This window comes from Adiantum capillus-veneris, chromosome 1 (genome assembly GCF_014529385.1).
Source record: "Adiantum capillus-veneris isolate H3 chromosome 1, ASM1452938v2, whole genome shotgun sequence".
NCBI lineage: Eukaryota > Viridiplantae > Streptophyta > Polypodiopsida > Polypodiales > Pteridaceae > Adiantum > Adiantum capillus-veneris.
Window position 1 is genome coordinate 119,030,941 of NC_140931.1, and position 144,179 is coordinate 119,175,119.

The 144,179-nt window shown below is 44.4% G+C and overlaps 2 protein-coding genes and 1 pseudogene across 5 annotated transcripts in view; all 3 read left to right on the forward strand.

Annotated features, from left to right (window-relative positions):
- The window catches only part of LOC147465427 (uncharacterized), a 31,929-nt gene extending 28,519 nt beyond the window's left edge, over window positions 1-3,410 (forward strand). Inside the window, exons 2-4 of the mRNA XM_086490416.1 lie at window positions 2,760-2,922; window positions 3,020-3,121; window positions 3,223-3,410. Of these exons, the coding sequence (XP_086346542.1) occupies window positions 2,760-2,922; window positions 3,020-3,121; window positions 3,223-3,267 (310 nt within the window). The 3' untranslated portion in view covers window positions 3,268-3,410. The remainder of the gene's footprint in view (window positions 1-2,759; window positions 2,923-3,019; window positions 3,122-3,222) is intronic.
- A 23,521-nt stretch (window positions 3,411-26,931) lies between these two features.
- On the forward strand, window positions 26,932-27,759 carry LOC147465428 (uncharacterized; annotated as a pseudogene).
- A 15,743-nt stretch (window positions 27,760-43,502) lies between these two features.
- On the forward strand, window positions 43,503-117,692 carry LOC147465429 (uncharacterized). 4 transcript variants are annotated; one of them, XM_086520040.1, is made up of 17 exons: window positions 43,503-43,682; window positions 43,759-43,876; window positions 44,013-44,115; window positions 44,199-44,313; window positions 45,802-45,905; window positions 45,999-46,085; window positions 52,460-52,540; window positions 53,595-53,704; window positions 53,777-53,838; window positions 53,931-53,990; window positions 54,062-54,154; window positions 80,726-80,814; window positions 80,988-81,083; window positions 81,238-81,350; window positions 115,512-115,590; window positions 115,684-115,743; window positions 116,914-117,690. In XM_086520040.1, exons 1-17 carry the CDS (start codon window positions 43,541-43,543, stop codon window positions 117,019-117,021), a joined length of 1,620 nt encoding a protein of 539 aa, XP_086376166.1. In that variant the 5' UTR covers window positions 43,503-43,540; the 3' UTR covers window positions 117,022-117,690. The 4 variants fall into 4 exon arrangements, with proteins under 4 accessions (XP_086376166.1, XP_086376157.1, XP_086376175.1 ...); XM_086520031.1 differs by having other exon boundaries at window positions 43,550-43,876; window positions 116,914-117,691; XM_086520049.1 differs by lacking the exon at window positions 52,460-52,540 and having other exon boundaries at window positions 43,550-43,876; window positions 116,914-117,692.
- The last annotated feature ends 26,487 nt before the right edge of the window (window positions 117,693-144,179 follow it).

The window sequence follows — 144,179 nt, forward strand, 5'->3', positions numbered from 1 at the left end:
AAAATGTGTCAGGTACGTTCATAGTGGACTTTAATATCATTGCATAAAATGTGGACTTTAATATCATTGCTCCACATACTTTACAGTTTATTTTACCGGTTGCCATTGAGGGATGTTTGTCTCTCGACATCCGTAACACAATCTACAAACTTGCAAAGCTGGTGCAATGGATCTCACAAAAGGAGATCGACGTAGACTCCATACCATTCGCCAAACTAAATGCTGCGGAGCTTGTGTGCATGTTTGAGAAACATTTTCCTACTACAATGCTAACCATTCAGGTGCATCTTCTTGTTCACATAGTTGATGAGGTGGAAATAGCTGGCACAGTTCATTCCAGATGGATGTTCTTCTTAGAGCGTTTCATGAAAACGCTTAAGGGATATGTGCGTCAAAAGGCACGTCCGGAGGGTAGCATGGCAGAAGGTTGGTTGGTATCAGAGTCCCTAGTGTACATTGGAGAGTGGCTAGACGGATTTGATAAATCCCGGGACACGCTATGGCGAACCATAGATGATGAGCACATATCTGGGATTGTCATGTGCAATCTCGGTGTTGAGAAGAAGATGACGGAAAATCTAGAGGCTAAAATCAACCGATTTTGCATGCTTCACAATCCAGTGATGCAAAAGTGGATTTCACAATATGAGGATGCAAAGCAAGAGCGACAAAGGGCACGAATCGAGTGGAGATGGGGAAGACGACCACCGATGCACTATCCAGCGGTTCTGGAGAGCCTACCAACCTTCATGAGCTTAAGATGGTTGCACAACCAATTGAAAAGCGCACAACAATGTGGTGACGAAGTGACTGAAGAAGAGTGGGAGTACTCTCGGGGTTGCGCGACCAAGGTAAGTTTGCAATGTACGACTAGCAAGTGACTTTATTTATAAACGTTTGAACGGCCATTCATAATCTTTGTTCGTTGTAGTATAAGTCATACACAGTAGCATGGTGTAAAGGTCGACATTTTAGGGTGGAACGAATCGACAAAAAGCGTTTTACTCAAGATTGTGGAATCATGGCAAAATTTGAACAGTCTAGTCGACGACGTTCCTCTGATGCAGATCCTGTGGTGGCGGAACTCACTTACTTCGGCACGCTGCAAGAGATTTTGAGGATCGATTACAGAGGATTTTTTGTCGACTTGTTCGACGTGCAATGGTTCAAGATAATCATGGAGGGTCGCAACGCTACTGTGCGTAGAGGAGAGTCTGGTTTTCTTGAGGTGGATTCTACTAAGAAATGGACTGACCTAAGAGACACTTTCGTACTACCCGAGCATTGTGAACAAGTAAGTATGTAAATAGTTAACATCCCCCTTTTACAAGTTATGTGCTTGAAAGCTCTCATGTAAGTTATGTGGCTCTGGCAGGTAGTATTTCATCCTACAAAGTCTACATCAAACTGGTGGTACGTCATAGAGGTAGCCCCTCGTAGTGCAAGGACGTATGAAGGCTACCATGTGCCAATCACAACGACATCAATGGAGGAGATCAGAGAAGATGCTCAATCAGAAGCCGCTGCGGTGGTGCCAGACGAGCATCAAGATGCTACTACTCTATATGGGGTGCATGCAGAGGAGCTACAAAATGAAACAGAGGATATGTGTTTAAACGGAGAGCTCTATATAGATATAGGAAGTTATGCTGAGTTATGCGAGGATGAGAGAGAGATCTCTTAAAGCCACAAATATTGTATTTGAACAATTTTGCTCCGTGTTGTAAAAGCTCTGGCTCTCTAAGTACCTTCCATGGTGTATAACGCTCTTTTCTACTCGCGCTCACATCTTTTGATTGAAAATTTTGAGTTTTCGACTTGTCTCTTCTATCACTCGATTCATTGCGTCATTGTATTTATATGCGTCATTACGTCATTGTATTTAATGGTCTTTGCGTCATTGTCTACTCTATTCATTCAATATTAAGTTTAAATATTCGTGTGTTTAATGCAGGTATGGATGATGAGGAGTTTCTTTCTTCTTTGTCACCGCAGCAGAGACAGTGGTACGTGGAGCGTCATCGCTCTGGTGCATCATCGCGCGTTCCTACACCATCCGCATCTCCCTCTCTTTCGGAGCATTCGGCGCGCTCCGAAGCTTCGGCGTCGACGAGACGAGCTTCACACTCGTCTAGACACCGGCGCTCTAGTGGTGGCGGTGGCGGTTGTTGTGGGGATTCCGCCACCGATGCCTCCACACCGCCTCGTGTTCGACGAGGCTCTTTACCCTCCCCTTCTTTGCCCGCCCCCACACCAGCCACAGCATCGCCGTCTACGCCAGGTTTTGCACGGCTGACTGTTCTTAGAAGCTACACACCTCTACCTACTCCGCCAGGAGCCACCCCACTCGACACTCCTCGCTTCGGGGCCCAGACGGTGGAGACACCTGACGTCCGTACCCCCATCGACACGCCGCTAGAGACCCCTGCCGGGACACCCAGGTTCACGCGTCACCGGCCAGAGGGCTTGCCTTACTCCGTCGACATCAGCGGCGGCATCATCATGGATGATGACGGCAAGAAGGTGATCTCGCGCATGCGTGGTCTTTGCTCTCAGCTGTTTAGACACTATATACTAAACAAATGGAGTGAAGTACCAAGTGATTTAAAAAACAGAGTCATCAGCATACTTCATGATGAGTTTCCCGTTCCAACACGGGATCAGCGCTTCAATGAAGACCTGATGAAGATTCGAATGCGCGAATACTGCAAACACAAGCGTTCCGAAGTGCAAAAAGCAATCAAGAATGGGTGGAATAGGCCAGATTGGCTGGCCAAAGAAGATTGGAAGAATGCGAAGAAAGCAGCGCGCGAGAATCCCGACAAGTGGAAGCAACAAAAGGATGCAGCCAGAGCGCGAGTAGAGGCAGGGAGCTCGCACCACTTGGGGAGCGGTGGATGGGCATCATTTGAGGCCGATTTTGTAAGTCTTTTCACATTGCTCTTTATGCATGTTCGATAGTTTAGGGTTTATGAGTTTTTTAGTTCTAACATAATGAAATCTTTGTATGTTTTGACAGTGGTCGATGACAGGACGTGATCCCACACCGTACGAGCGCGAGTATGCAGGCAGGAAGGGCTTAAACGCCCTGATGGACATTCTCAGTTCTCGCGGCGGCATGGTTAGTATTAGGGTTTACTCTTTTTTATTTTTTGTATTGTTTTATAAATGTCGTTATATGTTTATATTTACTGAAAACTGTCTTATTGTCTTTTTTTGCAGAATCCGACAGATACGCCGCTTGGACGTGATGAGACGTCTGAATAGGCGACGTCAGTTTAGCCGTAGCTAGATAGCATTAGTTTAGGGTTTCTCATAGCTTATGTATCATGAGACGGATTTTATACGTCTTTTTGAACCATGTATATTATTACATTTGTCACCGCAGTTCCTTTTGCCAATCAATTCTTTATGTCTATGATGTTGTACAATTGTCATTATTACATTTGCCAATCAATTCATTTTGCCTATGATGTGTACAATTGTCAATTTTGCAAACAATGCGTCTTGTGGGTGACTATTTTGGGTCTATTATCTACCTTTGCACTTTTTTTAAAAAGTGGATCAAGTACAATATGGTTGATGGGTGGCAGGGCATTCAATGCCCTGCCACCAAAAAAATATTCTCTCGGGCGTCGCTATAAGCGTCGCTATTTATGGCTCTGTAGCGTCGCTATGAGCGTCGCTATAGTCTTCTGTGAGAGCGTCGCTATAGGCGTCGCTATATAGCGACGCTGATAGCGACGTATATAGCGACGCCTATAGCGACGCTCTCGTAGCGACGCTCGTAGCGACGTTTTTAGCGACGCCGGGGGTTATAAAAACCCAATGTATTTCCGTCGCTAACAGCGTCACAAGAGCACACAACCTCTTGTAGTGGTATGTACGCATTTACTGGCTCACCTTCCCTTTGCACCAAACCCTGTACTTCTTGCCACACTTTGTCAGGATCTTCTGTCTCACAATCTCCACTTCCAATCCATGACGTAGATTATCCCAACTTAATCTAACAAGTGGATCGGCCACCCGCAACTCCTCTTCAAATGCTTTGGACCAAACTCGTGCATCACTCTTCAAACAAATCTGGAGAAGACGTAACATCTGTGCCGGATCATGAATCTGCCTGCTAATGCAGGCAACCTCCATCTTTTTCAAAAAGTCTTCCACATCTTCATCACTTCTTCTATGAAACTCCGGATAAGAGAAAGCCATGGCTACCCAAGTTTCGATGCTTTGAGAACCCCTTCGAACACACGTGCAAGAACCCAAAACTTTTGACTGACTCAATCCCCAGAAACTTCAATGGAGCTCATCTTTAGATAAGGACAAACACATGCACATCAAATGAGTTTTCATAGTTAATCATTGGAATTACAACAGGCAAAGGGGATTCCAGTATCTCTCTTAATCTTCTTGGCCCGAACATAAAGACTATGTGCTGCTGGAAAAAAATCTTCTTGGACACATGAACATTTATCTCGGTTATTTGTGTTAAATGAAAAGGAGTGAATTGAGGTCCGTCGTGATTATCCATTAAAGGTCCCATGGCATCCAAAGAAAGCACACTTGACTAATTACCCTCTGATTTTGCCAACATCCAAAGAAAGCACACTTGACTAATTACCCTCTGATTTTGCCAGAATTTCAGCATCATAACAACATAAATGGCTCAAAAGACCAAAAAACCAGTCATCACAACTTGGAAAAATTTTGGCAGAGTTTTTCAAAAGTAGAGCAGTAGGAACCCAAAATATAGACTATATATGTATGTATAACCTGCCAACAATAGAACCCAAGCATCAAGTAGAAATCACTAGTACATAGCCTATGGCGAGGTCACAAAAAGGGTGCTCCAGCCACATGTATCACCGAAAGGATCTCACATTTGAGAATCCCCCAGCTCAATAAAACCTCACGCTATCGACCCTCTCACGAAAGCTTATGCAAATCTCGTATAGTCAAGTCTCAGAAATGACTATCTTCCAGACAAAGTCTCCAAAATGGTTGGGACTGCCAAATAATATCAAGTATGGCTCCACAAAGGCATACAATGGTAGTATCCACAAGTAACGTACAATACCGGACAATGTGCTCAAGCAAGCACCAAATGATGTATACCCATGGCGACTGCAAGTGACTCCACTGCCAGTATATCACTCTACTCCAGCTACCTGTACATGTGTGAATCACCTGTACCTGTACCTACAACTTGTACCCATGTAATTAGCAAACTGTAATCCCGAAGCTGAAGGGACTCGAAGAAGATCCTCCGCGGGGGCGCCAAAAGAATGTGAGCGGGATGGAAACATACACAACGCCTCTACAATCACCCGACACACACTCTTGGGATGATACACACACACAGACACACTATGGGACACCACTCGGCTTACATAACCCACCTGGCCGAGACAGGGAACACCCCGATGGAGTGAGAGGAGAGAGACTATTCATTTGCCCACTCAACAAAGAGAGAGAGAGAGAGAGAGACACACACACCCAAATAACTCAGGTCAAAAGAGAAGAATTTCTGATGTTTAGGTACAATTGATCTTGGGCCAACACCAATGGGGCAAATAGCTTACACAATAGGGATGAAATATGCCAGATACAATCACAAATTTGAACAAAGGCTTCACTCACACAGGAAAAACTTACACAGGAAAAACTTACACAGTCAAAACAGCAGGAAAAAGTGAGTAATTTGGCAAAATGGACAGCGCCATTACGTCCGGAGCGGCCAAAAACCCCAGTCTACAATATCAAAGTGCTCAAATCCGACCTCGGATGAGCAGTTTATGGCCAAAACAGGCTCCAAAAACAGCAAAAATTGAGTTACGGCTGTTCCTCCTCTTCTCTCCACGTTTTGCTGGTCCTTTTCTCATGTTTTTTAGTGTCCACGCTTCACTTTATCCCTTGGGAATCTTTGGCCTTTTGATTGACCTCAAACGGACCCCGAACAGGCCAAAAACTGGCCACGTAATGCATTTTTGCCACCCTTCTACATCCATCCGCACACCTGGCACTCAACTTTTTCCAACAATGCATCCCGCAACCACGTGAAGTGGCCCCCAAATATAGTCCTCATGATGACCTTTTTGCATAATCATCACAAGAAGACACCCACGTTGCGTCCTTGCTTACCCACGTGCAAGTATTGACCCCATTCGACCTCCTGACGCCACTAGATGCCATCTGACGGACCTGCTTACCTCATGTCGTCGGTCCGCAAATAGATTCCTCGAGAACTTTTACGCACCACCAACTCCTCATTGTTATAGAAAAAGCACACTGGTACTGGTGATAATGAAAATCAATGTACTATGTACACGTTGTCCTACCTGTACACATGTGGACCCCACACAACCACCTGTGGCTCTGGAATATGGGCAATCCTTTATTTGATGCACCATGCATGTGTATGTACATATGTGCAATCACTTCTTCCAAAAAACTCCTAACATCACACACACCATTTGTCATAAAATCTATGTTCTAACTAACCCAAATGATTTTCTCATATTTAAATGATCATTTAATGTGGGAGAATAAACAGGAACAAGGATTAGAATATAGACATGTGCTTACAGATCTATCTCAACACGGGGCCAATAGTAAAGGGGTCCAAATGAGAGATGGTTTGTCAAAGAGCAAGGCTAACCACTGGAGCTTAAAAGACCTTAGCGTTAGCTTCATTCAAGACCTCCAAAAGTTAGTGTTAAAAAGTCCTTTGACCTTAGGTAAGCTAGGGTTGAGCTTGAGGTGGGAGATTGGCCCAAGCTTGAGGTGCTTGTCTTGCTTACTGACTAAGGTGCTTGAGGTGCTTGTCATGCTTGTCGACTAGGGAGCTTGAGATGCTTGCGCGAACACTACCCAAGCTTGAGGTGCTTTGGCATGCTTGCTGACGAAGGTGCTTGAGGGTAAGGTGTTCAAAAAGTCAAATCCAATCCCTACTCAAGAGGGGGTGAGTCCTAAAGCTAGAGGGATGAGAGAGAACACACACACACAAGGAAAGCCCAAGCCTCAAGAGGTAGCAAGTACACATGTCAAGCCCCTACCCATGTCGCCCTCATGGTGTGCCTAAAGTCTATTGGTTGGCCTCCCAAGGGGTCTAATGATAAATTAATTAATTTGATTTTTTTTTTTTTTTTTGTCAAGCCCTCTCTCTCAAAGGGGAATGGTGGACGCTTGTCCCAAGACTACCCTTGCTGCTTGTTATGCATCATGCATGTGATTGGCCAGGCTTGCAGGGGTCCAATAAGCTTCAAGCATGAGCTACAAGGGGGGGGGTCGACCAAAGCAAGAAGGGGGGTTTCTTGGAGGGTATACTCTCCCACACACACTCTCATTGTGTGAAGTATAAAGTGCAAGAGCTCCATCTCCTTCTCCAAGCTAGTAGAGAATTTGAGAGCCTACATCAACACTCTTGGCTATGGAATGCAAATCCAACCAAGAGCCATGCTTCAATGCTGAATCTTGCCATCTTCTCCATCTTCATTAATATGCTATTATGTATGCTATCATGAAGAGTGAAGATAAGTGAAGAACTACTTCTTTCTCCTATGGAATGTTTCTTCTTCCTCTTCCCTACCCTCATTCCCCGCTAGCTCTCTCCACCTTCGAAGGTGTTTGAGGCCTTGGGACTAAGGCTTGGGATAGTTAATGCTTTTTGCAAAGTTTATTCTATGCTCGTGATGCATGAAGTTTTCCATCTTCATTGCATCACCTAGGTCACAAGGAACACAAAGATTGTATTGTACCAAGTCTCTTTTGATGGTAGAATCTATAATACAAATGTCTATTGGAGGGGGGACCGGCTCCACGTAAATCCGATCCTCATTTGTTGTCATGTTCTCTAAACTCTCTCTCTTGCAAAAGTATTGTTCATGCCAAGTTAACTAAGTACTATGTTTATGTTGCTACCATCAATTAAGTTCACCCTCTATGCTCTCAAAGTAACCTCACAAAAGTGATTTCTCTAATTTCCCTAATTCCGCTACTCTCAAAGTTCATAGGCCATTTCCATTACATTGGTATCAAAGCATTTGGTTTCTCTTTTCTTGCTTAAGAAGAGAGGTCCTTAAGTAGCCTAATAATGGTTGATTTTGTTAATTGTATTAGGGTAAGTGGGACTTGGATCTATTTGTCGATTTTGTTGAGACCACTATGTGGGACATGGTGCACACCTCGAGAGCTTTGGTCTTAATGATGGGTCTTTTTAGAATTTCATACGGCTTTACCATTATTGAGCCGTAAGAAGTCCGAAAGGAGCTAGCCCTCAGCAATTCTACAATATTAGACCCACTTCACTACTCTCTATAATTAACCAAATTCTAGCCGTGGGTGTAGATACTTAAGTGTTGATTTTCAAAGGCTAAGAGGAGTAGCAACTAAGGTTTTGAATTGCCAAAGAATACACTAAGTAAATACGTAAGTTTAATTAACGTGGCTAACAATAACCAAAGGAGTAGAATGAACATTGATAACTTTGATTTTGCACATGAAGGTGCTAATGATAATGCCCCCATGTTTGTCAATTATCTTGTTACTAGGTTGCAGGAAGCTATGGGCAACCCTGCTTTGCAAGCCTAAGTTACTCAACAACTTCGCGCTTATGGGATCTCCCTTCCTCTCCAAGAGGAGAGAGAGCTTAGGAGGCATCTTGAAGAGATTCCCAAAAGAAGACTCTCTCCCATACGAGAGGAGGAATCCAAGGAGCAAGAAAGTAATGAATCTTTAAGTTCCTCTGAAGATGTGGCTCCATGAAGACGACGGTCTAGATGATTGCCAACTCCTCCAAGAGGAAATGATCAACCTACAATCCTTCTCCTCATCACTTCAAAAGGGAAGAGAGGAAACAAAGGAAGAAAAGGGCAAGAAAGAGGTCACCCTCTTCTCCATCTTCTTCACATTCCTCCTCTTCCGACGAAAGCTATGGCTATTCTCCTAGAGAATACAAGAGGGGAGGATATCACAAATCATAACTTGCATGGCGAAGGTCACAAAAGCTCAAGAAATTCAAAGAGGGAGGAAAGAGTATCTCTTTTCTCACCTATGATGGCACCTTTGGTGCCATGGACAAAGTATTGGTCTTCATCTAGCAATTTGATGCGGCCTTTTGAGACAAGGGCTTCACGGAGTCCTCCAAGCTACACCATGTACCTATGCACTTCTAGAAATCGGCTCGTCAATGGTGAGATAGCCTTCATGGCAACGGCGAAGCCCCAAAGACATGGAAAACTCTACGAGTTTCCATCATGAAGCAATTCCTTGCAAGCGATGCAAAGGACAAAGTGCTTACCTAATGGTGCAATTTGAAGCTTCTCTCCCATGAGTCTATCCACAAATATGTAGACAAGTTTTGGGATTTACATCTCGAAGCTATTGTCTTTCAAAAGATAGACTTTGTCGAGAAAAAGCAACAATTTTGTGTGGGATTACCTGAAGAGATGGCCGAGTACGTCAACTCTCAATGGCATGGTTCTATCACCGAAGTAATCCACCACACCATGGTTGCTTCGCGCATCAATTTCCAACAAGGGGCTAGACAAAATGTCAAGTCCATGTACAACAAAGACAAGAGGGATGCAAAGGGGAAAACCAACGCCCAACATTCTTCCAAGGAAATTCCAACAACAAAAACAAAAAAACAATCGGTCCAAGGAGAATGGAGTTCTCAAAGGTAAAAACAAACTATCTCCTGAAGAGCTTGAAGCTTTTTGTAAGGACCATAAATGTTTTAAGTATGGGGAGCAAGGACATGGCTATCGTTCTTACTTCAAGAGAAAATCCCGCAATGAGACTCCTAGAGCTTCCACCATTGAAGCTCCAAAAGAGGATGCTCATTGCAAAGGATCACCTCTCTCCTATGCTTGGGGAAAGGTAAGGGAGCATGATGCCTTCATCTTTTTTGACCCTGGATCTACTCACAACTTCATATCAATGGAGCTGGCCACCAAGGTGGGCATTCAATCTTTTGAGATGGAAGATACTGTAACGGCCGACACCGATTTCAAGGGACAGCAAGTCTCTGTTACTCCCTTGATGGAGAAGTTGAGGCTTCATGTCCAAAGCCGTATCAACAAAGAAGACTTTTTCATCTCTCCTCTCCAACATGAGGATGCTATCCTAAGAGCACCATCGTTCAACCTCATGGCTGCCAACATGAAGTTCCCTGAAAGGAGAATCTACTTCACCTACAGGGGAAAGAGCATGTATATAGATGCTAATGAGTATGGTCGTACTATACCACTTGTAAATCCTCCTGCTTTTGATAAATCAATGAAGAGCTCCGTTTCTGCGTACGTGGTTAAATTTGTCAAAGAGTCCCTAAAAGGTCCTAATGTTTCATCAAATATAAACGGTGGGAATCAAGAAGAGTTAGACTTGTCTAATTTTCTAAAAGGATTCCAAGATGTGTTCATCGATGATATCCCTATGGACTTACCTCCCAAAACAAGGGGATGATGACCATCGAATTGAGCTCCTACCAGGTAGCTCACCGCCTAACAAGCCTCCTTATCGAGTTTCCCAAGCTCAACAAGAGGAGATCATGAGGCAAGTACAAAAATTGGTAGACAAAGGGATGGTGACGCCTAGCTTCTCTCCCTTTTGTTCTCCAATCCTTTTAGTGCAAAAGAAAGACGGTACATACCGTATGTTTGTGGACTATCGAGCACTAAACCATATCACTAGCAAAAATAGATTTCCCTTGCCTCGGGTAGAAGATCTGTTTGATAAGCTACAAGGCTCTACCTACTTCAGTAGGATTGACCTTAAAAGTGGCTATCATCAAATAAGGATAGTGGATGAAGATATCCTAAAGATCGCGTTGTCGAGAAATTTGCAGTCTTGCTAGGAAAGCACCGGGCTTATCGCTGTGAGAGTTTGTGAGAGAACTCAACAAAAACTATATGAAGGAGTTTGATGCATGGTTTTTAGGACCTCTTCTGAAGATGCAATAAAGGCACAGTCAGCTGTTGGGGAGATGAGGATACTCTAGTCCAAGGGATCTCGAAAGAGAAGAAAAATCTACTTCACAAGCACCAAAGAGTAAAAAGTGTCATGGACAGAAGATACGTGGGAACGAGCTCTTATGCATGCCTACAACCTATATCTTACAGAATAGACCATTCTAGGTGTGAATTTCTAGTGAAATTTACACGAGGATGTTCGTGTGGACTCACAGCACAGCATACTCCGTTTTCACTTTTTTACCGACAGTAAATATTTTTCACCTACATGGTAAATACAAATCACTTTTTACCTACAGTAACTTTTTTTACCCATGGTAAATATTTTTTACTGCACCATAAGTATTTGGTAGGTAACAATTCACTGTTACTAGAAGCAGTGATTGGGCATCAACAATGCAGTTACAGGAGGAGAAAAGGGGAAAATCTTATGGTAAAGGTGAGTCAACAGGGATAAAGACTTTTGAGTTGAAAAGAGACATGCTGATTTTTTCAAAGAACACATGTCAAAAGAAGCCATGGTTGAGGATTTTTTGAGAATTTGATATTCAGGAGGACCCAGCTGCCACCTTCCCCCCGCAGGTTCCCCCCTGACATGTGCACAACCTCCAGTTTCAACAGCCACCTTACCTGCTCTTAAATGCTGGTCAAGGCCTTATCCCCATGTGTCACAATCAGAAAAATCAGCATTTACCCTCCCCTCTCACATCACTCTAGAGAATATCTTGATGGTGACATATCAGGTGACCTCAATCTGTTGACCACCCTAAGCAAAAAGTAACCCCAATCAGCGGATTTAAGCATGTTTATCCCTAATCCTAAACCCTCTCAGAAACCTATATAAGGAGGCCTTCTCTCACTCAAAACCAACACTTCACCCACTTCACCAAGCAACGAAGCTATGACGACATTGCTCACAACGAGGAGCTATGGATGGAGCTCTACTCTCTCTCCCTCTCTCTCTCTCTCCCTCTAGTATGCTACATTACTAGCCCTAAAACCTAATAAGGAGTTTTCTCTCATGCTCCATGGCCACCATCCTCGCTATCATTCTCTAAGGTATTGATGTGTTGCTAGTAGGATCATACCTACTTGCTGGGTTGATTGTTTTTGACAAGGTATTATGCCATCCTTGGCTTGCTTCTCTATATCCTTGTTATGTATGATCAGATGCCGTTGTATTGTTAAGCTGATGTCTTGTGTATATATATGCTACATAAGGTCCCTAAGCTTCGTTTCTATGTGTTTTGCCATATGTTTTGATGCCATCATAATGCCAGAAGTCTCACTTGCCTATGTGCACTATGTGTGAGGTCCCTAAACCTCTTAATTTAGGGTGGTGCCCCCTTTGTTTTGTTCTTTGCTTGTTTGCATGAGGCGTGGTTTGTGGAGTGTGCACGAGTACAAAGGCCACCCGATTGCACTGCTCTTTTTCCCGCTATCATTTTGGTGCCCCCACTGAGGAGGGCTACACAGACCTTCAGTCCACAAGCAATGAAGATGTGCAATCTACAACATGGACGAATGGCGTGAGGAGTTTGCAAATCGGAGAACAGAAGAGGAGGAGGCTTTAGAGGCCTTAAAAGCTTTCATCGAGGTCTTGTTACCAGGTTGTAGTGTCATTGAAATTCAAGAAGTAAGTTCTTCTACATGCCTTGTTTGTGATCGTCGCCAACAAAGGAGAGTAAGAAGAAGAGCTTGATATACCTCTCCTCTCAACCTATGAGTGCTCCAGAAACCTCCAACGCACACGAGCTTGAAATATTCTACATCAACATATACGAAGGTACTGTGACACACATTAAGGGAAGAGAAAGCATCACCAGACCTCTCTTTCCTGAGGAGCCGACTAAGAGGAGGAAGATCACCTCTACACCTAAGTGGCCCAAGGCTGCAGCGCGTGCTCAAGCGTAAGGTAACATTTGGCTTAATCTCATTAATAAGGGATTACATGACCACTACAGGCAAGAAAAAGTCTAGTGAGCAACCAACTTCAACCTCCAACTTGCAACCACGACTCTCACCCCTAAATCCTCCTGAAGCAAAGAGGCGAAGGCTTGCCTACAAGATTGCCGCCCGTCTGCGAGTGCTCCAAGTGCACTTTGTGAATCCAGACACCACCAATCCCAAGCCAACCTCCTGTCCGCGTGAAGATCACTTTGGATATTGTCCAAAGTGTTTTGGAGACCGGGTGAAAAGCCTCCCTGCCCTACCTTTGCTGCTAATTTTCAAGAAGTTATCTCAATCTAAGGAAACTATCTTAGTTGATGATGTGCTGCACATTAATGGTGTCACTTTCATTCGTCATACTGATTATGGTAATAGCATCCAATTGTTGCTTGCTAAAAGGCTCAGCATTGTACAAAGTGTTGCCATCACGCCTTACGTCTTCACAGATGCATCAGGAAGAGTCGAAGTGATCTGAGGTGCTGACCTTCTGTGGCTGATCAGGCTCATTGGTCCCAAGGTGGTGCAACTAAGCTAGGCTCTTGTGTGTAAGTATGGATGCCAATAATGAGAATGATGATCCCCGCATGTTTCCTTTCCATTTTGTGCGTCATATCCGTGTGAATATTTGTATTGATAGAAAAATCTTTTATCAGCAAAGAATAGCCCTGTTGTTTGGAGCCAAGAGACTTGGGGAAATCTTGCGCTCTCCTCATCCTATCATTCTACCCTTACTAGACTATTACCATTCCTTTGATGTGTCGATCTTCATCCTATTTTGAGCTAAGTTGTGCTAAAGCTCCAAATTGTAATTACCATACTCTATTTTAAAATAAATTGAAGCTGTTTGTGTAATTGTTTACTCTCTCACTTATGGCCTTCCCTAATTTTTATGGTAAGCCTGGGGAGGTTGCTCCAGACTTTTTGGATAATTTGGAAATGGCCTTTCTGGTATCGGGAAGGGATGACGAAGCTACTAAGTTAAGGGCCTTTCCTTTGGTCTTGAGGGAAGGTGCAAAATTATGGTATCAAACTTTGGCACCTGAAGAAAGAAGAGACTGGGAGTCCTTAAAGATGGCCTTCATCGAAGAATTTTGCCGCCATGAGCCTCCAGAGGAGATATGGAGACAGCTCTTAGAGCTACGCCAAACATCACCCAATGACTATAGAAGCTATGAAGGAAAGTTTTCCAACCTGTCGGAGAAATGGTGTGCATCACTAGGTGAAGGAGAAAGGGCGCCAGAATGCCTAAAGAAGGACTGTTTCCTAGCAGGGCTTTACCCCATCCTTCGAGAAAAGGTAAAAGGTAAATTCCCAGATACCTTTGATAAAGCTATGACTTATGCAAGGGAGAAGGATAGGAAGTTAAAATTCCAAGCTCAACTACAAGGGGGAATGGAGCCTCCACCGCTAGCTCAACCTACGGCAAGGGTAGTAGCAGGGACAGGAGCAACAGACCAAGAGTCCTCTCAACAAGAATTACTTCAACAAATCACCAATCAACTAGAGAGCCTGTCCATCAATCTGGTTCAAGGTGTAAGGGCTCCCCAGCCAGGAAATGAACGAAATAGACAAGAAGGACAAAGGCAAGCACGTGAGTACATTTGCTACAACTACGGAGAGGTAGGTCACGGCATGTATTATTGCCCCCATCCACGACGCTATCAAGGAAATGGTAATCAAAGACGGCCTCCTCGCCAGCAAGTCACTCCTCCTCGAGCTAGGCCACTAAATGGACAAAATGCACACGTGGCTCCAACAATCCAAATATTGAGACCCCCTCCTCCACCACCACAAGCACCAGTAGACATCCCTCCACTACCATCGGGAGGGGAGGACAGGGCTGTCTCTGTCATAAGTCTTGACAATGGTAAGGATAAAGGGAAAGAAAAAATGGAGGAAGCTGTTGCCATGCCAATAAAGAGAGTTAGGAGACAAAGAACTGATGAAATGGAAGCTTCAGAGCCGGATAAAGGGAATGAGGGTTCCTCCCAAGTGATAGGAGACAAGAAAAGAAAGAGTAGGTCAAGGAGGCACATAGGAGTAGAAGACTTTCCACTTGGGGTAGGATCCATACCTTACGACCTAGTAGCAGATGTGAGTAAGCAAGGACCAAATATTTCATGGCAGCAACTCCTCCACCTTTCCCCAAAGATGCGTAGAACCTGGTCTAAGATGGTCAGCACCAGGAGGGCTAAGGCAAAGTCAGTTGGGTCTATTAGTGCAAGAGGCATGAAGGATATCGTGCCAGTCATTGATGCAGAGATTAAGAGTCAGCGAGTCTCCAATGTGTACATAGATGGTGGAGCCGAGATTTGTGTTATGACAGAGAAATTAATGCATCGGTTGGGTTTGGAAGTAAACGAGCAAACTTCCTTACAAGCTAAGATGGCAAATAATGTAAGGGTGGCTTGTGTGGAAAAGGTTAATGGAGTGAAGGTTTCAGCTTTTGGCGTTGCAATCTCAATTGATGCTTATGTGATCCCAACTAAGGGGGAGGGCTATCCACTAATCCTTGGAAGACCTTGGCTTATGGCTATGAAAGCTAGGCAAGATTGGGAGACAGGTTCCCTTGAGTTGCGACCAAATCATAAGGTAGGTGGCAAGCAACAAAAAATTGTGTATGACATGAAGCAGGGTAGACAACAAGACCTAGAGATGGAGACTTCTATGGATGAATGGAGCACAAGCAGCTGCTCTTCATCTGAGGATGAGTCATCTGAGGAGGATGCTAGCTCTTTGGAAGTCATGGGTATAATACTGCGAAACCCAGAAGGAGAAGGTGGTCAAGACTCTCTAAACAAGGAAGAAGCCACAGGCTTAGAGGAGATGCTAGCTAAGGACCTACTAGAAGAAGAGAGAGAACCCTATTTGCAGGTACTAAAGAAGCATGCTGGCCTCTTTATAACTGATTATGAGCACATTAAAGGAGTGACGATAACCCAACACCATATCCAATTAAAGGAAGGTGCCAAACCAGTGGTGCAAAGGCTAAGGAGATTAGGGCTAGTGCAACAAGATGCACTCTTAAAAGAAGTAAAAAGATTACTCAAGGCAGGATTTATCTACCCAGTGGAAGATTCTGAGTGGGTGTCTCCAGTTGTGGTAGCACCAAAGAAAAATAAAAAGTGGAGGGTATGTGTGGATTACAAGCCTCTAAACGCAGCCACAAAAAGGGACCATTTTCCTTTGCCTTTTCAAGATGAAATACTAAATGAAGTGGCTGGTCATGAAAGGTACACAGTGTGTGATGGGTACTCAGGCTACTTCCAAATCAGAATTGCAGATGAAGACCAAAGAAAGACTACCTTCATAACACCTTGGGGGTGTTTTGCTTATAGAGTTATGCCTTTTGGTTTAACTAATGTCCCAGCTACTTTCCAGAGGTTTATGAACTTGGTGTTTCAACCTTACTTTTGTAAGTCCATACGAGTCTTCATTGATTATTTTTGCATTTACAGCTCTAGGGAAGTACATCTGTCCAAGGTTGATGAAGGCTTCACCCGTCTGGCCCAATTGGGTGGGCAATTGAATAAAGACAAGTGCCACATAGGTGAGAGCAAGGTCACTCTACTAGGCCATGTGGTGTCTCAAGATGGTATTGAGGCTGACCCTGAAAAGGTAAAGACATTGTTAGCTTTACCTACTCCTTCAAACGTGAAGCAACTAGTCTCCTTCATTCAAAAGGTTCGCTACATGGGACGATTCATACATCTCCTTTCTCAGGCAATCTATCCTTTGCAGCAGCTCACTAAACACACTACATTGACATGGAGTGAGGAGGGTGAAAGGTGCTTTCAAGAAGTTAAAACCATTTTGAGCTCATTTCCTGTCGTCCTACAACCCACATGGGGTGAATTATTCTATGTAAATCCTAGTGTAGGTCCAGAAGCTCTAGGAGCTGTCTTGATGCAAAAAGACCCAAAGACATCTCTCATGAGACTAGTCTACTTCTCTAGTAGAGTGATGACAACTGCTGAAAAGGGTTTCAGCGCAACTGAGCAATTGGTGCTAGCTCTTAAGTTTGCAATGGAGAAGTTTTGGGCTTACTTACTTCCGAGACAATTTGTGGTGATCACAACTGAGGAGGTTTTTCTATATGCCCTACAACACATGGAATTGTCTCAAAGAATAGCAAAGTGGGTGGTGCAGCTTCAAGAGTTTGACTACACACTACAAGTAGAGGATTCCACCCGTGCTTGTTTGGCAGATGTCCTCACACAAAGGTGTTATGAGAAGGCCAAGAAAGAGGCACCTAGTAAGGTACCGCCTATCCCGGAGCCTGAAGTTCTACTGGGAGCACACAGTCTGTATTTGATGGGGCTTACAAGAGGACCAAAGACAAGGCATCAGCAGGCATAGTAATATTAGGTCCAGAGAAGGAGAAGATCTTTGCAAAAGGGTTTCATCTAAAAGAGGTTCATTCTAACAATGAGGCAGAGTACCATGCCCTTGTTTTAGGGTTGCAATGTTGTCTTTCTCAGGGCATCACAAAGCTAAATGTTTTTGGTGACTCCATGTTGATTGTTAAGCAAATGGTTGGTGTATGGGCCTGTAAAAATGACAAATTGTCTGTTAAGATGAGGGAAGCAAAGGCCTTGTTGAAGGGTTTTAAACAAGTTCGAGTGCACTTTGTACCTAGAGATCAAAATCGAGAAGCAGATGCCTTAGCAGGTGAAGAACTACAAACTCTCATAGTAGGTGCTATCCTTGTGAAAAGTCCTTTATACCAGGGAAAGGAGGAGCTGCATGATTTACTTTACTTTCTTGAGCATTGTGAAGCACCCTCTGGTATGAGTAAAAGTGAACGTAGGTGGTTGGCAAAAAAGGCTACCAGCTATAGCTTAGTGAATGAGGACTTGTATTGTAGAGGGAAAGATGATGTCTTAAGGAGAGTTCCTGCATCCCAAGAGATAAAGGATATTTTGTTTAGTTATCATGAAGGTGTGTGTGGTGGCCACTTTGCACAAGAGATTACTAGCAGAAAGATTTTACAAGCACGGTTCATGTGGCCAAGCCTCCATCGAGATGTACAACATTGGTGCCGCACATGTGAGGTTTGCCAAAAAGCTGGACCAAGGCGTCTTACCCATGAAAATCAGCATCCAATCAAAACCTATGGGCCATTTGAAAAATTGGGGATAGATGCAATAGGGTCACTACCTTGCACTCAATCAGGGAAGGAATACATCATTATGGGGGTGGAGTACATGACCAGATGGGCAGAAGCTCGTCCCACAAAGCGCATCACAGCCAAGGACGTGAGTGATTTCATTTTTGAATGCCTTTGTTGCCGTTTTGGCACACCTTTGGAGATTCTCTCGGATAGGCGACCGGGATTTCGAGCTGATTTAGTCGGGCAATTGATGAGCAAGTTAAAAATCAAGCACAGGCACTCTACACCATACTACCCTCAGTGCAATGGTCTTGTGGAAAAGGTAAATGGTCTTATATGTAAAATCATCACTAAGCAAGTGCATTTACATCCTAAGGCATGGGACAAACACCTAGATGCAGCACTTTGGGCCTATAGAACATCCTTTAAAACATCCTTGGGGTATACACCTTTTCACTTGGTTTACGGGCAAGAGGCACTATTGCCTATAGAAGTGGAGCTAGTGAGCCTCCGAGTTCTAAAAGCACATCAAGAGGATAGTCAAGAGAAGCAGGTGGAAGGAAGAATCATCGATTTGGAGAGGTTAGGGCTAGATCGAGAGTCAGCAGTGAAGTACTATTTTATGCAGTCCAGGCAGAGAAGAAACGAAAGAAGTTCAATCGCAACCTTGTCAAGAAAGGTATCAATGTCGGTTCTTTAGTGCTCAGATACGACAATCGCTTTGATCGCAGGAAGGATGGTAAGTTCTTGCTTAAGTGGGAAGGCCCTTTTGTAGTGATACAGAGGTTCTCAAATGGTAGTTACCAACTAGGTGACCTAGATGGTAAGGTACATCAGACCCCGGTAAGTGGTTGGCGATTGAAGGCCTACCAATGTCGTCTTTCACAGCCATATGCTGGTGAAATCAATGCTAAGGATGGTTCAGAGGAGAGCTCATCATATTCGAGCTCCAACTAAGGTAACAATCATGTACATAGTCGTTTCAAAAAAAAAACAAAAAAACAAAAAAGAGAAGACAAAAAAAAAGGAAAAAAAGAGAAGAAAAAAAAAAAAAAAGAGAATGCTACCAGTGAAAGCGGATATTGACAATGGATGGGGTATGGCTTTCAAGGGTCTAGGAGACCAGTTGTTAGTCATGGATGGATACAATTATTCATCCGAAAGGACTAAACAGGGTGCATTAGCCAAGAAAGCAGTAACATGGCAAATTCAATTGGTACCAGGTGGATAAGTATTCAAGAGAACCCTATTGTAGCACAACCTACAGCTAGAGGCATCAAATACCTCTAGCTTAAGGGGGAGGGCTATATGATGCATGGTTTTTAGGACCCCTTCTGAAGATGCAATAAAGGCACAGTCAGTTGTTGGGGAGATGAGGATACTCTAGTCCAAGGGATCTCGAAAGAGAAGAAAAATCTACTTCACAAGCACCAAAGAGTAAAAAGTGCCATGGACAGAAGATACGTGGGAACGAGCTCTTATGCATGCCTACAACCTATATCTTACAGAATAGCCCATTCTAGGTGTGAATTTCTAGTGAAATTTACACGAGGATGTTCGTGTGGACTCACAGCACAGCATACTCCGTTTTTACTTTTTACCGACAGTAAATATTTTTTACCGACAGTAAATATTTTTCACCTACATGGTAAATACAAATCACTTTTTACCTACAGTAACTTTTTTTACCCATGGTAAATATTTTTTACTGCACCATAAGTATTTGGTAGGTAACAATTCACTGTTACTAGAAGCAGTGATTGGGCATCAACAATGCAGTTACAGGAGGAGAAAAGGGGAAAAACTTATGGTAAAGGTGAGTCAACAGGGATAAAGACTTTTGAGTTGAAAAGAGACATGCTGATTTTTTCAAAGAACACATGTCAAAAGAAGCCATGGTTGAGGATTTTTTGAGAATTTGATATTCAGGAGGACCCAGCTGCCACCTTCCCCCCGCAGGTCCCCCCCTGACATGTGCACAACCTCTAGTTTCAACAGCCACCTTACCTGCTCTTAAATGCTGGTCAAGGCCTTATCCCCATGTGTCACAATCAGAAAAATCAGCATTTACCCTCCCCTCTCACATCACTCTAGAGAATATCTTGATGGTGACATATCAGGTGACCTCAATCTGTTGACCACCCTAAGCAAAAAGTAACCCCAATCAGCGGATTTAAGCATGTTTATCCCTAATCCTAAACCCTCTCAGAAACCTATATAAGGAGGCCTTCTCTCACTCAAAACCAACACTTCACCCACTTCACCAAGCAACGAAGCTATGACGACATTGCTCACAACGAGGAGCTATGGATGGAGCTCTACTCTCTCTCCCTCTCTCTCTCTCTCTCCCTCTAGTATGCTACATTACTAGCCCTAAAACCTAAATAAGGAGTCTTCTCTCATGCTGCATGGCCACCATCCTCGCCATCATTCTCTAAGGTATTGATGTGTTGCTAGTAGGATCATACCTACTTGCTGGGTTGATTGTTTTTGACAAGGGATTATGCCATCCTTGGCTTGCTTCTCTATATCCTTGTTATGTATGATCAGATGCCGTTGTATTGTTAAGCTGATGTCTTGTGTATATATATGCTATATAAGGTTCCTAAGCTTCGTTTCTATGTGTTTTGCCATATGTTTTGATGCCATCATAATGCCAGAAGTCTCACTTGCCTATGTGCACTATGTGTGAGGTCCCTAAACCTCTTAATTTAGGGTGGTGCCCCCTTTGTTTTGTTCTTTGCTTGTTTGCATGAGGCGTGGCTTGTGGAGTGTGCACAAGTACAGAGGCCACGCGATTGCACTGCTCTTTTTTCCGCTATCAGAGTTAAACCATAGATGCCATGAAGACTAGGGTTTGGAAAGAAGTGCAATCAAAGAAGACTCACTCTTTCTCTCTTGCACTCACACACACAAAGAAAGAACACAAAAGAGAATGTCAAAACAATACGAAAATGAAAACATCAAGGCTATGGTCATATCGTATTATGGGTAATATGAAAAGGTTAATAGATGAATTAATGGCATTCAATCTTGACTGACCAAATAGGCTACGAATTGTTCTTTGGAATTGTAGTTTTGTGCTTACCATAATATATATATTTTGTCTAGTGATTGGGATTAATTGTGTGTACAAATCCTCTTGGTTCATAGCAAGATAACTACGCTTACGTCAAAAGAAAAGTTATAGTCTATGAGAGGTAGTATGATGGGATCCGGTGATAGAAGTATTTCATTAAGCCTTTCTGGGCCAAAGAGAAACACTATACGTTGTTGAAAGTGTATTTTTCGGCTAATCCATATGTTAATTCTAATAGATCGTACAGAGTGAAAGCGATAGAAATGATCATCATGTGGGTTATTCATCTAGGATAGTATGTGAGAAATATAGATATGAGAGAAGTGAAGAGATGAGAAGTTTCCCTCCCAAGCCCTATTCTTGCCCGTAGGCAATAAGGATACTACAGGGAGAGATGTACCTGTAGAACAGAGAACCTAGAATTTGCAGAGAGGATGAATTACTAAGAATGAGAGAGATAGGTTTGCTTAAGGAGATGAGATTAGATACATATATATATGTTGGATTAGAGATGAAAAAGAAAACAACAAGAAATCAAGAAAACATCAATGTAGAACACATCTTACTTGACAAACCCTTCGGCACCATTATTGATGGAGAGAGAAGAAGAGTGGATAATTCCACTTTGATTGATACACCAAGTGCAAGACCTTCTTTGATTAGAGTTGATCTTCCAAGGTTAGCTTGTTGCAAGAATGGCTAGTCTTCCTCTAGGAGAAAGTGTAGGCTTGGACTTATGTTAATGGCTAAGTACAATTAGGCATTACTACTCACTCCCTCAAGAATTCCTCTCATCAATGGCTTGAATGCTAGAGTTTTTTTTTTTTAAGGAAGAAGAGGTCTCCTTTTATAGGTGAAGGGAACCCCCAAGGGTTTACACAAGAAGAGAGGAGCGAGTGTGAATAGGAATTGGAAAAGTTGGAAATGAGCTGTCCCTGCATGATGTGGGCAGACTAGGGTCCAGTATTTTGATCATATCTCCTCAACCATGGCTCCAAATAAAAAAGTAAAAATATGGGCAGAAACTTCAGCTCATTAGCTATCGTTTTCAGTTTAAAATCATTTTCCAATTCGGATTGAAACCTTGTGTAAAAAATTCTTCAAAATAGGGTCCATTTCTGGCAGCAAAAGTCTTCCCGTGGTCCCCTTAGCCTAGACTTTCATTTAATTCCAAAGGACACCTCATGCCATATGAAAGCATGACATTGCTCCTTGACAAAGTTTTGTAATCATGCTTGCAATAATGCATTAAAATAAGTGTATCTTTGAAATCATGCCACCTAGTGTCCCACTAGGATTTGATTCCCTCCTAGTAGCTATTTAAAAAGAAATATAAGAAAAGTATAAAAAATACATAGAATATATATATATTGGAGTTTACCCTAGATATAGGATCTAGCTAGGGTGTGAGATGATAATGAGATAGTAGAAATAAAGAATCAATGCTTTTTGCCCCAAGTTAAAGAGGCGGAGCTATTGAGCTTTTCCCATAGTATTTTCTGATGGTAAAGTAATGATAGGTTACCCTTGAGAAAAATAATAGGATGAGATAGAAGGCTTATTATTATACTTAAATATGCATATGTACATTATAGGAAAGATAATTATGTATCTAAAAAGTTACAAGATATATCTTGTAGCATGCGTTCCCACTATGTACGTGTCACAGCACGACAGCGTTTTGTACAACATTTGGTCTTTATGAATATCTAGCCATGCTTTTTGGCTTGACCAATGCACCAGCCACATTCAATCGTTTGATGGAGAAAATATTTAGACCCTAATGCAAGTTGACGGAGTGTTCTTTGATGATATCATCATCTACTCCAAGTCCTTGGAGGAACACAAGAAACATCTCCAAGTGATTTTCCAAGCATTGAGGGAGAACAAGCTTTTTCTCAACCAAAAGAAAAGTGAATTTTTCCTTCAAGAGATTCAATACGTAGGTCATATTATCTCTCAAGATGGTATCCGTATGGATCCATTGAAGTTAGAGGTAATGAAAGCATGGCCTAATCCAAGGAGTCTACATGAGCTAAGAAGCTTTATTGGTATGTGTGCATACTATAGACGCTTCATAGCAAAATTTTCTCCAAATAATAGGACCATTACATGACTTAAAAAGAAGAATGTTAAGTATTCATGGACTGCTAAGGAGCAAAATGATTTTGGCAAGCTCAAAGAGAAGCTTACCTCCCAACCAGCCCTCATGCTTCCGGATCTCTCAAAGCCATTTGAGGTCCAATGTGGTGCTTGTGGTGATTGCCTTGGAGCAGTCTTGCTTTAAGAAGGCATGCCATAGCATATGAGAGCCGAAGGCTCAATACAGATAAACGAGTCTTGGGCATTTATGAGAAAGAGCTTTTAGTTGTTCTATATGTCCTAGACACATGGAAGCACTATTTATTAGAGACTCCATTCATTTTACGAGCAGACCACCAAAGTCTCAAGCACTTCATGAATCAAACCAAGCTTTCCAACAAACAAATAAGGTGGGAAAATTTTCTTTTGAATTTTATTTTTATATTGCTCACATTGTTGGAAGCACAATCAAGTGACTGATGCACTTTCACGACGACCAAAAGTTAATGCGGTGTCTATAGCAACTCACAATGATCTATCTTCTATGATAGATGAGTATGCTACTCACCCTTGCTTTGGGGAAGAAAGAGGAACCATTCACCTTGCACGATGGTTATCTTCTCCATGGCAATAGGCTATTTGTTACCCACTCCCTTTGTGAGAAAGTCATGTATGAATCCCATGCTCCTCCCTATGCGGGGCATAGAGGCATGCAATCTACTCTTCGAGGAGTAGAAACATATTTCTATTGGTCTACCATGAAAGTGGACATACAAGAGTATGTTTCAAAATGTGTGATATGCCAAAAGACCAAGTATGATAGAGGGAAGCAACCTGGAATACTCTAGCCATTGCCTATCCCAAATTCACCATGGGAGAGTATATCCATGGATTTGATCTTTGGATTACCCAAGTCTATCCATGGGAATATAAGAATATGGACAATAGTCGATAGGTTTAGCAAGCAAGCACACTTTATGCCTCTCAAAAAGACTATTAAGGCACACCAAATGGCAACTCTCTTCATATCTCAGATTTTCAAACACCATGGAATATTGCCAACATGCATCGTGTCAGATAGAGATCCTAGAATGACCACTAATTTCTGGAAAGGTCTCTTTGAAAATCTAGGTACAAGATTGAATTTCTCTTCGGCCTATCACCCACAAACGGATGGCCAAACTGAGATAGCCAATCTTACCATACTCAATTTTCTAAAGACTTATGTTACAGAAGTAAATCAACGCTCACAATGGCAAAAGTACTTACCTCTTGTAGAGTATGCATACAATAATATTGTACATACTTCTACAAGAAAAGCACCTTTTGAAATCATTGAGGGAAGACCTAAAAGTCCCTTGCTACTTAAAGTACATGGGAAGATCTTCGTTGCTGATGAGTATAGCCGTGACCTACAAGAATCTTTTCAAAAGATAAAGGAGGCTATATCCATCTCTCAACAAAGGCAAAAAGTTGTTGTTGATAAGCACAGAAAGGCCTTAACATTCAAAGAAAATGATTGGGTCTTACTTAAGTTTCCCAATGCTTGATTGAGGCAAACGACAAGCAAGAATCCTACAGGCCATCAAAAGTATTATGCTAAACTAGCAAAAAGATACTATGGTCCTTTTTAAATCTTGAAGCCAATCAATGAGATGGCTTATCAACTCAAGTTGCCCAACTATTGGCTCATACAAAGTGCTTTTCATATGAGCCTACTTAAGCCCTACAAAGGAGAGCCACCAAGTGAACCAATTATTAAAGACCCTCCCGAAATCGAAGACCAAGAAGAGGCTACAACCCGAAGCTATCCTTTAGCATGAAGACAAGGTACTACGACATGGTAAGATTATCGGATGGTATCTTATTAAGTTCAAAAATTATCCTTTTGAAGATGCTAGATGGATGCACGGCATACAACTTAAGGATAGTATGAACCTTATCAATGCTTACAATGCTACATTAGAGTAAGCAAACGTATAAATTTCTTTTGATTGACCAATGTTTTTGTCTTATAAAACTAGTTCTCTTTTTGTCTTATAAAACTAGTTCTCTTTTTGTCTTATAAAACTAGTTCTCTTTTTTATTGTGCACAAATTTTAATAGTATGCATGCTTAGAATCATGTTTGTGATGACGACGTCTATCAAACACCAAGTAGAATTTGTCACTCTACTTTGGGAGAATGAAATGGACTAAAGAGTAGACATGCTTGCGAAAGCTATGTCTCCCAAGCACCAAATGGATTAGTCATCCATCTTGGAAAGATGTCGTAGGGTAAAAAGGGATTCTCTACCCGCTAAAAAAGATTGACTAATGACTAAGTCTTTATCTCTTCTACTTCATAATCGAGGATGGCTATGATTTCAAGAGAGAGGTAATGTCATAAAATCTAATATCTAACTAACTCAAATTATTTTCTCATGTATCATTGATCATTTAATGTGGGAGAATAAACGAGAACAAGGGTTAGAATATAGACATGTGCTTACATATCTATCTCAACATGGGGCCAATAGTAAAGTCAAATCCAATCCCTACTCAAGAGGGGACGAGCCCTAAAGCTAGAGGGATGAGAGAGAACACACACACTCACACACAAGGAAAGCCCAAGCCGCCTCAAGAGGTAGCAAGGACACATGTCAAGACCCTACCCATGTTGCCCTCATGGTGTGCCTAAAGCATATTGGTTGGCCTCCCAAGGGGTCCAATGATAAATTAGTTAATTTAATTAATTGTTTTTTTCATTTGTCAAGCCCTCTCTCTCGAAGGGTAAAGGGTGTCCCAAGACTACCCTTGCTGCTTATTATGCATCCTACATGTGATTGGCCAAGCTTGCAGGGTCTAATGAGCTTCAAGCATGAGCTACAAGGGGGAGGGGGGGTGTCGACCAAAGCAAGAAGGGGGGTTTCTTGGGGGGTATACTCTCCCACACGCACTCTCATTGTGTGAAGTGTAAAGTGAAAGAGCTCCATCTCCTTCTCCAAGCTAGTAGAGAAGTTGAGAGAGCTACACCAACACTCTTGGCTATGAAATGCAAATCCAACCAAGATCCATGCTTCAATGCTTAAGCTTGCCATCTTCTCCATCTTCATTAATATGCTATTATGTATGCTAGCAAGAAGAGTGAAGATAAGTGAGGAACTACTTCTTTCTCTTATGGAATATTTCTTCTTTCTCTCCCTACCCTCATTCCCCGCTAGCTCCCTCCACATTCGAAGGTATTTGAGGCCTTGGGACTGAGGCTTGGGATAGTTAATGCTTTTTGCAAAGTTTATGTTATGCTCGTGATGCATGAAGTTTTCCATCTTCATTGCATCACCTAGGTCACAAAGATTGTATTGTACCAAGTCTCTCTTGATGGGAGAATCTATAATACAAATGCCTATTGGAGGGGGGACCGGGTCCGCGTAAATCCAGTCCTCAATTATTGTCATGTTCTCTAAACTCTCTCTCTTGCAAAAGTATTGTTCATGCCAAGTTAACTAAGTACTATGTTTATGTTTCTACCTTCAATTAAGTTCACCCTCTATGGTCTGAAATTAATCTCACAGAAGTGCTTTCTCTACTTTTCCTAATTCCGCTACTCTCAGAGTTCATAGGCCATTTCCATTACACCATTTGTGATGCATTTTGTTGTCTAGTCACTCGTACTCCTTTTCCCTTTCATAAGCTCATTTTAGATCACTTGCGCGAAAGTGCAAAGCACTATAGACATCAAATAAACAATCACCAATGTCTTCGTTGCTACTCCACACCCTTACTACTTTGGTACATAGAACAACGTGGGTGTGCACCTAGGTCTAGGCTCATTGCACATGCATCTTCCCTTCTAACTACAAAATCAACATCAACTTCGACACCTCTTGCATAAACATCAGCTTTTCCTGTTGCCCCCAACAGGGCAAACGGAAAGACGCTTCTCCGCCCCATCTCACACCAACTACACGACTTCGGGCAAAGGTTCTTTGAGATTCGTTGCCTTCTCTCGGAGTCCTCCCCTTCTCATAGTTACAATACATAGCTTCTCTTTCACTTACACCATCCACTACTCACACCGCACGTCCATCTTCCTCTGCATAGGAACCTCCATCACCCACTCACATTGACCTCTGTTACGACACCTCGTCGGCTCACTCATCTGCACCACTCTCCAGCAATACACCGGCTACCTCTCCACATGGCATCTCTCATTATATTTCACGCACTCCACGATCACTGGCATCCATCTTCACCACTATAGATTGTTACCCTACACTCCCCATAGAGCTAACTCATGACACACCACTTTAGACACCTCCTACCACCCTACCATTCACAATTGATTTCTCCACCTCGGCCTCTCATCCTACTACCCTGACAACCCACCTTGACTCAGGTCAAGTGCTCTCAAACTCTCACGCTATCACCATGCAGGTTCGAGAGCACATAGACACATTCTTGTCTCTACACACACTTACAACAAATCTACTATTCTCAAACTTCAAGATAGAGAGATTGGGGATAGAGAACCTCGACCTTCGTCGGATCGTGAATCGCCAAGCTTCTACCATCGTTGCTTAGGACACTTGAGTGGCTTCTTTACAGGAGGATCTTCATCGCCTAGCTGAGCGCTATAGCAATCTGCTTCATTGAGCGACTAGGGTAGAGCACACCTTGGCTACCTCCATGGCGCTCACCTGGATGACATCCTTGGAGATAGAGGTTTCTTTGGCTCCACCGGTGATTCGATCTTGACTTCCATCTCAGATACGCCATCTCTTAGCACCCAACCATGGGCTGTTATTGACCCAACCACCTTCACCATCTTACTCGCCCCCATCTTCTCCACCTACGGCTTGGCAGTACACTTTACCTTCTTTGAGCACCACACTTCCTGCCCCTACCACACACCTACTCCCCACTTCTCACACCACTATCACAGACACCACACTTCCACCCGACACACTCACTTCTTCTCCCACTATCCCCCATGCACACTCACTCTCTTTACTACCTGCACCATCTCCATCTGCTGCACCAGTTTCTTTCGCTCACATGTCACCACTAGCGGATACTCGGACGGAGAGCTTGTCAGAGCTTGGACATTTGCTCTCGCCTACATCCCTATCGCTCGAGGATGCAGGCTCCATCGGCTACACTCGTAGCACATGTTAGTGCAATAGTAGCACATGTTAGTCTCGTGGGGTCAATGGTAGGCGGCCTCACTTCCCCTCTATCACCGGCTCGAGTACCTTATCTTCTTCAGTCATCATCTTCCTCCATCTCTACACTACCATCCACTCCTATAGGTCCAATACCTACCTCTCTACCACCCAACCATACTGTAGCCTTGGCAGCTTCTACTTTACAATTCCACCCATTATAGGCCCACTTTACACCTTAACCATTTCCATACATGGGCCTAGCCACACCCCCATTTTACCCTCCACATGGATCTCCCACAACATCCTCCACACCCTCCTACTACTCGTCCCCACCACCAGGCTATCATGTGCAGTACCCACACTCACCTCTGCACTTCCCTTCTCCCTACCCTTTTTTGCCATACCCCATGTCGCATCGAACCCCAGATCCATCTGCCTCTTTCTCCCACTAACTCACCACCTTTTTTGAGGCCATTGTACATACCAGGTTGTAATTTTCCTCTCATGTTTCACTATGGTTTCCCTATTTCAGTTGAGTCTTCAACTTTTGGTGCGTCACTCACTAGCCAGATCACTCTCGGGACGGTGAGTGGCCAGCCAAGCGACTAGTGGCCAGACTCACCAATGGCTTCACCAGGCCACCAAAAGCAGAACCAGACTCTCTCTCTCTCTCTCTCTCTCTCTCTCTCTCTCTCTCTCTCTCTCTCTCTCTCTCTCTCTCTCTCTCTCTCTCTCTCTCTCTCTCTCTCTCTCTCTCTCTCTCAAGTGTGGTAGATTGGTTATTTCATTTCCCCCTTGAGTAGCGTAAAGGAGCCAATTTAGGCAAAAATTTGTGCATGATCTGCTGCACAATTTTGAGCCTGAAGGGACATAAAAAAAAGCGGTGCAAAGTAGGCATCTACCATAAAGAATGCAATGAGAATAGCACGACACAAGCGAGGAACGATGCCAAGTACGTATTATGTTAGTATGGAGCCTGATTTACCCCTTGTAATTTTATGTATTGAAAACGCACATTTGTAAGGCCCTCGGTATGAGGAGAAGCCATTGTGCGTGAAGAAAAATCACTCACCGAAAACTAAAATCACTCGCCAGAAACCCAGATTTTCAAGGTCGGAGGGTGGCTGGAAAGTGACCGGTCGGTTGGTCGGTGGCCGATTTCAAAGGAGGACTCGTCTTCTCAAGGGCGGCCACACATGGGTGGATTGGAGGGTCCGATTTGGACTTGTCTACACAAGGGCGGCTACACATGGCTACCTCTCATGAGAGAGGGCAGCCCTTTTGGCCTATAAAAGGAGGCCTCTTCTACACACATTGTGGTACATTGTGAAGTTGATGTGAGGTGGTGAGAGTGAAACAAGGCGGGAGCTCCAAAAGGGTATAATCCCTTTGTAATCTACTTCTTGTTTTGAAGCACTAAAGCCATTGAGTGGCTGCTTGCCCGTGGACGTAGCCCACATTAGGTGAACCATGTGTGTCGTGTGTACTCTCTCTCTCTCTACTCTATAATCTCTTGTGTGTGAAAATCTTCTCTCCCATTAAGTAATCTACTTAATTATCTACTTAGCTACGTCATATCTCCTAACATATTCTTGTGTAGCAAAAGTGCATACTAGAGAGAAGAGGGGGGTTTAGAGGCGTGATAGCCAGCAAGGATCGATCCTATTGGAATTAGGGTTGCAGAGAAACGCACACAGGTTGGAGAAGATGAAGGAAGCTCAAGGCACACAACTGAGAGTATGTTACTTAGTGTGCAATGGAAAGATAGATAGCCATAGAGTGATGGACGTATATACAATGCATGGGGGAAAAAACCTCCTAAAGAGGGGAAAAATGCCCCGATGGTCCTAATGTGTTCACACACATCACTACCACATGTATATGGTAACAAATCCGTCCTGGAGTGATGCGGTGAACGAGAGAAGGCACATAAGTCAAGGGAAGTGCCATGCCCTGAGGACATGATCAGTCCACAAAGGGGAGTAAGCCCAAAGCTTTGCAGAAAGCTTCTCACTTCTCACGAGACGATGCCTTTGTGAAAATATCTGCAAGGTTGTCATGTGTTGACACATAAGCCAAGCTGATCTCTCGTGTTGAGAGCCTCTCCTTGACATAGTGGCAATGCACCTCAATGTGCTTTGTGTGAGCATGAAAAACTGAGTTCCTCGCAACTGCCAATGCGCTCTGACTGTCAATGTAGATAGCGTTGGCAGTGTCCTGCCCAACACCCAAATCAACGTCTGAGCCATACACACTCAACCGTAGCTATGAAGACTGCTCTGTACTCAGCCTCACAACTTGAAGTGGCCACATCAGGTTGCTTCTTGCTCAACCATGATATACATGAATTGCCAAGCATGAAACAAAAACCAATTGTGGACACTCGCATGTCAAAACAACAAGCCCAATCTGAGTCCGAAAAAGCATGTAAGTATGGCAGCAATGATCCCTCCTTGGGATAAAACAAGCCAGGATGTAAACTGCTACTAAGGTAGCAAAAATCCTCTTGACAGCTTGCCAATGCTTAGACCCTGGGCTATGCATAAATATGCTGACATGTGAGACTGCAAACTAAATATCCGGCCTCGTGTTGCATACATAAATGAGCCATCCAACAACAGTTTGGTAAAGAGTGACATCTGCAGGATCACCAACATCATGAAGACTCAATTTCAAACATGTTTCCATGGAAGTGGCAATAGGTTTACAATCCTCAAGTCCAAACTTACATAGCAATGTCTCTATGTAACTTTTCTGACACAAGGCAATACCACCATCACACTGCTTAAACTGTGTACCCAATGAATGATGCAACAACCCCAAATATTTCATCTTGAAAGTAGCATTCAAATCACCTTAAATTCAACAATATGTCTCTCATTTGGTCCAGTGATCAGCAAATCATCTACATAAAGAACCACAATGAGAAGTACATCACCCTCACGCTTTACATACAAGGTGCTTTTTGTTGGATTGTTACAAAATCCTCATTTGACCAAATGAGTGTGAGCTTTCTCATACCAAGCACGAGGAGATTGCTTCAACCCATACAAAGCCTTCTTACATCTGCACACTTTGTCCTCTTGTCCTTTCTTGACAAAACCATGAGGCTGCGTTACATAAACTTCCTCAAATATGTCACCATTCAAGAAAGCAGTAACAATGTCTGATTAATGTACATCCCAACCAAAATGGGCTGCCAATGCACATAGAAAACGAACAGTATTCATACGACAAGTAAAAGCAAAAGTTTCTTCATAATCTATGCCTTTTTGCTGCGCATAGCCTTTTGCAACAAGTCGAACCTTATGGCAATCAACCTCACCATCCGGCTTGCGTTTCAACTTGTAAACCCACTTTGTACCAATGGCCTTTTTGCCAGGAGGCAAATCACATAAAGTCCATGTGTCATTTTTTAAAAGTGCATCATATTCTGATTGCATGGCAAGCATCCAATTTTTTAATTTTGTGCTTCATCAAAAGAGAGAGGTTCCTCAATATCATGTAAGCTAGACACAGCCACAACATAACAATCTGATGCATAAGATGCATGGCGAGACCTTGAACGAGTATGACTAGACAAAGGTGCATCCAATTTACTGACACGCAATGTATGCACCAGCCATTTTGGCATACCTCTAGCCTGCTCATTTTCAGTCCTTTCCTCATCAAGTACATCATGTACATCTGCATCAGTAATAGGCTGATCAGTAACATTTTTGGAAACCCCCATAGGTTGTACATTTGCCTCATTGGAATTTACATTTGCCTCATAGGTTGTACATTTGCCTCATTGGAATTTACATTCGAACTTCCACCACTAAAAAGAGGCAACAAAGTGTCATAAATGTCTTGTGAGCTTACATTACTGTCTCTAGTACATGACAGCAAGGGCTGAACAGAATCTTCCACAAACACTACATCCCGTGAAACCAGAATATGCTTTGTTTGCAGTTGATACAACCTGTAACCTTTGCTTTCAGCACTATAACCAACAAAAATACATTTGACAGCCTTATCATCCAATTTTCTACGTTGTGTTTGTGGCACCAAAGCATATGCCAAACAGCCAAAAACACGAATGTGCTCAATAGAAGGCTTTCTATCATGCCATGCTTCATATGGAGTAATAGACTACAAAGCTTTCGTAGGACACCTGTTAAGTACATAAGTGGCACACATGGTGGCCTCAAGCCAAAAAGAATGCGGCAGAGCTTGACTTTTGACCTCCATCGTGCCATTTTTGTAAGTGACCTGTTTTTCCTCTCAGCTACACCGTTTTGCTGAGGCGTATAAGGCACTGTACATTGGTGTTTTATCCCACAACTAGCCAGAAATGCATTAAATTTATGAGACATATACTCTTCCCCTCGCCCATTAGTACATTTCGATACATTTTTAGCCATAGCCAGAAATTGTTTGAAGCACTTGAAAACTTCTGATTTCGCTTTAAGCGGAAACCATGCATGCCTGGAGTAATCATCAAACAAAGTCACGAAGTACTGGTAATTGCCCAAGGATAGAGTTTGCATGGGCCCACAAACATCACTATGCATAAGCTGTAACCTACATGTGGCCCTAACTGAGTGGCCCTAACTGAACCATCCTTTGGAAACTTAGAACGTTGCATTTTACCCAAAATACAGCCTTCACAAACATGTTTGACAGGTGCTTCAAGAGGCGGCAAATAAGCAACCATATTAGATTTTTGCAAACGCAGCAAATTGGCAAAATTCAAATGCCAAAACGTGCATGCCACAAATTTGCATCTGAAACAGCCCTTGAATTTGCAATTGCATTTGCAACATTTTGTCCACACTTGTCATACAAAGTGAGCTTATACAGTCCACAACACAAAAGGCCAGATGCAACAATTTCATCACCAAAACTGAGATCATGAACTGTACATTTGTCATCCACAAATTTGACTACAAGTCCAAGTCTAGCAATTGCAGATACAAACAAAAGATTCTTATTGATCCTAGGTACATAAAGTGCATTAACAAGTGTGAAGTAACTTCCATTTGTAGCAATAAGCACAATCTTTCCAACTCCTTGAACAGGATAAGAGACATTGTTAGCACAAGTGACTGAATTCCCATGAGGGACAGACTCGAGAGAGGTGACCAATTCACGATGTGAGGTAATGTGCTTTGTAGCACCACTGTCGAAATACCACACATGTGAATCTGCAGCAATTGACATGCATGCATCGTGGACAACAGGATTGTAAGTGCACTCCGCACTAAAAGCCCATTCTGCATCAACATTAGCATCGTAGTCTCCTTTCACAGAAGACTCAACAATGGCTGCATTTGTAGTGGAACCACCCTCTTTCTTCTTAGCCTCTTTGGCCTTCAACTTAGGACACTCCTTGATCAAGTGATCATTAGCTTTACAATAATGGCAACGCATCTTCTTTTTGCCCTTATCACCAGAATTGCCAGACGAAGTGCTGCCAGCAGAAGCATTGGGAACAAAAGTTTTGCCACTCGCAGCACAACCATAAGAAGTGGCTGCATTGCTGTTACCACCCTTTCTTTGAGAAGCAATAAAAGCTTGTTCAACTGCACGCTGTCTAGTCCTTTTTTTTTTTGGAAAGCAACTCTTGCAATGACAATGTGCATAATGCATCAAACTTGACAACTTCAGGATTTCCTTGGGTCATAAGTCTCCAAGTACTAGCAAAAGTCTGGTAAGAATCAGTTAAGGCATCAAGGATAGTCTGCACAAGGGAGCTGTCTGAAATGACTTCACCTGCAGAAATAAGTTGCTCATTGATATCCTTGACACCAGCAAGGAAAGTGTCCATATCATCTTCCTCATGCATAATCTTCGATTCCAGCTCTTTACGCAGTAAAGCAATTTTAGCCTCATTGCGGCTTGCATAAAGACCTGCTAGAATATCCCAAGCCTGTTTTGCAGATTTCGCTGAACGAATGTGAGGAGTAATGGTACGCTTCACAGACAACGCAATCAACGCATGAGCCCGCGCATCCTTTACATCCCAACGAGCTTGTTCTGTCTTAGGCAAAACAACTCTAATAGCAGCAATCCTTGCAGCAAGTCCTGCCACATCCTCAGAACCAGGACGTACATCAATGTCGTCCACAATATTCTAGACGCCCTTTGAAACAAGAACATGTTGCATCATCTAAGCCCACATAGGATAATTGTCCCCATCCAATCTATCCTCAGCAGCAAACATCTTAAACACATCTGTGCTGTTGTCAGCCATGGAAAATGCCTGCACCTAATGTGAAAACTGCCCGAAATGAGGAGAAACTGAGTGAGACCATCACGTGCTATATAGCACAACCCGCAATAGATTGTATGGCACCTGTTATGCAGTATTTGGCACTGACAAAAATTCTGCACAAAACGATGAAATTGCCTGCACAGACCTGGCTATAGTGGAAACGGAGGCTGAAATTAGTCTGAATCAAAAATTTGAGCAGACTAATGTTAGGAAATAAGACGTAGCTAAATAGATAATTGAGTAGATTACTTAATGGAGAGAGACAGATTTACATACACGAGATTATAGAGTAGAGAGAGAGAGAGAGAGAGAGAGAGTACACACGATATACGTGGTTCACCCAATGTGGGCTACGTCCACGGGAAAGCAGCCACTCAATGGCTTTAGTACTTCAAAACAAGAAGTAGTTTACAAAGGGATTATACCCTTAATGGAGCTCCCGCCTTGCTTCACTCTCACCACCTCACACTCACCTTGTTGCATCAACTTCACACTCTATAAAATGTGTGTAGAAATGGCCTCCTTTTATAGGCCAAAAGGGCTGCCCTCTCTTATGAGAGGCATCCATGTGTAGCTGCCCTTGTGTGAATAAGTCCAAATCGGACCCTCCAATCCGCCCATGGGTGGCCGCCCTTGTGTAAACAAATCCACTTTTGAATTCGGCCACCGGCCACCGGCCATTGACTTCCGACCACCACCGGCCAACCGACGGTTGTTTTCCAACCACTTTTCGGCCGCCGTCCGGCCATAATATTCCGGTGAAAAGGAATATTCCGACGAGGGAAAAAAAAGTCTCGGGGGTTTCCGCCCCCGAGGCCCCTAAAGTTGTCCCTGATTTTTGGCCGTGAAAATTTTGGTTTCCAGCGAGTGATTTTCCTTTACGCACGCGATGGCTTCTCCTCATAATGGGGGCCTTACAAATGTGTGTTTTTACCACAGAAAATTACAAGGGTAAATCAGGCTCCATACTTAACACTAGAATGGTAACCTAACAGGACATAAAAGTGTCCTTTCAGGGTTTTGGGAAAAAATTCCAAAACCATAGTAGATCCACTCATTTTGAAAAATCCTTTCATGAGCTTATAGTTCAATAACTACTATGTATGGAAAAAATGAGAAACTTGTAATTTTTCTCATCCCTTGGTCACTACAAGCCTCCAAAGTTGATGGACCAATGCATTTTGCCCAAAATAGCAATTTCTTACGGTTGATTGCATATAAATAAGAGTGGGGATTTTTGTAGGACATGAGATAAAATGCCCCGTTAACTTCAATGGGTTGGTGACCAAAAGATATGGTTGCTTTTACCTCACTATTTTTTTTTTGGGCAAAAAAATAGGTACAAAAGAGTTGCTTTTTTGCCATTCTGGGACGTATCATCAAAGTTTCTATAGTCATGCTCAATACAGATACTATATACATGTTTTCTTAGTTCCCTTTGGGCCTTTGGATTCAAAAGGAGTCATGGAGCATGTCAAAAGGATAATGGATCTCTTACAATTGGAACCTTGGGGGCAATGATAAAGTGCTAAATACAGCAAACAGTAAAAAATTGGGTTTAGCATTATGACCTCTAGAAACCCATAGAAACTACTCAATTTCTAGCCAAGTTTGTAGTCTATGATTAGATATGGTTACTACCTACAAAATACACACAATTGGCCTAAGAAACTAGCAATATTGAGAAAGCTATACTTGCTACTCTAAAATATATCGTATTCTTCAGCAATCAAGAAACTCAACCATTACCATATACTATGCTATATAGCATATTAGGTCCCTCAAAACTCAAGGAAGATTACCTTTATGTTATACATTACACTTACACAATCAAAATTGAATTTGGATATCAAGAAAGCCACCAAAAAAATCATAAAAGTGCTAATTTTGGCCAAAAAACAAGATTATGCAATTCTTGTAAATTGGTCATAACTTTCAATTTTAACACTTAGCTCTCCCTACAAGCATCAAAACATGTTGAGAACTATGAAGGCCTAACCTCTAGCCATATAAACCTCACAAACATGAAGTTTAAAGTGGTATAGTTGCCAAAAATTGAAAAAAAGCCAAAAACAGGACCCGTTTTTTCACACAGTTTAGGCTCAAAAATGTTGTGGAAGAGTAAGATTAATGGTGAGATCGATACTCCAAAAAAAATGCTAAGTTTTTTTCAGCTCATAAGGCAACTTTGTGGATATATAGCACCTAGAAATTCATTTTCATACTCGTGAAATAATTCAAGCAAAATGGTCACTTAACAGGACACAAAAGTGTCCTGTTACCATTCTAGTGTTAACAATCTCCCACTAGGAGACTGATCTCCAAACCAAACCTGTGTGACTGCTTTCCATTCTGGCTTCTTATCCTTGAATGCCGATTGAAGATGAGCAAAAGCTCAACTTCTCCTTGTTGACCACCTTTGTAAACATGTCTGCAAGATTTTCACTTGTATGCACCTTTCCTAGCTTTAGCTGTCCCTCTTCCAAAAGAGTGAGTATGAAGTGATATCTCACCTCAATGTGCTTTGTCCTTGAATGAAAGGCTAAGTTCTTTGCAAGATGGATAGTGCTTTGGCTATCACTGTACAAGACACAATTGTCTTGTTTGAATCCAAGCTCTTCTAAGAATCTATGAAGCCATAGAATTTCTTTGCTTGCCTCCGTCATTGCTACATACTCTGCTTCCATGGTAGAAAGTGAAACCACTTTCTGCAGCTTTGAAGCCCAGCTTACTGTTGTGCCTCCAACCGTGAACACATAGCTAGTAGTGCTCTTTCGAGTATCTTTGTCACCTGCCATATCTGCATCAGCATACCCTTCTAGAAAAATATCAGTTCCTCCAAAATACAAAGCATTTGTTGTTGTCCCTTTTAGATACCTAAGTATCCACTTCACAGCTTGCCAATGCTCTTTACCTGGGTTGTCCATGAACCTACTCACAACTCCCACTGCATGTGCAATGTCTGGCCTTGTCCAGACCATAACATACATTAGAGAACCTACCGTTGCAGCATATGGAACTTTATACATATAGGCTATCTCCTCTTGTGTCTTTGGACACATATCCTTTGTTAGTTTAAAGTGACCAGCCAAAGGTGTAGAAACTAGTTTTGCATTTTGCATTGCAAACCTTTCTAGTACCTTCTTGATGTAATCTTCTTGAGATAGCTTTATTGTCTTCTTTGTCCTGTCCCTTTATATTTTCATACCAAGTATCCTCTTTGCAGCACCTAAATCTTTCATTGAAAAAGATTTAGACAGCTCCTCTTTTAGGTCTTTGATGTCCTGCATGTTAGCACTTGCAATCAACATGTCATCAGCATACAACATTAGAATGATGAATTTCCCATCTCCCAAATTCTTCGTGTAGACGAAGTGATCCGAGTTGCATCTTGTGAATCCATGATCCAACATCCATCGATCAAACTTCAAGTACCATTGTCTTGATGCTTGCTTTAAACCATACAAGCTCTTCTTTAATCTGCAAACCATTTTCTCCTTACCTTTTACTTCATACCCCTTTGCTTGAAGCATGTAGATTTCCTCCTCTAAGTCACCATGAGGGAATGCCGTATTTACATCCATTTGCTCGAGATTTAGATCATGAGCAGCCACAAGGCTTAAGACAAGCCTAATTGAGTTCATTTTTACAACAGGAGAGAATATTTCATTGAAGTCAATACCTTTCTTTTGAGAAAACCCTTTTACCACAAGCCTAGACTTGTACCTTTTCTTCCCACCTTCTTCTTCCTTCAGCTTGTACACCCATTTGTTTTGAAGTGCCCGCTTACCTTTAGGAAACTCAACCAACTCCCATGTTTGGTTGCGATGTAGTGAGTCCATCTCCACTTGCATGCTCTTCGTCCATTCTTCTTTGGATTCATGTTGCATAACTTCTTCGTATGATTCCGGCTCTCCAGAATTTGAGATCAAGAGACGGTTGAAGGAAGGAACAAACCTTTCTGGAGGTCTACTTGCTCTTGTAGATCTTTGGGGAATAGGTTGAGGCTCCTCATTTGGTTGACGTTGTTGCACATTGTCATCGTTTGCAGTCCTTGAGTCTTCACCGTCCTCAAGCTCCATGTACTCATCACCTGTTTCTTTTGTTTGTTTTCTTTCCAAGTAATCTTTGTATATATTTTGTTCGTTAAAAATTACATCCCTACTCCTTAAGATTTTACCATCTTCAGGATTCCATAGGCGATACCCAAAGTCACCTTCTCCATAGCCAATGAAGAAACACTTTTTAGACTTTGCATCTAGCTTTGATCTTACGCTTCTATCTATGTGCATGAAAGCCTCACACCCAAACACTTTGAGAAATGCATAATTCACCGGTTTACCTGTCCATGCCTCTTCTGGAACTCCCCCATCCAATGCTGTTGAGGGTGACCGATTGATTAAGTACACAATTGTACTTACAGCTTTCGCCCAAAGATCAAGTGATAGGCCTGCATGTAGCCGCATGCTTCGTGCTCGCTCCATGATTGTCCTGTTCATCCTTTCCGAAATCCCATTTTGTTGAGGTGTCCTTTGCCTCGGAATGCCATTGCTAGCACAAAAGCTTGGCTCCAATATTCACCTCCATTGTCGGATCTAAGGCATTTAACCTTGGTACCTATTTCATTCTCCACAAAGGCTTTCCACCTTTGAAATATGGAAAATACATCGGACTTATTCTTCATGACATAAAACCATGTTTTTCTAGTCGCATCGTCTATGAATGTTACATAGTACAATGAGCCACCAAGTGATGGTGTACTTGCAGGACCCCAAACATCAGAATGAATCAACTCAAGTTTTTTATTTTTTCTTTCATTTCTTGATTTTTGAAATTTTTTCCTCTGTTGTTTACCATAAACACAATCTTCACATAACTCTAAGTTCACTTCTTTCAAACCTGATAGAAGCTTCTTTGTTTGAAGGATTTGCATTCTTTTGGCACTCATATGCCCAAGTTGGTAGTGCCACACCGCACTGTCAACTTCTGTAGTTGCTGCACAAAATGAAGGTTGCGTGCTAACAGTACACAAGTAAAGTGTACCGACTTTTCCTCCCTTGGCAACCACCAAAGATCCCTTTGAGATCTTCCACCATTTGTTTCCGAATGCAATGTTGTGACCTTCATCGTCCAATTGTCCTGTAGAGATCAAATTTTTGCGAAGAGAAGGAACATGCCTAACATCTTTAAGCTTCCATTCATTTTCGTTAGTAGTTTTGACAGAAACTGTTTTGCCGACAATCTCACAAGCTTCATCATCTCCCAAGTATACATATCCAAAATTACCTTTGGTGTAGTCTTGGAAATGTTGCTTGCACAGTGGTGTCGCATGGAATGAAGCCCCGAAATCTACTATCCAGGAATTAGACACATTGTCTAATGAGAGAATTAAAGCATCTTGCTCTACTTTACCTGCCACATTGGCCTCCGATGTTGGCTTGTTGTCTTGAGACTCTGTCTCCTTCTTCTTCTTGGACTAGCAATCCTTCTTGACGTGGCCCTTCTTGCCGCAGTTCCAACGTTCAAGAACTGACTTTGTGCGTGACTTGCTCCGCCTTGAGCGATCACGACCCTTTTGGTTTTTGAATCTCTCCTTAGGCCTTCCTCTTGTTTCCACTGACAGTGCAGCACTTGATGGTTCTCCCGTGCTTCTCCTTCGTATTTCCTCGCTTAGGAGAACACCCACAACATCATCAAACTTAAGAGTATTTGTGCCAGAAATAGAATTACTTACAGCCATCACAAGGCTGTCCCAACTATCCGGTAAAGATGATAGTATAAGGAGAGCTCGCACTTCGTCATCGAAATTGATTTTCACCGATCGAAGTTGACTTATGTTTGTGTTAAAGTCATTTAGGTGTTCTACAACTGAACCATTCTCTGCCATCTTTAGATTGAACAAGTGCTTCATAAGAAATACCTTATTGGATGCTGATGGTTTCTCGTAGAAGTTGTCAAGTGACTTCATCAAGTCCTCCGTGGTCTTCATCTCCGAAACATTGAAGGCCACCGTTGACGCCAAGCTTAACCGGATTGTTTCCAATGCCTTTCGATCAAGGACAATCCATGCTTCATCTGCCATTGTTGCGGGCTTCTTCGCAAGACCGCCTAGTGGCAAATAGAGATCCTTCTGGTAGAGATAGTCTTCAATCTGCATCTTCCAATGTTCGTAGTTTTTGCCGTTGAACTTCTCAATCTTGAGCTTCCCTTCCTCCGCCATAACTCCCACTCAATTCAAGAATCCTTTCCTTGAGATAACTTAGCTACGAGCAAACCTTGCTCTGATACCAGTTGTTAGGAAATAAGACGTAGCTAAATAGATAATTGAGTAGATTACTTAATGGAGAGAGACAGATTTACATACACGAGATTAGAGAGAGAGAGAGAGAGAGAGAGAGTACATACGATATACGTGGTACATACGATACCCTTAATGGAGCCCCCGCCTTGCTTCACTCTCACCACCTCACACTCACCTTGTTGCATCAACTTCACGCTCTATAAATTGTGTGTAGAAATGGCCTCCTTTTATAGGCCAAAAGGGCTGCCCTCTCTTATGAGAGGCAGCCATGTGTAGCCGCCCTTGTGTGAATAAGTCCAAATCGGACCCTCCAATCCGCCCATGTGTGGCCGCCCTTGTGTAAACAAATCCGCTTTTGAATTCAGCCACCGGCCATTGAATTCGGCCACCGGCCACCGGCCATTGACTTTCGGCGAGTGATTTTCCTTTACGCACGGGATGGCTTCTCCTCATAATGGGGGCCTTACAAATGTGCGTTTTTACCACAGAAAATTACAAGGGTAAATCAGGCTCCATACTTAACAACTAAGCTCTACGAGCTTACCCAAAATTTTTGTCGACCTACAAATGCTCGCCAAAGCTCACTGAAATCGGAGAAAGCGAGCAGGCGTGTGTTGGAGCTGCTTGCGACTAAGGCTGTGGGAGGATGCAACCTGCTCTGATACGAATTGTTGGAATTAGGGTTGCAGAGAAACGCACACAGCTTGGAGAAGACGAAGGAAGCTCAAGGCACACAACTGAGAGTATGCTACTTAGTGTGCAATGGAAAGATAGATAGCCCTAGAGTGATGGGCGTATATACAATGCACGGGGAAAAAAACCTCCTAAAGAGGGAAAAAATGGCCCGACGGTCCTAGTGTGTTCACACACATCACTACCATATGTATATGGGAACATATCCCACCATCAAATGGTAATGATCTGCTCCCCACCATGATAAGGATGGAGTCGCTCGTTGATGTGTTGCCTCTAAAATGGAGCGATATAGCACCTTTCTTTGGGATTCAACGAGTCCCTATTTCGGGACTTGTCTTTAAGTGGTCCCTTTACCCTTGATTTCAAGATAGTGGTGGCATCAACTCAAGATGGAGAAGAACGTAGAAAAAGTGCCCGCCCCTTGCTTAGGGTTGTTAAATTGGGGAATTTATCCCCCCCCCCTCCTTCTTGCAGTGTTAGAAAAAAATTGGGGTCGAGTGTATTTTTTAATTGGCTGCAATCGTAAAATCCTGGTTAGATTTTGAGCTTGCCTTTAACACTAGTTCTATAATCGGACACTCAAGTGTCCTAAGACACTAAAGTGTCATGTTTTCCCAGCAACTTGTCATAATTATTTAGTGAAGCTAGAAAAAAGATTTATAGCTCACATTCAAACCTTAAGTCAGTTATGAGGTGAAGAACATAGTAAAATTTAAAAAATTAACACCAAATTAAGATTATGGTGATAAGTTTTAAGATGGAAAAAAAAATTAGTGCAGTTTTAACAAAATTTTCATAAATTGAATATAACTTCTCATCAAGATAAGATTTTGCCTAGATTTAAAGGTGTATGGATAGGAAAAAACTTATTATAGCAAGAAATTGAGCTTCATAAATTAGTTATGAGACTAGATTTTTGTTATAATTAAATATCGAAACCTTGAAAACGTTGAGAAAGAGGAAACTTTTGGTCTTTCAAGGCCTTTTTCATTAACACGATGAAGTTATGGGAAAAAACTTAGGGCCTATAATGTATATATAGGCCAATACCCATCAATTAATTAGCATGTTTCAAGGTTTCAAACTCACAAGTATCTTGTAATTTAAGCTCATTTAAAAGATATTATAGTGCGTAGTTTTTTGCAAAAAAATACATTGCTATGAAAAACTAATGAAAGTGTGTACATAAATTTTCCAATTGTGTTCATATGAGGTATTTGTATACAAATAAGTGAGATTAATAGAAAAATTCAAAAGTGGACTTTATTTTTATGCTAATTTCTGATAAATAAAAAAATAGGAATTACAACAAGCGTAATTTTTGGTTGGGATAAGACATAAATGGCCAAATGTACTGGCTTGCATAGCTATCAAATAGTATCACCTTATATAATGTTGTCATAGATTTAGTATATACGCATCATAAGACATTGCAAATTTAGATGAAGTAAATGTTTTATGTGTTCATTAATTGAATTCGTAAACGTTGCAGATTTGACCCACACAACTTTCTATATTTAATTCTAGTCACAAAGAATTTCTTTTCACATGATAATTACAAAAAAGTCTAACACACCATGGATTATTGCATGCACCCTACTCTTTTTTTTCTTAACCTAAAGTACGAGTTTTAGTGAAATATCGACAATTGTTTTGCGTCGGTGCTTTTCATGAGTGTAGTTACTATTGAGGTTGTGTACAAGAGTGACAAATTATAATTTTTATGAGCACTTCATATAACATTTTATAAGTTTGTAAAAACATTTTTTGAGACGTTTTCTAGATTTCATGTAACATTTTATTTAAATTCCTAAAAAAAGGACCGAACCGGGAACTTTACCTGCGAAAGTTTCAAATTTTGACCTAATAACCGGGAAAATGCGTTATTTTTCTAGCTGCTTATTTTGACAAACCCGCGCAAACTGCCAGTGGTTGCAGCAGATGGGCGACCACAGCACGCCAAGGCATTGCGCCTCCAATCGCTGCAAATTCCATGGCATTCTTTCTCTGGATAAGCCTCCTCCCGACATGCTTTCCTCAGCCCACCACGCCAAATCGCATTTCCTACAGGACAGCGACAGTGGTAATCCCCCTTCTTTTCTGGTTTTTCTCCAAAGCCCTTCTTGCTCCTCTCTACCTACTCCCTTCTTTTCTCGCAGAGCGCGTTAGGGTTACTGTGAGAGCGCGGCCGTTCATGAAGGTCGAAGAGGGCCACGAGAATGAGATACCTGTTGTTTTCGTCAACCCTGTGAAAAGCACTGTCACAGTGAGGAGAAAGCAAGCATGCTTCACTCTTACCCTCCCCATTTTGTTGCACAACACACATCTGTGGACATCCTTTTGGCAGAAGAAGCCATAATCATGATCCGTGCTCCATACGTCTGAATGCCAATCTTCTATGTCTTCATAGCAGGGGAAGCTTTGTGGACTATACAGAGTTCAAATTTGATGCGGTTCTTGGTGATTCAGCCACCCAAGCAGATGTTTATCAAGTTGCTGCACAGCCAATTGTTCTGGCAAGCAGTCTTAACAACTCTGCTTTTCTTCTGGATGTTTTTCCCCTATACTGCCCACTCCTCAATTTCCAGAAACTGAACAGGATGTCTTAGAAGGTTATAATGGCACAATCATGGCATACGGACAAACAGGAGCAGGCAAAACATACACACTGTCAGATGTGGTAATCAATGAAACAAACGGATCAAGAGTTGAAGGTATGAATGATGTCTTGAACAGATATCAATGTCGTGTAATGCTTTGATGCTTTTAAAGGAAGAGTAATGAAGTGTTCTCCGTTTGTACAATACTTGATTCCTGGGATTTGAAAAGAACATGGAGTAACTTCGGTCCACAAGTTTGTGAGGATTTTGTATCAGGTACTGAGGCCCGTAGTTTGACAGGAGTGTTGGCATTTCAATGGTGGCAACGGAGCTTGGGTTTGTATGGGCTGCTTTTTGGGTATACCAACTTATGCGCAGAATAATTCACCACATCAATAACCAAGGCTCTTACACATTTTGCAATGTGAATTGCCTAACCTACCTTTCTTTTGAATTTGGAAAATCCCCCAAAATGACCAAGTCTACTAAATGGGCGTTCAAAAGAGATATAAAGTCAAAATGTTGATATCAATATCAGTACACCATCCAGCCAATCAGGTTAACTGCAATCTCAAGCTTGGCTTGCAATCTCTCTTTCTCTCTCTTTTTTATTGAGACAAATAGGGAGTTTACAAAGGCTACTTTGCATATATATAGTGATGCAGTCCGAGATCGGTTGACACAGCTGGATTTGCCCAATAAATACAACTTTTTAAATAATCTCTGCGCCATGTATCCCAGGAGGAGAGACGAATCAAGGAGGAATTTTCACAAGATGGGAATCACTAAGCACAACTCCCAGACTACCACCAGCCTCTGAAATTTGCTGCTGGAACTTTGGTAGTAACCATGGCAACCTAATTGTGACAACAAGACCCTCACCCAAGCTAGCAAGATCGTTCATCTGCCTTCATCTGTATAAATAACAGTAAGCTCTGCCAAAGTCAAGGGGAGTCCATGCAAGAGCTTGTCTAGCTTGATCTGATGTTTCAAACTGGTATTGAACCCTGAAGCAACCTCTCCCAACGGAGAGACGATCACACTCTTGGGAAGCAGCATGTCAACAAAGATAGCCTTGAGGTAGTCCATTAGCTGTCTACCTGACAGCGTGTATCCCACCACCTTGCATACCAAACAATAGTCCTCCAAAGAAACCAATTTACTGTGCAAGAGCTTGACTAGCTTGATCTGATGTCTCAAACTAGTATTGAAAGAAGCAACCTCTCCCCAATGGAGAGAGAACCACAATCCTGGGAATAGGCATGCCAGATTCATGAAACAAAATGAAAAGCTTAGATTTATAGTTGTTAAAGTCAAAAAGCAAAAGGTGTATGGACAGGTTCCAAACATATGGAGGAAACTCTTTGAAAGCCCTTGCTCCTGTTTTAATCACAAGTAATGACAGTTTGCAACCTTCCCCATGTACACTGGTTTCAAGATTCCCTATCGAAGTGTAGAGTTCAGCAATGTAAACTTGAAAATATGTGCCTCCTTATTCTCTGATCATAATATTGACTTCATTCTGAAAATTTTGGTCCAAGGTTCATGATACCTTGATCACTTTGGCGCCATTTCAGTCTTTATTTGATCTTTGCAACATAGGTATTATTCCAAGATCTGCTGCAAACATATTTGAGTATGCTGCTAATGACAAAAGTCACGAGTATCACATATCAATGAGCTACATTCAGATTTACATGGAAACAGTAAGTGCCGTGGCTTTCTTAACTTCTACTACAATTGATATGAATGTTTCGGATGCATTATTATGATGGTGCTGTTTGTCAATATGACTGTAGATCCAAGATTTGTTGAATCCAGAAACATCAAATCTTCAAATTCGAGAAGGAGAGGATGGGGGAATCTTCATAGCAGGTGTGCATGAGGTGTGTTTAATATGCTCTTAACACGTGATCTTGCATCCTATGTTTGTATTTGATGCTTTAAGTAGATAATTTAGGGAGAGTGAGTATTTCAGCTGCATGTAAAATGTAGCGGAAGTGAATGTTGAACTTTGCTCAAGATGAGTGCTTCGAACTGTGCTCAAGGGTTCCTTTTACTTACGGAAGGGAGAGCCTTCCGTTCCTTTAATGAGAGAGTGGAAATGATCACAAACAAAGTGGATAAACATTGTCAATGAAGGTGCTGAGACTGAGAGGTAGAGACAAAAGAATACGACACCAGAAAGTTGTCAAACCCTCCTCCAAGGGCCCCACTCTCTATGGCGAGAGAGGTCTATGCTATTGATTGCACAATCCTCGTACAATGGTCTAAATGCAATGGACTTGCCGACGATGTCGATGACGATGACGAGACAGGCTGAAAACTAAAAACGCTAGGGGCTGAAATCTGCAAATCTTCTTTCTGCTGAATTCTGACTCTATGTCAGTGACTACGGCGATGACGACGCGACGATGATGCGTTGAAAACGCAGATGCTGAAATCTGCGAATAGTGGGTTGAATCTGCAAACTCTGGCTGATCTGACCGTGCAGCGAGGATCTGTTGCGGGAAGGTGAGATCTGCGAGGTTTGGGGGTTGCGGTACGGAGTCTGATTGCTGAAAACTGAAAACACCAATGCACTAGATGGTTCTGTCGTCGAGAATCTGCAAAACGCTGATGGTAATCTGTAATTGCAAAAACGCTGGGCTGATCTGCTGGAAACTGCTAACGCCAGGCTGATCTGCAATCTGCAAAACGTTGGGGCTGATCTTGATGAAAAAACGCTAGCTAAGTTGCTGCAGAAAACGCTAGGGCTATCTGCTGCAAAAACGCTAGGTGGTCTGGTTGGTTGAAAAATGCTAGGTTGTCCTGCCTGGGGTCTTGCTGAGAAGATGCACTGTCAAGACAGTGGGTCTCTGCTGTCTCTTTTGCTAGAAAGTGATAGCGCTACTTTTCTTATATATTTCCTTAGCCAAATTGCCCTCCCTAGTTTCCCAACAAAGTCACTTAATAATAATAAGTGAAAAATGGCTAAAATAGGAAAAATGGGTTCTATGCACTGTAAAATGCTCCTAATGGGTACCAACTGTAATCTGATGATTATGTTGTGTGCAACCAGAGGAAATGCAACTACTCTAAGTGTCTGGACATCCACGGTCTGCGAACAAACTCACAAAGATGCCAGAACACTTCCTAAGCTGAACTGAACCCTAGTCATGAAGTAGCTTGCCCACATGCACATAGGGTTAGATGTGCACGTGACATCCCCTCCTTTTTAAAGTGAGGTACTGGTACCGAAGTGTATGGTGTCGAGGCCCGAGGGAGATCACCAACAATGACTAAAATCTTGGGAAGGACTCTTCGCCGGCCCACTCTGATGCGTGGGTCGTGCGATACTTGAACTTCATAAAGGCCTGCAATGCTTGCATCTTTGGACCGTGCCGAAAGCAACAAATTCATGTGGTTGCGTCACTGTTGCAACTTCGGCTATGGTCGTGCGTCTACCTTCTTTAAGAATCTCCAAGGAGGAAAATTCTTGAAACCACTTCCAACACAAAAACATGAACATACCCATTCCATTTAAAGTGACTGGAAACATTCTAGTCTTCTATAAAGACCAAATGCAAATCATCATCATCATCATTGTGAATAATCACATCTTTATCCTGCAAATCATCATCATTGTGAATAATCACATCTTTATCATGCAAAACATATGTGTCGTTCTTTGGAGAAGACAAGACTGAGAGAGTCTCCTTCTCTTGATTTTTTTCAATCTTCGCCTGCACATTAGAAATGAGAGATGAAGAATGAACCACTTCCTCCCCACGAATGACAATGGGAGAGTCACTTTTGGCATTGAAAGTGAAAGTATTGGCTGCCCAAACAATGAGAGGGTTATGCTCACGAAACCGTCGAATGCCTAAAAGCATATCACATCCTGAAAGAGGAGATACTACAAATTTTCTGCGGAAGGACACTTGTTGAACAGTGAACAACACATCAAGGCACTCTTGCGTGATGAGAGAGTCCATACCGGGAGCGAAGCCCGACACCTCGAAAGGAGATGTCTTGCTAACCGCCAAGCGGGCTCTTTCGACAAGAGAGTCACTAATCACATCATGCATACTGCCTGGATCAAACAATATGACAACGCTGACCCTTCACATGACCATAACACTTAATGAGAGACTCATCAATGGGAGGATCATGAGAAACTTGGGACACACACTAGAGTTCTCATTTATGGCATTAACAAAGGATGTGGGTTCTGTGGGTTCTTTAGATTCGTTAGATTCAATCTTAGGACATGTTAGATTCAACCAACATCGACCTTCCTCCTAAAATTCTCTATGCTGCTTTTTCATCTGGAGTGAGCTTGGGTTTAGCAATTGTGTTAGCTTTACCCTTAGATTCATTGTGTGAGTTCTTTTCTGAGAGACTAGATGAAGATTGGTTAGAAGAGTTACCATTCTTATCATTCTTACCGTTCTGAGGGTTGTGAGAAGTCTGAGAGGTACTTTGAGAAGCTTTGTTCTCCTTAGGCTTTCCCTTATTGTGCTTCATCTCTTGTGCGAGAGCAATCGCTACCGCCTTGTTGAGATCGATTGGATCGACTACCTCGATATCATACTTGATATACTCGTCCAATCCATAAAGGAATGCCTTCTTGCGCTCATCATCCGATTTGCGTAATTGGGTGCCGAGCTGCAAAACACGATTAGAGAAAAACATGACTGGCATACCATTTTGCTTGAGGCTGCACCAATCGTCCTTCAACCGTGCAAGGTATTGGGGTGGCATAAACCGCACCTTGAGCTTGTCCTGGAAGTTGGCCCAATTGAAAGAAAGAGGCGCGCCTTTATCAGCTTCCTCTAGGTGCGCGGCCAACTGTGTCTCTTGCCATGCGTGGTACCAATTAATGGCATCACCGGCAAGGTACATGGCTGTCGTCAAAACCTTGCTATTCCCTATCTTCTCAGTTGCCGCAAAATAAGCATTAAATTGATGCAACCAAGAATGAATAACACTAGCATCCATCTTACCGTCATACTTACTGAACGTGATCTTCTCTGTGATGGGGTTGTTGGAGTTTGAGTCTCTGCTACTTGATGAACTACCAACATCTTTGACCGGCTTGGATTTCGAGGTGAGTACCTGTAGGATCAACTCTTGCATGCGTTGGTCTCTTTGCGCCTCACGCTCTAACTCCAAGGCCGCTCGTCTATCTTCGGCCGCCAAGCGCTCACGCTCCAAGGCTAACCGTCTTTCTTCGCGCTCGCGATCCAATTCTGCCTTTCTGTCTTTGGCCGCCAAGCGCGCTTGCTCGCGCTCAGGCTCTAAGGCTGCCGTTCTTTCTTCGTACTCGCGATCCAAGGCCGCGTGTTGCGTTCTTGTCGTCATCATGTCCATCATCGTCTTGACCAAAGCCTCCATAGGATTTGGTGCTATCCTTGGCGTAGATGGGGAAGGGGGAGGGTCGGAAAAACCTTCTGGTGGGGAAAATTCAGTGCAAATGATCACAAACAAAGTGGATAAACACTGCGAATGAAGGTGCTGAGACTGAGAGATAGAGAGAGAAGAATACGACACCAGAAAGTTGTCAAATCCTCCTCCAAGGGCCCCACTCTCTATGGCGAGAGAGGTCTATGCTATTGATTGCACAATCCTCGTACAATGATCTAAATGCAATGGACTTGCCGACGATGTCGACGACGACGACGACGACGAGACGAGCTGAAAACTAAAAACGCTAGGGACTGAAATCTACAAATCTTGTATCTGCTGAATTTTGACTCTATGTCGGTGATGACGGCGATGATGACGATGCGACGACGATGCGTTGAAAACGCAGATGCTGAAATCTGTGAATAGCGGGCTGAATTTGCAAACTCTGGCTGAACTGACCGTGCGGCGAGGATTTGTTGCGGGAAGGTGAGATCTGCGAGGTTTGGGGGTTGCGGTGCGGAGGCTGATTGCTGAAAACTGAAAACACTGATGCACTAGATGGTTTTGTTGCCGGGAATCTGCAAAACGCTGATTGTAATCTGCAATTGCAAAAACGCTGGTCTGATCTCCTGGAACCTGCTAACGCCAGGATGATCTACAATCTGCAAAATGTTGGGGCTGATCTTGATGAAAAAACGCTAGCTAAGTTGCTGTAGAAAACGCTAGGGCCATCTGTTGCAAAAATGCTAGTTGGTCTGGTTGGCTGAAAAACGCTAGGTTGTCCTGCCTGGGGTCTTGCTGAGAAGGTGCACTGTCAGACATTGGGTCTCTGTTGCCTCTTTTGCCAGTTTCCTTAGCCAAATTGCCCTACCCAGTTTCCCAATAGAGTCACTTATTAATAATAAGTGAAAAATGGCTAAAATAGGGAAAATGGGTTCTATGCACTGTAGAATTCTCCTGATGGGTAATGACTGTAATCTGATGATCATGCTGTGTGCAACCAATGGAAATGCAACTAGTCTAAGTGCCTGGACATGCACGGCCTGCAAACAGACTCACAAAGGTGCCAGAACACTTCCTAAGCTGAACTGAACCCTAGTCATGAAGTAGCTTGTCCACATGCACATAGGGTTAGATGTGCACGTGACACTGTTTTCTTATATATTTCCTTAGTCAATTTGCCCTACCCAGTTTCCCAACAAAGTCACTTAATAATAATAAGTGAAAAATGGCTAAAAGAGGGAAAATGGGTTCTATGCACTGTAAAATGCTCCTGCTGGGTATTGACTGTAATGTGATAATCATGCTGTGTGTAACCAGTGGAAATGCAACTACTCTAAGTGCCTGTACATGCACGGCTTGCAAACAGACTCACAAAGGTGTCCGAACACTTCCTAAGCTGAACTGAACCCTAGTCATGAAGTAGCTTGTCCACATGTACATAGGGTTAGATGTGCACGTGACACTGCATGATATGTTTCCCATTTGATCAAAATTGGGTTTTCGTGACAAGGTAGGGAAAGAGTTTGTGGCAAGAATAGAAAGTTGCAGACATAGGTGGAATCTCTTTTGCAGCAAACCATGTTTGCCAATGAGTAACATTTCAGGTAAAGGGGATGCCTTGGCCACTCTTTTTGTTATTGATTCTGCTTCCCTAGGTCATTAAAGACCCCATAGGATTTATTGCTGAGGGGCTACATATTAACTGTGTTGAGGACACGTTTTCCCCTGTGCATACTTGCACTTGTGCATGCTTCATGGGAAGTGTCACAAGACGCGCACTACGTGCCAATAGAAAAGAACAGACTGAACAAACTTTTAGCACTTCGATAACAAGTAAACTGAGAGAGAGAGAGAGAGAGAGAGAGAGAGAGAGAGAGAGAGAGAGAGACGACACGCGACATGTAGTGACGGAATTCCACCCTAGAGAGTATTGGCCCCAAACCTTGGCGCCCCTTTCAGTATTTCTTTATATTGCATCAACATTGTACAAGCCGGTACTCCAGACTCTGCACCTTCTCCAAGAAGCATGCCAAAGAATGAGCCCATGGCCTCATATTTAAAGGCCCTAAGCCCCAAAAGCAGTTTACATGAAAAGCCTTCAAACTCAAAAGCTTCTGGTCCAAAAGCAATGCCAAAAAGCTGCTAGTGTAAATCACGGAATTTCGTACAATTGCCAGCGCAAAACGCGGAAATCCGTACAGCCTGCCACGTCAGCACTGTCAGCGTGATTTCCGGTAACTACCACGTCAGCAGCTGCGGGTCCTGCTTTATTTTAATCCTTTATGTCACTTGGGGCCCCATCGGACGGGGTCCCCATAAGTTGGTAGGTCTTCTTTTTCTGTTACTTGTTCTTCTTAGGATTTAGGCCCCTCGGCCGACATCTGCAAGTTGGCTCCATTCTTCAAGGCTTTGACACGTCAGCAATTTGTGACAGGAAGACTTTGCAACAAGGCTTTTGGTCTCGTCATTTCTCAGTAGCATTGAGGATGGGGGGATAATTTGTGTATGCTGAGTGCTCTGAGAGGGATTTTTGAGCATTCACACTACACATTGACCATTCGGTTCAAGTAGTTGCACCAGTCATTGACTAAGATTGTATGCTCAAGATTGGTTTAGATTCAAAAGATTTCATAAAATAGGTTTTTTGTTAACTTTTAAATGGAATTAGGCAGCTCGATTTCTTAATGGATATTGTATAAGTTGTGTTGTAAACATGTAAGTAGTTCCCTTTTGACATTAAGGTTTTAGCCTTCTGCAATTTAGTGTTATTTTGCAAACGTCAATTCAAATGTTGCTCTCTCTTCTTATAGGATACCTAAATTCTCACAATTTTTCTGATAGGTTGTGTCTTGTTTTCATTGACCAGATTGAGGTTAGGTCACTTGAGGATGTTGTTACTTTGTTAATGCTTGGTGATTGCAATCGTCAATGTGCTTTCACTAAATTGGTAAAACTCATCTCAGTTTCAATTTGTATAATGATGTTTAAAAATAGACAAAACATCCTCACATAGTTCCTTGAATCTGTGATGTTTCACCTGGAGTGATAATACCCATGGCCCTTAAAGGAGTGAATTTATCAATGATTGCATGATAAACATCTGTGGAATCAAAGGTGCTAACGTGTCATTTGGATGTGAAAAGTTTTTACCTTTTTTAACGTGTATGGTAGTCTGCTGTCTCTGCCTGTGGCTCTCTCCCATAGTAATAATGAATACGGTAGACTGCTACTGTAATGTTGGGGAGGTCGTGGTAATGGGAAATGATATGATGTGTCGTCAACAGAGGATATGTCACTTGAGTGCTTGACTGTATTAGGATAATGTACAAAACCCCTTGTACAAGCATGATGTTATAGGTATCATCAAATTCATGCATTGTTGAACTATGCATCTGAGAACATAAACTGTGGACCTCTGCAGCCTGCTTTGAGGAATATTTGGTATAGGAGTTACATGGTTTTTAGGATACGGCTAGGAGCTTGGGAGGATGGTGATCGCTGGATGATACCCTGAGCATCAATATGTGACTAGAATTTGCCCTTTGACAGTTCAAGAGACACATTAGCATAAATTGCATTTGCCTGTTCACACATGATCAGAGAAAGAGCTTTTATTGACTGGCAGATGTTGGCACAAACTTGGAAAACAAATGATACACGCACTGTGAGGTAAACATGCCTGCCCATGGGTGATGTCAATTCTTTCAGGAAATTGTATGCTCATCTTACTGGCATTGTGGACGGTTAAGACGATTCATTAAACTAGTCTGGTTTAGTGAGAACAGGTTTACTTCAATTCAACTGTTTGTGATATTAGGTAGTGAGCAACCTTTATCTTAATTGACTATTTGTGAGCTTAGATGTTTTGTGCAAATAACATAATTAGGCTTGGTATTCTTCGAAAGAAATGACATTTTGCATGTCATACTCATCCTTATTTCAAATTCCCAATGATTAAAGTTTTTGAATGAGTCTTTGATCTTGCTATACATTGCCTGCAGAATGCACATTCATCACGCAGCCATGCTATTGTCATTATAACAGTGGAGAAAAAGACAGTTCACTCACTGGACACAAGAAACTGTGCTGACCGACGGCGAACATCAAAAGGGTAAGGAAAGGATAAGCTAAAAATTGTAGCTCCATAGATCATGCAACTTATAGTTTGAAATTTTACATCAAGGATTTTGGTAGGGAAGCTTTTTCTGGTCGATCTTGCTGGTTCTGAGCGCTTAAAGAAGAGTGGTAATTTCATTTTGTAATTTCTCCTGTTTGATTTTGATGTCTGCTGTTAGCACTTGTAAAATACCAATCAACATGTCCAAAACACTATGCAGGATCAGAGGGTTTGCGTGCGACGGAGGCCATGAGTGTCAACATGTCCCTTACTGCACTCGGTATATTTTGTAACTCTCTTCTCTCTTCTCTTCCTTGGAGAAAAGTTTCAAAAGGTTCCTGCTTTCTACAGGAAAGTGTATCAGTGCACGTGCGGATCCCACGGTTACTCATGTTCCATTTCGTGACTCAAAACTAACACGCCTTTTGCAGGAGTCCTTGGGAGGTATGTGTAGTTTACAATTTTCTATTATGGCAATGGATCAGCTATAAACTCTGTTTCAAACGAATGTATATTGCAATTGATTGCTTGTGAGAAACATAAGCTGAAACCACATAGTGATTCTTACCAGAATTATTAAGTTCTATGACAATTTCAAAGTAGAATAACTGGTGCAAATTAATCAACAGAATGATCATCATGGAAAAAGAAATTCAAAGATTCACACTAAGTTTAGGGCGGGATTTCATAAGGCCATTCGCCTCTCAAAAGGAACTTGGGTTATACCTCCAACTGGAGAAATTATATGTACATGTTGAAGACTTACGTGATGTGCACTAGGTTGCAAGGCTGAGAACTTCGCAAATAACAGATTAATTTCCAAAAAAGTCATTGCTGAGAACCAATCTGGGGTCTAACTCTCAAGGACTCAAGGCTTTGAAAGCCAAGAGTATCCAAGGAGAGTAGATAATAAGAGGCAAGCTAATCACAGAAGCATGATGCTATCGGTCGGCGGATTTTTTTTCTCCACCTAGTATGGTAGATATGACATTATTACTCAAGCAATTCCAACATGTGGAGAGAGCTTTGAACGTGCTCCATGTGGAGGAAACCAGAGAGTGAGATGGAGCATTTTTTATGCCTAGAATGGCTGGAAAGCTTGGCTCATTTGGAAATTGTGGTGCCTTTTTTAATGGGACTGAAATGGGTGATTGGGGCTCAACCATACTGTTTCCCACCTTATCGCTACTTCTAGGCCATGTTCCCCTGCACAAAATTTGTCTATTTTGAGGTTATCCCTAGGTTTGTACAAAAGCATGTCAAAAATCCTTACAATATTCTTTAGCATAGTTTGATTGTTTGAAAAGGCGCCTGGCTCTTCCATTGACTATCTTTGCTGTTCTCTCTAGCTTCACAACTCCAATGGTAGCATTAATACATACTTTCTCTCTAGCTTAGAGAGAGAGATCACATTTTATGTATCAAACTTGCATTTTGACCACACAGAAACAATTTTGTGAGATCAAAAGAGTTTGATGCTAGACTCAATTTTCGCTCGTCAAAATCAAATTCTGATGCCATAATCAAATTCTAGAGGTCCTTGTGGTGTGCTTGAAGATAGGGCTGCTACAATCAATTTTCTCATAGTGGCCATGCTGTGCTTCAAGGGGGTGTCAAGGTGAGAAACCACCCCTCAGGGGTCTCCCTCTCCCCATTGGGAGGGTTAAAAGACCAGCCTTGGTTGCCTCTGACTCTATTACTGCCCTGAGGTAGATAGACGGAGTGAAAGACCAAAAATGCAGGCCCTAGAGAGAAATGAAATGTTACATTGAACGTCTTCAAAAGGCCAAAATGACCTATGACATATCAAAAGCTACATTCCAATAGAATCTGATACTCTCTTTGGAAAGCTATGAAAATAGAAAATGGAAAGAAAGTCTAAAATCTAGGTCTATCATACATTGATTGGTAGGTGGGTGTCACGGGGACAGGCACCACGTGCCAACGGAAAAGAACAGATTGAACAAATTTTTAGCACTACAATAACAACTGAACTGAAAGAAATAGACGACATACAAGACGGGGAGTGGTGGAGTTCCACCCCAAGAGAGCATTGGCCCCGAAGGCTGGCGTCCCTTTCGGTATTTCTTTATACTGCTTGAACTCGGTACAACGCCGGTACTCCAGACTTTGCACGTTCTCCAAGAAGCATGCCAGAGACTGAGCCCTCTACACATATTTAAAGGCCCTTGGCCTATGAAAAGCAGTTACATGAAAAGCATCAAACTCAAAAGCAGCTAGACCCAAAAGCTGATGTAAAAAGCTGCTAGCGCAAATTACAGAAATTCGTACAGTGCCACGTCAGCACCTGTCAGCGCAAATCGTAGAAATTTGTACAGTGCCACGTTAGCACCTGCCAGTGCGAAATCTGAGCGTCCACACAGTCGCCACGTCAGCATGTTAGCGAAAAATGCGGGATTCTGTACAACTTTGCCACATCATCAGTCTTTACGCAATTTTGTGTGGAACTTCTTTTGTTGCTTCTGCTTCTTCTACTTCTTCTTCTAGGGTTTAGGCCCCTCGGCCCGGATATGCAAGTCGGCTTTGTTCTTGAGTGGCTTGACACGTCAGCAGTTTGTGACAGTGGGAGGGGTAATAGAGTAAACATGGTGAACAGGGTAGGGGAGATGAGAGCTAGAGACTATCATATACATTAATACATCAATACTTGGGAGGAATGGGGGAATAGGGGGTAGAGGCTCAAGGTGTACAACAGCTCATCTTAAGAGATCAAGCATTGATCTCTGTCGTAGGGTGTCAATGTCCTCCATGTTGAGAAGCTTGATAGGTTGTGCTCGATGTCGATCAATGATGATCTTGATCTGCCTATGTATGCGTCTCCGGTGATGTGAGGATCCTCGTAGCTTGGGGCATCTAGCTCGTCCTAGCTGGACGGCTCTATCAAGTGATGTCCCTTGTCTAGTAGGTAGTGTCTCTTCTCTGTCGTGCTGTTGCTGAGCAGGGGCTCTGAAGAAATTCATGATCTATCTCTGTATAGACCCTCTCTCAGTGGGGTGTCCACCTGTGAGAGGAGTCTCTCTGAATCTGCCTATCTCTAAGAGCCTAGAGGTATAGCCGTAGACATCTTTGGTCACAATACTCCATGACCTTGGCCAATGGTCCAAAGCTCTCTCTGAATAGGCAGTGGAAGCGTCCTCTAATCTCATAGGCGGTACATCGACATATGTAGTGCTCCTCTAACTCTAGCTCATGCTGGCATACCCAACAAATCATCTCCTTTGGTGGTATTCTCCTATATTTGCCTGTCTCTATCTCGAGTTGGTGTGAAAAAGTGCGGTTTTGGCTAATGACTCATCTCAGGCCATGTGATAGGTGTGTGCCCATGTAGCTAGGTTGTACTATGGAACCATCATCTATAGTATGAAGAAAATGTTTCTGGTTGAAAGCCATCTTCGTCCCTAGCACCTCCAGGGCTCTGGCCATGTCCTCCTAGCGTCCCCAGCTGGATAAGGTCTTGTCTAATGACTAGTAATCTCTTGATGTGTTAGGATGCATCTAGAGAGAATTGAAAGAGGGGTATTCTGTCTATGCTGAACCCATGAAGCTCAAACCATGATGTCATCTGTGCCAACATGGTGTCTTCCTCCATGGTAGGCTGCATAGAAGACCCAAGAGCAAGTTAGGCATATCTAGAGAGAGAGAGAGAGAAATGAAATGAAATGTTATATTAACGTCTTCAAAAGGCTAGAGTGACCTATGAGACCAAACTGATACAAAAGTGGTCAGTCTGTTACAATGTCTGAAAAGTGTGAAAATGTGAAAATAAATGCGAAAAACTAAACACAAAGTATTAGATAAACTTCTTAGGAGCATTCTGGGTGTCTGGCTAGAATGCTTCTGTTGTAGTCTCCTCCGGTGAAGTGTGCTTCTGCATCTCAGTCGTGGTCGTCTCGATTTCCTAAGCTCAATCTCCCTGTCAATGATGGTGCCTTTGGTATGAATGTGGGTACTCCTTTGTGCTCGCTGCTGGCCTCTCACTTCTCCTTCCATTCCTGCTTCTCTCGATCCGAAGAAATCTGTGATCTGCCTCTGAGGCTGTAGTGCCCTTTGTCTTCTCATTAGATTATCCCTGTGCCAATGTAGTTTCAGTAGGTACAGGCCTAAGCACCTTTGATCTTGGTATTGCATGACTCTATCTAGAGGTCCAAAGCCTTCTTTAAATAGGCAATGGAAACGCCCACGTATCTCATAGTATACGGTGCAGTGGCATATGTAGTGTAATTCTGTCTCCGGCTCCATTTCACATAACTTGAAAATTCTGCTCTCAGGTGGGATTCCCCTAAATCTGCCAAATTCAATTTCCAACTGGTGTGAGGATGTACGAATCTGACCAATAGCACATCTCAAACCATGAGACAGGTGGGTATCCATGTAGCTCGGGCGAATCACAAAGCCATCTTCAGATAGCTGTAGGAAGTTTTCTTTGTAGTCGGCCATCTTCGTGCCCAATTCTTGTGTAGGGTCTACCCATGACCTCTTAGTGTCCAACTGTATAAGATCCTGGTGGATGATTTTATTAATCTCCATTCGTGTGATTGCCAGTGATGGAGCCTCAAGAGAGTATTGGAAGGGGGGTAATCTTTCCATACTGAACCCGTGTCTCTGAAACCACGAGGACAGTTGCGCATACCAGCATGATGTATCTCCTTTCATTGCTAACTGTCGAGAGGATTCGAGGGCCAATCTAGTATATCGGCAATTATTTGTATCCCATAAACCATGTATAAAGGACACTGATCTGGTAAGAGCTTCAATTTCTATTGGAGGGGCAGCTAGTTCCGCTCGGGTAATCGCGTGTGGTACGGAGGCCTTGGCTCTAATCATTCGGGAAATCATAGATACCAAAGGTCTCTCCATTGACTTCCAATTATCCTGATCCACAGATGGTCCCCAAATCTGGACCCCATAAAGCATAGCCGAAGCCACCACAGTATCAAAGAGCCAAAGTTTTGTTCGTGGTTCCTGAAACTGCACTTGCGAACACATCCTCTCCAACCCTCCCAAGGCCGCAGAGGCTCTGGACAATTTAGCATCTATTGCTTTCTTAAGAGTAAACTTCGGTCCTGTAAATACCACACCAAGGTATGTGTATGCATCTGTGTACTCTACTGTATCTTGGCCATATGCAAATGTAGGTGCCGATGTCCTAACCCACTGCGGCGTGGTGTAAAACACCATAACTTTGGTTTTACCCAAATTACCGATAGTCCGCTGTCCTCCGTGAATTTTTGTAATGCATCTAATTGCCTCTGCATTCCATCTGGTGATTCTGCTATCAATACAATATCATCTGCATACAACAACAAAGGGATCCATGACCCTGCAAGTTGAGCACCTCTGTCACCCTTTCTATCAATGTAATCTGATACCTCATCTATATACATACCAAATAAAGTAGGGGACAATGGGCATCCCTGCTGTACTCCAACGGTGGAATGAACAATGTCGGAATCCCCTTCTAGAGTACGTACATAACCAGTTACTGACCCGTATAAGGCCATGATCCCCCAGATCCCCCAGATAATCTCTTTGGGGACCCCTAACTCTTGCATTCTGCGCAGCAATCTCGCCCTTGGTACTGTATCAAAAGCTTTCCAAAAATCCACAAAGCAACAATACATCCTTCTCCCGCTTGCTCTTCCTTCCTCAATAATGGCTCTGAGCGTAAGAATGTGATCTAAAGTGGAATAACCCCTCCTGAATCCATCTTGTCCTGTTGCCCTTATGTCCTCATTCTCTACCCATCTACTCAATTTTTGTTCCAGAATGGATGCGTACAGTCGGGTCAATGTGTGACCCACCATAATGGTACGGTAGTTCCCGGGTATCATAGGATCCCCTGACTTGAAAATAGGTACGATAGTAGATAATTTCCAAGATTCAGGTAATCCTTCACACATGACCCGATTAAACAGACGAGCAAGGACTTCTGAAAGTAGATCCCTTGCATGGATCAGATGTTCTGCTACTAAACCCTCATGATCAAATGCTCTTCTTGTCTTCATCTTATCAATGGCTTTTTCCACCATTTCCGCAATAAAGAAAGTACTAGTAGCAGGGCATGGCTCTAGCGGATCTGGTAATGGAGGCTATCCAAATACCGTATATAATGATGTTACATATTGACCCCATATCTCAGGAGAAGTAATTGTCGGAGGTGATGAGTGCTCGTGAAATAAACGCCAGGCCTCATGTGAGTCTTGACTCAAGAAGAGCTGATATAAATCCTTCTCCAGTTTGGCTAAAAATGCCCTTTTCTTGCGACGTACTATACGCCGAAGAGCAATCCGAGACTGCTTATATGTGATGATCCCAAGTGTAAGCTCTTTCTGGACCTGGGTTCTCGTCTCTCTGCATTCCTCGTCGTACCAACTGTTTTGAGGCATGTTCCCAGATCCTCTCTTCTGATCAGGCTGAGTATGTGGGTATGCCTCTTGTGCTGCTCCATGTAGTATCTCTGTTGGCTGAGAAGTATTCTCCTCTACAGTATATACTGGCTCGGCTGCCCACATCCTATTTTTATATATATATATATATATATATATATATATATATATATATATATATATAGAGAGAGAGAGAGAGAGAGAGAGAGAGAGAGAGAGAGAGAGAGAGAGAGAGAGAGAGAGAGAGAGAGAGAGAGAACTGCTCTGTGTGCATCTTGCTCAGACAGGGCTGCCCCTTGTAGTCGTGCACAAATGGGGGTGTGCTTGTAATGGGATGGCACCACGTGCCAATGGAAAAGAACAGACCGAACATGCTTTAGACGCTTCAACAATTGAACTTAAAGAGAGACATTTCAAAGTTCACACGAGACACAGAGTGACGTAGTTCCATCCCCAGAGTGCAATGGCCCCAAATTGTGGCCCCGCTTTCGGTATTTCTTTATATTGCTTCAACGAGGTACAACACTGGCGGCTGGTTAGGGTATAAAAAAGTGTAGAGATTATGGTGGATAAATGAGTAAAGCATTCATGGGGTGTGTGTGTGTGTGTGTGTGATAAAGTAGAGACAACAACACAATGTAGACTTTTTTTTTTTTTGGGCAAGAAAAGAGATCCTTCCATTAGCTCATGAGAACTGCCCGAAGGCTACAAACCACCTCTACGAGAGAGGTCTACAACTGAAAAATGGGGAGACTTTCCTAGTGAGAAAAAATATGTACAATGAAGGCTAAATTACGAGATGGGAGGAGGAAAAAGCCACGTTGGTGGCTTGTAGTGCCATCTAGGCACACCCTGAACCATGGTGAAGAAAAGCCTTGGGCGCCATAGTCGCAAGAAAGCTTCTTGCCACTCCCTCATGCGGTCAGAACTATCCGGAAGTCTTCAAGCCAACCCCTGAGAGTGTGTATCAGCTCCTGAGGTCCCGAATAGTCTCTGCCGGTGGAATAGGTTGAGCCTCAAAGATGCGGAGGCAACAGGCTTGCCAAATGAACTAGAGTGTTAGGCCGGAAATGAGCTCCCAACACCACTCTCTGTCAGTGCACCACTCCTGATGGATGAGCTCTGTGCCAAGCTACGGTGTAGGTTGACCCTCCTGGATCACGATCAGCCAGCTGGTGGAAGCGAGCTCAAAGTGGAGTGCTGGGCCTGTGAGAGTGGACCAAGCTGTAACACCCCAAGTGTACTGCCGGGCTGTAGAGAGGGCTGCCATCAGTTGGAGAACTTGAAGCCAAACCTCCTGTGCCATGGGGCAGTCCCACAAACAATGTCGCTGACTCTCCACAGGGTGGCCTTAGGCTGCACATGCTGCCGAGAAATCGTTGTGTACCAACCAACTCCCAATTGCTGTAGCTCTGTGCACTACCATCCACTGAAAAACAGTCACTCTCCTCGGCTGCCTGCTCCCAAAAAACTGACAGGAACTCAGCCGTGAGACCCTCCTCCTGCTAGTGAAGTGCAGCAGCTGGGCGAGCCTCTCTCTGTGCTGTTAGTATGTGCCCCCCCAAATGAACCGTGTATTGGAAAAAGGGAGTCCTTGGGTGGTTGATTGAAGAGAAAGGATCCTGCCAGAACCACTCACTTGGGTCCCACTGTACTCGTGCTAGAGGGCGGCTCTCCCACGCCCAAAGCCGCCAGTGACCTGACTCAAGATCTGTTGGGTCAGGATCGATGACACAAGTCCTCCCACAGATGCCCACAACTCTAATCCTCTGAAAACAACACTCTGCAACCTGTGGCGCCTCTATTGAGACACTGTGAAGCCGGCCCTCCCTTTGAATCTCGAAAAACATGGGGGGTACTGCCTCCGAGCAAGCCCTAACTGCAATGAGGACCTCCAGAGTCCAAGTGCGTGAAGGCCCCCATCCACCTGGGAGCTGCGGCCTCTAGAGGGGTGTGCCAGCTAGCTAGGATGGCCTACTACGTGAAGGTCCCGAATTGAGTGTGAAAACAACTCCTTGTCGTAAAAGAAGTGCCAATAGACCTACAAGTGTCGTGCCCAATAGGATCTGTGGTGTTTGTAGTCAAACCGTCTGGAGAAAATGGGAAAGCCCAGGAACTGTCATGAGAATGACCGGAAGCCTGTCAATTCATGAACCTGCAACCCAAGGTGGCCAGGTGGCTAAGCTATGAAAAACTCCAGGAAAGCCAGATGTAGCAATCTGTGCCGTAAACGTCCTCCGAAACAAGGAAGCCAGACTAAATAGTTTGCACTATAGAAGCTACCGTAAGCTGCAGCAGTCACCGGGAGACCGCATGGACCACCACCGGATAGTGTCCTGTTAGTAGGTAGGGTAATCCAAGATGAGGGGAAAGCCAGACTCAACAATTTGCGCTATGAAGGGCCTCTGAGAAGAGGAAAGGCGACACCAATCTGTCTGCGCCATCTGGCCTGTATCTCCTGCCTCCAATCCTCCGGTGTCAACCAAAACAGAATCCGCGCCAACAACGCCACCAAACCGCATCTCGGTGTGGCTCTCAATGTGAATGAGCTGGGAGTGGCCCGCTGTCCAAGTCGGGGGATGAGTCTGTTGCAAGGTTACCGAGGGTGAGTGTAAGCAACTCTGAAGGTAGCAATCCAAATGATCAGGAGTGTTGTCACAAGACGGGCACCACGTGCTAATAGAAAAGAGCAGACTGAACAGACTTTTAGCACTTCAATAAAAACTGAACTGAGAGAGAGAGAGAGAGAGAGAGAGAGAGAGAGAGAGAGAGAGAGAGAGAGAGAGAGAGAGAGAGAGAGAGAGAGAGAGAGAGACGACACGCGACACGGAGTGGCGGAATTCCACCCCAGAGTGTAGTGGCCCCAAACCTTGGCGCCCCTTTTGGTATTTCTTTATATTTGCATCAACACAGTACAAGCCGGTACTCTAGACTCTGCACCTTCTCCAGGAAGCATGCCTGAGAATGAGCCCATGGCCTCATATTTTAAAGGCTCTAGGCCCCAAAAGTAGTTTTACATGAAAAGCCTTCAAACTCAAAAGCATCTGGTCCAAAAGCAATGCCCAAAAGCTGCCAGCGTAATTTACGAAAATCCGTACAGCCTGCCACGTCAGCATGTCAACGCAAAACGTCATCAGTTGCGTGTGTGTGTGTGTGGGTGGGTTCTGCTTTATTTTATTCCTTTATGTCACCGGGGTCCCATCGGACGGGGTCCCCATAAGTTGGTAGGACTTCTTCTTCTGTTACTTGTTCTTCTTAGGGTTTAGGCCCCTCGGCCGTGATCTGAAGGTTGGCTTTGCTCTTCACCGACTTGACACGTCAGTAGTTTGTGACTAGTGTAGAAGAGCAACATCACTACCATCCAAGCCAAGCTTCGGGTGACTCCGAATGTAGTCGCGTAATGATGCTTGAATTCCCGCATCTCGCGGGTAAACTCTCCAAGAGAGTCCAAAGCACTGAAGTCCCACTCTAGTCTGTAGATCCAAGCAACGAACATGTCCAAGAAGAGATCCAAGATCCTCTTCCTAAGTCCATGTAGATGCTCCTATGTGAGCAAGTGATCTGAAGTGTCGAGGCCAAGTGGTAAGTGTGTCCATTCAAGATGGTGGTGTCGTCTCTATATCAGTCAGCTTCTAGTGTGGTGACCATCGAAGGATTTGTTGTGGATGCTCGTTTGAGCTCTCTTGTTCAGTTAGGCAGGGTTGCTCGTTGACACCTTACTTGTATTTATTTGTGGCGGGGACGATGTCGGATTTCATTAGAGCACATCACCCAAGTATTAAAGGTTACTCATGCCCGTTGAGGATGAGCGAGATTTGGCAGATCATGAGTATGCTGATGACACTACTGTTTTTACGCTATGCCCGGGATATTTTGAATGCAATATGAGTCTGCACAGCCCTTCTTATCAAGTATCAGTTCTTTTCATTCATTATTGCTAGAGAGCAAGACTCCTCTATGCATTTTTACTGATGTGAAAGGGCTTGTTCTTTCTAGCCTTGCTTGGTAGCTGATCAGAGTTGTAGGTTCTTGTAGCACGGATAATGTGTCGTGCTCCCTATAGTGTGGGTGCCCCTCAGTGCAATGTGCGTGACAATCTCACTCAACAAATGGAAACTCACTCAAACAGAATGAAACACAGAAACAATGGATAACAACAGAACAACAGAGACACAGTAGTGGACTAGAACATGTGGACTCGACTATCTCAAAGAACCATGTACAGACTCTGGCGTGGCAGCACACTCAGCTCCAGCCCAGGACTCACAGGTACAAATGGGGGTATCGAGGCTCAGATGTGCAGGGTGAGTGCGGAGGTGCTCTGTGTAAGACTCACTACCAAGACGACTACGTACAAGATAATGCCACTGGCTCAAACGACTACTCATATGTACAACCATAAAGAGCCACCAACTGCTCATAAATGTCCAGTCAGCTAAGTCTATCTCCAAACTGAGTGGTGGTGGTGACCTGGCCACGATGTCCACTAGACCACCGTAGGTACCCTGCCACGTGTCACTCCCAGCCCAAAGGGTCTGTCCAGTGTGAACCAGACCAACTGTAGCTAACTGTCCAACTGTCTGCCTGTCCTGTGAAGTGACACTGTAGCCCTGCTACAGGTTGCCCGCCACAAGACCGCTCACCGTCTCGGTGAGAGGAAGACTGAAACTGTGAAAGAAAACTACTAGTATGTACAATGGTGAGCTCTTGAATCTGTCATCCAAGAGATAGAGTGGTGGCCACTGCTGCATCCAAAGTATCAGCCTCTGGAGGTGGAGCCATCAAATCGATTGTGGGGCCTTGTTGTATGTGAGCTCTCCTGTCAGTAAGTGTGTTTCTTGAGAAATGACCAGCCACCTGCTGCTGGGCAGATGGTAGCACCTGTCCTGTAGTGTACTGAGGACGTCGAGTAACACAGTCATGGTGATGTGCTCCAGCAACTCAATCATAACAAGTCATTTTGCATCTGAGGCAATGGTGAAGATTGAAACCCCTGAGGAGGAGGATACTGTTGTTGTTGATTGTAGTACTGAACGGGAACTGGAGTCTGTGAGTAAAGTCCTATAAACTGTTGAGAAGGACCCGTTGCTGCATGCTGCACTGGTGTACCTGCTCCAGTCCACCCATATCCCATACCCATCATCGTAGGCTGTGTTGCCCTATTTTCATGTAACAGCAATTCTCTAAATCCTTGTACTTGATTCTGAAGGTCACTAATCACTTGAGACTTTAACTTCAGGGCCTATTGGAGTGCGAAAATAGTGGCATCCCTATCGGCGATGGCGCCCTTAGCAACCTTCAGAGCTCCCTCCATAGCTGCGTAAGTAGCAGCGTGACGTTGGTGTGTGGCTGCTAAACGCTCTGCTCCAAGCTCAATGGTGGCAATGGCTTGCCTAGACTCCTGCAATATATCCTCAAATAGCCGAAAAAATGATGAAGAGTCCGACCCTGTGGAAGGTCATGTAACAGTGTCAGGGTGAAGAGAGCTGACAAGTGGAGCCGGTGGGACTGGTGTGACAAGTGGCACTGCTCGTGGTGGACTGGGCGCATGCCTCTCTGTCGAAGTAGAGATGGTGGGAGTGGTTGTAGCAGGACTAGGCATAGGAGAAGAAGCAACTGCCACTGGGACGTGGGAGCTAGTCACTGTGGTAGGGTAAAAATAGCAGCAGTAGAGAGAGGAACTCACTGTAGAAGCCACAGCTGTGACATGCATAGTGTGATCTGCACCACCTGAACTTACCATCGAATCAGTAGCGACCGTATGCGAGGAATGTCGAACAGGTTGCTTCACTCGAAGTTGTTGGCTTTCCGAAACTGACAGGGATACTAAAGATTCTACTGTGTCCTTCACTACCTTTGCTCTCTTTTTCTTTGGCTTTTCAGATAAATCCATTGTCTGTTCAATATCTTTCCCTTTTCTCTTAGAGCTTTTACGCCGCATCGCCGCATCCACATCCATAGGACTAACAGGTATATTAATGATCCTGGCCAACATCGAAGCTACGAAGCATTGAAAGCTGGATTGCACAGATTGCACCTGAGCTCTGAATCTTTTTGCCCGCGATTGTAAAGAGGTAAATAAAATTTGATGAAAGCCACACGGGATGGTGTGGATGAGGCAGTACAGGCCTTCGCAATGCGAGAATATAGTAGGCACGTCACATCTACCTTTACCCTTGCCCTTGCCCTTGTTGACTTTAGGATCTCTGACCAAAAAATAATACTTGAAAATGGCCCAGAGCTTTTTATTCCTTGCATAGTCAGGATGACTTGTACTAAGTAGCTCTTTGCATGCCTCGATTGTCGCATCTTTCGAAAGTTGTGAATAGGTTCGTGTCGCCGGTTTTACTGCAGGAAAGGTTGTCATCCCCAAAGCGTTACCAATTCGTGTAGCAGTCAGTGGGTGTCCTCTGACTTTGGGAAAAAACTTGAGGAGTGTATGCACCATATCCATGGGAATATCAGAGGGCAGATCGGTGTTTGCTAATGCTGATAGACCTAGCTTGTGTAGCTGGTCTTTTGATAAGACTTCTCGAAGAGACTGATGAGGTTGCTGCAGATGGAAGTTCAATGTGAACTTGGTTTGGGTCTTGGAAGAAGGAGGCCGAGGGATTTGATGACTCAATACCTGCATGATGGCTTTCCTCTTCTTTTGGTTCTTTACAGCTTCTTCTTCTTCATCCTCTTCCTCTTCCTCTTTGCTAGAAGACTTTGAGTCGGAAGCAGAGCTTGAGTCGGAGGCCTTGTAATTTTCATCACTGTGATCAGTGGAAGAAACATCGGTGAGGCCATGGCTGGAGGTATCCACATCCTCTTCCTCTGCAGAACTTTGGGATGTCTCAGTTGGCCTCTCTGGAGAGAGAGCTTTCTTCTTCCTAACTTGTTTGCTTGTACCAGCCATCGTAAAGTTTGTAGGGTGAACTCTGGAACTCCCAATTCAAGATGTAGCGCTGTACTGGAATAAACAATTTCCTAGAAAAGCTTGGAAAAGCTGTACTTGGAAAAGCTTAATTACACAGGAGGCTGATTTTGCAATACTCTAGTAGGTGACACTTTCAAAAAAACGATGAGCAGGAGGATGGATGCAGCGGATGGATGCAGGAAGAGTAGGGTGGGCGAGGGAATTTGTGAGGACGAGGGCGAGTGGAGTAGGAGGAGGGTAGGTCGAGGGGTTGGGTTAGGGTAGAGGCGAGCGAGTAAGGGAGTGTAGGGGCGAGATCCCAAAATAGGAGGGGTAGGGCGCGAGGGTTTGGGGTATGAGAGGGTAGGTAGGGGCGAGCAGTAAGGGGAAGGTAGGTAGGGGCGAGGGTGTTGGGATAGGGTAGGGGCGAGGGGGTGTGGAGAGGATAGGGGCGAGGGGGTTGGGTAGGGTAGGGGCGAGGGGGTGTGAGGGTAGGTAGGGGCGAGGGGGTTGGGATAGGGTAGGGGCGAGGGGGTGTGGGGAGGGTAGGGGCGAGTAGTAAGGGGAGGGTAGGTAGGGCGAGGGGGTTGGGATAGGGTAGGGGCGAGGGGGAGTAAGGGAGGGTAGGGGCGAGGGGGTGTGAGAGGGTAGGTAGAGGCGAGCCGTAAGGGGAGGGTAGGTAGGGGCGAGGGGGTGTAAGGGTAGGTGCAATTAAAGTCTTTCTGTCAGGAAAGCACCACATACAGAGAACGCAGCGTAAAAAGAAATATTGGGTGTGGGCGAGTGAAAAAGCAAAGCTAGCAGTAAGCAAGCAAGCAGGAAGCAGTAAGCCAAGGCACAAAGCAATATAGTAAGCAGCAACTAGTTGCAGCAGCGGTTTGGAATCCAAGGTAGAGATAGAGAGACATAGAGAGGGAGAGGGATAGAGAGTGTAGATGCTGCAGAATTTATAGCCCATGGCCTATCAAGACTTCCACTTGATTATTAGTGCCTGTGAGCAGTGTGAGAGAGATGTCCCAGTTCTATTCTATCTGATTAGAGTTGTACTCGCCAATTTGAAGAAATCCACCAGGAGACGGAGAGGGGTCAGGAGAGAGAGCTGTAAGCTAGGAGAGGGAGAGGGGTCAGTAGAGAGAGAGCTGTAAGTTGCAAGGACCAGAGATAGAGATACCTAGGATACAGGTAGGCACGGAGACAGAGGAAAACAGGAAGCTGATTATCTAATCAATTTGTGAATTCCAATAATTAAAAAGAAAAAATTCGAGAGTAGCTGGAATCCAATTCAAATTATGTCAATGTGAGGTGAGAAGGAGTTTGATGCATGCATAAAATAAGAGAATTTTTACGAGAACACAGATTACAACTGAGATGAGAACTTGACATAAGGTAAATCTGAGAAGAGGGTTAATGGATCATGGAGAGAGCCGAAAATTGAGACGGGACAGTCATACAGTTGTATGTGGGAGTTATAACACAACCAGATTCTATACAGTCAGGCAGGTGAGTGATAGCACTTTATTCTTGATCCATTTAACAATGGCAAAGAAACGCCTTCCAAAGTGACTAACTGCGCAGCCCCCTGTGGCAAAATCTCCTCCACCACGAAGGGCCCTTGCCAAGCTGGAACCAGCTTCTTTGCTTTTTTCAAATATTTTGCCTGATAGAGTAGCACCAGTGTGCCTTGCGTTATTTTCGGCTTTCTGAGGTGGGGATCATGCCACGCTTTGCGACGAAGTTGCTCCGCTTGCAGAGCATGTGAAGCTAAACGGCGGCTTTCATCCAATAAGGTGAGACGGGTTATAGAAGCAGATTCCATGCCCCAACTTGCACGTAGACTGCCCACCCTAGGGGATCCGGAGTTGAACTCAAATGGAGCTATGGCTTCCAAACCGAAAGCGAGTTGAAAAGGCGTGTGATTTGTTGTTGCTTTGAAAGATGTGCGGTATGCCCAAAGAGTGCCGTGCACAGCTTGAGCCCACGATGCTGGATGGAGATGACATGCTTTCCGCAGGAGGGTGATCAGAACCTTGTTGGTGCTCTCGGCCTGCCCATTGGCTCTAGGGTAATAAGAGCACGACTTGCGATGAAAAATCTTGTAATTGGCCAGCAAAGTTGAGATCATGTCATTGACAAAATGACTGCCCCTATCACTGCTGATCTCTAAGGGACATCCAAATCTGCATAAAATATTTCTATATAAAAGTTTGGCTATTGTATTGCCAGTGCAATCTACTATCGCCAATACCTCTGTCCACTTTGTTGCATAGTCTGTAGCCACTAGTAGATATTTGCGATGACCTGGTTGAGCCGGGGGATATATTGGACCCACAAAGTCCAAGCCCCATCTCTCAAAAGGTAGCCACGCCATCGAGACCTGCAGAGGACGGTTGGATTGCTTACTTGGCTTCGGCCCACAGCGCTGGCACACATCACAAAACTTAGAATATGCTATTGCATCCTTAAAAACGTAGGGCCACCATAGACCACTCTGTAGAATCTTCTGGGCGGTGATGTGACCAGGGTAATGGCCACCAGTGGGACCATTGTGGGCATCCTCCAGAATATGCTCCACCTCATGAGGCGAGACACAACGCTTCAGAACACCATCTGGTCCCGATTTGTAGAGTTGGCCCCCAATCAGAGTGAAAGGCCTGGACTTCAACAGCAATCTCCTCTTCTGCAGTGGAGATGCCTTCTCTGGGTACAGCCCAGTAGATAGCAAATGTAAGACCTCGCCGTACCATTCTGGTGTTGTATCTATTTTAAAAAGACTGCTATCTGGAAAGTCATATGCAATCCCGGTAGCTTCTTCACCTGTGTGAATGCGAGAGAGGTGGTCATCCATTACATGATGCTTACCAGGACGGAGTACCACTTCAAAATCAAACTCTTGGAATAGGAGGAGCCATCGCCATACTCGACATGTGACCTGTGGCTTATTAAGCAGATAGCGCAATGCATGGTGATCAGTAATAATTGTGAAGTGGACCCCTAGCAAATAGTGACGAAATTTTTGTAGAGCATACACTATAGCCAAACCTTCCCTCTCTGTGGTGCTATAGTTGCGCTCTGCTTTGGTGAGCAGGCGACTTGCATAATGTACAGGGTGATCCAAGTTGAACTCTTTGCTAGGCTGAGTCAGCACAGCACCCACAGTCAACAGACTAGCATCTGTATGCACATGAAAAGGTAGGGTCCAATCCGGGGCAACTAGAATAAGCGCTTCAGTGAGGCGTTTTTTGAGGTATGCAAATGCTTCAGCCTCGGGTGTGGACCACTGGAAGGGAACAGCAGCACTGGTGAGCCGGGTCAATGGTTGAGCCACCTGTGCATACATACGTATAAACCTGCGATGATAGCCGATGTGGCCCACAAAGCTCTGAACACCTTTGGGATTTATGGGAGGAGGTAACTTCAAGATGGCCACTATCTTCTCTGGGTCAGGTGCTAAACCTTGAGCGGACACCACATGGCCCAACAGTGTACCCTCGGTGACCAAAAAATGACACTTGTTCAGATTGAGCTTCAAACGTGCCTCTCTGCACCTGAGGAAGACTGCAGAGAGCTGAGCAAGATGCTCCTTTAGATTTTCAACTGGGATGGAACATTGAGCACCCGAGGAGGTGGAAAAGTCGTCCATGAATATGCGAAGGTGATCAATAAGCAGAGGACAAAAGATGAGATATACTATGCGATTGAAAGAAGGCGGTGCATTTTTAAGCCCAAAAGACATTCTAGTGTAGATGAAAATACCTCAGGGAGTCACAAAAGCTGTTTTGATTTGGTCGTGAGGATGTATTCCTAACTGATTGTAGCCACTGAACCCGTCCATAAAACTATACAGTACATGGCCAGCGACATCTTCGAGGACTCTCTCAGTAAAAGGGGTCGGAAATCCATCCGGGATTGTGACCTTATTCAGAGCCCGGTAGTCGACACAAACTCGAATTTTGTTGGACTGCTTCTTTGGGGCAATAACCATAGGGGACAACCATTCTGAGTGCTCTACTGGTACAATAATACCTGCTTCTTGCATTTTTTCCAAGTCGATTTTGACTGCTTCTGCATACTTGGGATTCAGTTTGTAAGCGCGTGCTCTGACCGGCTTAGCCCCCTCTACCAGAGGAATTGTGTGGACTCCTAGCTCTGCTGGGATTCCTTCCAAATCGTGGTAAGACCAGGCAAACACATCCTTGAAAGAGCGTACGAAAGAGATTACCAGGTCGAGTAGAGCGGGGTGATCCCATAACCAAGCGGCTAACAAGATGGGCTGATGTTTGTCAGGGCCGCCTAGGTTGACCTCTTTGACTGGGTCAGGCGGTGCAGTGGGCGAGGCTGCGTCAGGGAGAGAAGACCGTGCCGCCTCTGTGAGCTTCTGGACATTATGAGCTGGGGTCTGATCAATGTTGTAAGCAGCATACTCTTCTTGCAACCATCCTGATGGAAGCTCTACGAATGGTAAATCCTCAGACACCTCAAAGTACTCCGGCATGGGTGGAGAGTCGAGTGGAGGCTAAGGAAGGAGCTGGGGTGTTGGCCAACTCTTGTAAGGGAGACTTTTTGCCCCTTCTATGGTGGGTTATAGGCTCACCTAGGCCGACGGTTTCCATCAAGGGACCCTCTGAAGGATGGCCACCAGAGACTGGTCCACTTGGTTCTGGCGCACTTGGCTGACTGGGATTACTGGCTTCAGGTGTAGGATCAGGGGGAGAGGGTGAATTTGTTGGCAAAGGTTGAAAAGAGACTACATAGCATGGCATCGAAGAGGTAGCTTCTAACCACTGCAGCAAGTCTTCATCGAACCCATCAGGAGGGACCAGCTGCTCCAAGTCAGGGTTGGACTCTACTGACAAAGAGCTATGCTGAACGACCGGATCCATACCTCCTTCGAGACGAATTTGTTGCAAACGAGAGCCAGGAGTATGTATCCACATGGTGTCGTTTCCCCAATCGTGAAGTGCTTTCGTATGTCGCAACCATGGCCTACCAATCAGCAAGGGATAACCTCCCTCTACTTGGGGAAGATTAACTACCACAAAATCCAAGTTAAAAGTGAAATCTTGTACCTTCAGAGGCACCTTGTCAACTATGCCCATTGGGTAGACTGTTCTTTGATCGGCCAATGTAACAGTGAAAGGAGCAGGTCGGGTAGGCTGTAGACCTAAGGACATCATAGTGAATTCGGGCATCAAATTGATTCCAGATCCACCATCAACGATGACGCCGGATAGCTGGTGCCCTAGAATAGATACAGTGAGGCGAGGACTTTTATAATCAGTGAGGGGAGCAGATGGATAGGAAATCAAATAAGACTATGAGGGCTGTACAGGGAGGTGCTCGCCACTAGGCCCAACCCTCGGGTACAGAGACTGAATGATTGACAGGGTGTCACTTTTGAGTGTTGCGTCGAGCCTTAGCATGTCGTATAGTGACACCTGCTGAAAAGTATTCTTCAAAATGGCTTCTGCTGTGGGCTTGGCGCCTTCGAACTGGGCTTCCTTTGGGACCTTAATCTGTTCCAAGTCAGCCACTGCTTCCAAGAAGGCTCCATCAATGTCAGATAACAGGGAAGTTGGTTTGCTCTGAGCAATTTTCAAGGACTCGTCCTTTGGGTCAGGTAGACCAGATTGAGGAAGTGGAGACTGGCGAGGTGGACCTGTGGGCAGACTGAGACCAAGAGCTGCTCTTTGTGTCCGAGTAAGGACACCAGCAAGCTCCTCCACTTGCAATGGCTTAACCACATGAGTAGCAGGTGATGGTTGAGGCACGGTGTTCACAGTAATCAAGTTTATCTTCGGGAAGGTGAATTCTTGCTGATTCTGAGTCGAGCCTGAAGACGTGGATGCCCTTTGTGTGGGACAATCCTTACTGTAGTGATCCTTCAAATCAGGGCAATGACGACAAGGAGGGGACCCCTCAGGTAAAGGACACTTGCTATGATAATGCCCATATTCTCTACATCTGTAGCAGAGTATGGGCCGATTGGAAGGACGAAACGGGGGACGAGGTGGTTGTTGCATGGAGTTGCAGGCTGAAGTGTAGAAGCTCTGAGGGGTTGAGGTGGTATTAGCATTATAAAAACTTTGAGTCGGGAAAGTACTTGACATACCTTGGACAACAGGGGTATTGAGCAAAGGTGGCATGTAGTTGGGATGGCCGTAGTGGGAAACCATGTTGGATGCTGGTGCTAACCCCTGTTGGAGAGTAGGACCAAGACTTTGCTGTATTTTGTGCAATCCCTTTATATAGTAGCAATCCTTATCTTCATGACCCGATTTTTCGCAGAAGTGGCAATAAGAGCGAAGGGGACAGTCCTGTGGAGGGTGTCTTGGAGAGCGGCATGAACTACACCATACCATAGCCTTAGTCTCCTGCTAAGACCTGAGCTCTTCTAACTCTCTTTTAAGTTGATCATAAGCCTCTTGATGTGGAGGCTTCTCCTGTCTGAGAGAGAAGGATCTCTGTTCTTGAAGGGCCCGCTATAACTTTAGGGCTTCCAGTTTCCTTCCGTAAAGAATTCAAGGGGTCTGATGGACTGTCCACGAGTACAGGGGTAGTATCTAACTGAGGAGAGTCAGTGAACTGCATTCTTGCTCCCTCTATCCTAGTAGCAGTAGCAACAAAGTCTTCCAGACTGGCTTCAGGACGGAGGCTTTCTCTGAGCTTTTGTTTAGAAGTCTTAGGCAAAGCCTTCTCTACCCACTTCTTCACCATGAATTCCCCTGGTTGCTAAGGCAGCTTGGCGACCAGGGACTTTGTTCTGTTCATGAGCTCTGCAAATGTCTCCTTGGGCTGGAGCAACAGGTTGGCCAACTCATCTAGAATCTTCTCTTGATAATCCCCTTGTCTGAAAGCTTCACAGAACTGCTGTCTTAACATGGTCCAAGTAGTAAAGTGGTTTTCAGCAAACTGACTGTACCATTTATCTGCAAGACCATCCAAGGTGGACGGGAAGAGCACCAGGTATGCGTCTTCTCTGTTGAGGCCACGACCTCTGCAAAGAGAGACAAACCTCCGAGCATGGTCGTCTGCATCTTCTGCGGAGAGACCTTTAAAGGTAGGGAACTTGATGTTTACCTTTGCCAGAACACTTGTGAGCTCCTCCATGGCCTCTTGCTCCTGAGTCTGTTGCTCACTAGCTTGCTGTAACAAAATGGGGGAGAGCCTTACCGGAGAAGGTGACCTGGAGGATGTAGAACCGGTCGAAGGAATGGAGGTAGCCGTATGAGTAGGTATGGGTGATGGGGTTAATATGCTTCTACTGGGCACCAAGGGTTGATGCCGTCTGTGGTAGTACTTCAGAGGACTCAGTAGTGCACTTTGACGCTCCAATGACCTCCTTGTATGTGTCATGCAGTAACCGCCAACCCCGCCAAGCTTTGGGCAAGAAGACCTTCACTTGGGCAAGACAACCTTCACTTGGCTAAACATTGGTCTAGACTCTACTAGACCAGGGCGAGTGACTAGACCACCTGGCTGGACCAGGACGAGGAAGGACTAGACCAGGGACTTGGAGGACTAGACCAGGATGAGGACTGGGTGGACGAGGGCGAGAGACTAGACCAGCTAGATTAAGCTGTCAAGGGTGAAACTGGACCAGACCAACAGGCTGCACAGGCGAAGTGAAGAAAACCAGCTACTCAACAGAGTGAGATTTCAGTTGAGGTTCCACCGTGATCGCCAAAATTAGAGCACCTGTAGTGCGGATAATGTGTCGTGCTCCCTACAGTGTGGGTGCCCGTCAGTGCAATGTGCGTGACAATCTCACTCAACAAATGGAAACTCACTCAAACAGAATGAAACACAGAAACAATGGATAACAACAGAACAACAGAGACACAGCGGTGGACCAGAACATGTGGACTCGACTATCTCAAAGAACCATGTACAGACTCTGGCGTGGCAGCACACTCAGCTCCAGCCCAGGACTCACAGGTACAAATGGGGGTGTCGAGGCTCAGATGTGCAGGGTGAGTGCGGAGGTGCTCTGTGTAAGACTCGCTACCAAGACGACTACGTACAAGATAATGCCACTGGCTCAAACGACTACTCATATGTACAACCATAAAGAGCCACCAACGGCTCATAAATGTCCAGTCAGCTAAGTCTATCTCCAAACTGAGTGGTGGTGGTGATGTCCACTAGACCACCGTAGGTACCCTGCCACGTGTCACTCCCAGCCCAAAGGGTCCGTCCAGTGTGAACCAGACTAACTGTAGCTAACTGTCCAACTGTCTGCCTGTCCTGTGAAGTGACACTGTAGCCCTGCTACAGTTCTTGTGGCAGAAAACGATGCGTGGATCCTCATCTCTCTGAAGAGGACACTCCCTCTTGGAGGCTTTGGATTTGGGAGAATCATCCTTTATCTCAACTCTATTGGGATCCTGGTGGGTTGCAGTGGCAGTCGGATGTAAAGGGACATGCTCTAGTCACCTTTTTTGAGTATTCTGTCAGGATAGGTCGCACATTTCTTGTGCGTAAGCAGTCTCAGATGGCCAAACGTTAGAGAGAGTGGTTACATGTAGGTTTATCACATGCTTTTATAGATCAGTTTTGGTATGCCTGTGGGCTTTTCGGGTGGCTAGGAGGATTTCTTATTTTCCTTGGCTGCTTACTCATAAAGGTCTTCTAGTTGGCTCTTGGAGTGCTCAGTTGGGCTTCGATTCTCTGTGTATGCGCTGTACAGGTAGGATTGTGGAGACTCCCAACCATTGCAATCCCTTGGGGATGCTTCACATCATTTCTTGTTGTGCAAGCTCTTTCATTACTTCTTTCTAGAGACGGGGCCCAATTTGGCTTTCTTACATGGAGAGCAGTCTCATGGTTGATGCACTGTCCTGGTAGTCATTTGTTCCTTGAGGGTGCTGTCACTGAACCCGTTTTTATGCTGACAGTCTCAGGGTATCTCATTGGTTCCTTGAGTATGATACCCAAAGGGGATCTGCAGCATGATGCTCCTCGGTCTTGAGATGAGGTGTTCTGCATACTAGTTGCCATTACATTGTGGAGCGCGCTATCGTCACAATCTTAGTGTTGCACCGTCCTCCGCTTTGGACATCCTCGCAAACATTTGGGTGGATATTATCTATACTCTATGTAGCCAGTGGGATTCAACGGGCTCCTCGAGGGCAGCCGAGGAGCACAGGTTTTGTTTTCTCGGAAGAGGGGCTCACTCCCACATGTTTATCAGTTTTGTCAGAGGCGGCATGGAGTGGCATTACTCACAGTGGTTCATCTTGCACAGGTTTCATTTTCTCAGACGACGGGATCACTCCCACATGCTTATCAGTTTTGTCAGAGGCCGCATGGAGTGGCATTACTCCCCACCACAGTGGTTCATCTTGCACTCCTCCCATACCTCACCTTGAGGAGTTTCATTTGGTGGATTCTTCCACATCCACCTTTGGTATTTCTCAGCTCTGTACATCTTGCGAGATAGGTTGTGTCTAGCATCTCCAGGGTTCTTTTGTACTCAAACTTATAGAGATGATCTTTTCACGAGAGAGAGAGAGAGAGAGAGAGAGAGAGAGAGAGAGAGAGAGAGAGAGAGAGAGAGAGAGAGAGAGAGAGAGAGAGAGAGAGAAATGAAAATGAAATGAAATGAAATGTAATATTAACGTCTTCAAAAGGCCAAAATGACCTATGAGACCAAAAGGTTACATGTGGTGAACCTAATACCAAGTTTGGGTACAAAAAGTACAAAGAATTGAAAAGAGAATAGTGAGTAGGGGTGGGGTGAAAGCTGATACAAAGGGAATAGGAAATACAAAGGGTGAGCTGATACAATGGAGCTCTTTGACAGTCAATGCACCATATACATATACATCAGTATCCGGGACAGCTCCTATGTCGCACCAATATGGTATGGATCCTCTGTCGCAATCTGCGTTGATATCGAGAGGGCCCCCCCATCCGTGGGCGACAGGACCGCCCCAACTCTATCGCCTGATCAAGCAGTATGCCTCTGGTGCCTCTGGTGTTGTTATGTTGTGGGGGCTGCTCGAACTCCGCTGTGTGTGACTGAAAGAAATTTGTAATCTTCCGCTGTCGTTGGATCTCTCTCATTGTGTCCCTCTTCAAGAGGTCCTCTCTGTGTTTGCGAATCTCCAGTAAGTATAATCCGAGGCATCTCTGATCCTGGTATCTCATGACTCTAGAAAGTGGCCCAAGACCCTCTCTGAATAGATAGTGAAAGCGGCCTCGTATCTCATAGTATACTGGGCAGTGACATATGTAATGTAGCTCTGTCTCTGGCTCTATTTGGCACACCTGACAAATCCTAAACTCAGCGGGTACTCCTCTAAATTTGCCTGTCTCGATCTCTAGCTGATGTGAGGATGTGCGTATCTGACCAATAGCACATCGTATCCCGTGGGATAGATGAGTATCCATGTATCTTGATCACAAAACCATCCTCCGTGAGTTGGAGAAGATGCTCTCTATAGAAAGTCATCTTCGTACCTAGCTCATGTTTAGGTTGTATCCATGTCCTCTTCGTATCCAACTGAATCAAGTCCTGTTTGATGAGCCTGGTAATCTTTGCCCTAGTGAGGGAGATGGAGGGTGCATCCAGAGAGTACTGAAATGGGGGTAGCCGGTCCATACTAAAGCCATGTAACTGAAATGGGGGTAGCCGGTCCATACTAAAGCCATGTAACTGAAACCAAGATGCCATCTCTGCATACCAACATGATCTATCTCCTTGCAATGCCAGCTGTCGTGAAGACTCTAGTGCTAATCGAGCATATCTGTCTCTAGGGAGAGCCCAAGTGCTATGCATAAATGAAATTGATCGAGTGAGTGCCTCCACTACCAATGGAGGAGCAGCGAGCTCCGCCCTAACAATGTCATGTGGTACTGAGGCCTTGGCCCTAATCATCCGAGAAATCATAGACACCAAGGGCTTCTCCATACATCTCCATCCATCAGTACTGCCAACTCTGCTATGATGATCAACTGAGGGGCCCCATATCTCCACTCTGTACAGCATGGCCGAAGTGACCAAAGTGTCAAAGAGCCAAAGCTTTGTCCGAGGTTCCTGGAACTGAACTTGCGAACATATCCTCTCAAGTTTCCCCAATGTTGCATAGGCTCTGGTCAATCGCGTATCTGTTGCATGCCTCATGGAAAATACCGGACCACTGAAAACCGCCCCAAGATAAGTGTATGTATGCATACTCCACAATCTCTCGACCATATGTAAAGTGGGGGCGGACCTCCTTACCCACTGCGCCGTGGTGTTAAACCCTAAACCCTAAACCCTAAACCCTAAACCCTAAACCTTGGTCTTACCAAGGTTCACAGACAATCCACTGTCCAGTGCAAATACATGCAATGTATCCAAATGACGCTGCATCCCCTCTGGAGAATCGTAGATCAGCACAATATCATCAGCATATAATAGCAACGGAATCCATGTCCCTGCAAGCTGAGCACCTCTATTGTCAATGGGCGGGCACCGCGTGCCAATAGAAAAGAACAGACTGAACTACTTTGAGCACTTCAAATAACAACTGAATTGAAAGAGAGAGACGACACGCGACACAGAGTGGCGGAATTCTACCCCAGAGAGTATTGGCCCCAAACCATGGCGCCCCTTTCGGTATTTCTTTATATTGCATTAACACAGTACAAGCCGGTACTCGAGACTCTGCACCTTCTCCAGGAAGCATGCCAGAGAATGAGCCCTAACCTCATATTTAAAGGCCCTTGGCCTAAAAAGCAATTACAGTGAAAAGCCTTCAAACTTAAAAGCATCTGGTCCAAAAAGCAATGCCAAAAGCTGCCAGCGTAAATCACGGAAATCCGTACAGCCTACCACGTCATCAGCCAACGTAAATCACGGAAATCCGCCTGTTGCCCTAAGGGTTAGGGTTAGGGTTTCTGCAGTTTTAGGGTTAGGGTTTCCAGAATTAGGGTTTCAGCAGTTAGGGTTTCTAGCAGAAATTAGGGTTTAGGCCCCTCGGCCACATCTGTAAGTTGGATCCATTCTTTAGGCTTTGACATGTTAGCAGTTTGTTACATCTATCACCTCCTGTATGTACATAATCTGAAAACTCATCTACATATATCCCAAAGAGAGTCAGAGATAGGGGAGAACCCTGCTTCACAGAACCCTGCTTCACCCCAATGGTGGAGTGAACCATGTCGGACATGCCCTAAGTAGTGCATACCTATCCTACCACTGTCCTGTATAAAGCTAAGATCCCCCAGATCAGCTCTGTGGGCACCCCCATATCTTGCAATCTGCGTATGAGTCTGGCTCGTGGCACTGTATCAAAGGCTTTGCGAAAATCCACAAAGCTACAATATATCCTCCTGCCATGGTGTCTACCCTCCTCAATAATGGCTGTGAGTGTCAAAATTTGGTCAAGAGTGGAGAAAGCTCTCCTGAATCCTACCTGTCTTGTTGCTCGTATGCCCTCTCTCTCTACCCATCCACTCAACTCATGCTCAAGAATTGATGCACATAGCCTAGCGAGAGTGTGACCAACCATGATGGTTCGGTAATTCCCGGGAAGCATAGAATCTCCCGACTTGAAGATAGGCACAATAGTGGACATACTCCAAGTCTCAGGGAAACCCTCATACATGGCTCTATTAAGAGGCTCTGCAAGCATATCTCTGGCATGGATAAAGTGCTGTGCTACCAGACCATCATGATCCTGTGCTCTTCCTGTCTTCATCTTGTCAATGGCTTTCCTTACCCTCTGAGCAGTAAAGAAAGTACATGTTTCTGGGCATGCCTCTGGAGGGTCAGGCAAAGGTGGCTGCCCCGATGCTGTTTAGAGAGATGTAGCATATTCCCTCCATGTCTTTGTGGAAGTGATGGCTTGCAGTGGAGAGTGCTCATTGAAAAGCCTCCATGCCTCACTAGAGTCCTGACTCATAAACAACTGATACAGATCACGCTCTAATTGAGATAGGTAAGCCCTCTTCTTTCGTTGCACTAGGCGGTGGAAGATAAACCGTGACTGTCTATGTGTAGTAGTACCCATGAGCACCTCTCTCTGTAATCCGATCCTCGTCTCTCTACATTCCTCATCATACCAACTGTTCTGAGGCATGCTCCCAGATCTTCTGCGTGTGGGCTGACTGTGGGGATATGCCTCTGATGCTGCATCATGTAGCGTCTCTGTCAGAATCTGAGTGAGCTCATCTAGTGGTCGTCCTGGCTCCTGAGTGCATAGCTGCCTGTATATCTCATCAGTGTACACGTGATCAATCTCCCTCGTGAAGGTATACCGAGTATGTGTGGAGGCCTCTCCCAATGGAGCTGTGTTGAAGTGGAACGATAGAGTGAAAGACAAGATAGCATGATCGATTGCTACCCCAACCGGCCTAGTTCCCACCACGAAATCCTGAAAGGGAGGAATGAGTCCTGGCGGAGCCATAACATAATCCACTGTACTAGCGCCATGCCGATGTGGAAAGCATGTAAAACCACCAGCTGTAGGGAATCTTTGTAGGCCATTCAAAATGGCCAATCCATGTGCAGTCCCCATATCAATCAGTATCTGCCATACTCAGTGTTTTAACGTCGTAGGAAACTATCCCAAGAGACCTTAAAATCTAGCCGACGAGGAGTTGAACTCAAGACCTGTTATTCAAGAGGGAAATGGTTTTCACGCGAGAGAGAGAGAGAGAGAGAGAGAGAGAGAGAGAGAGAGAGAGAGAGAGAGAGAGTGTTAGGAAGTTTTTTCACAGGAAACACGAAGACATCTCTCATTATCAACATAGCTCCCTGTTGTGATTATATTCAAGAAACCCTCTCTTCCTTGAAGTTTGGAATTCGGGTAAGGCTTTTGTTTCATTTTTTGTTAAGAAAAATGAAAACCTTATGGGCTAAATGCGAATAATGCAAAAAAGGCAGCTTCTACCAACAAAAGTTGGTGGCTTGAAAAAATGAGAGTATAATAAGATTTATGGATATTATGTCGACGTCGTTTGTTGTTGAAGTTTGAATCAGGCAATGAAAGTTGGCTCAAGGGCTATATTGAATTTTGAGGAAGAGTTTCGTGTACTTAATAGAAATTTGCAAGAGGACTCACAATCCAAAGATAAGGTTAAGTAAAAGATAAAGAAGATAGACAATAAGTTGTTGCCTTCAGAGTTTTCAACACAAAATTGAATAGTGGTGCTTGTAAATGTTGGAATAAACCATGAATGATCTGTTTGTGATTGCTCTCTGAAATTTGTTCCCTTAATTTCTACTATAGCAAGGAAGTGATACAAACTCTCAGATCCAAAAGGGAGATTCAGAGGTTTGGGCTGATGCCAAGTGTGCAAATCCAGTAGATCAAAAGGGGAGAGTTTCAGAGAGAAAAGAAAAGTAAGGTTTGAAATACCTAATATGGCTTGCCACTCTTGAAATCTTTTAAAAGTTGTGTGGCAGACATATATTTTAGGCCTCTTTGCGTACATACTATAAATCAGATTAAGAGCTGCAATTTTCTTTATGGACGACACACGTGGAGGACAGCCCACTTAACTGCACTCCCAGATATGCACAGGACTCCACATAGTCCACCACCTCCTGCCTGTACATGAGAGCCGGTACTGATGCCATTGCCCACTGCGTTGTAGTGTTAAAAGATCACTACCTTGGTCTTGCCGAGATTTACCGCCAGGTCTCTATCATGTTCAAAGGTCAGTCATGCATCAAGCTGCTTCTGCAGTCCCTGTGCTGAGTCAGATATAAGCACAAGGCCATCCGCATATAACAATAGGGGTATCGAAGTACCTGATAGCCGTGCTCCTCTATCTCCCTCTCTGTCAATGTACTCTTGACACCTCATCAACATACATACCAAAAAGAGTAGGTGAAAGTGGGCATCCCTGTTTCACTCCAATGGTGGAGTGAACCACCTCTGATAAGACCTTTGCTGTGTGTATCTACTTGTCCTTTTCTCATACAATGCCATGATCTCTATAGAAAGCCATCTTCGTGCCCAACTCCTGTATCGTCTGTATCCATGTGCTCCTAGTATCTAGCTGAATCAGATCCTGACGTATGAGTCTAGTGATCTCTGTCCGTGTGATAGATAGGGAGGGTGCATCCAAGGAGTACTGGAACGGAGGCAATCTGTCCATGCTGAACCCACGTAACTGAAACCATGATGTCATCCTCCCATACCAACATGCTGTATCACCCTGCAACGCTAGCTGTATGGAGGACTCAAGGGCTAACCGAGCATATCTGTCTCTGGGGAGGTCCCATAAACTGTGCATAAAGAATACTGATCTAGTAGACAACGAGCTCGGCTCGAATAATGTCATGTGGCACTGAGGCTTAGCCCGAATCATCTGAGAAATCATAGAGACTAGGTCACTAGAGGCCTCTCCATACATCTCCATCCATCAGTGCTACCAGATCTGCCATGGTGATCCACCGAGGGTCCCCATATCTGAACTCCATAAAGCATATCTGAAGCCACTAGAGTGTCAAAAAGCCAGAGCTTTGTTCGAGGTTCCTGAAACTGAACCTGCGAACACATCCTCTCCGGTCTCCCTAATGCTGCATAAGCTCTGGTCAGTCTCGTCGCTGCTGCTCTCCTCAAGGAGAATACTGGGCTATTGAAGACCACCCAAGATAGATATATGCATCTATATACTCCATGGTCTCTCGACCATACGTAAAGGTGGGAGCTGACCTCCTAACCCACTGTGCTGTAGTGTTAAAACACCATTACTTTGGTCTTACCAAGGTTCATTGAAATTCCACTGTCTTGGGCAAACACATGTAATGCATCCAAATGAAGCTGCATCCCCTCTTGAGAATCTGAAATCAGCACAATATCATCAGCATATAACAACGGAATCCATGTCCCTGCTAGCGGAGCCCCTCTGTCTCCCTCTTGCTCTACATAGTTTGAAAACTCATCCACATACATCAGAGAGAGAGAGAGAGAGAGAGAGAGAGAGAGAGAGAGAGAGAGAGAGAGAGAGAGAGAGAGAGAGAGAGAAATGAAATGAAATGTTATATTAACGTCTTCAAAAGGCCAAAGTGACCTATGAGACCAGAAAGTTACAATGCGGTGTATCTGATACAAAGTCAGATTAACAAAATAAATTAAACTAGGATAACAAAAAATAAATACTGCGGAGTCCTAAGCTAAGCTGATAGGTGTGAAAGGTGAAAGGTGTGAAAAGCTGCGGAGTCCTAAGCTAAGCTGATAGGTGTGAAAGGCGTGAAATGTGTGAACTAAGCAGTACAATGTGTAGACAAAATGGGAGGGAAGTAGAGATCCATCTTCATAGAGATCCATCTTCATCTGCACTCTGGACGACGAAAAAGTATGGATCGAATCGTTTGCTGTAGCCTCCTTCGAAACTGTGTAGCTCCTCTTCTCCATCGGGGTCGTCTAGATCTACCTAGCTCCAATGCTCGGTCTATGAGAATGCTAGTAGTGCGGGCAGACCTCTCCACTGTTGGCTGCTCCTCTGTCTGTTCTTCTGGGTGTACATTATCTAGTGTAAAGAAATCTGTGATTTGTCTCTGGGGTTGTCTCTCTTCAGCTCTCCTCAGTAAAGTTTCTCTAGAGAGAGAGAGAGAGAGAGAGAGAGAGAGAGAGAGAGAGAGAGAGAGAGAGAGAGAGAGAGAGAGAGAGAGAGAGAGAGAGAGAAACTGATACAATCCTGGTGGATCTAATACAAAGTCTGAATACAAAATAAAATGAAGTAAAATAAAGCTAAAAGCTAAAATGAACATCAATGTCCAAGGATGTACTGCATTGGTCGCCGAAGAATATCGTCAATGTCTCTGCTGGTAAATAGTCGTATTGGATGTCTGCCATGGAGCCTCCGTCGATGTGATGGTGGCCCTCGTAGACATGGGCGTCTAGCTCTCTCAAGCTCAATGGCTCTGTTAGTCAATATACCTTTAGTATAGGTGGACTTTGAAGTTTGTTGTGAAGCTTGCTCATTTGACTGCCGAGTCTCTGCTCTAAAAAAATCAGTGATTTCCCTCTGTGAATGTCTCCCGACTATCTAGTGTCTGTGCAGCTCTAGCAAAAACAACCCGAGGTATCTCTGGTCCTGAGCTAGTGGTCCAATGCCCTCTTTGAATAGACAGTGAAAGCGGCCTCGTATCTCATAGTACACTGGACAATGACATATGTGATGTAACTGTCACGAGATGGGCCCAATGGAAAAGAACAGACGGAACAGACTTTTAGCACTTCAATAACAATTGAACTGAAAGAGATAGATGACACACAAGAAGGGGAGTGGCGGAGTTCCACCCCGAGAGAGCATTGGCCCTAAACCTTGGCGCCCCTTTCGATATTTCTTTATATTGCTTGAACTTAGTACAATGCCAATACTCCCGCTTTGCACCTTCACCCGGAAGAGTGCCAAAGACTAAGCCCTCCACATATTTAAAGGCCGTTGGCCTTAAAAAGCAGTGACCTGTAAAGCTTCCAAACTCAAAAGCATCTGATCCCAAAAATTGGCTTTAAAAGCTACCAGTGCATTTCACGGAAATCTATACAACTGCCACGTTAGCAGCGCAAAATGTGGAAATTTGTACTGTTTGCTACGTGGCACTGCCAACGCAAATCGTGGGCGTCTGTACAATTGCCACATCATCATCTTCTACACTTTTGTGTGTGTGTATTGGTCCCGCTTTAGTTTATTCTCCCTAGGTCACTTGGCCCATTGGATGGAGTCCCATAAGTTGGCGGGAACTCCTCTTTATTAATAGGCCACTCGACAAGACTTTGCAAGTTGGTAAAACTTCTTCTTCTTCTTCTTCTAGGGTTTAGGCTCCTTGGCCTGGATCTGTAGTTAGCTCTGTTCTTCAGTGGCTTGACACGTCAGCAGTTTGTGACGGTAACTCTGTCTCTGGCTCTATATGACAACACTGGAAAATCCTGGCCTCTGTTGGTACTCTCCTAAATCAATCTCTAGTTGGTGCAATGATGTGCGCATCTGACCAATAGCACATTGTATCCCATGGGGTAAATGAGTGTCCATATAGGCAGGTCTAATCATAAATCCATCCTCTGTGAGCTGGACAAGATGCTCTCTATAGAAAGCCATCTGCGTGCCAAGCTCTCGTGTCGGCTTTGTCCATGTCCTCCTGGTGTTTGGTTGAATCAATTCTTGTCTAATGAGGCGTGTAATCTCACATCGTGTGAGGGTCAAGGAGGGTGCATCCAACGAGTATTGGAAGGGCGGTAGTCAGTCTATACTAAAACCATGCAGCTGAAGCTAGGATATCAATTTTGCTTACCAACAAGATGTGTCTCCCTATGAGGCAAGCTGTCAAGAAGACTCCAATGCTAGGCAAGCATATCTATCTTTGGGGAGATCCCAGATATTGTGTATAAAAGAGACGGATCTGGTCAGTGCCTCTATGACCAATGGGGGAGCAACAAGATTTGCACGAACAATCTCATGTGGTACAGAGGCCTTGGCCCTAATCATCCGGGAAATCATAGAGACCATAGCCCTCTCCATACATCTCCATCCATTAGTACTGCCAGCTTAGCTATGATGGTCTACCTATGGTCCCCATATTTGCACCCCATACAATGTAGTTGAAGTAACCAGTGTGTCATGTCACAAATGGGTGACGTGGCTAACCTCGGACACACACACACACACACACACACACACTGTGAGGACTGCCCAGAAAGTAACATGTGGCAGCAGTACGGATCCCCCGCGATGTGCTTTGAAATGCTAATGCTGCCGTCGTACGGAAATTCCGGATTTTGCGGTGCAATTCACGGAGCTGATGACGTGGCAGCGTACGGATTTCCTGGATTTATGCTGGCTGTTTTTATAGCAACTGGCTGAGCTGCTTTTGAAAGAGAAGCTTTTACTTTTTACATGCTTTTGGGGCTCTGCTTTTGGGCATCCCTTGTATCAATAAATAAGTGGGCAGGGCCTCACTTCTCAGGGCACTGGACGCAGAGTCTAAGAGTGAGCACCTACCCACTCTCTTGTACTTTGAACACATTAATACAAAAAGAAATACCGAAAGGGGCGCCAGTCTTTGGGGCCAATATCTCTAAGCATGGAACTACGCCGGGCCATGTCGACTCAAGTGTGAATTGTGAATTGTTTTGAAGTGAATCTTTGCTATGTCGCGGAAGAATCTTGACTTGGGGTGTCCAAGTTTGTTACAGTGGTTTCAAAGTGCAACTGATTTCTCTTCTACCGAGAAATCCAATCCTTTTCTCGCGACACTTATGGATTCCAGCAGAGAACAGTCGACTTCTTCTGCATCTGGGAATGCGCGAGGAGATCACGAAGAAGATTTGCATGAAGAGTACGGCCCACCTCGGCCTACTCAGGCTAAGATTGAAGAGATGGAACGTCGACAAGTGTTTGACGACGCAACAAAGATGATGATTGACATTGCGAAGGATCCAAAATTTTCAATTTTTTTGACTCAGCAATCCTTCGAAGAAGTGCACACCCAGTGGCAGAAAGCCACAGAGCCACCCATCAAACGAGCACTCAAGAAACCTCCTGCTCGGATGATGTTTATTGAACAAGAATTAGAAGAGGTGGTTGATACACGGATCAGTCGGCTTTTGGACGCAAACAATAAAGCCAAAAAGCACGACAAAAAGCAAAAGAAAGGAACTGACTTCCCGGGTTATTTGGGTCATCAATCTACTTTTGCATCGGCAAGAAAGCAGAAGAAGCGTGTACGATTTGAAGGACTACCCAGTTCTTCTTCTTCTTCTTCCAGTTCTTCTAGCTCTTTTGACTCGAGCGAAGAAGACAAGAAAGGGAAAAGAGAAGCAAAAAGCAAAGCTTCGGGAAGGGCAAGAAAAAGGCAAAGAAGCCTAAGTTTCGCCCAGTTTTTGACAGTTCTACAGAGGACTCATCCTCAGATAGTTTGGACTCCGACGATCACCTATTTTACGCAAAGAAGAAGCATTTCTATAAAGCCAACCAGTATGACTTCCTCGAAGATAAAAGCAAGAATGTTAGAGAATTTAAAGAAGGTGGACAGTCAATTAAGTTTGACACTTTTTCTGATTCCAAGATGCTCCGAGGGCTTTGGTCTTCATGCGATAGTTTTACATAGCTTTCTCTGGAGGGCATTACTCAGAGCACTCCAAGATTTGCAAGGCTACCTCTTTCTTCAAGGGAAATGCTCGAACATGGTGGTCCACCCTTCTACTGAACAAGGAAGCTCCGGTTAAATGGTTGAAATTCAAAAGGCTTTTTATTTCTTCTTGGCTGACTCGGGAGTACGAACGAGATATACGTACTGCTTGGCACCCAAATCGGAGTTCGGATGAAGAAGTTATAATCAAAAGAGTGAATTGCTGCCTACTAGGTCAAAAACGGTTGCAAGAGAGAGAGAGAGACCTGCGTTAACCCTACATGACCTGCACGTCTTTCCTCACAACTGTTGGTTGCACGAGAGAGAGAGAGAGAGAGAGAGAGAGAGAGAGAGAGAGAGAGAGAGAGAGAGAGAGAGAGAGAGAGAGAGATGTAATGTTATATTATACGTCTTCAAAAGGCCAAAATGACCTATGAGACCAAACTAATACAATCCTTGTGGATTTAATTCAATGTCTGGGTACAAAAATAAAAATAAAAATGAAGTAAAGTGAGAGACTAAGGACTAAAACATCATCATCAATGTCCGAAGATGCCCGACATCGGGCGGAAGTATTGCATCAGCCGTTGAAGAGCTTCGTCAATGTTCGCTTTTGTAAATAGTCGTACTTGGCATCTCCCATGTCGTGCTATAATAGTCCTTATCCTCAGATGGAGCCTCGTAGGAAGTATTGCATCGGCCGCTGAAGAGCTTCGTCAATGTTCGCTTTTGTAAATAGTCATACTTGGCATCTCCCATGTCGTGCTATAATAGTCCTTATCCTCGGATGGAGCCTCCGTTGATGTCGTGGTCGCCCTCGTAGACATGGGCGTTTGGCTCTCCCAATGGCCGAGCTCAATGGCTCTGTCAACTAATATACCTCTAGTAATAGTAGGCTCTCAAGTCTGCTGTGAAGCATGCTCATCTGGTTGGTGAGTCCTTGCTTTAAAGAAGTCAGTGATCTCCCTCTGTGAATGTCTCCCATTGCCTGATCTCCTCAAGAGACTCTCCTTGTGCTTGCACATCTCTAGCAAAAACGATGTGAGGCATCTCTGATCGTGATATCTCATGACTCTAGCCAACGGTCCAACTCTCTCCCTGAATAGACAGTGAAAGCGGCCTTGTATCTCATAGTATACCGGACAATGACAAATGTGATGTAACTCTCTTTCTGGCTCTATATGACACAACTGACATATCACGGCCTCTTCTGGTACTCTCCTAAATCTACCAGTCTCAGATGTGCGCATTTGACAATAGCACATCGTATCCCATAGGATAAATGAGTGTCCATATAGGCCGGTCTGATCACATATCCATCCTTTGTTAGTTGCAAAAGATGCTCTCTATAGAAAGCCATCTTCGTGCCCAACTCCTGTATCGGTTGTATCCATGTGCTTCTGGTATCTAGCTGAATCAAATCTTGACGTATGAGTCTAGTGATCTTTGTCCATGTGAGAGATAGGGAGGGTGCATCCAAGGAGTATTGAAATGTAGGTAGGAATCCATGTGATTGAAACCATGATGTCATCTGTCCATACCAGCATGTTGTGTCCCTTTGTCCGTGTGAGAGATAGGGAGGGTGCATCCAAGGAGTATTGGAACGGAGGCACGAAGCCATGTGACTGAAACCATGATGTCATCTGCCCATACCAGCATGCTGTGTCCTCCTGTAGCGCTAGTGATCTATGTCCGTATGAGAGATAGGGAGGGTGCATCAAGGAGGATTGGAACGGATGCAGGAAGCCATGTGATTGAAACCATGATGTCATCTGCCCATACCAACATGTTGTGTCTCCTTGTAGCGCTAGCTGTTGGGATTACTCAAGGGCTAGCCGAGCATATCTGTCTCTGGGGAGGTCCCATAAATTATGCATGAAGGAAACTGATCTAGTAAGGGCCTCGACTACAAGAGGGGGGGACAGCTAGCTCGACTCGAATAATCTCATGTGGCACTGAGGCCTTAGCTTGAATCATCCGAGAGATCATAGAGACTAGAGGCCTCTCCATACATCTCCATCAGAGTTACCCGGAACGCGGAACGGGAACGGCGACGGGCCTCCCTGCGGAACGGGGGAACGGGAATGGGCCTGGAACGGGAACGGCGCGGAACGGCAGGCTAAAAAAACACCCAAATATTATTTTTTTTAGTGTTATGTGTTTGAATACAAGTAGTATTAGAGTCCTTTAACTCTAATACCCACAAAAAACACGATTCGAAGACCATTTAACCTTATTATGACTTGATTGGGATGTGAGGCGCCCAGAGTACATAGCCAGATGAATAACAATGAGCAAACACAATTTCCATAGTACATACACAATGCTCTCAAATAATTGCAAGAGTAGTAGTCAGAGATAACACTTTGGAATTAATTATGGCTAACATAGTAACAAGCCTCAAGGGCCGCCAGCGGCCAAGGTGCTACAAAAAAACCAAAGGGGGGCAAAGTTCAAACCAGACTTCAGTGACCACAATACCAAAAGACTGAAGGTGACAAATACCATAAAGATGCTAGTAGCTACAAATGGCAAAGAGGGCAAGGCTCAAGCAGCCATACAAAAAGGTAAGGATAAATGGCAAAGACTCAAGACTCAAGAGCCACTAGCCTGAGAGGCCTCCCAATCCGTAGTAGCCGGCTGTAAATCATGCACATCCTCCCATTCCTCATCATCAAGGTCTAGGTCCGGCTCGATCTCAGCCACAGATGAAGTACTTGGTGTTGGTGGATGTGCATCTCCATCCGCCTGAGAAGCCTCTTGCTCCATCTCCCACTGTGTAAAAGGATCTGTCTGTTTGTCTGTACTCTTGCAAAGCATTTTCAAATTTGCGCTGACGAAGACAAGATCATTAGCCTTCTCCACTCCAAGCCGATTCCTCTTCTTGGAAGCAATGTGGCTAAAGGTACTCCACAATTGCTCCAAGCATGAGGTACTAACTGATTGGCTGAGAATACGGATCGCCAATCTCTGAAACTCAGGGCCATCATAGCCATAGTCCTCCCACCAAAGCACTGAACCTATTTTCCTGCGATCAATCTGAGCATCTGGACTGCCAAATGTGCTACCCGATCTGTCATGGTGGTCATGGTGGTCCACTGAGGGTTCCCAAATCTGAACCCCATAAAGCATAGCTGAAGCCACTAGAGTGTCAAAAAGCCACAGCTTTGTTCGAGGTTCCCGGAACTAAACCCGCAAACGCATCTTCTTCAATCCTCCCAAGGCTGCAGAAGCTCTCGTCAGTTTAGTCTATGCTGCTCTCAATGAAAACATCGGTCCATTGAAGACTACCCCAAGATATTTGTGTGCATTTGTATACTCCACCGTCTCGTGGCCATATGTAGAAGTGGGTGTTGACCTCTTGAGCCACTGTGGTGTGGTGTTAAATACCATAATCTTGGTCTTCCCCAGGCTAACAGATAATCCACTATCGTGGCCAAATATGTACAAAGCATCTAAATGACACTGCAGTGCCTTCGGGGAGTCAGAAATCAACACAATATCATCAGCATATAGCAATAGTGGCATCCATGTCCCTGCCAACTGTGCTCCTCTATCACCATCCCTCTCAATGTTGTCAGCAACCTCATCCACATACATGCCAAATAGTGTAGGAGATAGCGGGCAGCCTTGTTTCACCTCGATAGTGGAGTGAACCAAATGAGAAATCCCCTCTGGAGTGTGTACATGCCCCACTATTGACCTGTATAGAGCCATGATCCCCCAAATCAACTCTGTTGGTACCCCCATCTCTTGCAGTTTGCGTATTAATCTAGCTCTGGGCACTGTATCGAAGGCTTTGCGGAAATCCACAAAGCAACAATGGAGTCGTCTCCCACGTGATCTCCCCTCCTCAATAATGGCTCTAAGTGTCAGAAAGTGATCAAGAGTAGAGAAAAATCTCTTGAAACCCGTGATAGTGTGGTAGTTCCCAAGCTCTATAGGGTCCCCTCAGTTGAAGATAGGTACATTAGTAGACAAACTCCAAGTATCAGGTAGGCCCTCGCACATGGCACGGTTGAACATCACTGCTAGAAGCTCGGCAAGCGGATCTCTGGCATGTATAAAATGCTTTGCTACTAGGCCATTGTGATCGTATAATCTCCTGGTCCTCATCTTGTCAATAGCTTTCTTTACCATCTCGGCAACAAAGAAAGCACATGTGTGTGGGCATGGCTCTGGCGGATCTAGAAGAGGTGGCTGCCCCGAAACTGTGTAGAGAGATGATGCATATTGACTCCATACCTCTGTAGAAGTGATGACTAGTGGGACAGAATGCCCATGGAAGAGTTGCCATGCCTCGCTTGAATCTTGACTCAAAAGCAACTGATATAAATCTTGCTCTAGTCGAGCTAGAAACGCCCTCTTTTTCCGTCGTACCAAATGTTGAGAAGCAATCTGTGATTGCCTGTGAGTGATGACTCCTAGAAGTACCTCCCTCTGAATTGGGGCTCTGGTCTCTCTGCACTCCTCATCATACAAGCTATTTTGGGGTATGCTCCTAGAACGTCGTCGATGCCCAGGCTTAGTGTGCACTGTGTGGGTATGCATCTGTTGTTGCATCCTACAGTGTCTCTATCAATATATAAGTGAGCTCCTCTAGAGGTCTCCTCGGATCGTCTGTACGTAAGCGTCTGTAGATACCATCTATGTAGACAGAATCAGTCTCCGAAGTAAAAATGTATCGAGTATGCGTAGATGTCTATGTCAGTCGATGTAGCGCGGATAATGTGTCGTGCTCTCTCCAGTGTGGGTGCCCCTCAAAGCAATGTGCGTGACAATCTCACTCAAACAAATGAAAACTCTCTCAAACAGAATGAAACACAGAAACAATGGATAATAACAGAGATACAACAGTGAACCAGAACATGTAGACTCGACTAGCTCAAAGAACCATGTACAGACTCTTGCGTGGCAGCACACTCAGCTCCAGCCCAGAACTCACAGGTACAAGAGGGGTGTCGAGGCTCAGATGTGCAGGGATGGTGAAGCAGTGCTCTGTGTAAGACTCTCTACCTCGATGACGCCGGACCAAAGGCGAAGAAGATAATCCGATGACCCACCGCTACCACTCCTATGTACCACCATAAAGAGCCACCAACGGCTCATAAATGTCAGCCATGTGGTGACCTGGCCACGAGGTCCACTAGACCACCGTCGGTACCCTGCCACGTGTCACTCCTAGGCCAGAGGGTCCAGAGGGTCCGTCCAGTGTGAACCAGCCTGGACCAACTGTACTAATTGTTCCTGTGAAAGTGACACTGTAGCCCGGCTATAGGTTGCCCGCCACAAGACCGCTCACCGTCTCGGTGAGGAATACTGAAAAAACTGTGAAGGAAAACCACTAGGTACTGCATCCGTACATCTTTCTGAAGCAGGTGTTAGGCCCATGACCTTACAGACTTCAAAAGTGGAGTTAAAAACACTGCACTGCTTGCAATCGCCTTAAGCCTCTAACTAGGCAGGAACCCAGTATGTATGATTGTAAAGCCTGGGCCATGCTTGTAGTTGCAGATGACCCTTGCCACTCTTTTTGTAACAACACTCTTCTCGAAAAGAGGGATGACCATAAACCCGAGTAACACCGCAAATAGGGTTAAGCTCCATGATGATGACAGAATGAAAGCTGAACTTGAGAGGGCTAGATAGGGTTTAGGGGGAGTGAGGGGTGGGTAGTGGTGAGAGGGGAAGTGAGGGGGTATGGGCGAGGGGAACTGGGTAGGGGCGAGAGGGGTAGGTTGCTAGATAGGGGTGAGAGGGAATGAGGGGGTGGGTAGGGGCGAGTGGGGTGGGTAGGGGGAGGGTAGGGGCGAGAGGGGCGAGGGGGAGGGGGTAGGGGCGAGTGGGAAGCTGGGGGTGGGTAGGGGCGAGAGGGGAAGGGTAGGGGCGAGTGGGGTGGGTAGGGGGAGGGTAGGGGCGAGAGGGGTGAGGGGGAGGGGGTAGGGGCGAGAGGGAGAGAGGGGGAGGGTAGGGGCGAGAGGGGAAGGGAGAGGGTGGGTAGGGGCGAGAGGGGGAGGGTAGGGGCGAGTGGGAGAGAGTAGGGCGAGAGGTACAGAGGGGGAGGGTAGGGGCGAGTGGGAGAGGGTAGGTAGGGGCGAGAGGGGAAGGGAGAGGGTGGGTAGGGGCGAGAGGGGGAGGGTAGGGGCGAGTGGGAGAGAGTAGGGCGAGAGGTAGAGAGGGGGAGGGTAGGGGCGAGAGGGGGAGGGAGAGGGTGGGTAGGGGCGAGTGGGAGAGGGTAGGTAGGGGCGAGAGGGAGAGAGGGGGAGGGTAGGGGCGAGAGGGGGTGAGGGGCGAGTGGGAGAGAGTAGGTAGGGGCGAGAGGGGGAGGGAGAGGGTGGGTATGGACGAGGGTGTGTTGGTAAGGGCGAGGAAGGTCAGAGCATTATGAAAGTGCAGGTTGAGGACAGAACCAACTATTCTCAGCAAGACTACGAGCAGGAGTAGGGAATTCATCCAGCACATCAAGCAGGACCTGCTCTGTGAAGGGAGTTGGCTAGACACAGAGGTTAGCTTCGTTCTGGTTGGAGAAGCAGACACCAATGGGGCTGATGTCTGAAGGGGGTTGAACTCCTGTAGGGGAGATTTCTTTTTGCTTATATACTTTTTCCTCGGCTTTCCAAATTCAACGGCTTTTATCAAGAGGGCTTTCACCGAGAGCGCATCAGGAGTATCTTCTGTGACCTTCAACTCTTGAGCTGGCTCATGTGGCTCATAAGGTTTAGTTACCTTGGAAACATTGGAAGAGGGTGTACTTTCAAGCAAAGAGTGAATAGAGACTCCATAACAAGGCATAGATTTGGTAGCCTCCAGCCACTCCAGCAGATCTTCGTTTGACCCTTCAGGTGTAGTAGGCTGTTCTTGTTCAGGGTTGGTTTCCATTGACACGGAAACTTTCTGCACCACTGGATCCATGCCTCCTTCTAAGAGGATGGGTTGCATCGGGGAGCCAGAAGGGGAGCCAGAAGTATGTATCCACATTGCATCGTTTCCCCAATCGTGGAGTGCTTTAGTGTGTCGCAGCCATGGTCTTCCAATAAGCAAGGGAAATCCGCCCTCAACCTGGGGAAGACGAACCACCACAAAATCCAAGTTAAAAGTAAAGTCTTGTACCTGCAGAGGCACATTATTCACTATGCCCACTGGGTAGACTGTCCGCTGGTCAGCCAATGTAACTGTGAAGGGAGCAGGGCGAGTAGGTTGTAGACCTAGAGCTAGCATAGTTAACTCGGGCATCAGGTTGATGCCAGATCCACCATCCACTATCACTCCTGAGAATTGCCGACCTAAAACGGACACTGTCAGGCGAGGGCTTCTATAATCAGTGAGTGGAGCAGCAGGATTGGATATCATATAGGACTTTGACTGTCGCATTGGGAGGTGCCCGCCACTAGGACCTGCTCCAGGGTAAAGTGACTGAATAACTACAAGGGTGTCACTTCTGAAACTCGCATCTAGTCGAAGCATGTCATAGAGGGACACTTGTTGGAAAGTGTTCTTCAAGACTGTCTCTGCTGTATGCTTCTCTTTTTCCACCTGTTGTTGTTCCTCTGGTACTTTGATCTTTTGTAAGTCAGCAACTGCTTCTAAGAAAGCCCCATCAATATCGGAGAGCATAGTAAAAGATCCTTTCTTAGCACTAGGGGATGGCATGTCAGCTGCTGGAGGAGGTGTAGGCATTGGGGAGGAAAGGGCTGTACCTGCTGGAAGATTGAGGCCGAGGGCTGCCCTCTGAGCTCGTGTGAGGACACCAGCTGGCTCCTCTACCAGCTGCAACTTGTCTTGAGAGGCAATCATATGGGCAGAAAGGGGTGGCTTGGGGTTGGTACTAACTGCTATCAAATTGATCTTGGGAAAGGTGAATTCAGGTTGGCTCTGACTTGGGCTCGCAGAGGTAGAGGCGCGTTGTTTTGGACAATCCTTAGTGTAGTGATCCTAAGCCTCAGGGCAAAGTTGGCACGGAGAAGAGCCTTCTGGCAGAGGGCATTTGCTCTGATAATGTCCATACTCTCCACATCTGTAGCAGAGTATGGGCCGATTGGAAGGACGAAACGGGGGACGAGGTGGTTGCTGCATGGAGTCGAAGGCTGAAGTGTAGAAGCTCTGAGGGGTTGAGGTGGCATTAGCATTATAAAAACTTTGAGTCGGGAAAGTACTTGACATACCTTGGACAGCAGGGGTATTGAGCAAAGGTGGCATGTAGTTGGGATGGCCGTAGTGGGAAACCATGTTGGATGATGGTGCTAACCCTTGTTGGAGAGAAGGACCAAGACTTTGCTGTATTTTGTGCAATCCCTTTAGGTAGTAACAATCCTTGTCCTCATGTCCAGATTTTTCACAGAAGTGGCAGTAAATCCTAAGGGGGCATTCCTGCGGAGGGTGCCCTGGAGAGCGGCATGAGCTACACCAAACCGTAGCCTTAGTCTCTTGCTGACACTTGAGCTCTTCTAGCTCGCGCTTAATCTGTTCCAATGCCTCATGATTAGGAGGCTTCTCTTGTCTAAGAGAGAAGGACCTCTCCTCTTGAAGAGCTCGCTGTAACTTTAGGGCTTCCAATTCCCTGCGTAAAGAAGTTAAAGGATCAGCAGGACTACCTTCCGAGAACACAGAGGGAGTTTCTATGTGAGGAGAGTTGTTGAACAGCTTCCTAGCCCCCTCTATCCTAGTAGCAGCTGCGATGAACTCCTCGAGAGTGGCGTCGGGTTGGAGACTCTCTCGGAGTTTTTGTTGAGAAGTTTTGGGAAGCGCCTTCTCCACCCACTTTTTAACCATGAATTCACCGGGTTGTTGGGGGAGCTGGGCCACCAGCGACTTAGTTTTAGTCATAAGCTCTGCAAAAGTCTCCTCAGGCTTGAGCACCATGTTGGCCAACTCATCCAACACCTTCTCCTGGTAGTCACCCGGCCTGAAAGCTGCACAGAACTGCTGTCTTAAGGCTGCCCAAGTTGCAAAATGGTTCTCTTCAAATTGACTGTACCATTTATCTGCTAGGCCATCCAGGGTGGATGGAAATAGTACCAAGCAAGCATCTTCTCTGTTCAGCCCACGTCCCCTACAGAGAGATACAAATCTCCTTGCATGGTCGTCAGCATCTTCTGAAGACAGCCCTTTGAATGTAGGGAACTTGATGTTCACCTTGGCCAAAACACTAGCTAGTGGCTCCATGATTCCTTGCTGAGTCTGTTGCACAATAGCTTGTTGTAGAAGAATAGGAGAGAGCTTTTCTGGAGAAGGTGATCGCGAAGATGGGGAACCTGACGAAGGAATGGGTGATGTGATATGTGGAGGTATAGGTGATGAGGTTGAAGGATTTCTACAAGGTGTCAAAGGTCGTCTTCTGTGATAGTACTTCAGAGGGCTCAGTAGTGGGCTTTGACGCTCGATTGACCTCCTTGTATGTGTCATACAATGACCTCCAAACCAACCAAGCTTTGGGCAAGAAAACCTTGAACAGGCTGAAGACTGGTCTAGACTCTACTAGACCATACTAGACTAGACGAGTCTCTAGACCAGCTGGACCAGGGACGAGGAGGACTAGACCAAGGTCTAGGCTGAAGACTGGTCTAGACTCCACTAGACCATACTAGACCAGACGAGTGTCTAGACCAGCTGGACCAGGGACGAGGAGGACTAGACCAGGGTCTAGACCATACAAGTGACTAGACCAGCTAGACTAGGGTCGAGGGGGTCTAGACCAGAGACGAGGGCAAGTTGGACCAGGGCGAGAGGGACCAGACCAGCAAGGCGAGAGACTTAGACTGCACAGGCGAAGCGAAGAAACCAGCTACTCAACAGAGTGAGACTTCAGTTGAGGTCCCACCGTGATCGCCAAAATGAGAGCACCTGTAGCGCGGATAATGTGTCGTGCTCTCTCCAGTGTGGGTGCCCCTCAGTGCAATGTGCGTGACAATCTCACTCAAACAAATGAAAACTCTCTCAAACAGAATGAAACACAGAAACAATGGATAACAACAGAGATACAACAGTGAACCAGAACATGTAGACTCGACTAGCTCAAAGAACCATGTACAGACTCTTGCGTGGCAGCACACTCAGCTCCAGCCCAGAACTCACAGGTACAAGAGGAGTGTCGAGGCTCAGATGTGCAGGGATGGTGAAGCAGTGCTCTGTGTAAGACTCGCTACCTCGATGACGCCGGACCAAAGGTGAAGAAGATAATCCGATGACCCACCGCTACCACTCCTATGTACCACCATAAAGAGCCACCAACGGCTCATAAATGTCAGCCATGTGGTGACCTGGCCACGAGGTCCACTAGACCACCGTCGGTACCCTGCCACGTATCACTCCTAGGCCAGAGGGTCCAGAGGGTCCGTCCAGTGTGAACCAGCCTGGACCAACTGTACTAACTGTGTCCTGTGAAAGTGACACTGTAGCCCGAGCTGTGCTGAAGTGGAATGAGACGGTAAACGTGAAAAGGGCATGACCTATTGTTACCCCAATAGGCCTAGGCCCAATTGTAAAGTCCTGAATAGAGGGTATGAAAACTGGTTGAGCCAAAACATAATGCATTGTGCTAGCCCCATGGCTATGAGGAAAACAAGTGAACCCACTCGATGCTGGAAATCTCTGGAGGCCATTCAAGATGTCTAGACCATGTGCAATCCCCATATCTGTCAGATATCCCCCATATCCAGCGTTGTGCTCATCTGCGAACAGCTGAGCAATCCCATATCATTGATATCCAATTCTCTCAACATTTCCTTTGAGGTATCGTAGAAAGCTGTTTGAGACTGGCTTGTCTATGCATAAAAGTCTCCCAGAAGAATGACATCTCCATCCCTAGAGAACTCCCATATGTCCTCATCCAATCATGTAGGGTGATTGTACCTAGGGCGATGCATAATGAAATGTGCTCGGGAAAAATAGCATATTGCAATGTAGAGTGGCCTCTCTATCTCCACTCTCACTCTGACCCACATATATCTGCATGCTCATCTCTCCGAACAATACGAATGAGGGGTTGAAGCTCCTTTCTGAATAGGACTGCCACACCTCCTGGCCCCCGTCCTCTATGCACCGATCTCACATCTTGCCTACAAGTATTCTCCCAATGGTATCCCATCACTCTAGGTAATGTGCCGCCATGAGTTTGATGCGTCTCCGAGTACAAAATAACGTCTCTTCCCTTAAAGCTATCCTCAAATGCGCCTACATCTAGCTTCATTGATCCATTACAATTCCATGCTGCCATTTTAAGGTTGATCCCATCGGTCTCGCACCGTCATGCGGTGCGCTTTTCCAACACCACTACTCTCTCTCCTTTGTAAAAAGCAATTCCCTCGCTGCCTTGATCTCTGGCATCAGCTCTTGCATGTGTGCTACCTGTGTTAAAGTGAGGTCATCACCCAAAAATATCCCAGTTTGCTTGAGTGTTGGTCTCTTCTTCGGGAATTCCTTCCTAGCTTCCAACGTAGGGAAACTTATAATGAGTGCTCGTTCCTTAGGCTTTCCTTTCTCATCACTTACCTCTTGCCAACTCTCTAAGCACCTGTGTGTGTGAGTTGAGGAATACCCATGCGCTTCAAGAGCTCTTGCATTTCTTCTTCTACTTTTCGAGTGTCTTTGAGACCTCTACATGCACATGAAGGGCTCTAGTCTTTCTGTACCAGGAGGTGTATTTTTCCTGTTGCCTTCTCTAAACATGTACTACATATTTTTATTTATTTTATTTTTACTTGTTTTCCCCAGAACCTTTGAAAAGGTGCAAGTGGAGATTGCATGGCCAGTGTGAAACGGTTGCGGCCGACGGATTTCTCACATCGGGAGTCTAGGTCGATCAGTCTTGGACTGGTCGGGCTAGTTAGCACTGAATTCTGATGAGTATGGAAGCTTGTGTGCGCCAGATGGAATTTGGGCCACTCGACAAGTCACTTATAACTTTATAAGTTAGTGGGAACTAGAGAATTAACTTAAACGGGGCAAACTGGACACATGGCGGCTCCAGGTGGATTTTCCACTTCCATCAGCAAGAGGGGGCGCCCAATTTGAGAGTTGAGGCTGATTTTTGGAAGTAAGTGACCTACATTGTGTGTGTGAGTAGTGGGTGCAGGTTTACAGCTTCAATGGAAAGCTTGCCTTCTCTTTGTCTCATGTAGTGCTATGATATGCTCTCGTGCATCTCTCTCTCTCTCCTTTGCATATATCGTAATGCCCCACTAGTTGGGCTATTCAAATGATCATGTACAGTTCTGTGGGTTTTATGCGCGTTTGCTAAGGCAAGAGGCTTCTGAACAGGAATTGGATTAGCTAATTGATAATCCCCATAGGTACGCACAGTCCCATCGCGAAGTGAAAACTCCTCCAAATCACAAGGCAATTGTCCATTGCGTGTGGGAGGTCTTGGGGAGCGTTTTGATGCGTTAGCTCCTCCGAAACGACCCAAAACTCAGAAATACAGCCTGCTATGTAAAATTGCAGGTTTAGGGTTTTGCTCCTAAAGTGCACGAGAACTTCACAGAAGCTTCGAGGAAGCTAGAGTGTGGTGGTACAGGAGTTTGGGAACTTTTTAGAGATTGTACAGCGAAAAACAGCGCTCTGCGTTTTCTCACCAGCCCACAAAAAAGCTCTAGGATTGCATGGGAAGTCACCCCTGACTTGTACTTTTGGTCTATACAGATTATACAGTTGTTATGCTGTTGAAATTGGGCCAAATTCTGAAATTACAGCCCTAGACAGGTTTGGACAGCTTGTAAAGTTGCTTGGGGATTTCCCATCTCAATCAAATAAAGAAATTCCAGAAGGGGCGCCAATTTATTTGGCCAACAGGGTGTCGGTCATCATTGTGCAGGGCATTCTAGCCGCTGGACACAAGTGTTGAGTCTCTCTCTTTTCCATCAGTACTCTGTGTGTAATTAACAGGTTGTAGATTTGGTACCGCCCTTTACTGTGTATTGATTGGTTATACTTTCTCTTTTGCTCCTCCTCAATTGTCATATTGATGATAGTGGTGTCGGTGTGGCTTCATGCAACTTATCTTTTTCTTTCTTTGTGTCCTCAATCTACTTTTCAGCTTAATCAACCTTCTCTTGTGTTTTGAATAGGTGCTCCATCCATGAACTGTCTTTTGCTCTGCCTCTTCCCGTAGAGTTTTCACCTGTTCCTTAATGTGTTCGAGCTCCTTTATCATTGAGGGTTGATTTTTCGCCTCTTTTGTGGGGGTATTTTTGCAAGCTACGAGGTCTCCCTTAAGTGCTTCGATCAATGCGTCCTTTTCATTCATGCTTCTTCCATTTTTTATTTCCAAGATTCAAACGCATCAAGTGCATCCTCTACTTCTGCCCTCACTATAGTCTGCATTTCGGCCTTCAATGATGTGTACATCACGTCACGCTTACCAAGCATCTCTTTGTCCAATTATTTCCTCATATGTGGATACATAGCTTTTTCGTAAGTTTCCGCATTTGCATACATCTCTTTTTTAATGTCACCCCTCAAAAGGCTCAGTTTCGTCTTAATCATCACCTGTACCTTCTCATACATTAAATCATCTTTGACTCTAGAAAGTCTCTCTACTCTCACGGAACGTGGCGATAGTGTGCTCTCTCTCGAAACCTCCGCCTAAATGTCGCTTTTGATTTAGGCAGGGTTTCATAAATACCGTCTTCGCTGACATCAACGGATTGGTCCATAAGAGAGCGTACATGCATTGTTGGGCTCTCCTACCTTCATAAACTGCTCCACGCGAAGTGCTTGCAGCACAGAGCAGTGATGAGTTGCTCCCTTCAGCCTGTATCTCCTACCTCACTTGCCCCCCCGTCCCCTGGTAATGCCACGTTGCCCTGCACATTAGGCGAGGTCTTTGCTGCAGATTGGCCTTCACTTTGTGCACTGCACAGAGAGAGAGAGAGAGAGAGAGAGAGAGAGAGAGAGAGAGAGAGAGAGAGAGAGAGAGAGAACTGCTGTGTGCCGCCTTCGACAACGCCCAAACCCCCACACTGCACTGTTGTAAGCTACTCGCATGCGCGTACTATTGTGTCTGCACCTGTGCGCTGCTATGACTGCTGCTGTGTAGCATGTTGCAGCGTGTCTGCAGAGAGACAGAGAGTCAGAGAGAGAGAGAGAGGGTGCGCCTGCGTGACCTGCTCCCCTTGCGTTTCTACAGCCTTGCGCGTTCAACAGCCCCTGTGCACTCAGCAACCCCAGCCCTACGCATCCAGCAGCCCACCATGATCAGCAGCACCATGGTCAGCCAAACGCACTAAGTAGTACTACAAGATACTCAGGGCTTGGAACCTTAACAAAACACACACACACACACACACACACACACACACACACACAGTGAGAGAGAGAGAGAGAGAGAGAGAGAGAGAGAGAGAAATGAAATGTTATATTAACGTCTTCAAAAGGCCAGAATGACCTATGAGACCAAACTCATACAAAAGTGGTGAATCTATTACAATGTCTGGGTACCTTAGTACTAAAGTACTAAGTGTGAAAAGTGTGAAAGTGTGAAAATAAATGTGAAAAACTAAATACAAAGTATTAAATAAACTTCCTAGGAGAATTCTGGGTGTCTGGCTAGAATGCTTCTAATCCTTTGTTGTAGTCTCCTCCGGTGAAGTGTGCTTTTGCATCTCGGTCGTGGTCGTCTCGATTTCCTAAGCTCAATTGCCCTGTCAATGAGGGTGCCTTTGGTATGAATGTGGGTACTCCTTTGTGCTGGCTGCTGGCCTCTTGCTTCTCCTTCCACTCCTGCTTCTCTCGATCTGAAGAAATCTGTGATCTGCCTCTGAGGCTGTAGTGCTCTTTGTCTTCTCATTAGATTATCCCTGTGCCGATGTAGTTCCAGTAGGTACAAGCCTAAGCATCTTTGATCTTGGTATTGCATGACTCTATCTAGAGGTCCAAAGCCTTCTTTAAATAGGCAATGGAAACGCCCACGTATCTCATAGTATACGGTGCAATGGCATATGTAGTGTAATTCTGTCTCCGGCTCCATTCCGCATAACTTGCAAATTCTGCTCTCAGGTGGGATCCCCCTAAATCTGCCAAATTCAATTTCCAGCTTGTGTGAGGATGTACGAATCTGCCCAATAGCACATCTCAAACCATGAGACAGGTGGGTATCCATGTAGCTCAGGCGAATCAATCCATCTTCAGATAGCTGTAGGAAGTTTTCTTTGTAGTCTGCCATCTTCGTGCCCAATTCTTGTGTAGGGTCTACCCATGTCCTCTTAGTATCCAACTATATAAGATCTTGACGACTGATTTGATTAATCTCCGTTCGTGTAATTGCCAGTGATGGAGCCTCAAGAGAGTATTGGAAGGGGGGTAATCTTTCCATACTGAACCCGTGTCTCTGAAACCACGAGGACAGTTGCGCATACCAGCATGATGTATCCCCTTTCATTGCTAATTGTTGAGAGGATTCAAGGGCCAGTCTAGTATATCGGCAATTATTTGTATCCCACAAACCATGTATAAAGGACATTGATCTGGTAAGAGCTTCAATTTCTATCGGAGGGGCAGCTAGTTCCACTCGGGTAATCGCGTGTGGTACGGAGGCCTTGGCTCTAATCATTCGGGAAATCATAGATACTGTAGCAGGCTACAGTGTCACTTTCACAGGACACAGTTACAGTTAGTACAGTTGGTCTGGTCTGTTCACACTGGACGGACACTTGGGCAATGACACGTGGCAGGGATACGGATGGTGGCCTAGTGGACATGTGGCCAGGTCACACTTAGCTGGCTGACATTTATGGGCCGTTGGTGGCTCTTTATGATTGTATCTATGAGTAGTAGTCGTTGGGTCATTATAATCATCTTATCTTGTACGTAGTCGGAGAGAGAGAGTGTTACACAGAGCACTGCTTCACCATCCCTGAACATCTGAGCCTCGACACCCCATTTTGTACCTGTGAGTCCTGGGCTGGAGCTGAGTGTGCTGCCACGCCAGAGTCTGTACATGGTTCTTTGAGCTAGTCGAGTCCACATGTTCGGTCCGCTGTTGTGTCTCTGTTATCCATTGTTTCTGTGTTTCATTCTGTTTGAGAGAGTTTCCATTTGTTTGAGTGAGATTGTCACGCACATTGCACTGAGGGACACCCACACTGTAGAGAGCACGACACATTATCCGCGCTACAGGTGCTCTCATTTTGGCGATCACGGTGGGACCTCAACTGAAGTCTCACTCTGTTGAGTTGAGTAGCTGGGTTCTTCGCTTCGCCTGTGCAGCCTGTTTGTCTGCTCCAGTTTCACCCTTGACAGCTTAATCTAGCGTCTAGTCTCTCGCCTTGTTGGTCCTGGTCTAGTCCTTCTCGTCCCTGGTCTAGTCCTTCCTCGTCTTGGTCCAGGCCAGGTGGTCTAGGTGGTCTAGTCACTCGCCTGGTCTAGTAGAGTGTAGACCAATGTTCAGCCAAGTAAAGGTTGTCTTGCCCAAGTGAAGGTATTCTTGCCCAAAGCTTGGTGGGGTTGGCGGTTACTGCATGACACATACAAGGAGGTCATTGGAGCGTCAAAGTGCACTACTGAGTCCTCTGAAGTACTACCACAGACGGCGTCAACCCTTGGTGCCTAGTAGAAGCATATTAACCCCATCACCCATACCTACTCATACGGCTACCTCCATTCCTTCGACCGGTTCTACATCCTCCAGGTCACCTTCTCCGGTAAGGCTCTCCCCCATTTTGTTACAGCAAGCTAGTGAGCAACAGACTCAGGAGCAAGAGGCCATGGAGGAGCTCACAAGTGTTCTGGCAAAGGTAAACATCAAGTTCCCTACCTTTAAAGGTCTCTCCGCAGAAGATGCAGACGACCATGCTCGGAGGTTTGTCTCTCTTTGCAGAGGTCGTGGCCTCAACAGAGAAGACGCATACCTGGTGCTCTTCCCGTCCACCTTGGATGGTCTTGCAGATAAATGGTACAGTCAGTTTGCTGAAAACCACTTTACTACTTGGACCATGTTAAGACAGCAGTTCTGTGAAGCTTTCAGACAAGGGGATTATCAAGAGAAGATTCTAGATGAGTTGGCCAACCTGTTGCTCCAGCCCAAGGAGACATTTGCAGAGCTCATGACCAGAACAAAGTCCCTGGTTGCCAAGTTGCCTCAGCAACCAGGGGAATTCATGGTGAAGAAGTGGGTAGAGAAGGCTCTGCCTAAGACTTCTCAACAAAAGTTCAGAGAAAGTCTCTGTCCTGAAGCCAGTCTGGAGGACTTTGTTGCTACTGCTACTAGAATAGAAGGGGCAAGAAGGCAATTCACTGACTCTCCTCAGTTAGATATTGCCCCTGTACTTATGGACAGTCCATCAAACCCCTTGACTTCTTTAAGAAGGGAACTGGAAGCCCTAAAGTTACAGCGGGCCCTTCACGAAGAGAGATCCTTCTCTCTCAGACAGGAGAAGCCTCCACATCAAGAAGCTTATGATCAACTTAAAAGAGAGTTAGAAGAGCTTAGGTCTCAGCAGGAGACTAAGGCTATGGTATGGTGTAGTTCATGCCGCTCTCCAGGACACCCTCCACAGGACTGTCCCCTTCGCTCTTATTGCCACTTCTGCGAAAAATCGGGTCATGAAGATAAGGATTGCTACTATATAAAGGGATTGCACAAAATACAGCGAAGTCTTGGTCCTACTCTCCAACAGGGGTTAGCACCAGCATCCAACATGATTTCCCACTACAACCATCCCAACTACATGCCACCTTTGCTCAATACCCCTGCTGTCCAAGGTATGTCAAGTAATTTCCCGACTCAAAGTTTTTATAATGCTAATGCCACCTCAACCCCTCAGAGCTTCTATAGTTCAGCCTCCAACTCCATTGAGCAACCAACTCGTCCCCAGTTTCGTCCTTCCAATCGGTCCATACTCTGCTACAGATGCAGAGAATATGGGCATTATCAGAGCAAGTGTCCATTACCTGAGGGGTCCCCTCCTTGTCGTCATTGCCCTGATTCGAAGGATCACTACAGTAAGGATTGTCCCACGCAAAGGGCATCCACGTCTTCAAGCTCGACTCAGAACCAGCAAGAATTCACCTTCCCAAAGATAAACTTGATTATTGTGAACACAGTACCTCAACCATCACCTGCTACTCATGTGGTTAAGCCACTGCAAGTGGAGGAGCCTGCTGGTGTCCTTACTCGTGCACAAAGAGCAGCTCTTGGTCTTAGTCTGCCCACAGGTCCACCTCGCCAGTCTCCACTTCCTCAAGCTCAAGCTGGTCTATTTGACCCAAAGGACGAGTCCTTCAAAATTGCTCAGAGCAAACCAACTTCCCTGTTATCTGACATTGATGGAGCCTTCTTGGAAGCAGTGGCTGACTTGGAACAGATTAAGGTCCCAAAGGGAGCCCAGTTCGAAGGCACCAAGCCAACAACAGAAGCCATCTTGAAAAATACTTTTCAGCAGGTGTCACTATACGACATGCTAAGGCTCGACGCAACACTCAAAAGTGACACCCTGTCAATCATTCAGTCTCTGTACCCGAGGGTTGGGCCTAGTGGCGAGCACCTCCCTGTACAGCCCTCATAGTCTTATTTGATTTCCTATCCATCTGCTCCCCTCACCGATTATAAAAGTCCTCGCCTCACTGTATCTATTCTAGGGCACCAGCTATCCGGCGTCATCGTTGATGGAGGATCTGGAATCAATTTGATGCCCGAATTCACTATGATGGCCTTAGGTCTAAAGCCTACCAGACCTACTCCTTTCTTTGTTACATTGGCAGATCAGAGAACAGTCTACCCAATGGGCATAGTCGACAAGGTTCCTCTGAAGGTACAAGATTTCACTTTTAACTTGGATTTTGTGGTAGTTAATCTTCCCCAGGTAGAGGGAGGTTATCCCTTGCTGATTGGTAGGCCATGGTTGCGACATACGAAAGCACTTCACGACTGGGGAACCGACGCCATGTGGATACATACTCGTGGCTCTCCAATGCAACAAATTCGTCTCGAAGGAGGTATGGATCCGGTCGTTCAGCATAGCTCTTTGTCAGTAGAGTCCACGGAGCAGCCGGTCCCTCCTGATGGGTCCGATGAAGACTTACTGCAGTGGTTAGAAGCCACCTCTTCGATGCCATGCTATGTAGTCTCTCTTCAACCTTTGCCAACAGACACCCTCTCCCCCTGAGCCTACATCTGAAGCTAAACCTGAAGCTACACCTGAAGCCAGTAATCCCAGTCAGCCAAGTGAGCCAGAACCAAGTGGACCGGTCTCTGGTGTCCATCCTTCAGAGGGTCCCTTGATGGAAACCGTCGGCTTGGGTGAGCCTATAACCCACCATAGACGGGGGAAAAAGTCTCCTTTGCAAGAGTTGGCCAACACCCTAGCTCCTTCTTTAGCCTCTACTCCATCTGACTCTCCACCCATGCCGGAGCACTTTGAGGTATCTGAGGATTTACCATTTGCAGAGCTTCCATCAGGATGGTTGCAGAAAGAGTATGCTGATTTCAACATTGATCAGACGCCAGCTCATAATGTCCAAAAGCTAACAGAGGCGGCACGGTCTTCTCCCCCTGACGCAGCCTCGCCCACTGCACCGCCTGACCCAGTCAGAGAGGTCAACCTAGGTGGCCCTGACAACCATCAGCCCATCTTATTAGCCACTTGGTTATGGGATCACCCCGCTCTAGTCGACCTGGTAATCTCTTTCGTGCGCTCTTTCAAGGATGTGTTTGCCTGGTCTTACCACGATTTGGAAGGAATCCCAGCAGAGCTAGGAGTCCACACAATCCCTCTGGTTGAAAGGGCTAAGCTAGTCAGAGGACGGGCTTACAAACTGAATCCCAAGTATGCAGAAGCAGTCAAAATCGACTTGGAAAAAATGCAAGAAGCAGGTATTATTGTACCAGTAGAGCACTCAGAATGGTTGTCCCCTATGGTTATTGCCCCAAAGAAGCAGTCCAACAAAATTCGAGTTTGTGTCGACTACCGGGCTCTGAATAAGGTCACAATCCCGGATGGATTTCCGACCCCTTTTACTGAGAGAGTCCTCGAAGATGTCGCTGGCCATGTACTGTATAGTTTTATGGACGGGTTCAGTGGCTACAATCAGTTAGGAATACATCCTCACGACCAAATCAAAACAGCTTTTGTGACTCCCTGAGGTATTTTCATCTACACTAGAATGTCTTTTGGGCTTAAAAATGCACCGCCTTCTTTCAATCGCATAGTATATCTCATCTTTTGTCCTCTGCTTACTGATCACCTTCGCATATTCATGGACGACTTTTCCACCTCCTCAGGTGCTCAATGTTCCACCCCAGTTGAAAATCTAAAGGAGCATCTTGCTCAGCTCTCTGCAGTCTTCCTCAGGTGCAGAGAGGCACGTTTGAAGCTCAATCTGAACAAGTGTCATTTTTTGGTCACCGAGGGCACACTGTTGAGCCATGTGGTGTCCGCTCAAGGTTTAGCACCTGACCCAGAGAAGATAGTGGCCATCTTGAAGTTACCTCCTCCCATAAATCCCAAAGGTGTTTAGAGCTTTGTGGGCCACATCGGCTATCATCGCAGGTTTATACGTATGTATGCACAGGTGGCTCAACCATTGACCCGGCTCACCAGTGCTGCTGTTCCCTTCCAGTGGTCCACACCCGAGGCTGAAGCATTTGCATACCTCAAAAAACGCCTCACTGAAGCGCTTATTCTAGTTGCCCCGGATTGGACCCTACCTTTTCATGTGCATACAGATGCTAGTCTGTTGACTGTGGGTGCTGTGCTGACTCAGCCTAGCAAAGAGTTCAACTTGGATCACCCTGTACATTATGCAAGTCGCCTGCTCACCAAAGCAGAGCGCAACTATAGCACCACAGAGAGGGAAGGTTTGGCTATAGTGTATGCTCTACAAAAATTTCGTCACTATTTGCTAGGGGTCCACTTCACAATTATTACTGATCACCATGCATTGCGCTATCTGCTTAATAAGCCACAGGTCACATGTCGAGTATGGCGATGGCTCCTCCTATTCCAAGAGTTTGATTTTGAAGTGGTACTCCGTCCTGGTAAGCATCATGTAATGGATGACCACCTCTCTCGCATTCACACAGGTGAAGAAGCTACCGGGATTGCATATGACTTTCCAGATAGCAGTCTTTTTAAAATAGATACAACACCAGAATGGTACGGCGAGGTCTTACATTTGCTATCTACTGGGCTGTACCCAGAGAAGGCATCTCCACTGCAGAAGAGGAGATTGCTGTTGAAGTCCAGGCCTTTCACTCTGATTGGGGGCCAACTCTACAAATCGGGACCAGATGGTGTTCTGAAGCGTTGTGTCTCGCCTCATGAGGTGGAGCATATTCTGGAGGATGCCCACAATGGTCCCACTGGTGGCCATTACCCTGGTCACATCACCGCCCAGAAGATTCTACAGAGTGGTCTATGGTGGCCCTACGTTTTTAAGGATGCAATAGCATATTCTAAGTTTTGTGATGTGTGCCAGCGCTGTGGGCCGAAGCCAAGTAAGCAATCCAACCGTCCTCTGCAGGTCTCGATGGCGTGGCTATCTTTTGAGAGATGGGGCTTGGACTTTGTGGGTCCAATATATCCCCCGGCTCAACCAGGTCATCGCAAATATCTACTAGTGGCTACTTACTATGCAACAAAGTGGGCAGAGGTACTGGCGATAGTAGATTGCACTGGCAATACAATAGCCAAATTTTTATATGAAAATATTTTATGCAGATTTGGATGTCCCTTAGAGATCACCTTTTAATCCACACTATCCCATGTGGATTCCACCAAATTCTCTTCAGCTCTTTGCAGTCTAGGGCTAAAAGATTTCGGGCCCAAGTGCAGTCTGTGCAGTTAAGTTTTAGATGTTTTGCGGCACCTCTCTTGGCATGGATCATAAACATATCTATTAACATAAATGAAGTGGATGAGGAACAGGGAACCTCGAAAGGGAAAAGGAAAACCGTGAGCATGCAGGTTAACCCCACAGTACCCAAGAAAAAGAAGATCAAGGCGAAAGTGATGAAGGATACAGTGAAGTCTCTACTCTCCTTGCCAGTTTCTGAGAGCCAGGAGACTAGGGTACATCTTCAGCGTCATACGTCTACTTCTACACCTGGTTCTGCTGTGCCGGCACCAGTGTCTACTGCCGCTCCTCAGGACAGGATGGTCACTTCACCCATACAGGATCCTCTTCCTTCTTCTCCCATCTTCACTCATACACCGGTCAACATATCACTCGCTCCACCTACAACAACAATCTCCGAGGCACCTACTACACCAAGTGTCCCTACTTCTAGCTCGCCGACTGTGCCACCAACTGTACCTACTTCTAGCTCGCCGGCAGTGCCACATGTGCGCCCTCCAGCATCACATCCATCTGAGGGATCTTCAGGTAGGACCGACTCCACTTCTCTGTTTCAGCTTTCAGAGAAGTTACTTCAGGACTCCAGAGCTGCTATTGCCACCATCGAGCTAGGCGCGGAGCAGCTAGCTGCAACCCACCAGCATCACTCCGCCACATACGCAGCTATGGAGGGATCTCTGCGAGTTGCCGAGAGTGCCATCGCAGATTGAGATGCAACGATTTTTGCACTACAGCAAGCATTGAAGATAAAGTCGAGGATTATTGATGACCTAAAAGCACAGGTACAGGGATTTCAAGAAATGCTTATGTATGATAACAGGCCTACCCAGGCTCTTGTGGGATATGGATGGATTGGACCATGGATACAGGTTCAGAATCCAGCAGGCTTTGCAGCGCCAGCAGGTCCCTCTCAGCCCTCTCAGCAGTTCATGGGACACTACCCAGCAGGTCCCTCTCAGCCCTCTCCACAGTTCATGGGACACTACCCACAGCCCCAGTTCCAGTACTTCACTCAGCAGAGGTCTCAGGTCCAGATGCCACACATGCAGAGCCAGAGTGTTCCTTGCTGTGACGGTGTTGCTGGTGCACACCACCATGGTTGCGTTACTAGGCATCCGGAGTTCACTTCAGGGCAGGTGCTCCCATCCGTTGTGCAGCAGATGGCTGCTACAACCACAGGAAACCAGGTTATGCAGAGCACAGTACAGCAACCGCATAGTTACACAATCGATCTGATGGCTCCTCCCGATCCGGATACTTCTGGAGCAGCAGTGGCGACGACACTTTTCCTTGGGTGACAGGACTGTGCTCTTACCCCTCCTTTCATTGTACATATAGTTACTTTTTGCAGTTTCATTCAGTTTTGGCTCACCGAGACGGTGACCAGTCTTGTGGCGGGCAACCTGTAGCAGGCTACAGTGTCACTTTCACAGGACACAGTTACAGTTAGTACAGTTTGTCTGGTCTGTTCACACTAGACGGACACTTGGGCAATGACACGTGGCAGGGATATGGATGGTGGCCTAGTGGACATGTGGACAGGTCACACTTAGCTGGCTGACATTTATGGGCCGTTGGTGGCTCTTTATGATTGTATCTATGAGTAGTAGCCGTTGGGTCATTATCATCATCTTATCTTGTACGTAGTCGGAGAGAGAGAGTGTTACACAAAGCATTGCTTCACCATCCCTGCACATCTGAGCCTCGACACCCCATTTTGTACCTGTGAGTCCTGGGCTGGAGCTGAGTGTGCTGCCACGCTAGAGTCTGTACATGGTTCTTTGAGCTAGTCGAGTCCACATGTTCGGTCCGCTTTTGTGTCTCTGTTGTTATCCATTGTTTCTGTGTTTCATTCTGTTTGAGAGAGTTTCCATTTGTTTGAGTGAGATTGTCACGCACATTGCACTGAGGGACACCCACACTGTAGAGAGCACAACACATTATCCGCGCTACAGATACCAAAGGTCTCTCCATTGACTTCCAATTATCCTGATCCACAGATGGTCCCCAAATCTGGACCCCATAAAGCATAGCCGAAGCCACCACAGTATCAAAGAGCCAAAGTTTTGTTCGTGGTTCTTGAAATTGCACTTGTGAACACATCCTCTCCAACCCTCGCAAAGCCGTAGAGGCTCTGGACAATCTAGCATCCGCTGCTTTCTTAAGAGTAAACTTCGGTCTTGCAAATACCACACCAAGGTATGTGTATGCATCTGTGTACTCTACTATATCCTGGCCATATGCAAATGTAGGTGCCGATCTCCTAACCCACTGCGGTGTGGTGTTAAACACCATAACTTTGGTTTTACCCAAGTTTACCGACAATCCACTGTCCTCCGCGAATTTATGTAATGCATCTAGCTGCCTCTGCATTCCATCTGGTGATTCTGCTATCAATACAATATCATCTGCATACAACAACAAAGGGATCTATGACCCTGCAAGTTGAGCACCTCTGTCACCCTCTCTATCAATGTAATCTGATACCTCATCTATGTACATACCAAATAAAGTAGGGGACAGTGGGCATCCCTGCTTTACTCCAACGGTGGAATGAACAATGTCGGAATCCCCTTTTGGAGTACGTATAACCAGTTACTGACCCGTATAAGGCCATGATCCCCCAAATAATCTCTTTGGGGACCCCTAACTCTTGCATCTTGCACATCAATCTGGCCCTTGGTACTATATCAAAAGCTTTCCGAAAATCCACAAAGCAACAATACATCCTTCTCCCGCTTGCTCTTCCTTCCTCAATAATGGCTATGAGCGTAAGAATATGATCTAAAGTGGAATAACCCCTCCTGAATCTAGCTTGTCCCGTTGCCCTTATGCCCTCATTATCTGCCTATCTACTCAATTTTTGTTCAAGAATGGATGCGTACAGTCGGGTCAATGTGTGACCCACCATAATGGTACGGTAGTTTCCGGGTATCATTAGATCCCTTGATTTGAAAATAGGTACGATAGTAGATAATTTCCAAGATTCAAGTAATCCTTCATACATGACCCGATTAAACAGACGAGCAAGGACTTCTGAAAGTAGATCCATGGCATGGATCAGATGTTCTGCTACTAAATCATCATGATCGTATGCTCTTCTTGTCTTCATCTTATCAATGGCTTTTTCCACCATTTCCGTAGTAAAGAAAGTACTAGTAGCAGGGCATGGCTCTAGCGGATCTGGTAATGGAGGCTGTCCAGATACCATATATAATGATGTTACATATTGACCCCAAATCTCAGGAGAAGTAATCGTCGGAGGCGGTGAGTGCTCGTGAAATAAATGCCAGGCCTCATGTGAGTCTTGACTCAAGAAGAGCTGATATAAATCCTTCTCCAGTTTGGCTAAGAATGCCCTTTTCTTGCAACGTACTATACGCCGAAGAGCAATCCGAGACTGCTTATATGTGATGATCCCAAGTGTAAGCTCTTTCTGGACCTGGGTTCTCGCCTCTCTGCATTCCTCGTCATACCAACTGTTTTGAGGCATGTTCCCAGATCCTCTCTTCTGATCAGGTTGAGTATGTGGGTATGCCTCTTGTGCTGCTCCATGTAGTAGTATCTCTGTTAACTGAGAAGTAATCTCCTCTACAGTATATACTGGCTCGGCTGCCCACATCCTATTATAGATCTTTTCCACATAGACTGAATCAGTCTCTGGCGTGAAAGTATATCTTGTGTGAGTTTTCTTCCTTTGTGCTTGAGAGGCATTGTATTGGAAGGAGATTGATAGGGTCAAGAGAGCATGATCCACTGCAATCCCAACCGGTCTGGGTCCCACCTTAAAGTCCTCGATACTAGAAATAAAGCTTGGTGAAGTCATGACATAATCCACTGTACTGGCCCCATGCCTGTGCGGGAAGCATGTGAATCCCCCAGATAAGGGGAAATTCTCTAGACCATTTAAGTATGGCCAAACCATGTATAGTTGCCATCTCCATGAGATGTCTCCCATATTCAGTGTGTTCTTTATCCTTTGAGTTTCTAGTAAGCCCCCTCTGTGATAAATCCACTTCTCTGAGCATTTCTCAGAAGTATCATAGAATACTGCTTGAGAGTTGGCCGTTCTGGCATTAAAGTCTCCTAAGAGAACGATGTCTCCATCTCTAGAGAACTCCCATATGTCATTATTCAATATGGAGAAAGGGGACTGTCCTTTAGGTGAGGAGTAGACTGATGTACTTGGAGGGAAGTAGCATATAGCGATATATAGAAATCTACTTGTCTCGGCTCTCATTCTCACCCACATATACCTTGCTTGCTCATCTTTCCTGATAATCTATAGTAGTGGTTTCAGCTCCTCTTTAAATAAGACTGCTACTCCCCGGCTACCACGTAGAGATCTCTTGTCTGGTCGACCAGCTGTTTCCCATAAATAACCCTTCACATGTGGCATAAGTTGTCCCGGTATCTGGTGTGTCTCTGAGTAGAAAACTATGTCTCTGTCCCTAAAGCTGTCTTCAAAGGCTCCTACATCTAGCCTATATGATCCATTACAATTCCACGCCGCTATCCGGAGCGTCGCCCCATAGGTCTCGCACCGTCATGATGAGCGCTTTTCCAGAACCACTACTTTCCCTCCTCTATGAAAGGCGATTTTCCCCTTTTCTCTTGCTGCCCTGATCTCTGGCATCAACTCTTGCATGTGTGCCACTTGTGCCAATGTAAGGTCATCTCCCACGAAAATACCGGTTTTCTTAAGAGTTGACCTCTTCTTTAGAAATTCTTTCCTTATTTCTATATTCGGGAAGCAGAGAATAAGTGCCCTATCCTTTACGTTTCCCTTCTCATCGATTCCTTTCTTGCCCACTCTCCATGCACTTGTGTGAGTAGGCTCTATGATGCCCATGCGTTGTAGCAGTTCCTTCACTTCTTCATCTACATTCTCTTTGTCTTTGACTCCTGTGACCCGCACATGCAGAGCCCGATTCTTCCTTTTCTGCTCTTCCTCAATGGTCATATTAATAATGGTGGACGTAGGTGTGGTCTCGGGCATCTGGGCCTTCCCTTTCTTCGCATCCTCAATCCATTTCTCTGCTTCATCAACCTTTTCTTGCGTCTTAAAAAGACGTTCCGCCCATGAAGATGCCGTTTTCGATTTCTGTTCATCTCCTTCCAGTAGAGCTTTCATCTGATCCTTCATGTCCTTGAGCTCCTTCAGCACTGAAGGTTGGTCGTCTCCCTTCTCCTTAGTTGTAGATTTGCAAGCCGCAAGTTCTCCTTTTAGCTCCTCGATTATTGCATCTTTTTCCCCCATGTGCTTTTCCATATTTGTTCTCCATGCTTCAAAACTTGCTATTGCCTCATCGAGTTTCTTTTGCATAACGCATTCTGTTACATTTACTTCGGCCTTGATTAGGTTTCGTATTCCGTTTTCAAGATCTGAATTTCCTCATTCTGTATCCCCCGGATCTCTCTCCTTAGTTCTCTCATCATGTCTCCATACATGGAGTTCCTGTAGCTCTCAGCGCTCGCGTGCATTTCCTTCCTGATGTCATCCCTCATATAGTTTAGCTCTGATTTGAGCATCACTTGGACCTTCTCCATCATTAGCTCATCATGTATCCTGGAGGTTTTCCCAACTCGTAAGGATCCTGGTGATAGTACAGTATCTCTGTTTCTCCGTTTAAATGTAGCTGTTGTTTTTTTTGGGGTGGTGTAGCTATCTACACCCGGCCCTTCCCCTTCGGTAGGCGGATCCATCGAACCCGAGCCACAAATGTGGGGTAGGGTACTAGGGTACTAGGGTGAGGGACTGAGAATAGGGCAAACTTAAAAGTTTAACTTAAAACTTAAAAGTCTTTAAACTTTAACGTAGGAGGTACTACGCGTAGATAAATGCAGGGGCGCGCGTAGGACAGGACCTTCTACGCGTGGAAAGTCTTTCTACGCATAGAGGAGCTTGCAACCAACCCTAGCCTACACACAGGCTCGCATCCCTCTGCTGCCTTTGCTTCGTCCCCTAGTGCACGCCCACGTCCACGTCCTCCCTTGCTGCCGCCAACGGCTGTTTATCGCGTCTGAGTTGCCCAGCTCTAGCCCGTGCCATTACAATAGCCGGCCACCCATTTCTGCCCCTCTGCTGGCCTCGCTTCTTCTCTTAGTGCGGCAGCAGCTGCAGGAGAATGCGCAGGGGCTGGGCGCGCTGTCACAGCAGGCGGGGGGAGAGGGTGTGCAGCTCGCGTAGGAGACCAGCGCGTAGGAGATCACACACTCTCGTAGGAGACCAGCCCGTAGGAGACCAGCTCGTAGGAGAGAGAGAGAGAGAGATTATATTAAACATCTTCAAAAGGCCAAAATGACCTATGAGACCAACCTGGTACAATCTTGGTGAAGATGCTCTCTATAGAAAGCCATCTTCGTGCCCAAATCTTGTGTCGGCTGTTTCCATCATAGTTACAAGAAATGGCCATTTTCAAGTCTCCTTTCCCCGTTCCCATCCCAATTTCCCGTTCCGTTTTTCAGACGTGAGTATCCAAAACAGGGAATGGCATTTCATGCATGTTGCCGTTCCCCGTTCCCCGTTCCGGGTAACTATGGTTTCCATGTGCTCATTGTATCAAGCTGAATCGAGAGAGAGAGAGAGAGAGAGAGAGAGAGAGAGAGAGAGAGAGAGAGAGTATTGATTCACAGGATTAAGTTTAGGAAGACTTCTATGAAGGAAGCAGAGTTTGGACAGGACCTCAAGGATGTCAGTGTCAATTGTAGAGAGGTTTTCCTCTGAAATTTCTATTTCCTTGCAATGTTCTTCTAGCATTTATTTTTAATCCAAAGATGCTTATATATTGATTGTTTTCTTTTTCAGGAAGAAATTCGAGAAGTTCAGAACGGATATAAGAAGCACTTCTTGGACGAATTACAAAATGTACGAGTGTCTGAGCATGCACCACTTTAAATCAACACATAATTTCCAAGATATGTTTGGGTGATGTTCCTTGGATATCCAAGCACTGCATGTTAATGTTTTATTGTTGTATTCTCAAGCACAGCCAGAAAGCTCAAACAATTGGGTGGAGGATAGCCCTACCAAGTATTAGCCATTTAGCATGATGTTGAGAAAGAGCCATGTACCCTTGGGGAAGAGCACCCAAGACCACCCACTGTAGTTCATGCATAAACAACAGAGGGATCTCTCAACAGTGTCAGATGTTGAGAAAGAGCCATGTAACCTTAGGGAAGCTCCATGCATATCCATCACCCAAGACCACTCGCATGTAGTTCATTCATGAACAACGGAGGGATCTTGGATGTTATCAATAATCTCTTGAACGGAGGGATCTTGAACGCACGTGATAGGGACCTTTTGATGAGTGACTGCCCCGGGGAGGGATCTCTCAATTGCATCATCACTATTTTTGTTACTGATACAGGTTGAATATTCTTTAAGTAACCCGATGTTTGCTGAGTCTTGTGTTCTATCACAATGCTTTGCAGTCCTACATTGCAGTATTTTTTTGGACTATGATACAGTGCAAGGCGAGGACCTTCTAACCACTTCAAATGCAGCATTGCATGACATCTCACATGATGAAGGATCAAATTCAAGGTTCTACCAATAAAATATCCAGAATGTCTCACATTGTGTATGCCTCTGGAGGGGAAAAGGGAAACAATAAAGAGTGTGGGACAAGTGACTTTGGAAGGTAGTTGTGCAGTCCCTACCAACAATTCTCTGAAGGACTCTTTTCTCCACTGCTGGGAAATTCACTCATATGACACGATGTGACGGGGCTGACCCCAAGACTCTTTGGGAACTCTAGCTTGAGAGCCCGAAGAGCCCACAACTTGAGCACGAGGCTGGAATCAGTTGATGCCCTTTTGATGCCATGACTAAACTGCTCATTCTTTTTTTTTTTTGGGTTTGAAAAAGAACAAGAGGGTTAATTGTCTTTGATAAAATATTGCTGTGGAATTTTATATGTATTTGAAGAGAAGTTAAGTGCAGATGCATTTTGAATGGTGTTTTCCTCAGTTATACCAATTGAAATCAATCACAAAAATGTAGTGCAAATTCATGAAGGTCTTTCTTTTGCAGGAAAAGCGAAAGGTTGAAATCGTCGCTGGCTCCCAGCTAATGGCAAACTCAGCTGCCAAAGTTCTGAAGTCGTTGAGTTTGATTGATGAGTTTTTCACAAAGAAATAGGATGCTACTTTCATGACCAGTATGACAATAGCATTCAAAGTACAAGCATTATCCAGAAAAGGGTTACATGTTTCCTTGGGACCGGAGCAAGAAAACATTTCCGAATCCCGATCATGTTATGAAAGAATGTAGGGATTGATTGTAAGCCGCATGAGATATAAACAATAAATAGTCTAACCTGCTTCCCCTCAAAAGGTGACTCTTGCAAAAGCTACATAAACCATTGTTGTAATATTAATTGTGTTTTGTCAGGAAGAAGCATTGTATCATTTTTTTGGAATAATCAGCATTCGCTTTCATTACAAGAAATTGGTGATCTCTGAGTGTTCAAGAGGTTGAAGAAGGAAATTACAATTAGACACACATACCTCGCAAAAGTATCATTTAACCTTGTTGTAAGTCGTAATTGAGTTATTCTTGAGGGGTTGTGACCCAGTGGTTGAAGTGTTTTTGTGGTTATATAGAGGCTCAGATGTGGTAGTCTTTGGCAATTCGGGCCGTTGTGCTTGATTGCCCAACTCATACCTAAACTTTTTATTTGCACCGCCTGCAAGCATTTGCAGGTAATGAATATAGGTGTGGTGCCTATCAAATTTTGTACACATTTTTTAGGCTTTCATTTAGTCTGTTTTAGGCTTCGTAATAAAAATAGCTTGCATAAAAAAGGCATTGCCGATTATCTGTGCTGCTGCTCAAAGCATTCAAGAGGTCTCTCTCTCTCTCTCTCTCTCTCTCTCTCTCTCTATAATAGCAAGCAGTCATGTCGTTTGCGTGTGACGGCCTTGTTATTCTTATCACGTTTGTTGCAGAAGTTTCATAGACATAGTCTCTCTCTCTCTCTCTATGGCTCCATGTGCACACGCGTGGTTTTTAGTGCACCTTGATTTATGAAAAGCAGCCATGGTTGCCGATGCCATGTGATTAACCTCATTTGATGATGTCTTGCAGTAGGGTTGTGTAGACGATTACCCAAACAACCATAGGGACGAATGGCGAGAGAGAGAGAGAGAGAGAGAGAGAGAGAGAACAACACAGTGTAGCTGAGGAGGCCCATAGGGACGAATGGCGGGGGAGAGAGAGAGAGAGAGAGTACAACACAAGAGAGAGAGTACGCGTGGCCTCCTCAGCTACACCCCTTCCTTGTACTCTCTCTCTCTCTCTAGACGTCGAGGGTTCTCTTAATAGAAAAATTCTACTTGTGGCCCGAGCTTGAAGGACACATTTGTATATCACAAGAAGATTTAGAAATATTCTCATATAAAAAACGAAGCCTTTTTCGGTGTTTTTCATACAATGCATAACATCAAGAGCTTTTGCTTAAGAGGCACCGCATACCTAGTGAAGTACGATTGGGGGCAGAGGATCACCGGCCCTCCCCATCGGGCCAGCGGTCCCCTACCCCCAATCGTACATAGCTAAGTATGCGGTGCCTCCCTCGTAGAAGCTCATGATGTTGAGGTAAGTCACAATGTGGGAATCAATGTGAGAATTTAGATTGGGGGCAGGGGATCACCGGCCCTCTCCATCGGGCCAACGGTCCCCTACCCCCAATCGTACATAGCTAGGTATGCGGTGCCTCCCTCACAGAAGCTCATGATGTTGAGGTAAGTCAGAATGTGGGAATCAATGTGAGAATTTATCCAAAACTTCTTGCATTAGCAAGTGCCTCTAGCAATGCCAACAAAGCTAAAGCCAAGATAAAGTTTTGATGAATTAGGTAGTTAGATAAACGGTGATCGTCTATGCCTTTAATCATGTTTTAATTATGTGATTGCTGACAAGCAAAAGAAATACATATAAGATTTGGAAATCTTAAGTTTGTAGAACACATGTAAGAACGTGGTCTCCTAAAAAGTTGTGATGCCACTTGTATCATCTTTTTCTCCCTTGTATTACAAGAAATCATTCTTGCTTGGTTGGCCAAGCTATACAAATTTGTTGATGCGGCTTAGTATTGCTGCGTTTTTGCCAGTTAGGAATAGTATAGTAGTTGTAGTATAGACAAATGGAAAAATTGTTTAGACTATTGATCTGGTAATTGAGCAGGCGTCTTGTTCGAGTGTGCAAAGCATAGAATGCTTCTTTCTCAAACTACAAGAAAGCCATACACTATGAATTTTTCATCATGCATTTAAAAATGACAAACTATTAGACCATATAATGCAGGGTCGATGACCATGTGCCAATATAATTAAGTACAATTATGCAAAACTTAATCACTTCAATATTTTATAAAAGGAGAGGTGTGCTTTGAAGAAGCACACCTTAGATTTTTGGGAGGCGTCGGTAACGATCTTTTATTTTGATCATTTCTGTTGGACATCATACAAATTGGAATTTTGTAGTCTTTAGAACTCAAATTTAAAGAGAGATTTTAGTTTAGGTTTGTTTCTGAGAGTGAGAGTGTGTTCGCATACAAGAGCGCAAAGGTTTGGGTTTCTGCAAATCTCACACTTTGGTGTAGGAAGAAGAAGTTTGGTCAATCTTGTAATTTTCTTAGCTATTGTATACTAGTGTGAGCGAAAACACGAAGACATATCAGTGTTGCCCGAGGAGAATCATACTCCTCAACAGGTGAAAGCATTCAAAGATTGGAACTAAGGAGCATATAAGGCTACGTATTGGTCATACGTCAGAAGGAATAATTTTATCTCGCTCTTGATGGGATCAATGAAACAAGGCAAGAAAGCTGCAATTTGCAAAGCAAGAAAAGGCATTGCTTCCTAATGGCAAGCGTGTAAGTAAAAGTGTGTTGGAGATAGTGCATTTGATGTGTGGGGACTTGCAAAAATTGTGTATATTGATGGATCCAGTTTTATGTTACCTTCATTGAAATTACTAGTAGATATCGTGGAATTTGAAGGCAACATATCTCTGAATCTGGGGGAGCTACAAAGTCTCATAAGGAATATGAAAGGTGAACTGGAGGATAAGGCCACCATATACACCAATGCCTTGACTAATCACACACTCCTGGAACACCTCTAGGCAAGTCAGTATGAAAAAGAAGATGATGACAAAGATATAGCACTGAGGAATGTGACTGCAAAAAGAAAAGCACATCCAACAAATAGAAGTAGAAAAAAATGTCATGAAGTACACAATCTATGAGGTGCAAAAAGCTAACATTGACTTGCCAAACTAAAATGCATGTATGCATGCATGTGCACCTATGCCTGCATGGCCTCTTTCTACTTTGATTGTGAAAGGGCCTCATCAATTGTAAGAGGTTCTATGTCCTTTGCAAGTGAGAACATCAAGGCATAGTTGACCTATCCATCTGTCTCAATCATTTAAAGTCATCAATGTCATCTTGTAGTAGCCTATGGGAAGTTATCAATTTTCTAGGAGCACATGATAAAAGATGACTTTTTTGGGCTTTGAATAAAACAACTATGTGAAGAAGATTGGGCTTGGAAATAATTGCGTTCTTGATTACATGAACGTTACAAAATAGGCGAGCCACGTAGACTCCATACTTTCTTAATGACTTGACTAAAAGTGCAATTCACCTAAAGAACTAGGTTCTCTCGTTTCATAGTCATCTGGCTAGCTGCATATCCTTCATCTGAACAATGATCCGCTTTGCATGAATAGCACAAAGATATGTGTCTTTAGAAGGACTGACTAAGTATGCCTCCATACTTTCTTGGATGGCCTTGAGAGACGCCTCCATCATCCTAAACTCGTACTAATAGTTGTTGAGAATTGCTCTTGGTGTATAAACAAATCAGGCTTTTGGAATGAGTAGCTATGTACTCTTCTAGTAGTGATTTATCTCTGCCCTTTTTGCTTGCTCTTGTTAGCACTAGATCCGCTTGATTGTTTCATGCTCATGATCTTGAGTTTCTTTGTCATCATCATTGTCGTCCACTTGCTATTGAGGTTGAATTTGGAGGTTCAAGGAGTTTTTGCGACCTTTAGTGTGACAAATAGGAGGGATTTTGTGATGCTCCCAAGGGATTCGATCATCATTGATCTCTATTGATGAAGGATGTGGGTCATTCTGGAGGTGCCTCAGTGTGGTCTTTTAGCCGTGAGGTGTCCTAGTAGGTAAGGTCGCATGGGGGTTCTCACTTTAGGGTGCATTAGGTTGACGAGAATGGCATTACTACCTAGTAATGAAGGTTGTTGACATAATACGTGTTGAGGTCTCTCTATTCCCATTGCAAGTTTCTATATTTGAGCTATGTTTGGCCAATAACTATACATAGGTTGTCCATGTGATCTCAATGGCATGTATCACACATTTCCCTCGTCCTTTCAACTATAGTAGCACTCATGAGGTTAGTCCATTTTCCTACAAAAAACCTTTTTTGCTTTGGTTTGCCCATTCGCTGACCTACCAGTGGCCCTGTCCTCAAGAGATCTAGCGACATACTTTCTTATATGGCTAGCAAAATCTTTAACCACTCCCCTTGTTTCTATTTAAAATTATAGATCTGACATATAGTATTATGCTTTTATTCATGTCTTTAAAAAGAGAGCCACAAATCTCTTTGCTAGTGTTTGGAGGTTTGTTATGCTTCATGTTTCAAACTTTTGAAACCAAGCTAACACATTGCCGTCAAGTGTCATTCAAAAACCCTCGTATTGCATATGAAAATCATACACTCTCTCTGCTTGCAACTCTTGTTTAAAGATAGCAAGATGGTTATGAGGATCTCAATTCATCTATTTTTTTTAACCCAATTTTCTAAATGTGCAGGCCTTACTCTTCTTGCATCTACTCTTGCTTATCTTGGGACTAGAGGAGCTCACAATATGTCAGATCCAACAATACAGCATTGTTAATGTGTGCCTCTCTTGGCTCATTATCTTGATTGCCACCTGTTTTGTTCAAATTAGAGGTGTTTATGCCCTTGTTTATCCAATCTTGGGATAGTTAATCAATACAATCATCCACTCTAGTATTGTGTTGAGTAAATCCCTTTTCCATGTTCATACTCCCAAATAAGATATTATGTGAAACTGCAAGGTCTACTTTCTTTTGTTACGTAGCCATTGCCTAACCGGAAGGCCTTTGTATTTGATTTTCTCAATTTCATTTTGTCTCATGACAAGGAACCCATTGTCACTCAAGGTTTACTTTTAGGTAGCATTGTCTCTTCGTCCAATTTAACGACAAATGATTTTACTATCTAGGAGGATCCCAAGTTTAGGATTCCATACTGTTGGGACGGATACGCCGCGACGGACGTCAGCACAGCGAGAACTCACCTAACATGTAATGTCAGCTAAGGACGAAGCTCGACCCGCAGGCGCGTGGAAGCAAGCATAAGGTGTCAACCTACACTCTAACTAATTCCTACAGAGGTCTCTACCAATTGCCTAAGTCACAGCCTTCAAGAGTGCATAAGAGGAAACTTCCTTCAACGCTTTCTAGAGCCGAACACCGATCAAACAATTTCGAAACACCATAGAACTCGAAGAAGACCCTACTAATACCAATAGGTCGCTCTCCCTAAGGTCTATGAACCAAAATCCCAACCCAAAACACCTGGTGCAGAAACACGTAGGATGTCGATCTTCGTTTCCAAAATCTAAAGTGCCTAATGTGTAGTTCTACTCAATGTGAACGCGTGGATATGCTGCAATGCAAAATCGGACAACATATGCTCATCCAAACACCCGATGAAGCTCGTAGAAGGAGCTCGCAAAACCGGACCGTACGGACACAATGTAGGTATCGGCGCGTAGCTCTTGTCGGGGGCAACACGCTGCACTTCTCCACACTCGATTCCGACCACTGGAGCACACGTAGCGTCAAGATGAAGCTCACACTCTCACTCTCGTACACAGTACGCTCACTCACAGACTTCAAAACTTGTTTTTAAAAATGACAAAAGGTTTTTTTCATTAAGGTCAAAAAGTGGTATATATACCTTACAATTTCTCAAACCCTAAAGTTCCAAAATCAACCATCTACTCAATCTAACTATTAAAACTGGGATACAATCTGGAAACTTCTGTAAGTCCCAATATTTACAAGGTGAAAAATGGTTAAATCCGCAGGTCTTACTCTTCTTGCATCTACTCTTGCTTGTCTTTGGACTAGAGGAGCTGACAATATGTCAGATCCAACAATACGGCATTGTTAATGTGTGACTCTCTTGGCTCATTATCTTGATTGCCACCTGTTCTGTTCAAATTAGAGGTGTTTATGCCCTTGATTATCCAATCCTGGGATAGTTAATCCATAGAATCATCCACTCTCATATTCTGTTGAGTAAAGCCCTTTTTCCATGTTCATACTCCCAAATAAGATATTATGTGAAACTACAATGTCTACTTTCTTTTGTTAGGGAGCCATTGCCTTAAGAGGAAGGCCTTTGTATTTGATTTTCTCAATTTCATTTTGTCTCATGACAATGAACCCATTGTCACTAAAGGGTTAGTTTTAGGTAGCATTGTCTCTTCATCCAATTTAAAGACAAATGATTTTACTATCTAGGACGATCCCAGGTTTAGGATTCCATAGCATTGAAAGCTCGGTCAAACTTCCATATTCTTAACATTAAATTACTAAACTCTGATCATTATTTTTTACTTTCTTAGAAATTCTTGATTGCAAAAGCACATATGTAGCTAAACCAACTAGAGTTGGTTTTTTGAGGATGTCCTATGTAGACATTGGCTCAGTTCGACACTGTCAATACTATTGGATGTCCCCAAGATTGACATTATTGAGATCCTCTATCTTAAGATCTTCAACGAGGAGAGCATTGCTAAAGATACACAGAGCGAGCGAAGTACATCCATTGTGCCACCACAAGTAGGACCAACTATTGCAGCTCCCACCAATGTTATAGAAGAAATTCTTAACTGCATGAAAGATATGATGACCAACTTGCAAATGATGCCTATGAGAGGTTGCGGTAGGGACCAACCCCACAACAACCTATGGGAAAAAACGGATCTTTGAAATGGTGTGCCATTGAAGGAAAATGAATAAACCATGAGAGCCATTACAAGCCCAAATACGATGAAAATGTCTAGTATGTGCCGATGAGGCCATAGACAACCCATGTATAGATCCCTGCCCAATGTGGCACCAATGCAGGATTGCCCATGAATATGGAGAGACTATCATGATCATCAATCTTGACTACATACTCATCCAAAAATTCTATGTAAATGTGAGATCCATGCTCATTCTTCATGTAATACATCAAGACACTCAAGTACCTAATGGTCCTCTCAGCTCGTGAATTAATTGTTGTGGAATTAATTGTTGTGGAAGCCGTATTGGAGCTAGTGTCAAAGTAACTCAAGTTTTTCTTCAAAGATCAATCTTTCTCCCTGTTGGCACTCTCTTCTATTGAAGCTCAACTCTCCAAATCTCTCATTGATTCTATGGTTTCTAGCATTCAACCTGACCTAAGGTTCATAAAGTTTGCCTATCACCACTGAATTTCAAATCTATCATATCTTGCTTGATTACCAAGTTCTTGTCATTTCACAGTTGTGTCTGGACTCCAATCTACCCCTAAGCACCACAGTCTCCAACAATGCTCTCCATTTAATGTCTAAATCTGCAAATAGGCCCTCATTGCTCTTAAACCTTGGTTTGCCTCGAACTTGGTCTCTGGTCGGTATTTTTGACCCAAACTTGAAGATCTAGAAAGTATACAAATGTATTCACAAGACTATTTGTTGGAATTAGGGTTGCAGAGAAATGCACACAGCTTGGAGAAGACAAAGGAAGCTCAAGGCACACAATAGAGAGTATATTACTTAGTGTGCAATGGAAAGATAGATAGCCCTACAATGATGGGCATATATACAATGCACGGGGAAAAAAACCTCGTAAAGAGGGAAAAAATGCCACGGCGGTCCTAGTGTGTTCACAGACATCACTACCACATGTATATGGTAACAAATTCCCCCTGGAGTGATGCGGTGAACGAGAGCTAGCACATGAGTAAAGGGAAGTGTCATGCCCTGAGGACATGATCAGTCCACAAAGGGGAGTAAGCCCAAAGCTTTGCAGAAAGCTTCGAGCTTCTCACACAATGCCTTTGTGAAAAGATCTACAAGGTTGTCCTGTGTTGGCACATAAGCCAAGTTGATCTCTCCTACTGAGAGCCTCTCCCTAACATAGTGGTAATGCACCTCAATGTGCTTTGTGCAAGCATGAAAAACTGGGTTCCTCGCAACAGCCAATGCACTCTGACTGTCAGTGTAGATAGTGTTGGCAGTGTTCTGTCCAACACCCAAATCAGCCCATAAAGCGTCTGAGCCATACACACTCAACCGTAGCTTTGAAGACTGCCCTGTACTCAACCGCACAACTAGAAGTGTCCATAGTAGGTTGCTTCTTGCTCAACCATGATATACATGAACTGCCAAGCATGAAACAAAAACCAGTTGTGGACACTCGTGTCAAAACAACCAACCCAATCTAAGTCCAAAAAAGCATGTAAGTCTGGCGGCAATGATCCCCCCTTGGGATAAAACAAGCCAAGATGTAAAGTGCCACTAAGGTAGTGGAAAATCCTCTTGACAGCCTGCCAATGCTTAGACCCTGGGCTATGCATAAATTTGTTGACTTGTGAGACTGCAAACTGAATATCTGACCTCGTGTTGCATACGTAAATGAGGCATCCAACAACACTTTGGTAAAGAGTGACATCAGCAGGATCACCAGCGTCATGAAAACTCATTTTCAAACCTCTTTCCATGGGAGTGGCAATAGGTTTGCAATCCTCAAGTCCAAACTTACATAGTAATGTCTCTATGTAACTTTTCTGACACAAGGCAATACCAACATCACACTGCTCAAACTGTATGCCCAAGTAATGATGCAACGGCCCCAAATCTTTCATCTTGAAAGTAGCATTCAAATCAGCTTTAAATTCAACAATATGTCTCTCCTTTGGTCTAGTGATCAGCAAATCGTCTACATAAAGAACCACAATGAGAAGTACATCACCCTCACGCTTTACATACAATGTGCTTTCTGTTGGACTATTACAATAGCCTTGTTTGACCAAATGAGTGTCAGCTTTCTCATACCAAGCACGAGGAGATTTCTTCAACCCATACAAACATCTGCACACTTTGTCCTCTTGTCCTTTTATGACAAAACCGCGAGGCTGCGTTACATAAAATTCCTCAAATATGTCACCATTCAAGAAAGCAGTAACAATGTCTGATTAATGTACATCCCAACCAAAATGAGCTGCCAATGCACATAGAAAATGCACGGTAGTCATACGACAAGTGGGAGCAAAAGTCTCTTCATAATCTATGCCTTTTTGTTGTGCATAACCCTTTACAACAAGTCGAGCCTTATGGCGATCGATCTCACCATCCGGCTTGCCTTTCAACTTGTAAACCCACTTCGTACCAATGGCCTTTTTGCCAGAAGGCAAATCACATAAAGTCCATGTGTCATTTTCTATAAGTGCATCATATTCAAATTGCATGGCAGCCATCCAATTTTCTGAATTATGTGCTTCATCAAAAGACAGAGGTTCCTCAACATCATGTAAGCTAGACACAGCCAAACCATAACAATCTGATGGATAAGATGCATGGCGAGAGCCTGAACGAGTACGACTAGACAAAGGTGCATCCAATTTACTGTCACGCAATGTATGCACCAGCCATTTTGGCATACCTCTCGCCTGCTCATTTTCAGCCCTTTCCTTATCAAGTACATCATGTACATCTGCATCAGTAATAGGTTGATCTGTAACATTTCCAGAAACCCCCATAGGCTGTCCAATTGCCTCATTGGAATTTACAGTCAAACTTCCACCACTGAAAAGAGGCAACAAAGTGTCATAAATGTCATGTGAGCTTACATTACTGTCTCTAGTACATGACAGCAAGGGATGAACAGAATCTTCCACAAACACTACATTCCATGAAACCAGAATACGCTTTGTTTGCGGATGATACAACTTGTAACCTTTGCTTTCAACACTATAACCAACAAAAATAAATTTGACAGCCTTATCATCCAATTTTCTGCATTGTGTTTGTGGCACCAAAGCATATGCCAAACAGCCAAAAACATGCCTGTGCTCAATAGAAGGCTTTCTATCATGCCATGCTTCATATGGAGTAATAGACTGCAAAGCTTTCGTAGGATACCTGTTTAGTACATAAGTGGCACACATGATGGCCTCAAGCCAAAAAGAATGCGGCAAAGCTTGCCTTTTGACCATACATCATGCCATTTCCGTAAGTGACCTGTTTTTCCTCTCAGCAACACCATTTTGTTGAGGTGTGTAAGGCATTGTACATTGGTGTTTTATCCCACGAGTAGCCAGAAATGCATTAAATTCATGAGACATATACTCCCCTCCCCTCGATCGAAACGGAGGGTGCCCATAGTACTTTTTGAGATATTTTCATCCATAGCCAGAAATTGTTTGAAGCACATAAAAACTTCGGACTTCTCTTTAAGCGGAAATACCCGTGCATGCCTGGAGTAATCATTAATTAAAGTCACGAAGTATAGGTAATTGCCCAAGGAAGGAGTTTGCATGGGCCCACAAACATCACTATGCACAAGCTGCAACCTGCATGTGGCCCTAATAGAACCATCCTTTGGAAACTTAAAATGCTTCATTTTACCCAGAATACAGCCTTCACAAACATGTTTTACAGGTGCTTCAAGAGGCGGCAAAGAAGCAACCATATCAGATTTTTGCAAACGTAGCAAACTAGCAAAATTCAGATGACCAAAACGTGCATGCCCAAGTTTTGCATCTGAAATAGCCCTTGAATCTGCAACTGCATTTGCAAAATTTTGTCCACATTTGTCATAGAAAGTGAGCTTATACAGCCCACGACACAAAAGCCCAGATGCAACAATTTCATCACCAAAATTGAGATCATGAACTGTACATCTGTCATCCACAAATTTGACTACAAGTCCAAGTCTAGCAAGTACAGATACAGACAAAAGATTCTTCTTGATCCCAGGTACATAAAGTGCATCAACAAGTGTGAAGGAACTACCATTTGTAGTAGTAAGCACAATCTTTACAACTCTATGAAGCGGATAAGAGGCATTGTGCCAAACTAAAATGCATGCATGTGCACCTATGGCTGCATGGCCTCATTCTACTTAGATTGTGAAAGGGCCTCATCAACTATTAGAGGTTCTATGTCCTTTGCAAGTGAGAACATCAAGGTATAGTTCACCTATCCATCTGTCTCAATCATTTGAAGTCATCAAGATCATCTTGTAGTAGCCTAATATGGGAAGTTATCAATTTTCTAGGAGCACATGATAGAAGACGACTTTTTTGGGCTTTGAATAAAACAACTATATGTAGAAGATTGGGCTTGGAAATAATTGTGTTCTTGATTACATGAATGTTACAAAATGGGCGAGCCACGTAGACTCCATACTTTCCCAATGACTTCACTAAAAGTGCAATTCACCTAAAGAACTAGGTTCTCTCATGTCGTAGTCATTTGGCTAGCTGCATATCCTTCATCTAAACAGTGATCCGCTTTGCATGAATAGCACAAAGATATGTGTCTCTAAAAGGACTGACTAAGTATGCCTCCATAGCTTCTTGGATGGCCTTGAGAGACGCCTCCATCATCCTAAACTCGTACTAATTGTTGTTGAGGATTGCTCTTGGTGTATAAACAAATGAGGCTTTTGGAATGAGTAGCTATGTACTCTTTTGGTAGTGATTTATCTATGCACTTTTTTCTTGGTCCTGTTAGCACTAGATATGCTTAATTGTTTCATGCTCATGATCTTGAGTTTCTTTGTCATCGTCATTGTCGTCCACTTGCTATTGAGGTTGATTTTGGAGGTTTAAGGAGTTTTTTGCCACCTTTAGTGTGACAAATAGGAGGGATTTTGTGATGCTCCCATGGGATTTACTCATCATTGATCTCTATTGATGAAGGATGAGGGTCATTGTGGAGGTGCCTTAGTGTGGCCTTTTAGCCGTGAGGTGCCCTAGTAGGTAAGGTCGCATGGGGCTCTCACCACTGGCGTTCTAGCCCTTTGATTTGCAATAAAGTACACTAGAGTGCGCTCTGACAATGCATAGTAGGTATGTTCTACCATTGGTATAGGTTGTGGTACATACCATCCCTCTTCCATTGATAGGGATGAACTACTCTCCTCATAAATCATTATTGGCACTATGGCCTACTTGTCCACTCGCTCTTTAGGGTGCATTAGGTTGACAAGAATGGCATTACTACCTAGTAATGAAGGTTTGGCCAATAACTATACATAGGTTTCCCATGTGGTCTCAACGGCATGTATCACACATTTCCCTCTTCCTTTCGCCTATAGTAAGTAGCACTCATGGGTCTCAAGGTTAGTCCATTTTCCTTCCACAAAAAAAACTTTTTTGCTTTGGTTGGCCTATTCGTTGACCTGCCAATGGCCCTTTCCACAAGGGATCTAGCAACATACTTTCTTATATGGCTAGTAAAATCTCTAACCGTTTCCCCTTGTTTTTATTTAAAGTTGTAGATTTGACATATTGTTGGAATTAGGGTTGTAGAGAAACGCACACAGCTTGGAGAAGACGAAGGAAGCTCAAGGCACACGATAGAGAGTGTGTTACTTAGTGTGCAATGGAAAGATAGATAGCCCTAAGTGATGGGCGTATATACAATGCTCGAAGAAAAAAACCTCTTAAAGAGGGAAAAATGCCCCGGTAGTCCTAGTGTGTTCACACACATCCTACCACATGTATATGGTAACAAATCCCCCCTGGAGTGATGCGGTGAAGGAGAGCTCGCACATGAGTAAAGGGAAGTGCCATGCCCTGAGGACATGATCAGTCCACAAAGAGGAGTAAGCCTAAAGCTTTACGGAAAGCTTCAAGCTTCTCAAGAGACAATGCCTTTGTGAAAAATTCTGCAAGGTTGTCCTGTGTTGGCACATAAGCCAAGCTGATCTCTCCTGCTGACAGCCTCTCCCTAACATAGTGGTAATGCACCTCAATGTGCTTTGCGCGAGCATGAAAAATTGGGTTCCTCGCAACTGCCAATGCGCTCTGACTGTCAGTGTAGATAGTGTTGGCAGTGTCCTGTCCAATACCCAAATCAGCCCCATAAGGCGTATGAGCCATACACACTCAACCGTAGCTGTGAAGACTGCCCTGTACTCAGCCTCACAACTCGAAGTGGCCACAGTAGGTTGCTTCTTGCTCAACCATGATATACTTGAACTGCCAAGCATGAAACAAAAACCAGTTGTGGACACTCGCATGTCAAAACAACCAGCCCAATCTGAGTCCGAAAAAGCATGAAAGTCTGGTGGCAATGATCCCCCCTTGGGATAAAACAAGCCAAGATGTAAAGTGCCACTAAGGTAGCGGAAAATCCTCTTGACAGCCTGCCAATGCTTAGACCCTAGGCTATGCATAAATTTACTTGCCTGTGAGACTGCAAATTGAATATCTAGCCTCGTGTTGCATACATAAATGAGGCAGCCAACAGCAGTTTGGTAAAGAGTGACATCAGCAGGATCGCCAGCATCATGTAGACTCAACTTCAAACCTGTTTCCATGGGAGTGGAAATAGTTTTGCAATCCTCAAGTCCAAACTTACATAGCAATGTCTCTATGTAACTTTTCTGACACAAGGCAATACCACCATCACACTGCTTAAACTGTATACCCAAGTAATGATGCAACAGCCCCAAATCTTTCATCTTGAAAGTTAGCATTCAAATCAGCCTTAAATACATAAATATGTCTCTCATTTGGTCCAGTGATCAGCAAATCATCGACATAAAGAACCACAATGAGAAGTACATCACCCTCACGCTTTACATACAATGTGCTTTCTGTTGGACTGTTTATGAAAGCCTCGTTTAACCAAATGAGTGTCAACTTTCTCATACCAAGCACGAGGAGATTGCTTCAACCCATACAAACATCTGCACACTTTGTCCTCTTGTCCTTTTATGACAAAACCGTGAGGCTGCGTTACATAAACTTCCTCAAATATGTCACCATTCAAGAAAGCAGTAACAATGTCTAATTGATGTACATCCCAACCAAAATGAACTGCCATTGCACATAGAAAACACACGGTAGTCATACGACAAGTGGGAGCAAAAGTCTCTTCATAATCTATGCCTTTTTGCTGTGCATAACCCTTTACAACAAGTCGAGCCTTATGGCGATCGATCTCACCATCTGGCTTGCGTTTCAAATTGTAAACCCACTTCGTACCAATGGCCTTTTCGCCAGAAGGCAAATCACATAAAGTCCATGTGTCATTTTCTATAAACCATCGTATTCTGATTGCATGGCAGCCATCCAATTTTTTGAATTTTGTGCTTTATCAAAAGACAGAGGCTCCTCAACATCATGTAAGCTAGACACAGCCAAAGCATAACAATCTGATGGATAAGATGCATGGCGAGAGCCTGAACGAGTACGACTAGACAAAGGTGCATCCCATTTACTGTCACGCAAAGTGTGCACGAGCCATTTTGGCATACCTCTAGCCTGCTCATTTTCAGCCCTTTCCTCATCAAGTACATCATTTACATCTGCATCAGTAATAGGCTGATCTGTAACATTTTCAGAAACCCCCATAGGCTGTACATTTGCCTCATTGGAACTTACATTTGTATTTCCACCACTGAAAAGAGGCAACAAAGTGTCATAAATGTCCTGTGAGCTTACATTACTGTCTCTAGTACATGACAGCAAGGGCTGAACAGAATCTTCCACAAACACTACATCCCGTGAAACCAAAATACGTTTTGTTTGTGGATGATACAACCTATAACCTTTGCTTTCAGCACTCTAACCAACAAAAATACATTTGACAGCCTTATCATCCAATTTTTTTGGTTGTGTTTGTGGCACCAAAGCATATGCCAAACAGCCAAAAACACGCATGTGCTCAATAGAAGGCTTTCTATCATGCCATGCTTCATATGGAGTAATAGACTGCAAAGCTTTCGTAGGACACTTGTTAAGTACATAAGTGGCACACATGATGGCCTCAAGCCAAAAAGAATGCGGAAAAGCTTGACTTTTGACCATACATCGTGCGATTTCCATCAGTGACCTATTTTTCCTCTCAGTGATGAGGTTTATAAGGCACTGTACATTGGTGTTTTATCCCACGACTAGCCAGAAATGCATTAAATTCATGAGACATATACTCCCCCCCTCGATCGAAACAGAGGGTGCCCATAGTACATTTTGAGACATTTTCAGCCATAGCCAGAAATTGTTTGAAGCACATAAAAACTTTGGACTTTGCTTTAAGCGGAAATACCCATGTATTCCTGGAGTAATCATCAATGAAAGTCACGAAGTAAAGGTAATTGCCCAAGGAATGAGTTTGCATGGCCCACAAACATCACTATGCACAAGCTGTAACCTGCATATGGCCCGAACTGAACCACCCTTTGGAAATTTAGAACATTGCATCTTACCCAAAATACAGCCTTCACAAACATGTTTGACAGGTGCTTCAAGAGGCGGCAAAGAAGCAACCATATCAGACTTCTACAAACGCAACAAACTGACAAAATTGAGATGACCAAAACATGCATGCCAATGTTTTGCATCTGAAATAGCCCTTGAATCTGCAACAGCATTTGCAAAATTTTGTCCACACTTGTCATACAAAGTGAGCTTACAGCCCATGGCACAAAAGACAAGATGCAACAATTTCATCAGCAAAATTGAGATCATGAACTGCACATCTATCATCCACAAATTTGACTACAAGTCCAAGTCTAGCAAGTGCGGATACAGACAAGAGATTCTTCTTGATCCCAAGTACATAAAGTGCATCAACAAGTGTGAAGGAACTGCCATTTGCAGCAGTAAGCACAATCTTTCCAACTCTCTGAACCGGATAAGAGGCATTGTTGGCACAAGTGTTTGAATTTCCATGAGGGACAGACTCGAGAGAGGTAAACAATTCACGATGTGAGGTAATGTGCTTTGTAGCACCACTGTCGAAATACCACACGTGAATCTGCAACAACTGACAAGCATGCATCATGGACAGCAGGATTGTAAGTGCACTCTGCGCTAAAAGCCCATTCTGCATCAATATCAGCAACACAGTCTCGTTTCACAGAAGACTCAACAATGGCTGCATTTGTAGTGGAACCACCATTTGCAGTGGAATCACCCTCTTTCTTCTTAGCCTCTTTGGCCTTCAACTTAGGACACGACTTGATCAAGTGATCATTAGCTTTACAATAATGGCAACGCGTCTTCTTTTTGCCCTTATCTCCAAAATTTCCATACGAAGTGCTGCCAGCAGAAGCATTAGGAACAGAAGTTTTGCCACTCGCAGCAAAACCATAAGAAGTGGCTGCATTGCTGTTACCACCCTTTCTTTGAGAAGCAATAAAAGCATGTTCAATTGCACGCTATCTAGTCCTGTTTTTTCTGGAAAGTGACTCTTGCAGCAGCAATGTGCATAATGCATCAAACTTGACAACTTCCGGATTTCCTTGGATCATAAGTCTCCAAGTACTAGCAAAAGTTTAGTAAGAATCTGGTAAGGCATCAAGAACAGTTTGCACAAGGGAACTATCTGAAATGACTTCACCTGCAGAAATAAGTTGCTCATTGATATCCTTGACACTAGCAAGGAAAGTGTCCATATCATCTTCCTCATGCATAATCTTTGATTCTAGCTCTTTACGCAGCAAAGCAATTTTAGCCTCATTGCGACTTGCATAAAGACCAGCCAAAATATCCCAAGCCTGTTTTGCAGATTTTGCTGAACAAATGTGAGGAACAATGGTGCACTTCACAGACAACACAATCAATGCATGAGCCTGCACATCCTTTACATCCCAACGAGATTGTTCTATCGTAGGCAAAACAACTCTAATAGCAGTAATCCTTGCAGCAGGACTTGCAACATCCTCCACATCGCCTGCATCCTCAGAATCAGGACGTACATCAATGCCCTGCACAATATTCGAGACGCCCTTTGACACAAGAAGGTGTTGCATCATATAAGCCCACATAGGGTAATTGTCCCCATCCAACCTATCCTCATCTGCAGCAAACATCTTGAACACATCTATGTTGTTGTTGTTGTCAGTCATGGTAAATGCTGCACCTAATGTGAAAACTGACCGAAAATAGGAGAAACGGAGTGGGAACAACATGTGCTATATAACACAAACGGTAGAAGACTATAAGGCACGTGTTATGCAAAAAACGGCACTGACAGAAATTCTGCATAGAATGACGAAATAGCATGTGCAGTACTGCTTCTAGTGGAAACGGAGGCCGACATGAGCCCGAATCAAAAATCTAAGCAGACTGAGCTCTAAGAGCTCACCCAAAATATTTGTCGACCTGTGAACGCTCGCCAAAGCTCACTCAAATCGAAGAAAGTGAGCAGGCGTGTACCAGAGCTGCTGGCGATTGAGCCCGAAAGGACGCAACCTGCTCTGATACCAATTGTTGGAATTAGGGTTGCAGAGAAACGCACACAGCTTGGAGAAGACGAAGGAAGCTCAAGGCACACAATAGAGAGTGTGTTACTTAGTGTGCAATGGAAACATAGATATCCCTAGAGTGATGAGCGTATATACAATGCTCGGGGAAAAAACCTCCTAAAGAGGGAAAAAATGCCCCGACGGTCCTAGTGTGTTCACACACATCACTACCACTTGTATATGGTAACACATATAGTATTATGATTTTATTCATGTCTTTAAAAAGAGAGCCACAAATCTCTTTGCTAGTGTTTGGAGGTTTGTTATGCTTCATCTTCCAAATACCATGCTAACACATTGCCCTCAAGTGTCATTCCAAAACCCTCATATTGCATATGAAAATCATACGCTCTCTTTGCTTGCAACTTTTTTTTAAAGATAGCAAGATGGTTATGAGGATCTCAATTCATCTTTTTTTTTTAACCCAATTTTCTAAATGTGCAGGCCTTACTCTTCTTGCATCTACTCTTGCTTATCTTGGGACTAGAGGAGCTCACAATATGTCACATCCAACAATACAGCATTGTTAATGTGTGCCTCTCTTGGCTCATTATCTTGATTGCCACCTGTTTTGTTCAAATTAGAGGTGTTTATGCCCTTGTTTATCCAATCTTGGGATAGTTAATCAATACAATCATCCACTCTAGTATTGTGTTGAGTAAATCCCTTTTCCATGTTCATACTCCCAAATAAGATATTATGTGAAACTGCAAGGTCTACTTTCTTTTGTTACGTAGCCATTGCCTAACCGGAAGGCCTTTGTATTTGATTTTCTCAATTTCATTTTGTCTCATGACAAGGAACCCATTGTCACTCAAGGTTTACTTTTAGGTAGCATTGTCTCTTCATCCAATTTAACGACCAATGATTTTACTATCTAGGAGGATCCCAAGTTTAGGATTCCATACTGTCCCAATATTTACAAGGTGAAAAATCTGGTTTTCCTCAATGAATGAATAATTACAAAAAATAATAATCCTCCGAGTAGTTAGTGCCGTGGGGTGTGTCCAGCTTCTAACACTCCCCCCCTCCTTGCTCATGTCATCCCCGACATGGCCGTTGATCTGCTTCTTCATCGTATCGTTTCTCGCATCGTTAGCAGAGATTCATATCTTGCGTGCAGGTTCATCATTGTCGAGCCAAAAATGTCAGTGTTTATGGTGAAGAAGCCTGTGTAGAATGCTTCTTCAAAATCCTGGAGGTGATAGGATGGTAGAAACATTATCCTTTGATACAGCGTATGTATCACCTCCTTGGAAGGCTGACCAGACAGATCATAATCGCATCTGTATGTATCTTGGAAGAAAAAGATGTTGTCGGTCACCTGTCCTGGCTTGAAAGTCTCGAACACTGCTAAGCGGGTTCTGCAGATTTTTCTCATCATAATGCATGTAAGGTCAGGTGAGCCAGTGAACAACTTTTTGGCGCTCGTTAGGGTTTTCACCATGTATTGGACACTTATTCTCTCACCTGCCTTCAAGCTCGGCAGCTTAGGGTAGTTTAGCCAAGTGGGTTGGCTCTTTTGCAAAATTTCCTGCGCTTTCCACGTCCTAATCCTTGGTAGAGGACAAAAGTTGAGGTTGTCTCTGATATTTTTAGGTGCCTCTACCAAGTGGATTAGGTATTGTGGGTACTTTGTAAGCCAGGCCTTCCTCCACTTTGGCTGAGAATCCACAATGAGCTTGACCCCTTCTGGTTTTGAGGTATCTGCATTGTAAAGGGGTACGGCTGGCTCTTCTCTGATCCGCTTGTTTATGGTAGCTGCCTCATATTTCAGCAATGGATATGGTAGAGAGGGTTGAAGCCACTCGCGCCTGAGGTTGCTGGCGTCGATCTTCTAAATCTTCATAGACTTGAGGACCCTCTGCTCCCACTCCAAGGCTTCCTTTGTGGTTTCTCTGAGCTCCACTTCTATTGCTTTACGCAATTCTTCTTCGTCTTCCTGTGTTAGATCCTGTGGCTCTTGAGAGGATCCTTCTAGGATTTCCTCTTGCATAAGCGTGTCCACCGGATCTGCCACATTTTCTAGGTCAATGCCCTCATTGGCGGCTGGCCCTGTGCTCTCTGGCTCTCCTGCTTTCTGTCCTTTTAACTCCTCAATTTGCCTCAGGAGTTTTTGTTTTTCCGTTTCTGCTTCTTCGTCCATATTCACGAGGCGTTCATTAAGTTCTGCGTTTATTCTTTCCGCTTCCTCGAGCTTTCTCTTCATGCTTTCTACTTCCTCTTGCAGGGATTTTTGGCCCTCTTCCACTCTCGTTTGCATGACTATAGATCCTTCTGCCATCATCAATCTCTGCTTTTTCTCTAGAGTTAGCTCTTTCTGAAGTTCTTGCATTTGCTCTTCATAGAGTTGACTCTCAGTCGTGATTTGAGTCGAGCTAGTAGCTCTGACTCTAGCAGGTGATGCTCGCAGCCTCTGGATGGTCTGATCTTTGACTTTGAGTTGGTATTTGAGCTCTAGGACCTCATCCTGGCTTGCTTCTTGATCTATCTTTGCTCTTTCCTTGGCGTTCCTCATGGCTTCTACTTCTTTAGATTCTTCTGTCAGCTGTAGTGTCAGATTATCTCTTTCTTTCTCGGCATCTAGCAGTGACTTGCTGAGCTGCTGACACTCTTCTTCAACTGCTTGCATTGCTGTCTGATTTGCTTCCTCCATTGCCTGGCAATTTTGTAGTGCCCTTGCTAGGCTGGCCTGTAGCTCAGCTTCTCTCTCCTTTTGCCTTTGCTTTGTCCTTGCAGAGCGTCTACTTCCATTTTAATCTTTACTTCGGTGGCCTTGAGAGCTGTCATCTCTTTCTCTGAAGCCATGGATTGAGCTCTCACCCCGGCTAGCTTTGTCATCACCACGTCCCAGTCGTTGGAGGGCGGGTGCAGGTCCACTTTATATGTAGCAATTTCCTTTAACTCTACTAGCCTGATGCCTTGCATCTGTTCTTTAGGCCCTGTCCTCGCCAAGTCGAATGCAACTGTGGCGGCTTCTTCCTTCGTATATCCTGCAGCTAGCAGGTCAAAAAATGCATAATAAGAATCTTCTAATTCTTTTTGCTCACTTTGAGGCTTAGCCTCTTCTTTCGGCTCTGGCTCTTGTCTCTGCTCCTGCTCATCTCCTTGCCTTTCTTCTTGTTTTTCCTCAGCTTCCTTATCTTCTTGTGTAGGGCTGCTAGGAGGTGGGGAGGGTGGTGGTGATGGATGTGGGTTGTGGCCGATAGAGATGTTGGCTTGCTCTTTAAATCCCTGTCTGCTTTAGTTTTTATTTCTCTGTCTTGGCTCTCTTGCTCATCTAGCAGTTTCTGCCTTATTTGTTGTACTTCCTCCTCTGTGAAAGGGACATGTGGAATGTTCTCTGATGCAGCATCAAGAATCTCAAAATTCTTGATATAGTCTTCAAATCGGTCCCTTTGCACTCTTCTGGATGATCCTGACATAGACTTGGTAGATCTTTAGGTCGTTGGACTCTAATAGATCTTCTTGTATCCATGTGCTGGTGGGCTTTAGTGTTCCTTCTGGAACGACTAAGGATTCCACTTCTTCCAGGTAATCCTTGATGGTCATTCTTCTCTTCTTTGCCGGTGATTTCGCGGCTGCCATAGATCCTGTTCCACTCAGTAGTCCAAAGTTAGCACTTTTTCCATATTAGCTGCGAAACTGAGTTTTACTTATCCAAATGACTTGAAAATTGAAAATAAAGCTTAAAAGGAACTTGTGAAGCTGTGCATGTGCTCACAGTGCAAATCTGGCCAAAAATTTTCATCGAGACATCCTACGCGTAGGATATCTTTTTCATTAGAGTTGGTTCATACTTGATATGCTGGTAGTGTATGGCCCATGGAACATGGCTATGTGCTTGGATTTGGATTTGGATATCAAAAAGTGGATTTTTGGGCTGATTCAGGCTTTTAGGTCACAATATGGGTAGAAAGTCCATCATAGGTAGCAATTGATGTCCAAATGGGTTGAAAATTGGTATATGGGCTTATTGCACCATGGTATTGGCTCCCATGATGTCACTCTCTGCACAGAAGGTTAAATTTATGCTGGAGACATCCTACGCGTAGGATGTCTTTTTCATCAAAATGACATGAAACTTGTCATGTGGGTAGTCCTTGGCCTATGGAACATGGCTATGTTCTTGGATTTGAATTTGGACAAGGTTTGATGCTTGTAAGGGCCTGTATGGTGTTTTTGGGCTCAAAAAGTGTATCTTGATAGTGTTGGGGGTCAAAAATGAGTAGAATGGCTTCAAACTTGATATATGAGCTCTTGATGATGAGGTGATTGGATCTGGAATGATCAAACATCCCCTGCTGATCAAAAAAATCAAATAGACATCCTACGCGTAGGATGTCTATTTCATCATTTTTTTCTTCTGGCCACACAGATTGGTTGTTGATGTGTTGGTGAATGTGTTGTGCAAGTTTCATTGGATTTGGACAAGATTTGGTAGGTCTATGGCCCATTATTGCCTCTATGCCCTAACTTTGCGTTTTTTCATGCATATGAGGTCAAATTTGGTCCAAATGTGATGAGACTTGGTGGATAGTTTGTAAATGTCATTCAGAAAATGTGCATGATGAAAATTGTTGGAGATTGTGCCCATAAGTGCCCTTGAGACATCCTACGCGTAGGATGTCTCCTGGTGATTTTTTCCATGGATGGTGCTCCCAGTGCTTGCCCTTGGTCCCCCTAAGTCCCTTTTGAGCCTATTTTCAACAAAAAAGTCAAATGGATAGAGAATAACTCGCTGTATGGACTTCAGAGCCTCCGAGCCGTTTTCTGACTTTTGGAGTGATTTTTGGCGATGAATTTTCTTGATGTTGGTCTCCATAGCTTCCCGATCCCTTGGGGATCCTTGCCGTATGGTTTTTGTCGACTTTGGCTTCACCGGAGCTCCATTTGGCAATTTGTCGCTCTAGAAGCACCCGTGGTTGCGTTTACATACCTTCGATGATTTGTGGTGGTCTACCACCATAGGACTTGGTTGTTGATGGTCTAGGAAAGCCGCTCGTGAAGTTTGGTGGCAAATGGGCTCGCGGTTTGGGCTCAAGAGCAATTTGACGCTTTGTGTGTCTGATGCCGTCTCTGGAGTTTAGTGTCGCTTCGGGTCACCTTTTGGTCATGCGGGTCATGTAGACTTGTCGAGCATGTCGAGATGCTCCTACCCATGAATTTTGGTAGCATTTGGTCGCCGTTTCGCCGATTTCCCATTTAGTGGCCTCTTGCGGGTTTCTGGGAATTAGGTTTTTTTCCGATGGTTTCCTACTGCCTTTGGAAATCCAGGACTGGTCTCCTAAACTAGGGTAAGTTGCCGATGAAGTCTTGTTGCTTTTGGGTTAAAGCTGTTAGGCCGCCATCTCTATTTGTAGGTCTCTACCGCCCGCTTTGTGTGTGACCCCTATGCTAGTTTTCGCGACAAAATGACAAACATGCGCGAAAAGCTCAAGGTGGTAAGCCAACCTCTCATGTCTGGAGCTCGTCGGGTAGTCGTGCGTGTCGTAGAAGTTGCTGGAAGGTCGGTCCGCTCCAGGTGGCAGAAGCTCTCTCCACAAAGTCAATAGTGAGAATGAGCTAAAAATGAGGTGAAAATTTCTTATAATGGAGGTCCCCAAACCACTTTTCACGAAATTTGACATGTGCTCCTATCTACTTGCGAGATGTGGTTTAGGCTCAAAAATTTCTTGATTTGGACTCCATTTGCTCTGTTTATCAGAAATTTGGCATTTCGGTCAAAACCTGGCCAAAACACGCTTTCCGCTCCAGTCTCATAATTGCACCCCCACTGTACCATAGGTTGTCCTATAGTCACTGGTCATCCCCATATTTTTTGTTTTTCATTACGACTATTTTTCACCTGCTTTTTGTATTTTTAAAGTTTTTCTGCCAAAAATTAGCAAAATTAAAAGGAAAATAGCAAATCAAACCCAGAAAATCCCCATAAATCATAATAAATCACAAACATTACCGCAAAACATTATATACACTCACATGCAATTTTTATGGCCGGATTTCTCCATTTTACCAATATTTTGCCCAAAAAATGGCTATTTCTACTTATATATACACACACCTAGGGGCTTGATTTGGCATTTGGCCCCATATACCTGTAGATACATGCTGTATAAGGGCATATGTACTTGGTTACTCCAAAAAAGTTCGCAATCAAACAACAACCCTTAAAATAGTCGAAAATCATGCCCTTTTTTGTTGTTTCTGTTATTGGTTCCGCATTTGAAAATGCCCCCCTCCCCCCCCCCCCTAGTCGGAGTCCTCCTGGACGACAAGGTATCGCCTCGGAGTATGTGTTGTGCATAGGTTGAAAAAGTTGTGCTTATGCCTAGCCGATGAATGTGGCCCTACTTTATGCATACTCGGTCAATGCATGGAAAAATTAATGATGTGCAAGAGAAGGGAATAAGCAAGATGCTTATTGGCATTCGCCGTTGAGGTTTTCTGTTTTCTTTGCAAGTAACAGTTGTAACTCTATTGCTCTTTGTTTAATTGTCTTTTTTGCAAAAGGCACTGGCTTTGCCGACACTGTTGATAGAGCCGTAGCTGTGTCTAAGGAGAGAATTGGCTGGGCCGTAATGGTTATGGGCCGTATTGCCTTTGCTTTCCATTGGTATTTTGTTGCTGCCTGTTTTTGTAGATGGTTTGGCACTTTCTTGTTTGCCACTGGTTTGTTGTTGATTGGCATCCACATAAGTCGATTTTCCTTTTTGAAATGCAGTTGTCGGCCATTTGTTGTTGCTTGTACTGAAGGGAGTTCCTTTTTCTTTTGCTTTAGTATCCAAATGCGAGTGACAAATAATTTGGTTATGGCTAAGCATTTTCTTTGGGATCCATATATGTTTTATGCCCTTGGTTTGTGGTTGAACCATCTGCTTTGTTGGAATTCTGTTGTTGCATTGTTGTTTGTCTGCCATGTCATTTCTATCCTTCCGCATCCATACTTGTTTCCCTTGTTTTGGGAACCTAGATCTTTGCATTGCGGCCGGTGACTTCATATGTCTGTAATTAGCATGGTTGGATTTTACCTGATTGTTGGTCTCGGGTATCATGTTGTTCTTTGATGGCATGTGTGCTTTTGACTTTGTTTCCAGTGATTGCATGGCTTGCAGCTGATCATTTTGGTATTGTTGAGCAAAGGCTGTCACCTGTTGTTCATGTGCATGCTGAATTATGACTACCTTTGCTTTCCAATCTATCTGCACATTGTATTCTTTTTGCCAAGGTTGCCCCAACATCATTGGGTGTTGTGTGCTTTCATCCGCCACCACATAGAAATTGTCTGGGTAAATATATTGATGTATCTGTACATGCAATATAGTCCATCCCAATGTTTTTAACGGGTGTGATGTGCTACTTTCCAGCACTTGAGGAGTAGGATGAAGTTGACTTGTGACTTTGAGCTGTTGGTATAATCCGTAGGAGATCAAATTTGCTTGAGCTCCTGAATCAAGCAAAGCTGTCGATTCAACTTGATTGCTGCCCACTTTGACCGCAATTATTGGCTCCACTATTTCTTCATCCAACTTCGTCAGTCGAATGGCATTGATTTGCAATGGTGGTCCACTTTGTTGTTGTTGTCGCAGAAGTCTTCTTTTTGCAATGCGTTCTTGTGCTTCTCGTACTCTCTGTTTTTCCTTCATTCTTTGTTTTCCTTGATGAATTTGTTGGAGCATCTCCTGTGTGAGTGGTAGATGATATCTCTTCAGTCGACATCCACTAATCTAGTTCGGCATTTCTTCACTTGCTAATGTAGCAAGCTTGACAGCTCCACTTTGTGATAGATCAGTAATCACAAATGGTCCCATCCCTCGCTTTTTAAGTTTCTTGGCATGTTGCTTCAAGGTATAAACAAGTACGTAATCACCTTTTTTGAACTCTTTAGTGCGCATATGTTTGTCAAAAAATTCTTTTTGTCTTCTCTTTTTAGCATAGATTGAAGCTACAGCTCGTAAGCGGAGTTCATCTAGCTTTTCAAGATCATCAATTCTTGAAGAGAGCTCATGCCCTGTCCATTCTAAGCTTTTTGCTACTCGTAGAGTTGGAATAAAACCTCTATGGGTAGTATAGCATTCAGGCCAAACACCATGTTGTACGGTGTTGTTCCTATTGATGTTTTGTAAGCTACCCCGTATGCCCACAGTGTTGAGTGTAGCTGCTGATCCCAATCTGTTCTTGATTCTGACACTATTTTAGTGAGAACCGTGCATAGTGTTTTATTTGTGGCCTCAGCTTGTCCATTGGCCTGTGGATGGTATGGTGCAGATTTCTTATGTATGACCATGAATTCCTCTAGCAAATATTCAATCACTTCATTGAGAAAATGTGTCCCACGATCACTGACAATTTCTATTGGTAACCCATAACGTACAAAAACATTCTCATACAAAAATTGTGCAGTGGTACGTGCATCAGCTTTTTGTGTTGCCTTGGCTTCGACTCATTTTGTGAGATAGTCTGTAGCCACAATGATATATTGGGTATGGGTGCGATATGCAGGGGGTGATATAGGTCCCACAAAATCAATGTCCCGTTTTGCAAATGCTCTTGCTCCCATCATTGGCCGTAATGGCATCTCATCTCTTTTTATTGGCACCTTGGTGCGTTGACATGAGTCACAACGCTTTACAAACTCTTCAGCATCCATGTGCAATGTGGGCCACCAAATTCCTACGGCGGTTAAGACAATTTTTGATGTCTTATCGCCCAAAAAATGGCCTCCACTTATTCCGCTATGTACATGTTCTAGAATTAGCAAGTATTCGCTTTCACTTGCACAGATTCTAAGTTGATTGTCCTTTCCTCGCTTATAGAGTTGGTTCCCAATTAACTGGAAGTCGCGAGCTTCCAGCTCTATAGCTTTTTTCCGTGCTCTTGTGATGTTTTCAGGGAATGTCCTGGTGGTTAAGAAGTCAATGTTATATTGACTCCATGCAGGTGCTATGTTTACCTGAAACAAAGTTGCGTGATCCACTGGTCGTTTGGCACTACATATAGTACAATTGGTAACATAAGAATGTGTGTCCGCATACATAGTTGGCCAATAAACCCCTAACTGTTTCAATCTCTTGTGTGTTTTCACCGTTGAACAATGAAATGCACAATCCTGGACATGTGCCTCTTCAAGTTAGCACTCGAATTCTTCCAGATTTATACATAATCGTAGGATTAGGTCCGATCCAAGATGATACAGCCGTCCTGCGATCAACTGGAAGTTTTATGTTTGTCGAATTGTTTGCTGTTTGGATCTATATTCCTTATTATCAAACTTACTTCCAAAGGAAAGAATGCTAACAATTTCCTGAGACCATTTGGGTACCATTTCAATATTGAAAAGATACGCATCTGGTATGTCATCATCTATTCCTTCAGGAGCTTCCCCGTTGTGTATCCTTGAAAGATGATCCGCTCGTAGATGGGTTTTACCCTTTTTGACCACCACTGTGAAGTCAAATTCTAGCAATATAATAAACCAGCGTACGATTTTCCCTGTATTGCATGGTTTATTTACCAGATACAAAAGAGCTTGATGATCTGTGAAGAAACAAATTTGTTTGCAAGCAAATGATGCCGAAATTTCTTTACAGCATAAATCATTCCTAACCCTTCCCGCTCGGTGGTTGTGTAGTTCTTTTCTGCACTGTTTAACTGTCGGCTCGCATAGCAAACAAAAAAATCCATTGTTCCGTCTCTAGGTTGAGCCAGA

Bases quoted from the DNA above. Each gene is read 5' to 3' on its own strand.
- LOC147465429 (XM_086520031.1), top strand. From the start codon at position 43,593: ATGGCATTCTTTCTCTGGATAAGCCTCCTCCCGACATGCTTTCCTCAG. The intron at 44,116-44,198 runs GCAAGCAGTCTT...GAAACTGAACAG, and splicing joins CTGCACAGCCAATTGTTCTG to GATGTCTTAGAAGGTTATAA. The intron at 53,705-53,776 runs GTAAGGAAAGGA...TTTTACATCAAG, and splicing joins CGACGGCGAACATCAAAAGG to GATTTTGGTAGGGAAGCTTT.